This window comes from Myotis yumanensis, unplaced genomic scaffold (assembly GCF_028538775.1).
Source record: "Myotis yumanensis isolate MYYU_CA2020_CCGP unplaced genomic scaffold, mMyoYum1.0.hap1 SCAF_9, whole genome shotgun sequence".
In the NCBI taxonomy this organism is placed as follows: Eukaryota; Metazoa; Chordata; class Mammalia; order Chiroptera; family Vespertilionidae; genus Myotis; species Myotis yumanensis.
In genome coordinates, this window is record NW_027223760.1 from 69,150,895 (window position 1) to 69,276,294 (window position 125,400).

Sequence of the window (125,400 nt, forward strand, 5' to 3'; positions counted from 1 at the left end):
GTGGGGTCCTGGAGCCAGAGGGGTGCAGCAGCTTCCTGGGCGTGGTCAAGACAGCAACTCTTTGGCAGCCCTGTTCTGTAATGTGGTCAGGAGGGTTGTTCCTGGAAGCCTGGCCTAGAGTCTATTTCTTCAGAGCCTCCTAATTCTATAAAATCCCTTAATAAATGTCTTTGTGCATAAAGTAGTGCTGATGGATTCTGTTACCTGCAACTAGAAACCTGGACAGTATACCTAGTCACAGCTATGTTTTGGGCGTCAGAACTAAATTACAACCTGGCATTAGAGGGCTAGCAAAGAAGATAGTGAAAAATAGGACTAGGCGCAGGATGAAGGGAAATTGGAGATAAGACTAAAGGGCACTGTGGGGTTTCTTCTATTAACCTCCTGATAATAAAATAAAATAACAGATCATAAAGTATTTTGTGGTCGTTAAGGAGAAACGAAAGCCCATTCTTGATTACGTTGCCTATGTCAGGATTAATGACCTGTCCTTACTGTAGTTGTTAGACAACCTCATATATATGCTCCTTGAGAGAAGCACCTTGTCTATTCAACTTGGTATCTGGAAACTTTATTTCGTCCTCTTTAGGATCCCCTGATCTCTAGAACTACAGTGGCTTTGTGGTGGGAACTTAATAAATATTTGTGGGTGAATGAATGAATGAATGAATGACGGAATCCACCACAATGCCAGATGCAGAGCAGTTAGTCAGTGTTATTGAAGATACGAATGATACTTATATTATCACCTCTAAGCACTTAGAGAAGCCTGTTGGAAAAAGTCTTCATCCTGGGGGGAAAAAGATTAGAAAGAGAATCAGCAATAATGAAGCCCTGAATGAGGGCCAGAGTGGGCAGGAAGTTGATATAATAAGATCAGGAGACAGCAGGCAGGGAGAAGATGGTCAGATTAGGGAGGGATGCTTTCAAAATGTGGTCTTCAGCTACCCTGCACCACAATTAACTGGGAAGCTATTCAACATGCAGACTCCTATGCCTCCATCCAAGACACACATAGTCACATTCCCTATTTAAGAGCCACCCCCCAAACCTTGTCCCTGTGATTCTTACCCATTCCAACTTGAGAACCTGAATATTATTTGCTGGAGGAGAAGATAATGGTTCAGCTATAGAGCTAACCAGAAGGGGTGAGAGGTGAGCCAAAACAATGCCTTTTGAGTCTAGATATTGATCTTGTCTCTTCTGAGATGGAACTTTAGGGACTTAAGGGAGAACTGGAAACAGAGGTAGCAGGAGGTATGTCAGTGAGGTTGTTTTAGGCTTCAAATATCAGAAAGCCCACCCAAAACTGCCTTGTTCGATAGCAAACGCGTAGTCTTCCAAAACTAAAACCAAAGGAGGGCCAAGTTTCAGAACTGGCTCCGGATCCTTTCTGCTGCGTTCTCTTTTAGGGACCATTGCTGATTTGGGTCGTAGTTTCTAAGCGAAGAGTCTTAGGAACCCTCCTGGCATCAGATGCTAGGGCTTCCCTGCCGAACGCTTTCCCCATAACAAACTCTGTTCTCCATTCAAAGGTCTTCACTGGTTGGCTCCAGACTACTCTTCTCATCTTACTCCCAGGGATCCTCAATATTGCTGGAATCTCCCAGATATCTATCATCCCCGTTCTCCCCAAGTGCCACCGCCCTGCCCATTTCCACCTATCAAAATCCTACTTACCCTTGGAAACCCAGTTCAAATCACTGCTCTCCATGAATTCATCCTTGATCACCCCAACAGGAAGCAGGAGTTCTCCTTTGAAATTCAAAGGGAGTCACTGGTAAACGTCTTCTATAATCATCTGGTGAAGAACACATATGACAAGGTACTCCACTCTTAAACATTGACGGAGACTGTGAAGCCCTGAAGAGTAGAGCTCTGCTGTTGTGTTACTATCCCCCTCAGTAACAAGCACAGAAAAGGGGGCTTCATAAATGAATAAATCAGTGAATGAATGAACAAATGAATGAACAAGCAAAAGAATGGAATCTCTGAACTGTATGTCCCATCTTCTGAGCTCAAGAAATTATCAACCCCTTAAAATGAAATAACTCTCCTCTTCATGATAATTTTAAGCCATCTGTGGCTCAAACAATATGCTGATGGACCAGAGAAAAGGTCATCAGAAATGTGAAGCACTTTTTCATTGACACTAAGTATAAGTAACTTTATTATTTCTATTTCCCTTCCTTTTTAATGATGAAATAAATCCACGTTCCAAAATGGAAAATCTCTATTCTTAAAGTGCACTTGGATTTTACTAATTTACTTTGCTTATACATAATTCAAAGAAAGATTTTATTTCAGTGCTTTATTTGTGCCTTTTAGTTGTTATTCCTTCTGGAAATGCCCTTAGCATAGGTTTCCGGGTGCCTCTGTGTGTTTTTAACTAGTCTCTCAGGCCTGGGAAATGGAAGAATCCGTTTGGGTGATTGCTTCATGGTGATATTCAGTTTCTAGGACAATATAAACCCTAATGAGGAGTGAGGGAAAGAAGAGGCATGAAATGTTGAAATACCAGAATATAGGTTTATGGTTTCTCGGAAGAGATCTTGTTTGAGCCAAAAGTCTCTAATTGCAGAGGAAATGGCCTTATTCTGAGTTTAATAGGCATTTCTCTTAAATGCCAGGAACTAGGTACCCCAGTGCCTGGATAAACATGATATTTTGAGGAAGGAAGAATGAAATCCATCTTACCCAGGCACTGTGTTATAGGGAGCTCTCTATACTGTTGGGAAACTACAATAAGAATTTCAGGGGCTTAAGAGAAAAGCATGGAACCCCCAAGAGAGACAGGCCAAGAAGAGAGCCGCCCCATGCATCCGGCTTCCCAGGCTGCCTCCTGCCAAGTTGGGTGAAATTATTGTGCTGTCAGTTTCCTGCACCTCTGTGGGAGCAGAGATAACCCATAAGAAGCTTAGATGAAACTTGATTTTAAATTTAGTATTTAATTGCATGCCCAGGGCATCAGAAAGGGTTTATGGACACAGGGAGAAGGGATCAGAGAAAAGAGGCAGATGGTCAGCCTAGGGGTGTGGACTATCTAGCAGACTCTTCGAGAGGAGCCTTCTAAGCCGGCAGACCTGACAAGGCCGCTCCAGGTGCCCTCCCAGCTGCTTCACCCAACAGTGCCCCCCAGACCCTCTATGCTTGGGCCCTATCTCAGCTTCCCAGAGTTCAGTACAGATCTGCCCTTGACAGAGATCAGGGAGTCAGACTTAGTGGCAGAGATTGAGAAGTCATGGAGACCAAGGACAGCTTTTATTTCTTTTTTTTTTAAAATATATTTTATTGATTTTTTACAGAGAGGAAGGGAGAGGGATAGAGTTAGAAACATCGATGAGAGAGAAACATCAATCAGCTGCCTCCTGCACACCCCCCACTAGGGATGTGCCCGTAACCAAGGTACACACCCCCGGCCACGCCCCGGGCCGGAATCGAACCTGGGACCCTTCAGTCCGCAGGCCGACGCTCTATCCACTGAGCCAAACCGGTTAGGGCTCCAAGGACAGTTTTAATGGGAGCCTGTGGATGGTGAGAAGGAGGCTCCAGGAGGGGCAGGAGCAAAGGCAGGCTACACTGTGAGAGCCTCCAGCACGGTCTGGCCAGAATGCTGCGTGGGGTGCCGATGATATGTCGCTCCAGGCTCCCTCGGCTGCTGAGGCCGCCTTAGAAAGCGCTACCTCGCCCCGTGTCTTCATGTCTGTGCCTCTGCTTGGCTGAGCCCTGGCATGTGCCCACTTTCTGGCTAGCTTGTGCTCCACCTAATTTGGACTTGTCCATAGGAAGGGTGTTTAGATACCTGCAGCCAAAACAGCAGTCACAGGAACCACTTCGCAAGGCCCAGGAACCTAACGGATGAGGTCTCCCGTGCCGAGCGGACGCCAGGAGTCCTTGGCGCCCTGGCAGTTGCTCAGTCCTACCCTCCTTCCAGGGGAGCTGACCCAAGGCTGGCTCTGCCCTGGGTCATTCAACGATGGCCTCTCGCTAGAGCACAGCAATACACACTGAAGGGGGCTGGGAGACCATCAGTCTAACAGCCTAGATGAAGAAGCGGAGGCTTCCAGAGATCAAGCCCCTGCCTCCCACTCTCTGACTCCTGAAGGCAGAGCCCAAACTCCTTGCGTCTCAGTGGGAGGGTGCACCCTAAGGCTTTAACTTGCATGGTCATTGGCTATGAACTCGAATGCATTCAACTAGAATGGTTTTACTGCCCTTAAAATAGAAACCCAATTTCTCTCCTGACATTTTCTATCTACCATTCTCCTTGCTGAGTTTTCCCTTAGCCTTCTGCCACATCTCTTGCTGAAACAATTCTGGCTGTTATACTCCTGAAGAATGTGCTATAACTGCCTGGTGTGAATTCATTAATATTAGCCCAACTCCAGAGCTCTTCTGTGACTGGTTTGGGGCGGTGGTGGGGAGATCTAGTATTATCCCAAAGCGTTGTTTGGAACAAATGCTCAAGAAGGTAAGAATAATACAAAATGACATTTCCATTTACAAATCCTTTGAACACTGTAAGACTCAGCCGGTTCTCTTGGTGTTGTCTGTCATGATCTGCTTAATGTGGAGCCCTTGTTTTATGTAATCAATTCCAAAAACATAAACTAGCTTCATTTCATTAGTGTTTAAAATGCTATTAAGATTCGGGCATTCGGTGGTGAATGGTTGTGTTTGTGTTGTATAAAGTGAAACATCTATTTTTATTGTGATTAATGCTCTCAAACTAGTCAACTAATGTCTTTAAATATTAATGGGAGGGAGAAGACACAAAGGATGTTACAATGAGCTCATCAAACATAGCAGGATACACCACCTTAGATTGACTTCAAGGCTTGCTTTTTCCCATTGAACATCTTTCAATCAATGACAGTGCTTTTTCTCTCTCAGGAACATACAGAATAATTATATATTTTATAGTAGATGGCACCTTAGATTCCCCAAAACATTTTCTGACAAGCTACTTGTTCATATGTATGTATAATGTTGGGGGAAATAGAATGTAGCCACTTCTTTCAACTAACATTTGCATGTGGAAAATAAAATTGTCCATAACATGTCTATGATGTGATGAACATTCTAAGGCTGTTTTCCTTTGCTCCATTCCACGGTGGCCCACTTTACATTCAGTGTCGGGTAAGACCAGATGCCCGAGGGCTTCCGTCTTCTCTAACATCTTTTATTCTATCAGAGAAACAAATTCAGTGACCATGAGTGTCAAAGATGGTTTAAAAAAAACACACAGAGAAAAGTGAAGTATAAAAGTTAACCTAGTTATAGTGGAATACACACACAAAAAAGGAGGCCCTAACTTCCACTACAGGATTAGTACTAGTAGGCTCAGAAGGTTTTTTTTCCTTTTCTTAAAAAAACAAACAAAAAACACCACCACTCTGATACTTTTATTTTTAATCCTCACCTGAGGATATTTTTCCGATTGATTTTTTAGAGAGTGGAAGGCAGGGATGGGGGTTGTGTGGGGGGGAGGGGGACACACATTGATGTGAGAGAGACAAATTGATTGGTTGTTTGATTTCCTCCCGCACACACACCCCCGTGATACATTTTAATTTCAATAATAGTGATGATGCTCTGCCCTGTTAATAGCACTTGCTATGCGTAAACATGCTTAACCTCCCACAGTGATAAAAGTCATCTCTAGTATCCAAAAGATGGGTGGGTGCCAAGTCGACTTTTTCTGCTTATATGTTGTAGCTGAAGCATGAAACAGACAAGTGACAGCTGGTTCAGACATGAGCAACAAACAGTCGTACTAACAGGTTCGATGGAAAACTTAAAGAACAGGACTTTGTGCTAGAATAGGGTTCCGAGTGCCAACATTTCATCCCCATTTTATTTCTGGTGACCTTTCTAATAAACTATCCACTTATCCACAAGAGGAAGTGAAGTCTCAGAGAGGGGGGTGCTTCCCCCAGATCTCACCACCGCAGAGTGAAAGCCGGCCTCGCACCAGGCCTACCTCCAAGGCCATTGGCCCTTTTAACCTCATGCTACAGCGGGTGGAGGCTGCTACTTGTGACTTGTTCTTGAACAAGTGGACTGCAGTCACCGAGAGCAGGTCCACAGGCTGGGCCAGGGGAGATTTCAGGGCTGGCACACGGCACCGTCCTCAGGAGCCCGCGCCATTGACAGGGCTCTGTGTGCCCCGCAGAGCCTATCCCATCCTGATACCTGAGCTACCGCCCTGGGAAGAGGTTGAGGAGGGGGGCGTCCTGCAGGGGGTGTGGTCCTGCTGGCACTGGTGAGTGGTGACTACCTAAATCAGGGGTTCTCAACCTTCCTCATGCCGAGACCGTTTAATACAGTTCCTCATGTTGTGGTGACCCCCAATTTCATTGTTACAAATTGAACATAATTAAAGCATAGCGATTAATCACAAAAACAATACGCAATTATATATGTTTTCCGATGGTCTTAGGCGACCCCTGTGCAAGGGTCGTTCGACCCTCAAAGGGGTCGCGACCCACAGGCTGAGAACCACTGAGCTAAATGCTTGAGGAAAGAGCGTGGGAGTGAAGGGTCTGCTTTCCGGGCAGGGTGCCTGTGGCTCTCCCTCCCCACTTACACAGAGACGTGCTCCCATCCCCCACCCCACCTCTCACTCCCAGAGTTTGAAGGGAATTTTCTTCTTTTTGACACAGTCTGAAACCTTGGGAACTGGAGACCTGAACTCAAGCTCCAGAGTGCTCTCTTGATTTGTCCTAAGAGGCCTTACAGTGCTGTGAAGACAGGTCTCCTATAGCCCAACGGCACAGCCAAGGGTCCCGAGGTGGGTACATGTGCCAGACCCCCTTGGGGCCCTGCCTACGGAGTCGAGACAAAATCAGACGCCCAGAATGGGGTTCAAGCCAAGGAGCTTTCTGGATGTCAGACAGTTTCATTCAGTAGGTGTATTTTACTTAAACATAATTTGGTGTACACAAGAACTTTTACAATTCAGCATCGATGGCCTCTAGCTACACCACAGGTAACTCTCACAGCACCCAGCTTGATTTTTTTAAAAGCTATTTTTTAAAAAATCTATTTTTTATTGATTTCAGAGAGGAAGGGAGAGGGAGAGGGAGATAGAAACATTGATGATAAGAGAGAATCATTGATCGGCTGCCTCCAGCATGCCCCACACTGGGGATTGAGCCCACAACTGTGCCTGTGCCCTGACCGGGAATCGAATCATGACCTCCTGGTTCATAAGTCAATGCTCAACCACTGAGTCACGTTGGCCAGGCTTAAAATCTATTTTTTAAAAAATACATTTTATTGATTTTTTACAGAGAGGAAGGGAGAGAGATAGAGAGTTAGAAACATCGATGAGAGAGAAACATCGATCAGCTGCCTCCTGCACATCTCCCACTGGGGATGTGCCCACAACCAAGGTACATGCCCTTGACCGGAATCAAACCTGGGACCCTTCAGTCCGCAGGCCGACGCTCTATCCACTGAGCCAAACCGGTTTCGGCTAAAATCTGTTTTTATTATAAAAGTGGCATGTGCTCATTGCAGAAAATTTGGACAGCAGAGAAGAGTAGAGAAAGAAAATTAACATCACACATATTTTCATCTCCAGGGACAACTTCTGCTAATTTTTGGAGTATTTCTCTCCAGCAGCCCATCCATTTACAGGCACACAGCAGCTGAACATCAGATTCTTGTCTCTTACAAAACCGGGAGCGTTAGCGGGATCTATGCATTGTCAATGTCCTTATATTTAGCATCAAATGCAAATTTTTAGCTAGAATATAACCACCTGGCATGTTGCTTTTCATTTTGATAGTACCAATCTAAATGTAACATGGTAAGCTACATTCTGAAACTATATCCAAAATGACACCACAGATCCTCGTTTTCCAAGTAAACAAATTCAGACTCTCTGTTTTCGCTCAGTCCTACTGGATTAAAGGGAAAAAACTCAGGAAGGAGACTCCAAAGCGAACTGGTGGAGCGAGATTTCTTCCGGAGGCTGGGAGGGAAAGCGCGCTCGTCTTGCACGCTAAGCATCTGCGGTGCAGTGAGTCCTTCGCCCACGTGCTCGCTCTACTTCGCACCTCCAGAGGCCGCAGGTGATCGCTCACCTGAATGATTAATTATTAAATCCGATGAGGGCGCCACATCGAGAGATCATCCTTTTTGCTTTTTTAATGATCTGCCGTCTTTTTATATCAACCCTGACTCTACATCTGATACATATCAGGTGAAAGAAAAGATTTCGTAGAAAGGAACTGGACTTGAAAGGAAACACGCGTGTGCTGCGGAATTGTTATCACTGACTGGGAGTGCTCAGGGCAGCGGACTCTATTCTTGACATAACAGAAGTTGGTAAAAGGCCTCAGAACAAAGATGAAATCAGGCCATGCAGATGAAATACCTGAACGGCACTCGGGAAAGATGAAACGAAGAAGAGAATTGGGGGACTAAGAAGAAAAGGTCAGACTCCCAGCAATGCTGCAATAGGCACTGGGCTGTCTTTCTTTTTAAAACCACAAACGCATACCAGGCATAGCTGGCTTCACTTCATGACCCTTCCGGGGGGCAGCCTGCCCAACACCTCTCTGCCCGTCTCCTGCCACGTGGTTCTGATGGGACTGCCAATCCAATTTGTCTTCCACTTCCTGCCAAGGAGCGGGCACATCCCCCAGCCGGCCAGTCTGGGTTCCCCAGGGCCCTGTGTAAAGTCAGCGGTTCAGGGGACGGGCGTGTGACCCAAGTGAAGCGGATGAAAGCGTCTTCAAGGGGCTGGGCCGGTGGGTGTGGGAAGAGTGCATCTTTGTTTCTACCTCTGGGCTCATGAGCTCAAAGATCCCTGTGAGCTTAGAGCTCCTGGGGCCTATTCTGTGGCTGAGTGGAGAACAAAGCAAACAGAAGTAGGCAGGAAGGGAAAGGGGTAGAAAATGGGAAGAAATCCAAGGAGGGAAGAGAAAATGGAGTGAAGCCATGAGACACTGTTTGAACGCCTGGTTTACATTATATGTCTACCTAACCTTCTAATTAAGATGCTTAAAGAGGATAGAAAAAGTAAGCTGTCAACAGAAGGTCTAACTAAACAATGTACTGAGGAGCCAGTGCAGAGGTTGTCCCTACCTGGCAAGGTGGCATTCAGAGTCTGGTACCTGGTGAGGAGTGGAGCATGGAGGGAGGAATGAAATGGAATCAGTCAATGATTCCATCTCCCAATCCTGGGATTCACCTATTTAGAATGAGGCAAGCCTGGAGAAAATAAGAAAAAAGTTGCTACCAAAGTTTTAGATATGGGTGGCAGATCAATGGGAGAAAAAACTTCTGTCCCCATCGTTTTTAATAAGGGCACACTAGTAAGATGTGGTCTGATTAACTCCATGGTCAGATGGTAAAATGCCTGAATTAAGACATGATTTCAAGGAATTAAGAACACATGAAACTGAAGAGTGTCTTGCCTGAACACCAAGACTCTGTTTTATAGTGTGATTGCTGCCTGGCTGGTGTGTCTCAGTGGTTGAGCATCAACCCATGAACCAGGAGGTCACAGTTTGATTCCTGGTCAGGGCACAGGTCCGGGTTGCAGGCTTGATCCCCAGTGTGGGGCAATCTCCAGGGTAGGAGGCAGTCGATCAATGGTTTCCTTTCACTATTAATGTTTCTATCTCTCCCTCTCTCTAAAATCAATTAAAGCATATTTTAAAAAATAAAAAGTGTAATTGCTTAATCCCAGCAAACCAAAACAAATGAAAGCTCACTTGGGAGTAGTGAAAAAGTCTAATTCACTAAAGAGATGGGCCATGGTAAGAGACAAAAGTGTCTTTTCTGTCCCAGGAAAAATAGATTTCCTCAAATTAGAACAATTGATTAAAATTAGAACAATTGATTAAAGTTAGAACTGATTAAAACAGACTTCTGTTAGAATAATGGAATAGCTAAAGTTCCCCACAGAAAACCTTTTAATTTCCTTTTAGAAACCAGATGCTTGTAAATTGAGTATTTATATTAGAAAATTACAACTGCAGTCTACTCTCTGAAAATAAAAGAAATCTTAATTCTCCTGCTCATTAACAGCAGAGAAAGGAAATGTGAAGAGAAAAGTCTCAGAATAGTAAAGCTGAATGGGACTAGATCAAGTAAAGTCTAATTCCATCCCATCTGTGTTCAGATAGAGGGTAAAGAGCAGCTACAGGTCACCTAGGAAATTCGTCTAAAAGCAAAGATAGACCTAGGTTCCTGGTCCTCAGAGCAGGACCTTCCTTCTGGCCACAGCTCACTGTGTATCCCACTGGGATGGAAGCCATGCCATTGTAGATGAGACAATACGTCAGATCACCCACTCAGTGACAAAAGCACCTGTAGAATCATAATGCTGAGGAGGACCCAACGCATCAAATAAGCCAGTCCTTGTCTCCAAGAACGTGAACTCCACAGTTGCCTAAAGCATCTCTAGGGTGGGAGCAGCCACAACTTCTGTAACGTTCTGTGCGGAGAAAGTGCTTGGTTCTTTGTGCGTGACTAACCAGAAGTTCACAGTGCAATTCGTCTGTGGCTTCACATCCTGGAGCTGACAGAGAACCGCGATCCGGGCCCTGGCTGAAAGCTGTCACGCCCTCGAAGACAAAAACGCAAGCCTCTGTTTTCCTTTTCATTTCCATATTGAGTGATCCAAGTGTTTTCTCCCAAAGCCTCGCTTTTCACCCCTTTAACAAGCCCATGCCCGTTACAGACCTGCTCTAATTTCATGCTCACAAGAAGCGCACAGGCTCCAGCATTCGCAGCGCTCGGCTTCATCTTACAGGTGAGGATGAGGCGGCTGAGTAACTTCCCACGGCCAGACTCAGGCAGCAAAGAAGCCCAGCGCTGCCTCATTCCAGAACCCTTGATTCTTAGCACAGTGCAGATGACTTGGGTTATTCGGTAATTTTTTTTTTTTTCTAAGAAAATGACTTAACTTTGCAAATAATTATAATTTAAGTCCACCACCCAAATGTGGAGAAAGAAACTGAGCTCAATTTTATTATATATTGGGTACACATTTGTGCTACGTCAGCTTTTTATTACACAAAAATTCTAGCTTAGAGTCCTTAACGCGCACTAAGATTTTAAGTTAAAAAAATTATCAGACTAGAGCTGTTCGTAAGTGCCCTAGTGAAGAACGTGACACTCACTTTAATATTCACTGAGCGACTCTGGCATGCCGTTACTAGGCTGTCCTAATCTCTGAGGATAAAACTGAAACTCCTCGGCTTCACCAAGTCCTTTCCCGGCATTATCTCCCATCCCTTGCCTATACACGTCCCTTTTCCCAGCCTAACTGCTGGCATTGACACTGACACTGGCAACTCCATTACAGCTCGTACCCTCCACAGACTGTGATTTGTTTGCATTGCTGCGTCCCCTCCTAGCCTCAAGTTGAACGAAAGGAGGGCTATATTTTAATTTTTATATCCCTAGTACCTAGCTCAGTGCCTAGCACATAATATTAAAAAACTATTCATGGAATGAATGATAGAAACACTGAATACAATTGAAATCTTAAAAGTACTTGGTGTGTTTCTCATGCTTTCTAGGCTAACCTCTCACCTACTGTCTCCCCCTGCACAGCCAAAACCATTGAGAATCTTTCAGCATTACTAATCTGACCTGACAATTTGGACAGAGAGTAAAAAGGGTACAGAGAGCAGGACAACTTCCCACTCAGTCTGCATTTCCAGTCAAAAACAAGTAAATGCATTTGCAGACACTGGGTATATAAGCAAAGGAATGCAAATTGGCTATAGCCGTGGGCAACAAGACTATTTTGCCTTAATGCACATCTCTTATACTAAGGTTAGGAAAACCAGAAATTCCCATATGTGAATAATTGATGAAAACCTGTAAGAGATTTGACTGAGACAATCCCAAATGCCTGAAAACCTCTTAAAATTATTAAATAACTACAGAAAAGGCAATGATTAAATTTAGCAGTAGGAGTTGAATTTAGCTTTGAAAGTCAAAAAAAAGCTACTAATTTAAATTTCAGATGATTGTTGAGTACAAAGAATTGAATAACGTGATAAAAAAGGACAAGCAAAACTCTTAGCACCGAGATTGATAACTATTTTGTAGACATAGGAGCCAAAATATGTTGAAAAGGTACATGGCATGGATAGCTAAGTACTGCACTTTAATAGATACTAGTAGAAAGATATAGAGGGAGAGGCAGAGAAGAAAAAATGGGCGTAAATGAAACAGCCAGACAAATGTGTGAGGCTTGTTGAGGCTGAAAGTCATCCTTTTGAGCGGGTTGTTTTCCTGAGCAGGATGCAAGGGTGATGTCTTTCCCGGGTCCTTGTCCAGATGGATTTGAAGAATGAAGATGCGGACAAAAGGTGGTAAATGAAAAGGGTGGAAATTTATTGGAAGCAAGTACAGACTCCCATGTAGGGAGAGGGTTCCCAGGGGGTAACCCACCAAGCTCCTTTTTTCTAAGGTTTATAAAGGCTGCGGTTCTTTATTTCTCTTTTTTTAAATTTCTTTATTGATAAAGTTATTACATATGTGTCCTTATCCCCACATTACCCCTCCAACCCCCCCACTCATGCCCTCAACCCCCCTGTTGTCTGTGTCCATTGGTTAGGCCTATATGCTTGCATATAAGTCTTTTGGTTGATCTCTACCCCTTACCCCCACCCTCCCCTACCTTCCCTCTGAGGTTTGATGGTCTGATCGATGCTTCTCTGTCTCTGGATGTGTTTTTGTTTATCAGTTTATGTTGTTCATTATATTCCACAAATGAGTGAGATCATGTGATATTTATCTTTCTATGACTGGCTTATTTCACTTAGCACAATGCTCTCCAGTTCCATCCATGCTGTTGAAAATGGTAAGAACTCCTTTTTTACTGCAGCGTAGTATTCCATTGTGTAGATGTACCATAGTTTTCTAATCCACTCATCTACTGATGGGCACTTAGGCTGTTTTCAAATCTTAGCTATGGTGAATTGTGCTATGAACATAGGGGTGCATATATCCTTTCTGATTGGTGTTTCTAGTTTCTTGGGATATATTTCCAGAAGTGGGATCACTGGGTCAAATGGGAGTTCCATTTTTAGTTTTTTGAGGAAACTCCATACTGGTTTCCACAGTGGCTGTACCAGTCTGCATTCCCACCAGCAGTGCACCAGGGTTCCTTTTTCTTTGCATCCTCTCCAGCACTTGTCGTTTGTTGATGATAGTCATTCTGACAGGTGTGAGATGGTACCGCATTGTCGTTTTGATTTGCATCTCTTGGATGATTAATGACATCGAGCATGTTTTCATATGTTTCTTGGCCTTTCATCTGCCTTCTTTCAAAAAGTATCTATTTAGGTCCGTTGCCCATTTTTTGATTGGGTTGTTTATCTTCCTTTTGTTAAGTTGTATAAATTCCCTGTAAATGTTGGAGATTAAACCCTCATTGGTGATAACATTTGCAAATATGTTCTCCCATGCAGTGGGCTTTCTTTTTGTTTTGTTGATGGTTTCCTTTGCTGTGCAAAAGCTTTTTATTTTGACGTAGTCCCATTTATTTATTTTCTCTTTAGTTTCCATTGCCCTAGGAGCAGTATCAGTGAAGAAATTGTTCCGGCAATGTAGCAGGATACAAAATTAACACCAAGAAATCTATGGCATTTCTATACACCAATAATGAACTTACAGAAAGAGAGACTAAAAAAGCAATCCCATTTACCATCGCACCAAAAAAACTAAGATACCTAGGAATAAACTTGACTAAGGAGGTAAAAGACCTGTAACCGGAAAACTACAGGACACTGAAAAAGGAGATAGAGGAAGACATAAACAGATGGAAGAACATACTGTGTTCATGGATTGGTAGAATCAACATCATCAAGATGTCCATACTACACAAAGCAATCTATAGATCCAATGCAATCCCCATTAAAATACCAACGGCATATTTCACAGACCTAGAATGAACTTTCCAAAAATTCATCTGGAATAAAAAAAGACCCCGAATAGCTGCAGCAATCCCGAGAAAGAAGAACAAAGTAGGTGGGATCTCAATACCAGATATCAAGCTGTATTACAAAGCCACTGTTCTCAAAACAGCCTGGTCCTGGCACAAGAACAGACATATAGATCAATGGAATAGAATAGAGAACCCAGAAATCGACTCAAACCACTATGCTCAATTAATATTCGACAAAGGAGGCATGAACATACAATGGAGTCAAGACAGCCTCTTCGATAAATGGTGTTGGGAAATTTGGACAGATACATGCAAAAAAAAATGAAACTAGACCACCAACTTACACCATACACAAAAATAAACTCAAAATGGATAAAGGACTTAAACATAAGATGGGAAACCATAAAAATACTAGAGAAAGGTTCTATGTTTCTTGATACTCCCTTCTCATGGGTCACTCTTTTGCAGAATATCAGCTTCAAAGTCTAAACCACATGTGGTCCCTCTTTCTCTCCCCCTTTAGTGGTAGAATTCTGTCTCCTGCGGAAATCTGTTTTCCTCTTTCTCCCATTTGTCCGAATTTCTCTATCCTCTGTGAAAGTTTGTTTCCTTTTTCTCCCCATACCCTGTGGCTTTCCCCTATTTTCTGTGAATGGATTCTTCCTCTCCCTTTATCCAGTGGCACCCCGCCCGCACCCGCCCCCCGCCCCCCCCCCCCCCCCCCCCCCCCGTGAATGTATGCCTTTTGGCAGCTCCAAGCCCTCACCTATGCCTTCCTCCCCCGTGGACCCTCTTTGTTCCTAAATCTCCTTAAACCTATTTATCCCTAAAACTCCTTTCATTTTGGTTACTTCAGTTTATCACAAGGACATCTGGCCTCTCAATTCAGGACACAAGATGAAGCTACCACAGTCTGAGACCAGCTCTAATGAACCAACAGCGCACCGCCGAGCTGTCAACACTCTGCCTCTGCTAGCTTTGGGCAGTTTCTATTGGTTTCACCTCCATTCTCCACAATTACTACCTCTTCTCTAGGACTTTCTTGCTTTGCTTAATGCAAAGGTTTCTTTGGGGGCCTCTGCTTTTTCTAGCAACTTTCCCTGCTTAACACTGTGTCCTGACTCAAACTTGCAATAACAGATCGAGTGCGTCCGCAAGTCACTGTCAAGGAGAGTGAATACCTCTACTGGGCAAAGCTACTGCCAGCAGGTTCACAGGTTAATCACAGGCCCATACGATGGCTGACTGCTGTAGGGCCAGGCACCAACCACTGACCCATTCAACTGTGGCTGACAGGTAGTGATACAATCCAACAAAATTTAAACACAGGCCCAGCCGGTGTGGCTCAGTGGTTGAGCATCAACCCTTGAGCCAGGATGTCAGGGTTTGATTCCTGGTCAGGGCACATGCCTGGGTTGTGGGCTCAATCCCCAGTGGGGGGCGTTCAAAAGGCAGCCATCCAATAAATCTCTCTCATTATTGATGTTTCTATCTCTCCCGCTCCCTTCCTCTCTGAAACCAATACATTTTTAAAAAATAAATTAAAAAAAAACAACACACACACACACACACACACACACACACACACACACAAAACTTGAACATGAGTAAGCAACTTCCTGCCTGGTTCAGAAAAGGCCAGAGTACGGAAGCCTTTGCAGTGCCATCCAGCATACAATGTTTCCATCCAACCTATAAACCTTAAATAATGCTCTCATACTCTCAATCCAAGCACCTCTCATTGAAATCTAAGTGGCTGGTAACATAAAACCAGTAAAGGAAAAGATTTATGGTGTCAGGGGAAAACTGAGGAGGTGTCATATAGCAGGACAGGGACCGAATCCTAAGCACTGATGGGGAGCTGGCCTCAGAGAGCATCATCTATCTCTTCCCCCAGCTGAAGAAGAGAGCAGACAGAATTCATGTGTAATTTTTATCTTTTCAGTAAAGTGAGAGAAGAAAAATGCTGACAGCTATAGAATAAGAGGAATTAGGAGCTTGAGGATGACAAAGAAGGTTAGAACTGTTATAGGGAGCATATAAATGGACAAGAGATTGGTTTTAAAAACATCAAATAGCCCTAGCTGGTTTGGTTCAATGGATAGAGCGTCAGCCTGTGGACTGAAGGGTCCCAGTTCAATTCCTGCCAAGGGCACATGCCTGGGTTGCGGGCTCGATCCCCAGTAGGGGGTGTGCAGGAGGCAGCCAATCAATGATTCTCTCTCGTCATTGATGTTTCTATCTCTCCCTTCCCCTCTAAAAACAATCTACACTAATAAAAGACAAAGATGCTAATTGACCATACCTTTGCTATGCCCAAGCCATGCCCACCAGCCAATCAGAGCAACTATATGCAAATTAACCCAACCAAGATGGCGGCCGGAAGCCACAGAGCTGGAGCAAGCAAGAGGATTGGTTGCCCCGGTGATGGAGGAAGCCAAGCTTCCTGCCTGCCCTGGCTGGCTGTGGCCTCTGCAAAAGGCAACAAAGTTTCAATTATAGAAGATAAATAAATCCCAGATACCTGCTTCCAGCCAGCCTCCACTGGGAGCTTGGGTGGCTGGGGGCTGTGGCCAGCCTGCAAACAGCCATCAATTCCTCACCCAGGATGGCCACACCCTCATGGGGTGAGGGTCCCTGCTGGGGGACTTGGCCAGCCTGCAAACAGCCATCAGCCCCTCACCCAGACTGGCCAGGGACCCCAGCAGGACCCTCCACCCTGAAGGGGATGTGGCCAGCCTGAAAACGGTTGATTTTTCTTTGTTAAATGGCATTTAAATATATAAAATAAATATCAAAAATATAAATCTTTGTTTTACTATGGTTGCAAATATCAAAAAATTTCTATATGTGACATGGCACCAGAGTTAAAAATGCTGACACGCCAAGCTCAAAAGGTTCGCCATCACTGGTGTAGGCTCTATCATTAACTAACCAGTTGTGCAACCTTAGGCAAGCTTTTTAACCTTATTGTGGCCTCAGATTTTTCATCTAGAGAAATGAAGACTTTGGACTAGGTGGTGTTTAAGGTCCTAGGTGACTTCATCCATCCATCCATCCATCCATCCATCCATCCATCCATCCATCCATCCACTCTTTCATTCAGTGGGATTTTTCTATGTATCAGGCACTTTATTATGTTCTGGGAATACAGCAGTGAATACAATTAAAATCTTATAAAATTTACATTCTATCAAATTCCTGATCTTAAGAAAGTAATCCTCAATCATGTGGGAATACTCTTTTGAAAGTATACCTGTACTAACTCGTCGACCTGCAGTCTACGCCCCAGGAAGTAAGCACTGTGGGGAGTCAGTGCTGTTGATAAACATTGGTGGTATCCTTCATATAGGCTTGGCAGAAAAAATGATAATGTCATAACATCATTAATAAAAGGCCTGTGTATGTATTATGCTCTCATGTTCTGAGAATAACAAAATCTGAAATGTTAGTAAGTTTTAAAAAATTTATTTCCACTCCCTTCAAACCAAAAAGCTACAACTAAATATTATGCTATAGTCAAACAAAATTACCATAGAAATGTATATGACTTGAAAATAAATTTTAAAAAAAAAAACGCCTCTAGTTTAACTGTCAGTCATACAATGTTTTATTAAACCTGCTGTTCAAACTTTCAAAAACAACTCATGTGGCAAAGAAATAGTTAACACAGACTATCTGCCACAATTCTATCTTTGAACTGCCTTTTTTGTATTATGTGATATTATAATTTCTTTCACTTTCTTACATTCATGGTATTCTAAAAGGCAGCAATGTCAATTTTTCTTCTTTGAAAACAGTTCATTAATGTTCTGAAATTGCTTAAAATGACAACTTTTTCCCTTTAGTATTTTACTGTAGCCCACATTAGTGAAATAACCCAACATATTATTAATAAGTTGTTGAGAGGTATATGGTACACAGTTAAGTCAACTCCCAACTCCAAGTTAAAATGAACTTCAATCCAAAACAAGTACTTCCCTAAATCAGTATAGTCAGCTACTTTTCTCAAAAATATTTCCATTCTGAAATAAGTTTTCTTGTGAGATACAATAGTTTCCTCTTATTTTTCTGAACAGAACTCATGCTGTACTTTTTTTCTCAAAATATATTTGACATATTCTGTGCAAAATGTTAAGTTCTGAATAGCTTTGTACCTTATTTTGAAAAAGTTTATAAAATATAATTCCTAAAAACAACTTCAACATTAGACAATAGAGGAAGAAGAAACATATCAGACAAAGCCTAATTTTTCACATGAGAAAATAAGTATGTTCTTAAAGCTCCAGTAATACATTCCTTGAAAAAACTCAGAATGCACTTTGGTCATTATTAAACATATTAGAACATAGGCAAATAAAACACAATTGCTTTTGTTGTTTTCTACAGAAAGAAAATATACTACAGAGGCTGAATTGAGGCTGATCAGAAGGAATGGTAAGAGCAAAGTGACATCATGACATGGCTCTGTTCTCTACACATTCCTGATCTTAAGGTGATGATTCAGGGGTTAAAACTGCACCAATCAAATAAACTACTTACAAGTATTTTAAATTCCCTAAAATGTTTAAAAATGTGAAGATATTCAACATGACACATGTTGCACCAAGAAAACAGATTGTTTCAAATAAATTGTTTTAAAAACTAGATGCCGTTTTAAAAAATTGCAAATACATTTCATATTATAATTATTTCCTAAAATATTCTTGATTGTACAAATATAACAACTTAAAATCAAGGCCCAATAAGATACTATCATATTTGCCCTATTTACCTAAGGTGCCAATACAATAAGTTCTCATTTGGACACTTGGCAAATTATTTGGGGGGTGGGGTGGGCAGTGGGGTGGTGGGTTAACTTTCCAGGTTAAAAACATCTAAAATAGCCCTTATATAATTAATTGGGTGATGATGAGGAAGGGGAGATGTACCAGATTAAGTTTAGAGTATAGAATTTGCAAGCTGAAGCTGTCTTTTCTGAAGATTTGGGTATACAGTACTTTTATAACTATCAATCAGAGGAGTATTTTATTGGTTCTTAAGTTGTTCATTTGAGTGTGGTATGAACAGCATACACTACAGTGTACCATGGGGAGAAAATTATTTTACTTGAGTAAACATAATGTACTTTAGTAATATCAATAGGCACTTCACCTGTGAGATGAGTATATACCTCACTCAAAAGGATACCATATCATGCCCTAGTACACTATAACATATCCCATATAAAGATATGCATTAAAAGTAACAATTTTAAAAAGTGCACATTTTGAGCATGCACAGAGCTGTGCAAACAGCCCAGTATTTCAAATAAATACTAATACTACTAAATTTTTATCAAAATATCTTACAGTATGGTAACCATTTACAATTATTGCTCTATTAAGAGTTTTATCATCAAAAAGAGCACTTTGTTGACCTGTTACGTAATACTATATATATTAATACTGAAGGGTGCTTAACTGCAGCTTAATCAGTTTAGATCCTGGCATTGATCCAAAATAATTAGAGAGAAACCCTGACTGGATTTTGATTTACTGAAGAAAATGCTTTATGGGTTTAGCTGAGTCCACCGCAATATTTCAAAGTTAAAGAAGTTTTCCTCAAGTAAGGCAAGTTCATGGCATTGATGGAGAAACAGTGCTTAGCAATGGCTTCTATTCTCACAATTTGTTGTTTTGTCAATTATTTATGAGCTATTACCAGGACCTCAAGTATCTGGATATCAGTTTTATCACCCTTTTCATCAACAATTAAGTACACTCGATGCTAAAAATAAAATATAAAGACTGAAGTAAATGTAAAAAAAAACAGTGAACACGTAAAATAAATATAAGAATTGCACAAGACAGTGGGATGTAAACACTTCCGCTCCCCAGCTGAGACGCCTGCAGCAGGGTCAGGGCTGCTTCCAGGCCGCTCAGTTGGTTCTCTTATTCTAGAAAAGAGGCTACATCTTCTTTCCTCTGCATTGTCATGATTTGATCTTCCACAACTGATGAAAAAATAATAGAAACAGTGACCATTAGAGCCAGTTTTAATATCCTAATTTATTAAGTTACATCACATAAAACTATTTTTATCTATATTTCATTCGTAAGTATTCATTTTACTTTTTAAAGCTCCTTTATCCCTTTATTTTCAAGAAGAATTCACCCTAAACAAGTAAAGTGAAAATCAGGTTTCTCTTGCTTTCTTTTACAGGGAAGTGTACACAATACACATATACAACTAGTCTAATATGAATAGTTTACACCTTATTCACTAACAGCTGAACATATGTTGAAGGATGTATGCATTGCTATCCTAAAAAATAAAAGCCTAATATGCTAAGTGTCCGGTCATCCGTTCAGCCAATCAAAGCATGAAATGCTAATGATATGCTAAGGCCGTTCAACCACTTGCTATGACGTGCACTGACCACCAGGGGGCAGATGCTCCGACTGGTAGGTTAGCTTGCTGCTAGGGTCCAGCCAATCAGGACTGAGCAACAGGCCAGACATTCCCTGGAGCCCTCCTGCGGTCCCTCCCCGGCTGGCTGACCTCCCACATCCCTCCCCAGACCTGATGGTGCACCAGTGGGTTCTCGGCTTGGCCTGCACCCTCTCAAAATCCAGGACCCCTCAGGGGTTGTCGGAGAGCCGGTTTCAGCCTGATCCTGCAGGCTAGGCTGAGGGACCCCACTGGTGCACGAATTCGTGCACCCGGCCTCTAGTTATAGATAAGTAATATAACTTTTGGCTCCCAAAAAGAAATCAGGCTCTTCTTTTTCTTTTTTATCACTTAAATTAGATTTGGATTATATGAGTAAAAATAAATACCTCCACTTATTCTACACAAAAGTTCTATTTGTAATTAATACTGTTCCAAACTAGGAGTTCCAACAATATTATAAACCAAGAATGTTTATCATTCTGTGAAATTATTTTTATTAATTGTATACAATATTATCAAAATGATTTCATTACTGTGAGGGTGAGATTTCAAAAGAGAGCTAGGGTAAAATAAATGCCACAAAAATGTAACAGTGCACTAAGTAATAAAAAAATACCTGTAAATTCTTACCTTTAAATTAAATCCAAGCAAGTCACTGATAACACCAGAAACGGCTGACAGGATGACAACCTGGGTGATGTTATACAGCAATGGATTCATTGTAAGCCCATATAACCTAAAGGGACTGTCCAATTCCTAGAAGAAAACAAAATCATGAGCCAGATTAAGAATTATCAGTTAAACTAATTCAGAGCAATATATAATGAGGATTAAAAAAATAGTTACAAGTTATGAATAGTTTTAGAAAGAATAAACACTTGAAATAAGTAACTATACATTAAGGGTTTTTTAAATTGTTTTGATCTTTAAAGAAGAAGGTGACTTCCTTTCAAATAACTCTATAACTAATTGATGGGAAGGAGGTGGGAGATGAGTGAAAAATGAAGGGATTAAGAAGTAGAAATTGGCAGTTAAAAATAGTCATAGGTTTTAAAGTATAGTATAGGGTATATAGTCAATAATATTGTAATAACTATGTATGGTCTCAAGTAGGTACTAGATTTATCAAGGCATCACCTCATAAGTTATATAAATGTCTAATTATACACCTAAAACTAATACAATGTTGCATGTCAAATGTAACTGGAAAAAAAACACACTATATAATCTAAATTTGAAACTCCAAGTTCTCTCCCAAATGAATGACTAGAAAAGTGTTGGCCTAATAGCTACAAAGTTTGAAAACATTTCTTAGTGTAAGAATATAAACTTAAACAATATCTTTTTGCAGAAGAATTAGAAATTTAGCCAATATTCTGCCAATACTAATACATACATAAAAATTCCTTTGAGAAAATTAATTTTTGGATGAATGAATGAATGAATTGGCTGATTCAAACATTTAAAGTCCCAGGGCCTGTGCTAGGCTCTGGGAAATTAAGATTTAGTTCTTGTGCTGAAGGACCTTACAGTCTAATAGACCCTGCAAATAAATAATTTAATTATTACAGTTCCACAAAAGAAGTATGTATAAAAGCAGTGGGGCTGAAACTTAGAGGGTAGGGAGAGTAGGAATGCCATCAAGACAACTGACAACATGGCACCTGTGAATTGCTGGATGTTGCTCAGCATTGTTAGAGCCCAAGAACAAGGAAAGAATTACTTCAAATTTATAAAGCTGGCTATGTATGTGAGGGTCATTCTTTAGGCTGATTGCACTGACAGACTGGCACCAAAGAAATTTAATTAGGGGAGAAGCATATCAGCTGTGCATGTGGGAAAGATTACCAGTCAGCAAGGTGGAAGATGGATGAGAGTAGTGAGACCAGAAGCAAGAATACCTTAAGAGTTCAGTGTATCTAAAGCTTAAGTGAAAGATGATGAGGGTCTCACTTAGGGCTGTATTGATAGGGAAGAGGGGATGAATTGGAAGATATATGAGAGGTTGAATCAATGTGCCAGAGAATTTCTTGGCTGTGCAATGAGAGAGAAGGAGCAATTTATATTAAGTCCCAGGTTTCCGACTAGAAGACTGTATGATAAAAAAAAAAAAATCATGCTGCTGTGCATTGTATTTTAGTTATTTTTATATTTCTCTCTACTCTGAGAGATGGCAGCTGCTCTTAAATCTCATCTTTATAGCTTCCTCCTGTCCAGCACAGTGCCTACACTCTGAAGATATTTAATATGTATGTATCAAACAAACCCACACTCCTCTTCTGAACCCTTTCATTGCCTAGTATACTGTCAGGCACAGTCTATAGCAAATTAATGCTTTTTAGTGGAGTGAAGAATTAACCATAACACTGAGGCCCAACTAATTTCATACCGTATTCTGAACATTTATAAACAACTCTAAGGATATTTCATTTGTTATAGAAATTGAGAATTTAAGAAATATTTTCCTTTTAAGAAAAGCATTACTAACACTGCAATGCAGTGATAAAAATATTTTATTAAATTACTTCCAAAGAGGTATTATGAGATCAGATATACTGAAATTATATTTTTTATCATCACCAAAAATGATTAAAAAATACGTTTATTGGTAATATATCCTATAAAATAAAACCCTAATATGCAAATCAACCAAACGGTGAAACGACTGGTTGCTATGACATGCACTGACCACCAGGGGGCAGACACTCAATGCAGGAGCTGCTCCCTGGTGGTCAGTGCGCTTCCACAGGGGGAGCGCCACTCAGCCAGAAGCTGGGCTCACGACTGGCGAGTGCAGCGGTGGTAGCGGGAGCCTCTCCCGCCTCTGTGGCAGGTGGACATCCCTCGAGGGGTCCCAAACAGCAAGAGGGTGCAAACCAGGCTGAGGGACCCCTCCTCCCCAGTGCATGAATGTCGTGCACTGGGCCTCTAGTATTATAATGATTATGTATTACCACTTTTTAAGCTAACGCACGCAGGCCAAGCAGAAGACTGCTCTGAGAAATAAAAGATAAAAAATATTTTCCAAATTGACATCAAATTTCCTTTTGTGAAATCTATTTTAAGTTATAGGAGGCAAAAATTTCCAAAGACGCCAACGCCTATAATATTCTAACCATATTAAAAGTCTTAAAATTTCAAGTTATCAAAATTTCAAAATGAAATGATTTGGATTACTTTGGTTTTGCAATGAGAAAATATAAATAGTGTGAATGCTTAAATATAACTTGGAAACAAGGTGGATAGTCATGAAAACCAAATACAAGGTAGGATCTACAAAGGACTCAAATATAATGTCAAGCAGCATATTCTACATTATATCCACTTTTAATTTTATTTTTACCTTTAGCAGCTTAGTAGCCAGTTTTAAAACATTATTCACTATTGTCAGTTCCTCTTTTTTGTTAGGTTTCTTCTCCATTTTCAAGTACAGGTTTATCTTTTATAAAAAAAATGTAAACAATTAAAAATACTTAAAATTATAACAAATATTCATTTTTAAAAGATATTGAAAGACATCACTAAAATATTAATGGTAATTCTCTGGTTATTGCGATTATAGGTGATATTAATATTCTTCATACTTTACTGTATAGTCCAAATTTCTTACAATAAACTTATAAGAAAATAATTTTTAAATATAATTAAAAGCTGCAACAAGTAAGGAAATCTAAATGTCTTTATTTAAAAGATGAAACACTTTAATCCCAGAGTCAAATCAACCTAAGAATATAACAACTAAAGTAAATCAACTGGATCCTCACCTGTTCAGTAAGTAATATTGAGGTATTGCTATATTTTTTACTTGTTTCTGATCCAAGGGTAACAAATCTTAGCAGAAAAAGTGTTAATGAGATACACCAGATCACCAGTTCCCAATTGTAGTGACAATCAAGGAAGATCTCATGCACATGAAGCAACTGAAAGTGTTTGAAAAAGACAACATGAAGAAGCAATGTCATTCACACAATTTCTTCTCAAGAAAAAAACAACGTATTTTACTTCGTACAGATTGATCATGAATATAGTATTACATTTAAAAAACATTTCACATTTATTAACATTTCAAGCACCTAAAAATATAATGTAATCAAAACCAATGGGGCCTCTACTCATTTTTGTCAAATTTTAATATTTTGCAATATTTCTTTCAGATTATTGAAAAGTAAGGTAAAAGATTCAATTGAAGCCCCTTTAAACTTTTCCTTAATCATTATTTCTTCTTCCCTATCCTTTCTGTAAGGGTAATAAATTTTGTGTTTATCTTTTCCATGCAGTTTATAGTTCAGCTACATATATATTTTTAAACTATATTATCTTATATTTTAGAATTTATAACAATGTTGGAATTTTAGAATTTATAACAATGTTATCACATTGTCTACACCATTCTTTGTTTTTTATTCCACTGAGCTTTGTTTTCAAGATTTATCCATGCTGATACATGAAGCTCAATTTCATTCATTCCAACTTCAATAAGGTATTACAGTGAAAGAATCAAGCACAGTGTACTGGTCTCTTCTCTCCGTTAACATTTATTTTGTTGTCAATTCTCCTTATTACACACAATGATTTCATTCTTTTATGCATCTCTCTGTGCACATATGTAGAGCATTCTTTAGGAGTTAATATATGGGAGTAAAATTGCCGGGTCCTTGGATATTATTCACATATCAACTTTATTAGGTATTACGAATTTGTTTCTGAACAGTTGTAACAATTTATAGTCTCAGCAGTGTTATCAGTTTCCTTTGCCAATTTTTGCCCACACTTGGTATTATCCTTTTCCTGATTCTTAGGGCAGATATATATGTCTCATATGCTTATTAATCGTTGGATTTCCTCTTCTGTAAGTTAACATTTTCTATTCCATATCCACTTCTATTTTTCTTACTGATTTTAAAAGTTATTTATATATTCTGAATAACAAAGTCATTTAAGTCACATATTTTGCCAGTATCTTTCCTCAGACTCCATTTTTTCATTATGGTGCCTTTAGTAGTACTTAAAACTTTAAGGGAGGGGTGAGGGAGAATATATGAGACTGCATGAGTCAGGCAAAATTCTAAAATATTTACTATCTGGCCCTTTGCAGAGGAAATTTGCTGCTCCCTGGCTTCTAGGACAAAAATTAATTTTTTTATGTTGATGTAACCATTTTTTTTGTTCTTGATCATCTAAAAATGTATCATATTTTTAATAAATTGTCTATGAAGTCACTTGGATGTTCTATATAGATAGTCATATAGCGTGTGATTTTTTTTTCCTTTTCAATCTTTATACCATTTATTTCTTTTTCCTGTCTTCATTGGTTAATACCCTCTATCAAAATGCTCACTAGAAGTGGTAGAGAGGGTAAGCATCTTATTTCTGTTTTTAAAATGCACATGAGGTAATAAATATTTATGTACAATGTTTGATCCAACTTTTGAAAGATATACTTTATCAGATTAAGGACAGTACTTTCCAGTCATTGCATTATAACTCTCCAATGAAATTTACCAATTTGTTTTCTGCATCTATTGAGATGATCGGATGTTTCTTGCTCCTTTAATCAACTAAAGGAGCTCAAACTAGATTAGTGGATTTTCTAAAGTTGAAAATCCTTGCATTCCAGCTATCCTGGTCATGGCATATTTATATTTATTAAACTCTGGTTTTATCTTCCTAGTATTTTGCATCTCAGTTATTAATAAGGGAAATAAACTCATGGTTTCCCACTTTCATGCTGTCTTTCTGGTGTTGGTATCAAGGTCATATTAGCTGCAAAAAATGAATTGGGGAATATGCTGTTTTTCTATATTTGTATAAGATTAGGACTACCTGTCTATTTGAATATTTGGCAAAATTCACCACTAAAAACAGATGCATCTGGAGGTTTTTGTTGGTGGCAGATTTTTAAATTATTGAATCAATATTGCTTTATGGTTATAGACCTCAGTTTTTCAATTAGTTTTTGAGTCAGTTAAGTTTACTTTCTGTCAGTAAAGCTTTCAACTTTATTGGCAGAAAGTAACTTACACTAGTATTCTTTTTTTAAAAATCCTCAACTCTGCCAGTATTTCAGTTTAATACTGTGCCTTTTATTTTTAAACATTTGTTATTTATGTTCTAAATTTTCCAAATGTATGAGGTCTTTTGTTGCTGTCACTATTTTCTAACTGCATTATAGCTAGATCAAGTGGCCTGGATAGTATCAGTTGAAAATTACTTTGTGGCCTAGAAAACGGGAGTTTTATAACTGTCCTTATGCCTGAAAAGAATATGTATTCTCCAATTTTAATATTCTTTTTTAAATATATTTTATTGATTTTTTACAGAGAGGAAAGGAGAGAGATAGAGAGTTAGAAACATTGATGAGAGAGAAACATCGATCAGCCTCCTCCTGCACATCTCCCACTGGGGATGTGCCCGCAACCCAGGCACATGCCCTTGACCGGAATCGAACCCGGGACCCGTGAGTCTGCAGACCGATGCTCTATCCACTGAGCCAAACCGGTTTCGGCTGTATTCTCCAATTTTAGAATAAAATTCTGACTGTCTGGTTTAGATACATATTTTCACTACATTTTTTTGTCTGCTTAACCTAGCAATTACTAAAAGAAATATGTTGGGCCGAAACCGGTTTGGCTCGGTGGATAGAGCGTCGGCCTGCGGACTGAAAGGTCCCAGGTTCGATTCCGGTCAAGGGCATGTACCTGGGTTGCGGGCACATCCCCAGTGGGAGATGTGCAGGAGGCAGCTGATCGATGTTTCTCTTTCATTGATGTTTCTAACTCTCTATCTCTCTCCCTTCCTCTCTGTAGAAAAATCAATAAAATATATATTAAAAAAAAAAAAAAGAAAGAAAGAAATATGTTGGAACCTCCCAATGTGGTATTTTACTATTGACTTTGGTTATATATAGATATATTTAAAGTTATATGATCACATGCATACAAATTGATCTTCTTAATGAATTAATTTTTAAATTTTTCTCAGACTTCTTGGATCATAGTCTATTTCTTTTGATATTATTGAAAATTGCCAGCTTTCTCTTGGCTAGAGTTTGCCTACAGTATCTTTTTCTATTCTTCTACATTCAAAAACCTTCCATGTTATTATGTTTCCTGTGTCTTTTGTTGCTAGCAATAAATAGGTTTTATGTGTTTTTGAGAGACAGAAGAATTATAAGATGTACTTCAGGAACATGGAAAAGACTGAAGTGTAATTAGAAATTTTGAGTAGAAATTAGAAATCAAGTCATTTCCTTTTCGTTGCTCTTAAGATTTTTCTCTTTGTTTTTGGTGTTCTGCAGTTTCTCCAAAATGTGTCTAAGTGTGGTAAAAACTAACACCTTTCATCAATTCAGAAAAACCCCTAGCCATTTTCTCTCCAAATATTGCTCTCCCTCTTCTTTCCATCTGCAATTCGTTAGATAGATGTATGTTGAATATCCTATCTGTCTCAATTGCTTTTTTTATATCCATCTGTTTGACACTCTCTTATATTCTGAGTAACTTTTTTCCCTTCTACCAATTCACTATCTTTACCTGTTTTCAATCTGCTATTTTTTTCTGTTTTTAATATCAATGCCATATTTTTTATTTCTCTGAAGTACTATTTGGTTCTCTTTTAAAGCTATCTCTTTTTTTTGTAGTGTTAACCTATGTCTTTAATCATTTTAAGCAAGCTAACCTTATAGTTTCTATCTGATCAGTCTATTATCTGAAGTAGCTAGAGATCTATTCCTGCTGTTTATTGATCTGTTGATGCACTCATATTCTATTGTTTCTTCACGTGTTTTGAAATCTGAAGAGGCTTTATCTGTGAAAATCTTGAGTCCTACGTTGAAGTCACATACCCCAGAACAGTCTCGGTTTTGCTTCCACTAGGTATCTAAGAGCTTACGACCACTTTTTATATAATTTTTTGACACAGGGGTTACAGGACAAGACCTGTAATGTACATTTAAACCCCGAACCTGTTATTAAGTGCAGACCTACAGTTCTTAGGAGAGACATTTCCCCAACTCCTTGCCAGAGTCTAGGCAGAGTTAGAGACAAGATTCCTTATTGTCTTCCTGTGCTGCAGGGCAGACTGCTTTTCTTATTCCATCTTTTCATGGAGACTGCAGCCCTTTGAGGGTTCTGGCTTTTGTGGAAGCATGTGTAAGAACGTGTGCATGCAGGTTGAGGCCTCATCTTCTGTCCTCATGTGGGCATAAAATCTCAAGTCTCTAGGATACTAAGAGTGCCAATGTACCTCACTTTCTTATCCTAGGGCTGCCATGCATTAACACGTATACTGAACTGCTCTGTTGTTCAATGCTATCTTCACTTTGGTCCCTTACTGTTTTATAAAGTCAGATATATAAAATGCTGGATTTTATTTTGCTAGCATTGTATGATGCTTTAAAGCAGAAGAATTTTCAGTAGGTCATATTACTTGAAATAGATGTTTAAACTTTATAGCACAAAAAATATCCTGAGATACTTCTGTTGCCTGACTAATCTTGGTCAACAAGAATTCTTTTACAGAGCATGAGGCAGTCAAGCCACAGTAACAAATAAGGTACAAAATAATAAATGCTAAATGTGAGTAAAGCAGAGATTCATGTAAAACAGTATGAAACATGCCCTAATTGGTTTGGCTCAGTGGATAGAGCGTTGGCCTGCGGACTGAAGGGTCCCAGGTTCGATTCCGGCCAAGGGCATGTACCTTGGTTGTGGGCACATCCCCAGTAGGGGGTGTGCAGGAGGCAGCTGATCAATGTTTCTCTCTCATCAATGTTTCTAACTCTCTATCCCTCTCCCTTCCTCTCTGTAAAAAATCAATAAACTATATGTTTAAAAAACAACAACAACAAAAACCAGTATGAAACAATTGATAACTATAGTCACTCATAAGTTTGTTTTGGGAAATAAAGATAACCAGGAGAATTAATGGCAAAAACTAATTATCATATGTCCAATCAATACACATCTGAGAATATGCTAGCCACTAGTGTGACACATAAATGAATAACTTCCAAATATTTCATTTATTCTATTGAAAAAATAAGAAATTGCAAAAAGCCAATTTCAAAATTGTGTGACTAGGTTTACTTATATTATTGCTTTCATTCTTTTTTTATTAGAAAATGTTTGAAGCTGAATATTTGTAGGTCTGATTATCTAATTACTACACAGAACAAGGTAACTCACCTGGGCACAACAGATAAATACAACTGAGATAGTCAACAAGAAAGCAGAGGAAACTATTACATCAACTGATCGCTGAGGACCTCGACGCTGGGGGAAAAAAGGGAAAACACTTTTAAATACATTTACTAATTAGCAATCAATTTCATGCTTTCAATTAAGGTGCTTATCCATCACTATAGGTTGATCATCCTATATAATAAAAGACTAATATGCAAATTGTCCCCTAGACCAAGAGTTTGACTGGGAGTTCGACCAGGGGGCGGGGCAGGCCGGCCAGCGAACCACCCACGGCCCTTCCCCCCACCAGCCTCAACCCCGATCAGCCAACCTCCGCATCCCCTCCCCCAGGCCGGTTGGACTCCACCTGTGCACGATTTCATGCACCAGGCCTCTAGTAACTTATAATGTTGAAAATACACCTAATTTGTTAGATGAATTTTTATTAAAGTGTTACTATTTCCTAAGGATTTGCAACACAGTGGAAATGGTGAATATATAGCCTAGAATTCTTAGCATATTTCACTTTACAAACACTATTCATTCAACAAATGTTTCTTAAGCACCTGCTCAGAATGAAGTACTGTGCTAGGGGGTAGAAACACAGCAGAGAACAAAACAGACACAGTCCCTACCTTCATCATTAGGGAGTCAGGCATCAATTTCAAAATCACAGATATATGTGTAAGTTGTGATAAGTGCTATGAAGGAAAAGTATAGGATGTGCTGAGAAAATTGGGAGTTTTATGTAAATATCACTTCCTTAGAGAGATCTTTCCAGGCCCACCCTTCTAACCCCCCAAATACAAGATTGTGTGGGCCTGGGAAGATTTCCCTAAGAAAGTGATATTTATACCAAACTAAGATGGCACATGACAATGGTTTGGTGGAAGGAAGAGCACAGAACAAGAATGATCAGAGTACATTCAAAGAACTGAAGCAGTTTAGTGTGGCTGGAATGTAGGAAGAAAGAAAGACAGACTAATGGCAAGAGCTGGGTCATTAAGGGCATTATAAGCCCTGTCAGATTTTATTCTTTATCCTAAGGGCAATGGAGAATCTCCAAAAAATTTTAAGAAGTATATGGTCAAATCTACATTTTAAAAAAAGATTTCTGTTGGCAGAGTGAAGGAAGTATTGGAAGGAGGAACTCTGAATGCTGGAAGGCCAGTTAAGAGGCAACTCCAGTAGCCCAAATTGTTTTCAATTAAGGTGATGGAAAAGGAAACAAATGTAAGTAAATAAACTCAAGTTATATTTTGGAAGCAGAATGGGTGGAAATTGGTGATAAATTGGATGTTGGAAATGCAAGAGAAGGAAGTAAATTTCAAAGATAATTCATAGGTCTGGGGTTAAATGTCACTGAAGTGCAAGCTCATGAGGGTAGAGAATTTCATCTCCTGGGTAGTGGATGGCACATGGTTAACATTAAATAAATGTTTACTGAATAAAGTAATCAATGTAGAAAAGAATGTAATACCTACATAGCATTGATAAAGAAGGGAAATTTGGTGTGGCTTCTCACTAAGCCATGCAACGAAGACATATTCATCCCTCTTTACAACAGAAATGTCACAGTGACAAAAATAATCTACGCCAATTTGTAACATTTTCCAATGGAGATTAAGTTAGTTAAATAAGCAGAATAATGAATATTTTAAATAGAAAGCTAGATAAACAGTGCAAAAATTTTTTCACTTCTTTCATTGTTGCTTCAAAATAAAAAGTGTTATGGGGGAAATAAGGGGACATATATAATACTTTTAACAATAAAGATTTTTTAAAAAGAACAAAATAAGAAGCATTAAAGATCTAGGTATGTTAGAGGATATTCGGTCTTAGGTAACTCCATATATAACGAAATTCATTGCTACTTAATGCAACAAAGAAATAATCCTTAGTGTTTTCCTAAAATTAATTCAGATGTTTCCCATTTCCCTCCTGAGATGTGTTTTTTTAATCTACTTCCATAATTAGAAAGGTTATTTAACAAGATTAAAGAAAAGAACAGCATGAAAAGAATGGCTTAGAATTGTAAGCTAGTATTTTTAAATAGCAATAGGCCACTTCACTGAGGTGATTCTGATCACAGATTTTTTAAAAACTCTTTTCTAAGCAGTGGGCTCCCTCTACTGGCTTTTGACAACCATTTTAGGTAGAAACAAAATCTTTAATCTAGCTTTTGAATGAGTAGAAGTTGGTGAGATTTATGAACAAAGATAAATTAAAGACAACTTGATTTTGAATTATCTACCTCAAATACACTGAAGCCTTTTAGACTTCAGGTGCTTTACTATAAAGAATCAGTTAAACATTTATTTTGGATTTCTGCATATGGAGCATAAAGAACACACAGCACTGTGTGAGTACTTATGTGAATACACATCTAGACATACCTACATATTGACAAAGAAAAGGGAACTCTGAGAGGAAGCCAGCACATTTAAGAGTACTTTTGTCACTACCATTCTACCTTAAGATAGGACCGAAGTGATAGCCACATTTTTATATTTTGTACTTTCTTCAACCGGAAATGAGGAACCTCAGATTTTCGAGCCCTCCTTGCCGATGTTAAATGTCCAAAGAGCTTTGCAAAAAGTAAGCGCTAAAAAAGACAAAAGGCAAGCATTAAATTTTCAAGTATATTACTACGAAAAAACAAAAATCAACAAAATATGAACTGTTAGAATTTTATTTAGTTAAGTACTACAAAAACAAAACGAGAAAAGAATTAGCAGCTCAGATTGATTTAATGAAATACTAAAATAAAGAATACTTTGAACATTAGGAAAAGGATAAGATGTTCTCTCTTCAGAAGTCTATATATACTCACCTGTTTGTAAGTTCTTTCTGCTACACAGAGCAAAAAAAAGAAAATCCACACAAGAGACACACGAACCACAAAACTTATAATAACCATAGAAAGCACTATGGCATCTTCATTAGAACCGAATGCAATCGCGTAAAGTTCAGAAGCCGAATGTGTAGTGAGCTGTTCCAAGTCTGTAGCTTGGGAGAGTCGGAAAACAAACGGAGTTAAACCCAGGATAAGAGAGATTGCATTTCCAAAAATCTGGTATCCTATTCCTGGTATATGGCTATTCACCTTTATAGAGAGAAAAAAGAAAAAGAAAAAAAACTTACACAAATTTTACCTACAGTAAAATGAATTTCTATTAAGCATGATTTTATTTATAGCAATATAGAATCAGTTTGTTAAAATGTATTAGTTTTACTACATGAATAATAAAAATTAAATTTACTCAAAGTTGAAGAGCCTATAATGTGTAAAAAGTAAAACATTATTTCTTCAGTTTTCAAAAATAGTTCATTATCAGATCTCTAATTCACTAAGTAGATGCAAAAAGGATTAACGATCTTGGTCTTACCCAGATCTTAAAAAAAAATTATATGTATCTCATTATTTCAAAAGTTAGAAATATTCACAAATACTGCAATATTAAAGAGAACGAGATCTCACATCCACTTAAATTTAGTTCATTAAAGAAAAAAATCTAGAATTATATTTAATTATTCAATAAACTTGTGATTTGTATTTTCTTCAAAGAGCTCAATATACAAATGGATGTCTCTTTAAATTCTAAAACCATTTAGAAGAGAGAAAATGTTAGAGGGGGGACAATTAAATAAGAAAAGAGAAAAGATGGTAGGGTAATTATAAAAAAGGAAACTAAAATTTAAGTAATGGGAAAATATAAGAATGGGAGAACTGGGAGAAACCTTAAATATCACTTAGGTAACTTTTTGTCATTCTATAATCTGCTATCTCACAGACAGTTAAGATAAAGAACACCAACTAGACACTCCTTGTTGATAGCTTTTCATTGCTCACACTGAGACATGAAAGAGGAAGTAGATCAATTTCTATACCCAGTTATTTTAATTCCTGTCCCACATGAAGTGTGTACAAAGGTTCTAGCATAGCAATGCACAAGAAATTTAGAACTGCAAGTTAAATCATGACTAGATGTCCAGAGGAATCAGGTAAAACTTTAAAAGTAGCAATGATCTGATTTTTTAAAAAAGTAATAAAAACTAAAATTAAAATCCACAGTATTCTCATCTAACTCTACTTCCAACTACTCAAGATGTTTACCCCAGCTGCATTACTTCTATACATTTAATTAGGCAAGGAAGTATCAACACAAATCTTCTGTTTGAATTGTTTAATGTTCTGGGTACTAATAAATAAATGAGCCAAGATGGGTGATAAAGAAAAATAAATATTCATCAAAACTGTATATATCTAGCAGCTCCTCAATTTGATCCACGGAAAGCAAAAGAAAGAATAACATAAAAGAAGAAAATTTTAGATTGTATCTATTCTTAGTTGCAAGAATGAAAACAATAAAAGGTGAGAGTGATATCACTGTTTAAATCAACAACAAAGAAAAATACAAATAACTTTTTTTCAGGTTGAAAAGTGAGGTGAGTAGGTTATAAACATAACATTGCAGTAATTATTTAATACTAGAGGCCCAGTGCACAGATTCATGCACCAGTGGGGTCCCTCGACCTGGTCTGCGCCCTCTTGCAATCTGGGACCCCTTGGGGTATGTCGGAGAGCCGGTTTCAGCCCGATCCCTTCAGGCCAGGCCAAGGGACCCCACCGGTGCACAATCAGGGCCAGGGAGGAACCGAGGGAGGGCTCCAGGGCGTGTCTGGCCCATCTTGCCCAGTCCCAATCAACCGGACCCCAGCAGCAAGCTAACCTACCAGTTGGAGCGTCTGCCCCCTGGTGGTCAGTATGCATCACAGTGACTGGTTGAACAGTTGAACAGTTGGACACTTAGCATATTAGGCTTTCATTATATAGGATATTAACCCTTTGCACTCCGAACCATTCTGGACATTGGCTACCAGCTACTCAACACTACTTTGCGGCGGAAACGTGCATTTACAGACCCTCGTATTATTTAGTATAATTTTGGAACCAAGTAACGTATTATAATGATATTGGACTTATATGAATTGGGTGACATTGAGGAATGTATATTTGCAAAAAAAACAATGTTTCATTGTTTATAATTTTGTACAGTATGATAAGTTTTGTAACACTCCCCAATATGCATTGCAGGCTGATTAGTGCATATTTGACAGTAATAAGTGGTTTGACGCCTGCCACCAGGTGTTTTCCTGTTAGAACACACAATGCAGTCCCGTTTTCTTTGTCCCACATCGGGAATATGTAGTTTATTGTTTAATCCGACACAAAACCCACTGACATTTCTTGTATATATCTTAGTAATTTTACAATATTTTGATTTAATTTCTTGTGCCATTTCAAGTTAAAACTTCAGGGAAACATGCATGTCTCAAAAAGTTGCGTTGAAATAACTCAATTCCCCGTAATCACTAATAAACTGCAATGTCCCCTGAGAGGGGACATCCGAGTGATATGCTAGAATTCCGATGTCCCCTGAGAGGCGACAGCGGAGTGCAAAGGGTTAATAATCACTGTTTTATCCTTGAACTAAAAGAATAAAATTTGAAAACTTACTCTGTTCATTATCATTCCACTGATTTCAAGTACAGACATATCTGCTTTCTTACAGTCATTTCCTTCCCATACTATAGCACTTATTTTTTCTAATCCTGGGTGGGAACTGTGGAGCCAGGGCAAATGACTCTATAAAAAAGTAAAAAGAAATTGGTAAATACAGTTATCTCATTTCAAAAAGAAAACAAACATATATACACACACATGCATATATATGTATACACACACACACACACACACACACAAACTTTAACTACATTACTAGTAAAAAATAGAAATAAGTGAATGCATTTATCTTTTATAAATAGAATGTACATGTATGTGCATAGCTATATCGGTATTTATACACAGAATTTCAATGACACTAAAATTCTTAAAATTAGCATATATATTAAACAGATGCCATAAGATATTACAGTTATAAAAATGCATAAGTTAAAAACTTTCTATAACAGATATTAGGCAATATATTGTTTAAAAATACTCTAAAATATGTCAGCAAAAGCACTTAGTTGTCAACCTGTCTATATAGCTAATAATATACAAATGTTCATAGACAAACAGATATCACATTGTTCATATTACTAATTGTCCAACTTATGATCATTCAATAAAAAACAATGACAGCTGAGATTTGAACCTCTTTGAAAGATTAGTGATACAATCTCATGCTGAAGGAGACCCTTCCTCACACACCTACCGTTAATACTTGACTTACTTTTCTGATACTTTAATCTAGCATTTCTCCAAAGGATCAATTTAAGTTTCTGTTCCTCAGAGCAAATATTGCAAAGCACAAATAAGTAGAAGTACTCTCCCAAGTAATATAAAGTATTTCTCAATGTTTCAAGAAATAAAAAAAGGTAAAAAGAAAAATTTAAAGCTTTAATAAAAAGAATCACAGGCTTATGTTTGTTTGCTTTAGATCTATAATTAAAGAAATAAAATTTCAAAATAGGATAGTTGGGAGCTAAAGATAGCAACAAAATTGATGAAACAACAATTTTTGTAGGACCAGATATTGATAGGAGAAAAAACACTAAAAGATTAGATCTAGAATGGGATGAATTTCTTTGTTGACATAGTCCAGTGATGGCGAACCTATGACACGCAAACTCATTTTTTTGGTTGATTTTTCTTTGTTAAATGGCATTTAAATATATAAAATAAATATCAAAAATATAAATCTTTGTTTTACTATGGTTGCAAATATTGAAAAATTTCTATATGTGACACAGCACCAGAGTTAACTTAGGGTTTTTCAAAATGCTGACACGCCGATCTCAAAAGGTTCGCCATCACTGACATAGTCTTTCTAACTTATTTTTATAACATATTTCATTAAAAAAACTTCTAACAATGAACAGAATAATCTACTCTAGTTATATTTATTCTTTGGAGGACAAAATATGATTCAAATAGGATAAAGACATGTAAATGTAAGGAATATATTTTCCTCTAGGGCAGCGGTTCTGAACCTGTGGGTCGTGACACCTTTGGGGGTCGAACGACCTTTCACAGGGGTCACCTAAGACCATCCTGCATATCAGATATTTACATTACGATTCACAACAGTAGCAACATTACAGTTATGAAGTAGCAATGAAAATAATTTTATGGTTGGTCACAACGTGAGGAACTGTATTTAAAGGGCCAGAAGGTTGAGAACCACTGCTCTAGGGGGAGTAAAGTTGCATTGATTAACTTCAATTAAAGGTATAAAATAGTAAGTCAACAATATGTAAGAAAAGAGATAAGGAAATTATTCTACCTCATACACTAATTTTCTTTATGTCAAGTTATATATACCATGTTTACTATAAACAGCATAGAAACTGGTGAATAATTACAGGCAAACCATAATGCCAGTAGTCATGCTATTGACAAAGCTCTTTCCATGTAGTTATTTGACTATCAAGAGGTTGCCTCTAAATATATATCTTTCCCAAAGACATAGTATTTTAATATACATTAACCTTCAAAGCATATATTTTGCTATTGAAACATATATGAGCTATGTTTCATCATAGCTCTTAAGTTATGAGATACTGGTAATTAAACACTTTTATCAAATGATGTTCCATAATTTATCTTCAAACAAAATATTCTAGTCTGGGATAGAAATAATTTGCATTGAAATATGTATCAAACTTTTCTTGGAAGTTTGTAATTATGAAACAATGAAACTAAAAAGCTAGGAACAATTGCAAGAAGCTGAATGGAAAGTGTTAAGCCTGAGAGGCAACAGATTTCAACCACTGACACAGGCATTTTAACTTATTTCTTAACTCTCAGTCTGTAACAGTGAATTAAAGGTTTTCCGATTACATGAAGCAAGGCATTTCAATATGATGCAGGTCCATCTACAGACAGAAACAGAAATCAAGCAGTTCTTCACTCTCCTTCCCAAAGTACTCATTTTGCCCAGCTACCTTCCCAGTTACTCTAAGTAGATTTATCACTGTCTTATTTCTAGAAAGGCAAAACAGAGAAAAAGTTACTTAAAAAGCCCTATACCTGTGTATGTGTTTGTCAAATGTATGTATTCTGAAAAACATTCTTGTTGAAACATGTACTGCCTAATGTATGGAGAGCAGCATTACATGAAACACTTTTTTAAAAAGGTTCAGCCCTAACCGGTTTGGCTCAGTGGATAGAGCATCAGCCTGCGGACTGAGGGGTCCCAGGTTCGATTCCGGTCAAGGGCATGTACCTTGGTTGCGGGCACATCCCAGTAGGGAGTGTGCAGGAGGCAGCTTATCGATGTTTCTCTCTCATCGATGTTTCTAACTCTCTATCCCTCTCCCTTCCTCTCTGTAAAAATATCAATAAAATGTATTAAAAAAATAAATTAAAAGATTCAGGGAAAACATGGAAGTAAATAATTCCATTTTATGTTATCACATAGGTTCTTCTTTGTATGCTTTTCAAATTGAAATTTGGAACTCTTTTAATGATTGTTTTTTATCCTCATTCTAATTCTTAACTGCTCCTTGTTCATTAAAAATTGCCTGAAAATCATAAAACTTAATGGTGGCAGGTTTTGTTTCAAATAAATTCACCATGACAACTGCTTTACTGGAGTTTCCACCTGTGGGAACTGTATCCATTAAAATCTGGCTTTCCCTATTGAAAGATGAATTTCACTTGAATATGGCTTTATATTTTATTATACATTCAGCCATGACTAGAGGAAGAAAATTTTCTCCTATGGAAATGTTTGTTACTATTTACAAAGAAAATAAAACAAAAACAGATTTGGTTATCCCGACAAGAACATACTGATTCAAATGCTCAATGTTTCTTCATAAGAGATTTTTGAGTCTTAAGTAGGCAGAAAAGGGTCCTCCAAATCAAATACAGTAGGTCCTTGGGTTACGTCGGAGATCCGTTCCTAAGGTGCGACGTAACGCGTTCGCAGTAAGTCGAAACCCACCTACATAAGCACCTCCACGTCACTCACACGGAGCACAGACACAGCAGTAATGAAGTGAAACAGTAAAAAAAATTTAAAAGAAAGATAACAATTCCTGACTTTTACTTGTGGTAAATAAATAATAAAAAACATAAAGCACATATGTACAAATGTCGAAATGATGGAACTTTTTTTTAAAATAAATAATGGGAGATGGCGACATAACCACGAAACGATGTACGTCGAGTCTGACATAACCCGAGGACTGCCTGTACAAGAAAAAAACTGGTAGCTTTTCACTAAAGGGAGCAAATTTCAATTACATGGCTATTAGTAAAACTGAAAACTTGAGCTTATTTTTCAGAAATCTGAGAATAAGAAATGTATGTAAAATCAAGTCTTTCACCCAAAAGCAAAACCAATGGAAACCTAGAACACTATTAGACATGCAGAGTAGAAAATTTAAAAATAATCTTCATCTTATCAAAAAAAGAGCAGAATGATGTGAAAGATTTAGGGCAAATTTATTCTGTATAGCATTCATTAAAAATAATTTTTTAATCATTTAAGAAAGGCCTAATCAGCATGCTTTGAAAAATGTTTATTTCATTTAACTCATTCACTCAACTTATATTTATTAAACACCTACTATGTGCCAGGCACTGTGTGATACAACAATGGGCAAAAGAACACATGGTCCCTGCTTCTATGCAGCTGGTATCTCTGGGGAAATAGTTCACAGCCATTTTCTTAAAGGTCAATTCTAGTTGTTATCTCTGTGACTTAGATGAATATGCAAATGACTCATTGATCAACCCCATTCTCAAGGATTAATTGTTCATTGCTTTTTTCACTTAATTTCGGGGAACTATAGCTATTTCCCATGGCCACATCCTGGATCTTGTCACCACACAGAATTGCTCTACTTCTGATATGAGTCTTGAACCACACCTCTCATCTTGCCAGGTCTCTCAAACCTTCAATTCTAAAACACTTGTTTCCTTGAACACACCTATCTTCTCATCTATCAGTCTCTTCTTGGTTTCATTTCCTTCTCAATCCAACATGGCTAGACTCTTACCACATCCATTCTTTCAATCAGTATACCATCCCCTCTCCTGTCTCTTGAATAGCAACTATTTAGTGAACACCTATGCTGTGTGAATTTGGGTACATTATTTAATTCTGGGCCTCAATTTTCTCAGCTATAAAATAAAAATAAACCCTACTGTTATAGGTTGAGAGGATTACGTGAGGTAATACATCTAGATTACATTGCACAGTGCCTCGCTTTTAGTAAATGCTTATTAAATGCTTGCTATTGTTATGATTATTACAACTATATTCCAGAGAATATCACACAACTGTCTGGAACAAGCAACTACAAATTCATGGTTTCAGATTCTAGCTGGATCCTCAACAATGTGACAGTTTGACTTTTTTAATTGGTTTGAATAGATGCATACATATACTCTCTCTCCACTACCCCCATTTCCGGCAAATGATAACTTCAAGCCTTCACCACCATCCACAAGTCCCCTATCCCATCATCTCACTTCTTATTGTTAACAGACTCCCTAACCTCCCGCACTCACAGAATAGAGATTATCAGGCAGCAACTTTCTCATCATCTTACTTGTTTCAGGCACTCTTCTTCCTCCTATTTCAACAAAAGATGTATTCTCTTCCTGTCAAGGAGGAATTTAAGCTTCCTAACTAGGCTTTTCCCACTAGAATCCTAAGACACATCATTTAACTTTCTCCTGTACCTCTTTAATTCTTCCCTACTGGTTTTCTCCTATGCACATATGTGCTTAAACATTTCACATCTCTGGGAGAGGGGTGGGGACCAAAGCTCCACCCTCATGCCTAATTACCTCCCAGAGGCCCACCTCCAAATGCGATCATATTTTGATGGGGACACATTCAGTCTATAGCATATACCGATACCATACTACCTTAACTACTATATTTTAAAAAATACATTTTTATATCCAATATGGAAAGTTCCCTGTAGTTCTTCAAAATTGCTTCTGCTACTGACATTTTGTTCTTTAATATGAACTTTAAATCTGTCTAAGTCCAACTGAAAACAGAGACATACAAACATATTGTAGAATTTTAATAGAAAAAGCAGTGATGATGGGCATCTCTTGTTCCTGCTTTTAATAAAAATGCTCCTAAAATTTCAACATTAAATATATAGGTTTTTAGAAGGTTCTTTGATAGCTACCTTTTATCAGATTAAGGAAGTTCCCTTCTACCTCTAGTTTTCTAAGTTTAATTGTTGGTTTCATTGTTAGGATTTCATGAGGACTTGGATAAGAGAGAGAAGAAAGTAAGAACAGTGAGGATTTTAAATGACTACCAGGTTTCTGGACAGTGAGCAGATGAATGAAGATGTCATTCACCAAGATTTTGAATGCCATAAGAAAAATAAATTTATGAGGGAAGGTGGTGTATTTGGTTAAAGCTGAGGCAATGGTGAAACATTCAAATGAAGATGTCCCACAGACCTGTGTTGTCTGATATAGTACACCCTGCTCACATGTGGCTACTGAGCACTTGAAATGTGACTAGTCCAAATCAGATGTGATTTTGAAGACATTTCATATTAAAAAAATATATATTTCATTATTTTTCATATTAGTTATATGTTGAAGAGATATTTTTGAATATAGGGTTAAATAAAAGATACTAAAATTAATTTGACCTTTTAAACATTTTTAATTCAGCTACCAGAAATTTTTAAATTACATATGTGACTCTCATTAAATTTCTATTCGACAGCACTACTATAGGCACTTGGAGATACAAATCTGATATTCATGAAATATATGTGAATTACAATCTTACAGTGGTGTTAAGACCACAGGTATAAATAAATATGACCATGAGGTCTGTTGAATGAGAAAAAGACTATTGCATCTAAAACACAAGTTGACTTATAAAACTCCATTTACCAACAACTTCTCAGAAACATGTTTGCAAGGTCAGAAACAAAACCATAACATAAATGATGAGATTCTATGTTCCAATGAAGCCAGACCACAGCTCACATTAAAAAAATTTTTTTACCAAAATATTTTAATTGAGTGTAAGCTTTTTCTTCACCTCTGTAAAATTTGTACATTCAAAGGAGAAAAACCTGTAGAAACCACCAGTGGCTTAAATTTCCTACTAGAAATTAAAATCATCCTAGAGACTTAAGGGACAAATTAGCCCATGACAACTGTAAACCGACCTGGTGAAAAGGATCATCTCTATATTCTTTTTTCACACATGGATTAACATGAGGATTTTCCACATCTGTCTCACTGGTACAAGACGATCGGCATTCTGCACAATGTAACAAGTCTTCCCATAATACATCTTCTGTTTCAGATTCTGGCCTTGTGCTCTCAGAATCCTGTCTGGAACTTGAACAGCGAGAGCTGCAACTAGTACCCGATTTAGGGGCATCCTGAAATCAAGATATTCTTTGACATTAATACAATTTATGTACCCTTTCCAACTCAAAGGATTCTTTTAGAACCAAATATTGCTACTTTTTACTAAAACAATAAACACACTGTCAAATAACAGTGAAATAGATAGCAAAATATTAAAAATACATATTAATTTTTAAGAAGTAACAAAATTTCCTCATATCAAAATTTATTTCACATTTCAGCTCAAGTGTTACTTTTCATGCAAAGATTATGACTTTTTTTTTTACTTCTTTCTCTTTGTTTTTATTTATTCATTGTCTAAAGTTTTACATATGTCTCCTTCCCTCCACCCCTTGGCCCTCGTCCCCCCCCTCCCCCCCAACAGTGACTTCTTTCTCTTAAACTTTATACAAAGTTCAGAATTCAGGCAGGCAAAGACTAGTCTACATTCACATGGACTGCATAGTCACCCACTCTAATTGATGGTTTAATGGAGTTTTCTTACTTAGTCTATTTTAGCAACAATAGATTTCATGTATCTATTGTCTTTGTTTCTCAAACAAGTTCAATAAATTGACAAAATGAACAAATAATCATAGATTATCTCAAGCACATGAATAGCTACAAAGTGTCAATTTATGTGTTTGAGATAATCTATGGTATGAAAATAAAAACTAAAAGAAAGAAGTTAAATAATTTCTAATAAATTTACTATTTTCCTAGTTTTTTGAGTAAAATTTTAATTTAAATGAATTCAAAATAACTTTTACTGAATAAAGAATAACAGCCATCCTTATAGCAAAGCATGCTGAAATTTTTAGATTTTATTTTAGCAATCCTGGCACTAAGATTTGTCAATTCTACCTTTAAAATGTTTTATATTTATCTCTTTCCTATGCTATCACCAGATATCATTCATTCTTTGTTTGCTATAAGAGCCTCCTAATTGACCCCTACCTAAAAGGCCTCCCTCTTTACAGATTAATCTTCCCAAAGTACAACTGCTCTTTCACTCCTCTGACCAAAATCCTTCTGTGGCTTTCCACTGCTGCTCTCCTGGATAAAGTCCAAATTCCTTCACCTACCACGCTTCTCTTCAAATGGCTATTTTTGGACTTTGTTTTCCACTTCTCAGTACCACAGCCTTCTCTTCCAGTGACAATGGGCTATTCCTTAACACCTAAACACAACTTGTTCATTGCCACTCCAGGCTCTCATTATATTCCTACCTCTCATTATAAATCCTTCTCTCCTTTAAAGCCTACTCAACAAAGTGTCGGGAAATTACCATCTCTACCCCTTTCTAGCTGGCTTACCTTAGAGACTTAAGGGAAAAAATTAGCCCATGACAATGGGAAATAAAACTACCTACCTTAAAGAGATATTAAAAATTAAATGAGCACTATAGTTTTTAATACAAACCTGTACAAAGCAGAGGTCCAACAAATATTAGTTTAAAATCTTCTATTTACAGTGAATACTTTGTCCCTCCAGTGAGTTATTATTATATTCACTTGACAATAACTTTTGTCTTGCTATCTAGCATCTACATTATATGTGTTAATTAAATGTTCATGTATTTCGTATACTCAAATAAATCATAACTCTCAAATACACTGTAAGTCTACCAAAGACAAAAATCATCTTTACCACAGGTAACACAATATCTTGAATGAGTTATATTATTGACAATTAACTTGTGGATATTAGAATGGGGCACCATGTATATTTAGTGTGTGATAGAGCATTTGTGGCAGGATTGTTTGAGAGAAAAGTAAAAAAAAAAAACTTTTAAAAATTGAATAGAAAAACAAGTAGAAAAATAAAAAGAAAAAAAATGTACAGAAAAAGGATAAAAATCAGTCTGCTTTTTTTTTTTTTTTCACAAAAAGCTCTCCAAAAATATTTCAGATTCACTGTCAAGCAGAATACTTGAAACATAAGTAGTTTTCATCACAACAATTTTCATTAGATAATAAGGACAGAAGTAATAAGCAATCAGTAATTGCTAATTTAAATTTTTTCATAAAGCTAGCTTATTATCTATAACTAATTCTGATGCAGACTTGCTGATCAGATACAGAAATAAGTATCAGATTAAAGGGCCAATGTTTAACTGAAACTAATGCATGATTTCAGGAATAAGGAAATATCTATAATTCCTGATACAAGTATTTTGCCAAATACTGATTAATAAATAGGACATTTTACAAATGCATAATGTAAAAATTATTGCCAAGAATTGCTTACATTTCAAACACTATTTTATCTGTAATATTTAAGTGATTAATGGCCACTTTGAATTTCATTACAAATTGCTGATTACAGACTAAAACTAGGAAATTTTAGAACTGAGGAAAAACAGCTCAACTTAATAGCTCATTTAATTTGATTTGCTCTGCTTATTTCAAATCTTTAGATAGCTAAAACAGCATGTAGTCAAATGAAAAGGAGAGGATTATTTATTTAAAAGGAATAAGCATTTATAATATGAGTGCTTTGTGTCAGGCAATTATGCATAATCTTATTTAATCCTAACAATCTGATGACGCTGTTCTCCTTCCCTCTCCCCCCCATTATACAAGTAGAAACTGAGACTCAGAGAAGTTAAATAATTTTTCCAAAGTCATTTAAATAGTTTGATTCGAAGCCCATAGTTTCTGCATTGTGCTTTCCATCAAATACTATCTCTATTAGATGACAATCTTATCTACAATAGGGAAGAAAAGCTGAAAGATAGTTGTAGAGTCAACAAAGCAGGACAGAGAAGACAATAAGGCAAATGCTCAAACGAAGCTATCAATTCCCCAGGATACCTTCTATGTCCCAGGTAATCAAGTCATCCATCACCTTCCCAACAGGTGAATGAAAGAAGCCGACCAGGTATAGTGTATCACAGAAAAAGGTAAGAAAGGGGGTTGGGGGTGAAAAGTGGGGGAGTATGGAAAGGGGGCTTAAGTAAAAGTCTACACCCTGAATGACACATCACCACCGCATCCCCAACCCCTTTGGTACCAAACACCATGGCAGCCTAATATAGTGTCGGCCCTCCAATGGACCAAAGACTGGATAACTTTTCTTGAAAAACAAAATGCCCATGAGGAGAATCAAGATGGTGACATAGGTAAACACGGGTACGTGCTGCCTTCCATAACATCAAAATTACAACTAAAATATAGAACAACCATCATTCAGAACCACCTGAAATCTGGCTGAATGGAAGTCCTACAATTAGAGATGTAAAGAAAGCACACTGAGACTGACTGGTAGGAGGGCGGAGGCGTAGAAGACATCTACTTGTGGTATTTTTCAATTGAGAGGAATATCTCCACTGTGGAGGCCTCCTGTGAGAAGCAATTGATTCATTTGCGTTGAAGGGAGATAAATAAAATGTTCTTAGTTCTTTAAAATAAAAACTGAAAATACAGATGAATGAAACTTTTACTATTTAAAGAGCTTCAAGAGATGTGATAAGTTAGAAAAGGGTTTAGAAAAAAACAAACGTTAATAAAGAAAAATAGAATCAAAGGAGAAAAAAGATTGAATTTAATAGTATGGGCAATTTAATAACTGGTGACAAGAACATAAAGTCACTTAGAATAATAACTTTGCAATAATCAATTAGTCATAAAGCCATTCAAATTGTGGGAAAGACTAACACAGGAGTTCAGAGATTGTCTCTCCAGGATGGGCTTCTTTAAAGGTGAACAACAAACTGAATGTATGAATCTTCAGAGAAAATACTCAAAATGAGTACAAATGTATGGCTATTTATCATATATGCAACACATAAATCTAACACTGCTACTCTATAAATCCAGATCATATAACAATCAGATATTGATACTGAGGGCAAATATGTTCTTTTCATAATTATTGTTAATTCAATTGTTAAAATAAATTGTAAATTAGTAACATATAAAAAAAGATATGGCCCTGGCCGGTTTGGCTCAGTGGATAGAGCGTCAGCCTGCAGACTGAAGGGTCCCAGGTTCAATTCTGGTCAAGGGCACATGCTCGGGTTGCGGGCTCAATCCCCAGTAGGGGGCATGCAGGAGGCAGCCGATCAATGATTCTCTCTCATCACTGATGTTTCTCTCTTTTTCTCTCTCTCCCTCTCCCTTCCCTTCTGAAATCAATAATATATATATATTTTAAAAGATATGTATATATACATGTAAAGCCAAAGTATATACCTCATTAGGGTAATGTTTCTTATAATGGTGTGACTTTCTATTCCGAAGAATGCTCTCAGAAGTCCTGTCCACATTACGGCGTATTGGGTATCCTGTTTCAGGACCTTCCTCGCTGGAGACTTCATCAGAGACATTTGTTAGTGTCCTTTGGGTATCCTAAAATGGGAGTACACAAAGAGGATTATGGTAATTTCTAACTTAACTTGCAGTTTTGAAAGTGCAAAACTTTCAATTATACATACATATGCACATATTGCTTTAATACCTTCAAAACCCTCAAAGTGATTAGTGCTACTTAATTTTCTGAAAAAATATCTTAAATCAGTGACTATAACTGGTATTTTAATGTTAAAAGTAATTCCACAGCCATCTGTCAAATTGTTCTATAATGTTTCTGTTCCACAAAAAGATTTGAAGTAGCTTACAAAATATAAAATAGGATAAAAGAAGCTGAGATAGCTGATATGAACTAATTATACTATTTTCACAAACTGAAAATGTGATCGATTATAAGACCACCACTGATTAAATAATGGCTTATGAGGCAGAAGGAGGTGACTAGTAGTTGAATGGGTGCATATATCAGACATTATCTACATATAAATTTGTAAGACACATCCAGATTTCAGAAATTCTGAAACTGAGAGACTCAAAATATGAGTTTTATTGACACTTTCATGTTTCTTTCATATAGCTTTAGTAGGTAATACATACCAGAAAGTGTGTTTGAAAGTTGAATGATTGAGAACTTATTTGTTCCGTGTTGATAGTAATGTGAGGTTCACATTATCAGAGAGCCAAATATGTCAACAATCTAAAATCAAGTAATGTACTATATTTCATTGCAGTCCCAAACTATTTATTGTACAGCTACTGGTCCTAAAAATACACGTACTGTCAAGTAGTAACACATACTTCATTCAAAATTAGAGAATCTTCTTTTCTATTTATTTTCCTCAACACAAATCTTCAGGCTTATATTGCTAAATTTAACAGTTAACATCTTTTAATTTGACCATATTACTTTATTACATCAGCTTTTAAAGAATAAATTATTTAACTAAGAAAAATTCAGTGAAATAAAGAGACAGAAGATCTACATTACGCTTTGCTACAATAGCCCAGGGTAGCTTTATTATTTTGGAAAACTAAACAAACAACTGTTAACAAATATGTGCTCAATAAGAATTTTTTTATAGCTAACAACAAAACAAATGTGTTGACACCAAAGGTAGTAAAGGTAGGAAAAACAAGGTAAAGTTTTCTTATGGATAACATGAATGGAAAATCAGGTTTCTAGTTTTGTTTCTAGAATAATTTAATGTCCAATTTAAAAGAAATTCTTACACACATGGAAATGGGGCAAGAAAAGGTAAGGTTTAATAAGCACCAACTATGAAATTATTAAAGTGCTTTAACATTTTGAAAAAATGTGAGTCATTAATCAATTCAAGAAGGCACTAATTATATTGACAGTAAAGTTTATTCATATTACTTTATTTGATTTTCAGCCTCATAGTGTGATTTGTAAAGGCTCAGAGAATAAATTCGGGAGAAAAAATATAGTTCCAGAAAAACCAGTATGTCTAAGTTACTTCCCATTAGTTAATGTAAAATCACACAAACAAATAATTTTTTAAAAACCACACTTACTTTACTGGGAATGTTCCTCATTGTTCCTTTGTTCCAGGTTGACTCTTCTGATTGAATAGTTTCACACTGAGGTTCATGGCTTTGTACTCCACCTTCACTGCTTTTAACAGTCTTTTTCCCATCAAGGGATACATAGCCATTGTCAGTCTCAGTTGATTTATCAATCGAATTCTTTGTTTTCTTTGATCTAAAAAAAAAAATTCAGAAGCATGTTAAATGGACTTACCTTATTTTGGATGGGTTACTGATAGAAATTATGATCTGTTAATAATAAAATCCGGTAGTTACTTCTCAGAATTTTAATGGCCACCTCATTTTTACAACAAATAATTTAGAAATATAGCATCCATCATATAAAATAAAAATGTAAATCAATGTCATAGTTCAGCTTATTTTACAGATTCTGAGGTCTTACAAATATAGCAATTTTAAGAGACATGTCTTAGCTTATCAAACAATTCTTGGTCAAAATTACTTGGTCTTTGAGCAAAATCTAGGATAAAAATTTTGCCCATTTTATTATGATTAATAATATGTTTTTAAGGTTTTATTTTTAAGAAATATATCAGTAATTATCAGGTTAAGTTGCATTTAAATTAGTTTTAACATTCTCATTTACCAAAATACTTTACCATTAGTATATATACATAAATATCTCAGATAAATTTATTTTAATATACAATGGAGACATAGAACCTTTGTTACATAAATATATATGAAAAAAGGAAAAACTTTATATAAGGTTCTAATAATGGAAGTAGTAGAAATAAAGAACACAAAGACAATAAAGAAGTAACCTCTTTCACCCAATGAAATACTCTGAAAAAATATCAGTAATCGTGTAGCTACAATTGATGTTCTTCATTTATAGGAATTAAATTTTTCTCAGTACATAAGATACGACATAGAAAACAATAAACAAGACATTTCTGATTAATAGGCAAATGCTTGAAGAGTCCTCTTCAGAGTCTCTAGTGTGTGAAATAATGGCTATCCAAAGGTAATGGTTAGTAGAAATATAATGTAAGTCCGACACAAAATTAGAATGTGCTCAGTGCAGATTTATCATAAAACATTATTAAAAGCAATTATATTTAATTATATTTAAATAAACCCCCTTGAATTTTCTCCAGAGTATCAATTTTGCAAGAAAAAAACTAGTATATTGCCTTCATGTGGGTCAACAACAGAAGTTTTTTTTAATGTACCAAAAAAGTTATTTTTAACACTATAGTCACTCAGTTTTATTAGAACTCCCCTGTTTGAAATGGTAAATTTGGAAATAAGGAATCAGAAGTATAAAAAGGTCTAAATGATTTATTTAAGAGGCAAACATAGCACTAGATTATAGACCTTCTAACTATGAGGCTAATTTAATTCTCCATATTACCTCCAACTACACTCTTTGGGAAACTTCCTGTTAGGATTTCTTGTTAACACACTCATCAAAGCCTAGAAAGTTTCTGTCTTATACAAACAAGTCCCTTTCTTTCCTGATCTTCTCCTGCCAGATTACTAAAAGGGATAGACAGACCATACTTCTCACGTGCTCTACAGAGCTCCAAGGCTTTCTCCCCAACCTCCTTTTTTAAAAATTGCTTTTTAGAGAGAGAGGAAAGGAGAGGGAGAGGAAGAGGGAGAGAAAGAAACATCAATGTGTGAGATCCCCGACCGGGAACTGAATCTGCAACCTGAGTATGTGCCCTGACCATGAACTGAATCCACGACTTTTCAGTGTACTGGATGATGTTCCAACCATCTGAGGCACACCAGTCAGGGCACTCTGATGCTTTCTAGTCATTCAGAACACATCTCTACGGAGTTGCCAAGACTCGTAAGTCCAGTCTTCTGACCATTCTCTTTCTACATGATCCTAAGAGACATGAAAAGGCCAAGGGAATGAACCACAGGACAAAGACCATTTAAGAGTGGCAGAGGGAGGGAGAAAAATGGACTCTAGTGGAGAGGAAAGGAGCAAAAAGAGAAAATAAAAGGTACAGTGTAAACTTGTGACCTTCCCTGCCTGGGGAAGAAAGTGATAGAAACAGTTATCAATTGCTCCCTTTACCTCTCCTTTGAACATGGAGATGTGGAAAAAGACCAAGGGAGGTAAAGTTACTTGATATATTGAAAATGTGAGAACTCAAAGATAGAGGAGTTTTCTGAAAAGGTATTTATGAAAGTTCATGGAAATGACACTGGAAAGGGAGAGGGGAAAGGTGGTAAAGGAAAACTGGAAAGTTGGTAGAACCATTAATCAGACAAGATATGCAAGAAGAGAAATTTATTTGGGAAGAAAGATGGAAATGGTAGACCTACAGTGCCCTCCTAAGATCAGTAGGCAGTTTAAAACATAGGTCTGGAGGCCAGTAGTCAAAGTAGAAAAAATGGTTGAAAATGTGCAGAGTGAACCAGAACTCGAGAGGGCAAAAGTTAAGAGCCCAGTGAAAAGACTTTGAAGGATGATTCCTTCCTTAGCAGACAGGGTAAAGATTATATTATTCCTTCCTTACCAAGACAGGGTAAAAACTGTGTTATGCCAAGGGAAAGAGTACCAATAGCATCCATGCCATATGACTGACACCTCTCAGCAATCTCCCACTTCCTCCTTTCCTTATCTCTGCATCCTCCTAATCTTCTCTGGGTTGTTTCTCTCCCCACTATCTCCTCAAAGTCTGAGTAACACTATCAGAGACATGAACACTAAGTTACTAAACTATGGTAGCTACCAGAGGTTTCTCATGAACTAAATACAGATAAGTTCCAAACCAAGCTGAAATGACAAAGAAAATAAAAAATGTAAATACTACAAAGGATTAGGGAAAAACCTACGAACAACTCTATTCCAACAAACTGGACAACCTAGACGAAATGGATATATTCTAATCACCCAAGAGATGCAAATCAAAACAACAATGAGGTATCTATCATCTCACACCTGTCAGATGGCTACCATCAACAAATCAACAAATCAACAAATGACAAGTGATGGTGAGGATACGGAGAAAAAGGAACCCTCCTGCACTGCTGGTGGGAATGCAGACTGGTGCAGCCACTGTGCAGAACAGTATGGTTTCCTCAAAAAACTAAAAATGGAACTCCCATTTGACCCAGTGATCCCACTGCTAGGAATATATCCCAAGAAACTACAAACACCAATCAGAAAGATATATGCACCCCTATGTTCATAGCGGCACAATTTACCATAGCTAAGATTTGGAAACAGCCTAAGTGCCCATCAGAATAGTGGATTAAAAAACTGTGGTACATTTACACAATGGAATACTATGCTGTGGTAAAAAAGAAGGAATTCTTACCATTTGCAACAGTATGGATGAAACTGGAGAACATTATGGTAAGTGAAATAAGCCAGTCAGAGAAAAATAAATATCACATGATCTCACTCATTTATGGAATACAATGAACAACATAAACTGATGAACAAAAACAGATCCAGAGACAGAGAAGAATTGATCAGACCATCAAACCTCAGAGGGGAGGTAGGGGAAGGTGGGGGTAAGGAGGAGAGATCAACCAAAGGACTTGTATGCATGCATATAAGCCTAGCCAATGGACAGAGACACCAGGGGGGTGAGGGCATGAGTGGGGGATGGGGGGACAATGGGGCAGTAAGGACACATATGTAATACCTTAATCAATAAAGAAAAAAATAAAATTATCCCCCCAAAAGCATAATTTCTTTTCACTGTCTGCTTGTAATAATATTGTGAATCTTAGACATGAAAGAAAACTTAGGATCTATCTGAATTCTGAAACAGGCATTATACTGAAGAGATTTATAACCTAGATGTAATTCTTTCTGTTCAGTATTTTGAGTAGAAATTATAATTATGCTAATTTAACACTATAGTACAGTGAAATTATAGTACTAAATCCTTAGAAAATATGGTTGATTTCTACATCTTTTAAAATTAATACTTTCTTTAGCATTGTTTTCTTAGGTTCATAGAGTTCTTTTATAATAATTCCTAATTTTTTAAAATGAGAAATACTATGTATGTTTTGCTTTAAAAAGAATTGTTTTATCTTGAGAAGAAAGGTACTTAGAGATGATGAGTAGGGCCTTTCCAACTTATAAATACAGGATGTAAGAATTGCATATTTCATCCTAACATCTAGAAAACCAACAAGATACCATACACAAAGTTAAAATCCTTGTGTGGTTATGCATTTATTTTCCCATCCGTTATGTTAATTCAGACACCTTAATGGAAGTATCCAGTTTTTCAATTTTTTATCACCAGAAACAATTTTAAGTCCCAAGCTGATATTTCAGTTTAAAGCCTTTCTTATTAAAGCTTGAAAGAACAAAACATCAAGATTTGAAAACTCAAGATTAGAACTTCTGAAATTAACATTTTTCTTAAGATCTTCTTGTACTTAATATTTAAAAGTCTTATTCATAAGCTGGCAAACGAGTCTCAGAATGAGTTAGTTAAAAAACAGTGCATCTTTAAAAACATGTAGATTATAGTTGCCATGATTACAGAGAATAAACCCAAAGGGATTTAGTCATTATTGTACCAATAGGCAGTCAAGGTTATGCTACAATCCCAAAGGAAGGAAACTGAAGTCTGAATCTAATTTGAGAAACACAGAATTCCAAAGGCACCAACCTACTACATTAGAGGGATTCTGAATACTAAGTTATAAAATATCAGTTCTAGACAACTAAAACAGCTAAATGATTCCCCAAAAGGAAAATATATCCATATGCTTTTTTATAATTGCTTATTAAAAGTTCTTGAGAAATGTTTAAGAAACTGGCTTTGCAGTGATAAAACCATTACATCCTACTATTAGAAAAGAGTTATTTATTTAAAAATAAATAAATAAAAACAGACTAAGAGAGATACAGATAGAATCCAATGCAAGTTAAAAACCAAACTGAACCTGTATCTTCTCTGGAGGAAGCAACTTTACGCAATGTTATTGCAAACTATTAAAATTTTGGAGAATTTTCCCCAAAATTACAATCAATGAAAATATGCCCAGGATATAATTCCTTTATTATGTAATGCATGGTAAACTTTATCATAAGAGCACAATCACATATTGATGAAACAGTATTAATAGAGGAGTTAACAAAAGTGACCAAATTAGTTATTTGTAGTATCTCTTTTCTTGATTTATTAATTTAGCAACTTTTATCAGTTATACTATTTTGATCATAGCTTTTTAACCCCTTTCAAATTTATTATGTGTATATGTGCACTAGTACTATAACCCTTAAGTGTTTTGAATTAATTATTCAAAATAATTATACAATATTGAATTAGTTTTAATTTACTTTTGAAATTTGCTATAATCACATTTCCTTCTTTGGTAAACATTCATTGTAGTACAAACTATACAAAAACCCAATACACAAAAATAGAATTTCATCCTATAGTATATAACTTATTCTTTCAAATACAAATGCCTACATGTTTTATATCAGACAATTTTAGATAACCGAGGCAGGAATTAAATTTAAAATATCATGCAATTCTCATGACATATTAGTAAAGCCAATTTGACTTATAGTACTAATAAAAATAACCAATTTAATAGAAGTAAGACCTGAGAAATCACAAAAGAAATTAAAATTTAGAAACCCAACTAAATATACTTTGATGGTATATAATCATTTAGAAATATTTACATATGTCCCAAAACAAACTTTATGGTCTCTATTTTTCATTATCTATAGCATTATAATTGATCAAAACAAAATCTGTAATAGGTCTGTCATATGTAAAGTCATTAATATTCATTACCTGAGACTGAAGTGCCAGAAAAGGGATAGTGCTCTATGCCATATAAAATCTTGAATAAATACAAACCCTGATAAAAAGAAGGCAGCATGCCAAAGATCTCTGAAGACAGCACCAACGCTGTATGAGGTGCTTGTACAGTGGCTCTGAACTGTTCCCTCCTGTGAATTATCTGTGGTACTAGAACCATCTCCTTCTCTGTGTACTTCCAAATGGGCTGCTTTTCTTAATTTCCTTCATTAAAAGAGATTAAGAACGGAAAGTAACTTTAAAATTTTAACAACCATTTTCTCGCTAGTATGTTCAAAATTTTTGTAAACACAAACGCAAGAATTTTAATGCACAATAAAATTCAAATATACTTGATGAAAGTTAACCCAAACATAAAGTACATGTTTAAGACCAATTTCTATAAATGGTAAGGTACTGTTCCTTGCTTATACTGCCAGTCAGTGAATATTAGGTTGTAAGGTCACATTAGATAGGTATTTACAAAAATATTTCTTCCCATTTGAATGCCACTTATCTGCAGGTGAGGAAGAAAATTTGAATAAAAGAACTATAATCTAACTAACTAGCAGTGCTATTTATCTATTTATCTTTTCAAAATGAAAAGGGCTTAAATTTTAACACCTCCAATCTGCATATATCATAATCTTTTAGCAACAATATTCAAAAGGGGAATTGCTCCAAAAGACCCTTCAAACAGAACTCCATTGCACAGTGGCCAGTGAGACTTGCTATGTTTACTTAACCTACGGGCAATATTAAATAGTTTCAAATAGCACGTATTCATTCATTCATTTATTCATTCATTCATTATCCTCACCGAGGACATGTTTATTGATTTATTATTTTATTTTTTAGAGAGAGAGAGAGAGAGAGAGAGAGAGAGAGAGACATTAATTGGTTGCCTCCTGCACATGCCCTGACCAGGAATTGCAACCTTTATTACACAGGATGAAGCTCTAACCAACTGAGCTGCCCAGCCAGGGCTCAAATAGCATTTAATAAATAAAATGTAGCTGAAATTTTTTCTTGGTTCTTGTTTTTGGCAAAGCCTCTTATAAGTACAAACTTTTTTAAACAGGGGGAGTTATTAGCAACTCCAACTAACATACAGTGGGGCCTGGACTTATGAGTGTCCTGACTAACGAGTTTTTTGAGATACCAGCTGTCTCTCCGCAGATTTTTTGCATTGAGTTGATAGAGTAATTTGAGTTAACGAGCTCCTTAATGAGTTCGGTCTCGGAATTAAATTCGTAAGTCAAGGCCCCACTGTACAGAAAACAAAGTTGTATTTGGTAGCTGATTCTGAAGCTCACTGCTTTATTTGAAAGAGTAACTTTACAAGATAGCATTTTATTGAAGCCAAGAATAATTATAGATTCAAATTATAGCAATCTACAAAAAAGATCATTTTTAAATAGGCAGTACCTTCTTCTTTTCCCCCCTGTACTCAGAGGCGGCTTGGGTGTTCTTGTGGAAACAATCTGGCAGTGCACAGTTCCCAGGAGCAGCATCAGCCATATCGGCCCAATCACTTCTGTCAGAGGTATGTTATGTGGGCTGGAAGCGGAACAGAACAATACTATTGCGGCAACTACAAAAAGAGAAAGAAAACACGTTATAGATCTGATAGTCACTCTTTAAAATCTTTAAAAATTGTTTTAACATTGCTTCTTGCGGGATTATTTTTCTAAAGTTAAATAAGTTTAAATGTTTCTCCAGACAAGTTCTTTCAGACTGACTAACCAAGCTTGCTGTTAGTAATAAACTCTTGGAACAAGATAACACCCAACATGGTCTTTAAAATACACACCTTAAAACTACAATGAAAACTAGATGCATATGAATCTCATGCCATTCCTGTTAAAATCTCAGAGAGGCAATAGAGCCATACTAACCCCAAGTACACTTATTTCTTTGTTTAATAAACACAGAAGTCTATGATAAGGCATAAAGAGCTTCTTTTCAATAGAGATCTATCTACTCAAAATTAGTAACATATATTTACTTGGACATATTTTCATTTCCAAATGAAGAAGAAATCTTGTTTTTGTTTGCTCAGCATCCCTTAAGCCTTCTAGACATAAACTCTTTACCTTTTGAGAATTTGCTTCCTTTATCTGTCAATTGAATGGTCTTATTTCTTTACCTCAGGGATAGACCTGTAATCTAGGCTTGTCACAATCTTAACTTTGGGCACAGTAATTAATAAAAAGATGGGCATGTGATTTAAGCAGGGCTAATCAGAATCTTTTATAGGGAGTAACAGAGGTGCTTGAAGGCCTTTCTCCTAGATAAAACACTAAGGACTGTGAAAATAAGAAATTGCCAGGGGCACCTCAGCCATCACTCAAAAAAAGCTTTCCTAAGAATGAGACCAGTTCAAGAAAAGTATCGGGGACTGCATAAAAAGTGAAGACATCAGCTAAGCCTCTAGATCCAGTAATACTTGAATCAAGAGCCTAGGAATACCTAACTATTTTTAGGGACAATTGGAGAATTTGAGTATTAGATTTCTCTTCATTTTGTTAGGTGTAATAATTATAATGTAATTGTGTAATATTTAGAAGAGGTTCATACTAATGATTCAGCGGTAAAATTCCATGATGTACATAATTTACTTTGATAAAATAGATTAAGTAAATATGCGAAAATGTTAATTATTTAATCAAAGAGATAGGCATATGGATGTTTAAAGTGAGTATGTATCTTATCATCTAAATCAGGACTCTTTTGAGAGTGAGATGAGAGCTGTTAATAAAAGTGTAAGGACAACACAAGTCAACTTTGATAGTTAGATAGTCCCAAGAAAATTGGAACATATGGTCACTCTGGTTTTTGCACAGGTCTATCTAGTTTCCTGGGGTTTTTTCTGAAAATTTTTATGGTAACAGTAAAGACAAAAAACACTTTTTACAAAAGCTAGTTTGCATTTGGTTTCTGTCATCTGCAACTGAAAGAATCCTGGCCTAGCATACCAAGATTTAAGCTTAAAACACCACTTTATCATTTAAGATGTTTAAGAAGTGTCATACAACAAAATTTTAGCTTTATATTCTCCTGAGTAGTAAAATTCTTTGAAAAGGAAAAAAAAACTTAAATTTTTAAAAATGTCAATCATCTTTATGAATTACCCTGGAATTTAACTTAAGTTCTCTAGTTGTTTTATAATAGAGTCTGGAATTTGGAAAAATATAGTTTTTGTTGTTTTTAATATGAACTCAAATGTGTCCTTTATCCAGTTTTTAACATTTTTGAGCCTTGTTCATTCCTCTATACAAAAACAGTATATAGCTACATAGGTTTCAAATGAAGTAATACATGTAAAACACTTTGAAAAGTGTAATTACCATCGATAAGCAGTACTTTTATTAGCTATTATTAACTATCTTTAAAATGGAGGGGGGTGTAAACACTCCTTAAAAGTATTTTAATTTCAGAATTTTAGGCACAAAGAATAACATCTTTTTTTTTAAAAAATATATTTTATTGATTTTTTACAGAGAAGAAGGGAGAGGGATAGAGAGTTAGAAACATCGATGAGAGAGATCGATCAGCTGCCTCCTGCACGCCCCCCACTGGGGATGTGCCCGCAACCAGGGTACATGCCCCTGACCGGAATCGAACCCGGGACCCTTGAGTCCACAGGCCGACGCTCTATCCACTGAGCCAAACCGGTTCGGCAAAGAATAACATCTTAAAGAACTTCAGATTTGATATAACTTCTTGGTTATTTATGTCTCAGTCCTATGACCATTTTTTCTGTAATGCCAGGGCTGGGAACCTAAAAATTGTATTTTCTATCTCAACAGGATCTTGTTATATACTGTGAAATCCTGCCAATAAAAAAACATTAGAAAAGGAGAAGGGGGCCCTGGCTGGTATGGCTCAGTTGGCTGGGCATCGTATCATATACTGAAAGGCTGCTGATTTAATTACCAGTCAGGGCACATGCCTGGGTTGCAGGCTCGATCCCTGGTAGCGGGCTTGCAGGAGGCAGCCAATTGATGTTTCCCTCTCACATTGATGTTTCTCTCTCTCCCTTCCTCTTTCTCAAAGTAGTCATGTCCCTCCCATGGCCTCAGTTCCTGAGGCAGTGGCTCTGGTATCACCTCCTTCTTTTTGTTCCTCCTTCAGTTAAGGGTTTGAAGATATAAGGAGAAAACATTCACTTCTCTGTTGTACTTTCTGATCATTTAATAAAGTGCTATGAACCAGACCGTACTGTTGAAGACTTCTAGAAATTTCTTCAAAAGATCAACTGAGACAAAATGTTCTTTATCGGGCACAAGTAGTTCCAAGGCAGGGCGTCATCTACTGGCCAAGCAGAACTCCAGGGACAATCATCAGGAATGTAACATTTCTAAGGTTCAGTTTTTAGGTCTGTCACTCCAGGATTTAGTGGCTAGTGTTAGACATTGAGAGTAGAAAGACAAGTAAAACACAGTCTATATTCCCTGTTCCTCCTCCGTTTAGAGGGGAAGAGGTGGGACATATAAAGAAACAATTAAAACACCTATAATGAACTGAATTTTGTACCCACCCTCATAATTCATATGTTGAAACCCTAACCTCTCAATGTGACTATATTTGCAGACAGGACCTATAAGCATAAAATAAAAGGTTGAATGAAGTCATAAGGTTGGGGCCTTAATCCAGTAGGACTGATATCCTTTTAAGAGGAAGAGATACCAGAGATCTCTCTCCATTCACACACACAAGAAAGGCCCTCTGAGAAGGCAGCCATGTAAAAGTCAGGAAGAGAAACCTCACTAGACCCCAACCCTGATGGCGCCTAACCTTGGACTTCCAGCCTCCCAAACGGTGAGAAATAAAAATCTGTTGTTGCCACCCAGTCTGTGGTATTTTTGTTATGGGAGCCCGAGCAAACCAATAGAATACCTATGATAAATTCTACAATATACATAGGAAAGAGATGTAACTAAATTGGGAGGTTATGAAAGGATTCTGAAAGAAGGTCTAATCTAACGTTGCGAGAACAAACAGGAGTTGAGTAGGTAAATGAAATGGAAAGAGCTACACAAGCAAAGAAGAGTTGCATGTCCAAGGTATATTGGGGGGGGGGGGGGGGAGCACAAAATATTTAAGAAACAACAAAGAGCTAATTTAGTCTGGTTAAAGTTGTGGAGAGATACTACAAGAGATTGATTGAAAAACTTGTCTTATATCTTGAAGTCGATAATAACTAGGAAACAATTTAAACCTTAAGTGGCTAGTTTGGATTTGTAATTTAAAAGGTAAATGAACAGAAGAAGGTAGAAGGGCTCATGGCAGTAATCTGGGCAAGAAATTAAATAAGCAAAAATTAGGAATGGAGCTGACAATATAAAGTTGAGATACTTAAAAGGCATGTAATTAAAGTAAAAATACTATATGAAGTTATATAAAACCAAATCTGATTGCACATGCTTCTACCTTTGGGAAGATAAGGGTTAGACAGAGAATGAAGATGTAACTCAGAGTATTGCACCCTAATTTTATTTATTTATTTTGTTAATCCTTACCTGAGGATATTGTTTCCATTGATATTTTTTTGAAAAAAAGAGAGTGAAAGGGAAGGAGGGAAGATGGGGAGAGAGGAAAAGAGAGAAAAAGAACCATCGATGTGAAAGAGACCCATCGATTGGTTGCTCCTGCAACCCAGGTATGTGCCTTTGACCAGATATCAAACCAGTGACCCTTTTGTGCCCAGGCTGACACTCCAACCACTGAGCGACACCACCCAGGCTGCATCCTACTTTTATATGCATGGAAATGGAGGCACAGGGTTTTCTAAAGGTACCAGCAAACTGCTGAGGGTCATTAGGGTCATAGCAAGACTTTGTCACTGGCTGTGTGATTTGGATCAGGTTAAGTCACTTCTTTAAGCTATACTAAGAGAATGTTCAGTAATCATGATTTATGAACACATAATGTTAAACTTAAGTTCTGAACTAAAAAATATCTTTTTCATGCCTGATCTGACCTGTGTTTCCTATTTAGCTTAGAAAAGCCAGTGAGTAAATTTCAGACACAATATTTTGTGAAAAACTAGTTACACTGAAAACTAGAAAGCAACAGTATTAAAAAAGGATAATGCACAGTAATTACAATTAATGGTACTGATTAATTATTACTCTAATAAGTAATTGCACTTTCTGACTGCTTTAGAATAAAGCTTTCTCCTTTAGGTAAGCTAGAAAGCATTAGAAGATTACGCTCTCTTAAATTCTTTTGTGAGCAAAGCAAACACAAGAAAGTAATTCTAGCCGAAACCGGTTTGGCTCAGTGGATACAGCATCGGCTTACGGACTGAAAGGTCCCAGGTTCGATTCCGGTCAAGGGCATGTACCTGGGTTACGGGCATATCCTCAGTAGATGTGCAGGAGGCAGCTGATGGATGTTGCTCTCTCATCGATGTTTCTAACTATCTCTCTCCCTTCCTCTCTGTAAAAAATCAATAAAACATATTTAAAAAAAAAAAAAGAAAGTAACTCTATAAAAATTAAGATAAAAATACATTTAGAAGAACTAGTATATAGTGTAATGGTATTATACTTAGCAACAACAAAGGTCAACTTCTTGAAAGCAGTGACAAGCTTGAAAATCCTATACTTAATTGCAGGCATTCTAGGAATTTGTCATAAGAAAGTAATTCAAAGTATAAAAAAACTTCACAAACTGTATGTTCACTTCAGCATAAATTATACTAACAAAAGACAGCAAAAAGCTTAAATGCCCAATATTGTAGGGTATTGACAGGGTATTTTCTAATAATTTAAAATTATATTTATAAAGCCTCTGATACTTGTTATGACAAAAGGAGAAAATAAAAATACAATCATTTACACAGAATAATCTCAACTATATAAAAAACATTGCAAAGTAAGCTTAAAGGCAAGATTATAGATGGCTTTTCTCTTCAGTTTTTTCCTACATTTTCCAAATTTTCTGTAATGAATATGTATCATTTCTTTAATCAGAAACACACACACTCACACACACTCTTAACAATCACAAAATCTTCATAGCTCACTCTCTTTTATATATATAAGATGTGTACCCTGGCTTAAGGAAACAGCTTTACCTAAGTAAAAATCTGTAGTTTTTATTATATTTTCATTTACTTAAAAAAATTTATCTTTTACTTAGAGTTTGTGAGTAAAAACATGTTTAAATAATCATCTTAGGATTAAAATCGTGTTTTTAAAAAAGACATTAAAAAGACTGAAAGAGTACCAACCAAATTATAATGATTGCTTTGTTAGAGTGATGGAATGTGAGTGGTTTCTTTTTTAAGACGCCAAATGCTTTAGAGTGTTGTATAGTATGCATTGTACAGTATAGTATGCAGTCTATGAGTGCACATTAGAATGCTGCTGTGGTGAGAGGCAGTGCAACACAGCTGTTAAGCATGTGGCTCTAAGTCAGATAGTTTAAACTTGAAACCTGGGCTCTACCACACTTGGTGATTGTGTGACTTTGGGTCCTTAGGTTCTTCAGGATTCCATGTATATAATCTAGTAATAGAACCTATACTTCACTGGGTGGTTGTGAGAAATAAGATTCTGTGAAAAGCAATTACAATAATGCATGGTATGCACAATTTCAGTACAGAATGAGGACAGTTTCAGATCACTGGCTGAGGCAGGAAAAATGAACTTGTATAAAAAAAAACACACGACTGTGTGGTATGTATATGTGGGAGGTGCATTTTGAAGAGACTTTCTAATTTTTAAAAATCTTCTCAACTTTTTTTTTTCTTTAGCCAACCACAGATTCAAATTTTCACAAAATTATATTGGAAAATAATTGCTTTGTTTTCTCAAGCATTTTAAATATAAACCAGTGTCTTATTAAGTGAAATATTACAATATATATTTACCTTTATACTCAGTAGTATGGTATGTTTTTTTAAAAGCTTTTGGTAATCCTAAAAATGTAATATCCTGAAAGTTAAAAGCAAAATGCATTTCTATCATTTAATTGTACCTTGAAGAAGATAAAGGACAAGAAGCCAGAAAAAGATGACTTTTGATGTTACTTGTAACCACCACCGGAAGAAAAAGGGAAAAAATACAACTCGAACAATCCCCTTTCTAGTCAGAGAAGTCCAAGGACTTTCAGGTTTTGCCTTAGCAAATGCAGACCCTGAGAAAAGTAAAATAAGACAACAGAGTATACTTATTAGTCTTAATTTCCTTAGAGAAAAACTTCAACATTTAAAGAAAAACAAAATAAAATGTATTATTTTATTTTATACTATGCTATGAGTAAGAAATGTCCAATTTGGGGTAACACAACTTTAAAAAACATTCTTCATGCTATCATATTAACTCAGGTACTTTGAAAACAACTTTTAACTGAAATAACAGAATTTCTCCTACATATTTTATAAATATAATATTCAAATGTCAATTCCACTTTAACCCCTAAAACTAATACAATATTTGTATGTCAACTATAATCCTATATAATAAAAGGCTAACATGCAAATTGTCCCCTGGACCAGGAGTTCAACCAGGGGGCGGGGCCAGCCAGCCAATTCCCTGCGGCCCCTCCCCTGGCCAGCCCCACCCACCCCAATCAGGGCAGGCCGGCCAGACCCCACCCATGCACAAATTTATGCACCAGGTCTCTAGTTTAAATAAAATTTTAAAAAATGTTACCACTTTAATTTTTATAACCAGGCCTTATAGCCTGCTAAGCAAACATGAGATGTTTTTCTTTTGTATGTACTTCTTGTATTGATCTTTAGCAGGAGGAAAAACTAGTCAATGGTATTTAAATGCTTCCATTTTCTGCTTTTTATGGATTTTCTGCCTTCATTTAAGCTCACATTACTTTTATTTCTACAAACATATATATCTAACCCATTTGAATTGTTTCTACAAGGTCAATTTCTAATTGCATTAAGCATTTATTTATCCAAGGCTCACCTCTTACAAGATCAACATCTATGAGGTCTGGTTTCACATGCGCTGTTTTCTTTGGTTTATTCCTTAGTCCCTATAATATATTAAAAGTAGTATTGGTGAGACTGTAGATCCTAAAAGTCCTCATCACAAGAAAAAAGTTTTGTAACTATGTATGGGGACAAATGTTAACTAGACTTATTGTGGTGATCATTTCATCAAATCATTATGTTGTACACCTAAAACTAAAATAACATTATGTCATTATGTTCTAATAAAAATAGTATTAGAATTCTATATGTGTATTTAAATCCAGAAGAGCAGAAAAAAATCATCTTTCCATGAAGATAAATTTAGAAAAAGTAAAAAAGATAAAGTAAAATTCTAAAACAAAGACGATTGCTACCAATCAATTTGGATGTACAGCCTGAGATAGCCTGGCGTTGGCCCAGATTTGCACAGGAGAGTGTTGAGGCTGGCTGGGGGAGCAGTGGCTCTGAAGGGACCTTCAAAGTGTGAAGCTGCAGGTGTTGCTGCAGAAAGCAGTGGACCACAGAGCTGAGGACAGGGATGCAGACTTCTCAGCAGATGCCAGCATGTAGGAGTGGTATCAGCTAAGACCCAGAGGGAACGATGCATATCTCAGGGATGCCACTATGTTCACATGCATACCAGACCACAATGCCACCTAATCAAATCAGAACTTAGAGGCCATGCCCAGTTGGTGGAAGAAGGGAAAGCAGGACTCACAAATTGAATTAGTTTTAAAACTTGAAATTACTAAACACTAAGATTAAGTTTTTGCTATCAGTGTACAGAAATGCAAGTAAGGTTGGAGATCAAAATTACTGGGCGGGGGGACTATGAAAAAATAAATTTATAACTAAAGTCTAGGATATTAAGATTGGAAGAGCTTAGGTTAAATTCCTCAGGAGCCAAGTGCTAATAGATGACATAGTGTTTAGATGATTTGTTGATTACTATTCAATTAACCAAGTAATAATTATTCAGTGCTTTGTTTGGCCCTTCCAAATCCAAGTAATTAACAATGACCACTTAAAGTAAGAATTTGATTAAGTACTGTTTGCATCTAAAGCAGCGGTTCTCAACTTGCGGGTCGAGACCCCTTTGGGGGTCGAGTGACCCTTTCACAGGGGTCGCCTAAGACCATCGGAAAACACATATATAATTACATATTGTTCTTATGATTAATCACTATGCTTTAATTATGTTCAATTTGTAACAATGAAATTGGGGGTCACCACAACATGAGGAACTGTATGTATTAAAGGGTCACGGAATTAGGAAGGTTGAGAACCACTGATAAAGCAAAGAAGAAGACAGCATTTGAGCTCAGAATTAACTGAGATGTTTAAACGAAATACCCTGAATTCAAGATGCAATTAACCTTTGAACCCCTGCAAATAGTCTGTTCATCTGAAATTACAAACAACCCAGAGATACAAAGATACAAAAACAAAAGAGAAAGGGTCAGGATTAAAGATATATCCATTATAATTTTACATACAGTTGATCTTCATATTCAGTTTCAAATTTAATCCATTTTTATGCTATGAGTAAGAAATTTTGCTGCCATCTTGGTTTTTCTAATTTACTCATTTTTAAAAAACTGTTTTAATGCCTATATAGGGATTAAAATAAGGAAGGATTATATTAGTTGTTTCTTAGTGTGCTGACAGGATGAATTTAGGGAAGGCTAAGACCTGCGACTTGTTTCTCAAATATGTCTACCTTTAAAGATAATACTTTAAAATGGTAATTGAAGAATTAAAATAGTATTAAAATTTATTCTTGTTATTTTTAATTAAAAGGGTCACTGTGTTAACAAGCCCAAAACCATTCTTTTTTTTTTTTTTTTTTTTTTTTTTAATTCTCACCCAAGGATATGCTTTTACTGATTTTTAGAGAGAGAGGGTGAGAGAGAAAGAAAGATCTATGTGAGAGTGAAACATCAATTGGTTGCCTCCTGCATGCACCCTAGGGATCCAACCCACAGCTTGGGTATGTTTTCTAACAGGGAATCGAACTGAGACCTTTTGGTGTTCCAGATGATGCTCCAACCAACTGAGCCACACCGGCCAGGGTGTAAAACCATTCTTGCTGAACATTCTAGCGGAGGCATATTGTTTACTCATTAAAATTTACTTGTATTCCAAAATCAATACTTGCTGTGCTTTTGCAGTCATTTACAGACATGTGCCGAAAGACGGAGGCAAAAAATCGGAATCACCCACACATTCCCAGCTGAGGTCAAACATGGCAATGCTCTGCCTTCTTGTTTCAGCTCTCAATGTTGTAATTAAATGTCCTTTTCACAGTCTGTTCAGTGCAGTGTGTGTTCGTGCGCATGCACACGTGCTTTATATTGATAATTTTGTTTAAAATGGCCCCCAAGCATAGTATTGAAGTACTTGTCTAGTGCTTCTAAGTACAAGAAGGCTGTGATGTGCCTCTGAGAAAATGTGTGTAAGATAAGCTCTGTTCAGGCATAGCTATAGTGTTGTTGGGCACGCGTTCAATGTTAATGAAATCAACAAAACATATTAAATCAGGATTTTTTCAACAGAAAGATATATAAAACAAGATTATGTATTAGTTGATGAAGGGTTGTGACTAGCAGCTTGTAGAAACTTAACTCTATATTTTCCCTAGGAGCAATGATCAATATTCGCTAATTCAGTGTTCATGGTGACTTTACAGAAAATAACTACTGTGAATAATGAGAATCGATTCATCTGTACTTCATTTCCCATTTTAATGTCATGAAAAAGTGGCTGACTGAAACTATAAAACATTCCTGATATTTTACAAACTGGAAAGGAATTCTAATAATACATACACTTACCAAAATTTCATTTATATTTAGATTTGGTATGATGTTTATTATGAGACTTTACCTTTATTACTGCCAACAAATTTGAAAACAGTAACATTTAAATTTACTTGTCTTTATACATTCTTTTAAAAATACAGTACAACCTCAATATAGTGGACTAATTCGGGTGAGGGAATAGCCATTAAAGCTGGAAGCCTGTTATATACTAACGCAGATAACGTTGGGCCAAAAAACTACAAAGGACTGTTTAAATTTAGAAAATAATCCTGTTTAATGATTTAGACTTCCATGCATGGAACTATCATAACACTTACATTCCATTAAAGAATGTAACCATCAGTTTCTCTTTCTGGATATCCTGCTTAGTTCCTTCCATGCCATTTTTCCTCTATAATGACTTTAAAATAAAATAGCCTGGTTCTTTCTGTTGAAGCTTTAAAACTCTATTAAGTCTAAACCAAGGGGAAATGCCATATTTAATTTTAAATTTGGGTCAAGGTGATCAGGAAGTAAAAGCTTTCAGTTATATGTTCTAAATGTTTAAGAAAAAATAATTTGCAACTAACAAAAGACTTACCATTCTAGGCCTTTAATTTTAAAAAATAAACATTTCCAAGAAATATAATTTAATGGCTTTGATTTCTTTAGTTGTTGCTCACTGCTTTGATATATATGCAAATCAATAACAGTGTTCTCTACATCACAGGTACAATGTTTTTGTTTTAAATCAAATATCAATACTAAGAGTAATACACTAGTTATACACTTGTCCAACTTTCTTAGAATAAATGCAACACTCTAACACTCTAAACAATATGCCTCCACTAGAATGTTCAGCAAGAATGGTTTTACACCCTGGCCGGTGTGGCTCAGTTGGTTGGAGCATCATCTGGAACACCAAAAGGTCTCAGTTCGATTCCCTGTTAGAAAACATACCCAAGCTGTGGGTTGGATCCCTAGGGTGCATGCAGGAGGCAACCAATTGATGTTTCACTCTCACATAGATCTTTCTTTCTCTCTCACCCTCTCTCTCTAAAAATCAGTAAAAGCATATCCTTGGGTGAGAATTAAAAAAAAAAAATAACAAGAATAAATTTTAATACTATTTTAATTCTTCAATTACCATTTTAAAGTATTATCTTTAAAGGTAGACATATTTGAGAAACAAGTCGCAGGTCTTAGCCTTCCCTAAATTCATCCTGTCAGCACACTAAGAAACAACTAATATAATCCTCCCTTATTTTAATCCCTATATAGGCATTAAAACAGTTTTTTAAAAATGAGTAAATTAGAGAAACCAAGATGGCGGCATAGGTAAACACCTAAAATTGCTGCCTCACAGAACCACTTCAAAAATACAACTAAAAGACAAAACGGACATCATCCAGAACCACAGGAAGGCTGGCTGAGTGGAAATTCTATAACTAGAAGGAAAGAGAAAAGCACACTGAGACTCAGAGGAGGTGTGGAAGTAAAGTGCAGAGATACGGAGGCGCACAGAGAAAGGGCTGGCAACTGAGGACACAGTTGTCTTTTTCAATCGGGAGGGAGTCTCAAGCTCCCGACTGCTCTGAACTCCAGTTCCGGGCGAGTCTCTGGGGACCCAGACTCATACAGGGAGAAACTGGACTGTCTGGCATCGGGCAGAACTCAAGGGCGGCTTTCTATCAGAGGTGCTTGCAGCGATTACTGGGACACTGAGACCTGGGGGCCTCTTAGGGTAGGACTGAGGAGCAGCCCTAGCTGTTTGCTCTGCCCTGTTGATTCCCTGAGATCCCGCCCCACCCAAGCTGTGCACAGAGGCTTTTGCATATGAATGGCCTGGCCCTTTGCAATCTGAAAATTACCTAACAAACTGCAGCTAGGTCAGAGAGACCCAGAACATCTAAAAGAAGGCCAAGGCCCCACAGCAGCTTGCATTGCTTCACAGCTGGGCCTCATCTGGGCACCTCCAAACCCCAAACAAAGAAGAGGAATCTGCAGATCTCTCCATAGCTCCTGCTGGGTAGTCTCAGGCAGAGGCTAAATTAGCACCTCCTTAGAGATCCAAGAGCCAGTGTACCCAGTGGTCAGAGTGGGACCATCCAGATTACAACTCCTCATATCCATAAGGGACACACTCAGGGGGCAGACTCAGTGAGCACTAAAGCCCCACTGAAGCAAGTCTTGCCCCAGAAGGGTGTCTCCAGCACAGAAGTTCTCCCACCATAGACACAGCTGATTCTCACAGCCAGTTGGCCTGGAGGTCAATTCCTCCAAGTGATACCTAGAACAATCAAGACTTAACTACAACAAGACTGTGCACAAAGCCCACAAAGGGGTGCACCAAGAGTGTCCACCTCAGGTAATTGGGGAGGCTAAGCCACTGGGCCCTATAGGACACCTAGCACAGAAAGCTACTCTATCAACACAGGGAAGCAGCCAAAATGCGGAGACAAAGAAACAGGTCACAAATGACAAAAATGGAGGAAAGCAAACTACTGGATATAGAGTTCAAAACCACAGTTATAAGGTTTTTCAAGAATTTTCTAGAAACCAACGATAAATTTAGTGAGACCCTCAATAAATCTAGCGAGACCCTTGAGGATATGAAAAAGGACCAACTAGAAATTAAGCATACACTGACTGAAATAAAGAATATTATACAGAGATCCAACAGCAGACTAGAGGATTGCAAGAATCAAGTCAAAGATTTGAAATACGAAGAAGCAAAACACACCCAACCGGAAAAACAAAAAGAAAAAAGAATCCAAAATATGAAGATAGTGTAAGGAGCCTCTGGGACAACTTCAGGTGTACCAACATCTGAATTATGGGGGTGCCAGAAGAAGAGAGCGAGCAAAATATTAAAAACCTATTGGAAGAAATAATGACAGAAAACATCCCCTATCTGGTGAAAGAAAGAGACTTACAAGTCCAGGAAGCGCAGAGAACCCCAAACAAAAGGAATCCAAAGAGGACCACACCAAGAAACATCATAATTAAAATGCCAAGAGCAAAAGACAAAGAGAGAATCTTAAAAGCAGCAAGAGAAAAACAGTTAGTTACCTACAAGGGAGTACCCATACGATTGTCAGCTGATTTCTCAACAGAAACTTTGCAGCCCAGAAGGGAGTGGCAAGAAATATTCAAAGTGATGAATACCAAGAACCTACAACCAAGATTACTTTACCCAGCAAAGCTATCATTCAGAATTGAAGGTCAGATAAAGAGCTTCACAGATAAGGAAAAGCTAAAGGAGCTGATCACCACCAAACCAGTATTATATGAAATGTTGAAAGGTATCCTTTAAGAAGAGGAAGAAGAAGAAAAAGGTAAAGATAAAAATTATGAACAATAAATACATACCTATCAACAAGTGAATCTAAAAATCAAGTGAATAAATAATCTGATGAACAGAATAAACTGGTGAATATAACAGAATCAGGGACATAGAAAGGGAGTGGACTGACAATTCTCGGGGGAAAGGGGTGTGGCAGTGCAGGAAGAGACTGGACAAAAATTGTACACCTATGGATGAGGAGAGTGGGGGAGGGGGGTAAGGGCAGAGGGTGGGAGGGGAACTGGGTGGAGGGGAGCTATGGGGGGAAAAAGAGGAACAACTGTAATAATCTGAACAATAAAGATTTAATTAAAGAAAAAAAATGAGTAAATTACACACACTGGGCCTAGTGTGGAGAGCCCCTCATTCCAGGAAACTGGGCGTGGTTGCAAAGACCTCCCCTCCACCCCCCTCCACACACACACACACACACACATACACAATGAGCGTTTATGGGGAACCTGGTACTAAACCATTCCTAGACAACCTGCTTTCTGGGTAGGGTTTCATAGATAGCAGAATAGCTCCCTCACTGAGATCTACTGAAAGTCAGACCTCCACACAAGGGTTTGAAAAATAAATTAATTAAATAAAAATGAGGACATTACATAACACGTAATTTGTGATGAGCAGCTTAAAACTAAAAAAATTTTTATAGACATTTTTTTTCTTAGATTTTCAAATTTCATAAAGCATCCAAATGTACCAACTGGTAACACAACTTCTCAAAATACTTAATATTCCCAGTCCAGCAAGTTAAAGACTATCAAAAGGATAAAAGATTTTAAGGAATCTTACTAGACCTCTCTACTGCTCTTTATTTGCTTGACTCTTCCAACTCTTGACTATTTCAATTTACCAGACTACAGACTACTGTACCATGGATATCTTACTTCTCTTCCTCCTTCTTTACATTTCCTCTTCCTTTACCCATCCATTAAATATTTCTTTCCCAATATTCCATTCTTAGTTTTCTTCTTTCATCATCCAATGTAAATTCAGTCACTCCTATAGCTGCATTTATGTGTGTAGAATATATAATTTACACACACACACTTACTTTACACAGTGAGGACTCCCAAACCTTTCCCCAGTGTATCATCTGGATATTTCTAAAACAGAATTCTTTATCTGCTTCTCTTCTAGTATTTGCCATTTGCCATCACACTTAGCAAAGTTGTTAAAATATAAATTTAATCGAGGAAACTTTTCTACTTAAAATCCTTCAATGTTTCCCATAATTGTTTTCCAGATTTTTTCTAGACTCTTGTAAGGCAGTGTGATGTGACTTCCATTTTCATTTCTAGTTTTACTTCTAACTACCCTAATTTTCCTCCTCCACCCAACCTATTACCAATCAAGCTCCTTCAAGAGTCATGCTCTTTCATTCCTTTATGTATATTTTCATATGCTCTTCACCTTGTCTGGAATGATTTCCTCATTTTCCCTAAGATCTCTCAAACTTAGCTCATGAGTCACCTCCTTTGTGAAATCTTTCCTAACCTTCACAGAGCTGCTTCCCCCTGAGCTCCCCAAAAGAGACCTACACATCTTTCTCTTAACTGGATTAGTCTCATCTATAATTATGTATTTCGTCTACAAAATTATAATCTATTTCATTATTTTGTTCCTATGATTTAACTCTATGTTTAACACATAGTAGGTACTTACTGATTTTTTGTTAACTATTAATTCCTCATGAAAATAGTTTAAAAATTAAAATTAACTAAAGGTAAAGAATCTTGCGCTTTATTACAGATGTGTAAGTTGTCTAAACACAGATTGTTTGGATAGATTTTTAAGTTAATGAGAAACATTGGTTTTCAATCTCATGTAAGCCTTTATGTACAAAATAGAAAATGTCAAGCAACTCAAGTAACATTCTCTGGGCCCAGATTAAATTTAGCTCGTGCAGGACCACACTGATTAGTATTACCTATGCAAATGAAAAATATAAATCTTACCACAAAAAAGGAGTGATTGCTGAGAAACAATAAATTTAGTTAAACAATAGTTTTCATGCTAGCAAGGTAGCCTATGAGAATCTCTTATCAGCCTAAGTGATTACATGTTCAAGAAGGAACTACTTACTAAAAAAACATTTTAATTAATGCTTTATTTTCCTAAATTCTTTTTTAAAATGACCAAATTTTCAGCAGCTCTGTTTGCGTCCAAGTCATTCTGTTAGTAGCACAAAAAAAAGCAGGTCTCAATTAAAAAGAGCAGCATTTGCGCAGGATCACTCAGGTGGGAAAAGTCCTGTAACACTTACCAGTTTAATAAACTGTATAGAGCAATGACAGCATCAAAAGGGAAGAAAAGCAAACTAGAAGTATAAGGTGACAAGTGAAAGGGGAAAAGAGCTGACAAAAAAATAATCGTTAAAATTAAATTTTAAAAGAATAGAAATATGCTGAAAAGAAAAGAAAATCAGAGGTAAAGACAGAACTATGCTATCATAAAAGAGTTTACCGTCTTCATTTAAAAGTTTGGATAGAATAATATTAATTTATACCTTAAAAGTATATGGAAAGATATTATATAAAATGTGGTTAATAATCAATTTACAGAACTTTGTTTTAGAATATACAAAATGAAATAAACATATTACCTTAATTTCTCTTTGTTCAACAGATTTTTCCCATATTTGTTGATCATATGCTCCAATCTATGAAAATAAATAAAAAACAACACTATATTAAATGACCATTGTGGATACCCATCCTATGGATATAACTCTGCTTGCGTTACAAGCAACTCAGCATTCATTCGGCACAGATTAGCTTCAGTTCTATCTCAGACTTCTGTGATCAATACTGTACTACCGTGGTTCTCAAAGTATGGTTTCTGGACCAGCAGTTTCAGCATTACCTGGGAACTTGTTAGAAATGCATACTCTCTTCCTAGAAACATACAATCTTCCAAAAACTGAATCAAAAGGAATCAGAAGATCTAAACAGACCTATTACAATTAATGAAATTAAAGCAGTAATAAAAACACTCACAATAAACAAAAGTCCTGGGTCGGATAGCTTCACAGGTGAATTTTATCAAATATTCAAAGGTGAACTAACACCTATCCTTCTCAAACTAGCTAAACAATCCAAGAGGAGGGAAGACTCCCAAGCTCACTGTACAAGGCCAGCATCATCCTAATTTCAAAACTGGATAAACTCACTATAAAATAAGAAAATTGTAGGCATAGACACAAAAATCCTCAACAAAATATTAGCAAACGAAATCCAGCATTACATTAAAAAGATGATACATCATGATTCCTGGGATGCCAAGTTGTGCAAATCAATTATCTTGATACACCACATTAACACAATAAAGGATAACAATCATACGATCATATCAACAGATACAGAAAAAGCATTTGACAAAATCCAGCACCCATCTATGATGAAAACTGTCAGCAAAGTGGGAACATACCTCCACATAATAAAGGCCATATATGACAAACCCATTGCCAATATCATACTTGATGGGCAAAAACTACAAGCATATCACTTAAGATCAGGAACAAGATAGGGATGCCCACTTTCACCACTCTTATTCAACTGGAAGTCCTAGTCACAGCACTCAGACAAGATGAAATAAAAGGCATCTGAATTGGAAAGGAAGAAGTAAAACTGTCATTATTTGCAGATGACATGATACTATAAATAGAGAACACTAAAGATTCCCACAAATAACTACTAGAACTGACAAATGAATTCAGTACAGTAGCAGGATACAAAATTAATATTCAAAAATTGATCGCACTTTTATTCACCAATAGTGAACTAGAAAGGGAAACTAAGAAAACAATCTCATTTACAATTACATTTTTAAAAAATACCTAGGAATAAATTTAACCAAGGGTGTAAAATATCTATACTCAGGAAATTATGAGACTTGAAGAACGAATTAAATAAGATAATAGTCAATAGAACATATACTGTGCTCATAGAAGAATTAACATCATTAAAATGTCCATACTACCCAAATAAATCTATAGATTCAACACAATTCCTATCAAAATATCAATGGCGTATTTCACAGACCTGAAACAAATAATTCAAAAATGTGTATGGAAGCACAAAAGACCCCAAATAGCATCAGATAGTTTGAAAAAGAAGAACAAAATGGAATGTATCACACTATCTAATATTAAACTATACTTAAGGTCATAGTAATCAAAAGAACGTGGTACTGACATAAAGAAAAGACATATAGGTCAATGGAATAAAACAGAGAGCCCAAAATAAACCTATGCCTATAAGGTCAATTAACCTATTACAAAGAACAAGAACATACAATAGGGTCAAGAGAGTCTATTAAATAAATGGTGTTGTGAAAACTAGACAGATACATGAAAAAAACAAAACAAAAAAACTAGACCACCTTCTTACACTACAGACAAGAATAACCTCAAAATGAATTAAAGACTTAAATATAAGCTATGAAACCATAAAAATTCTAGAAGAAAACATAGGCACTAAACTCTTTGACATCAATCTTAGAACAATATATATTTTGGAAATATCTTAAGCAAAGGCAACAAAAGCAAAAATAAACAAATGGGGCTATAGCAAACTGCAAAGCTTTTGCACAGCAAGGAGAACCATCATCAAAATGAAAAAGCAACCTACTAAATGGAAGAAGATATTTGAAAATGATAATCCAATAAGGGCTAATATTAAAAATATATTAAGAACTCATTAAAAGCCGAAACCAGTTTGGCTCAGTGGATAGAGCGTCGGCCTGGGGACTGAAAGGTCCCAGGTTCGATTCCGGTCAAGGGCATGTACCTGGGTTGCGGGCACATCCCCGGTAGGAGATGTGCAGGAGGCAGCTGATCGATGTCTCTCTCATCAATGTTTCTAACTCTCTATCTCTCTCCCTTCCTCTCTGTAAAAAATCAATAAAATATATTAAAAAAAAAAAAGAACTCATTCAAAAAAAGCCCCAGAAATAATCCAATTAAAAAAGTAAGCAGAAGACCTGAATAGACACTTCTTCAAGGAAGACATACAAATGGTCAACAGACATATGAAAAGTTGTTTGATATCACTAATTATCAGAGATGCAAAACCACAATGAAATACCATCTCACATCTGTCAGAATAGGCTATCATCAATAAGTCAACAAATAACAAGTGTTGGCGAGGATATGGAGAAAAGGAAACCCTAGCATACTGTTTATGAAAGTACATACTGAAAAACAGAGTGGAGTTTCCTAAAAAAAAATTTTAAATGAAATTGCCTTAAGACCCAGTGAGCCCACTTCTGGGGATTATCCAAAGAAACCCAAAACACTAATTCAAAAGAACATATGCACCCCTATGTTCCTTGCAGCATTATTTACAACTAGTGGCCTGGTGCATGATATTCGTGCACATTAAAAGGGAATTAGAGGAAATATTTTAATATTGCTATTTGCCCTTTCTCTATAATAGAAGTGTCAGAGATGAAAGAAAATTAGTAAAATTTATATGAAAATCTCCCTCCTGTGAGAGTCTGGGGTGCACCGCAGGACCCAGAGTCAAGTCCCCGCCCACCCATACACACCTTGAAATCGAGTTAAGACCCAGACCCAGCCGGCCCCACCCCTGTCAAGCCCCCTGGGGCGCAGCCTCAGGTCCCCTGGCTCAGTGCCAGGTGGGGGCACAGCCTCAGGTCCCCCGGCCTGGCACCGGGCAGGGGTGCAGCTTCAGGTCCCCCGTCAAGCCCCGCTGGGCAGGGGGCGCAGCCTCAGGTCCCCCAGCTTAGTGTCAAGGCATAGGGCGTGGCTTCACGTCCCCCGGCCCCAGTGCGAGGGTGCGAGAGTGTGACAACCATTTGCATATTAGCTCTTTATTATATAGGACAGCTAAGATCTGGAAGCAATCCAAGTGCCCATCAGTAGACATGTGGATAAAAAAAAAGCTGTGGTACATACATACAATGGAACATTCATTACTCACCCATAAAAAAGGAATGAAATCATACCATTTGAGACAGGATGGATAGTAAAATACCAGTAAGTCAGTCAGAAAAAGGCAAATGTCATATCATTTCACTTACATGTGGAATCTAAAGAGCAAAAAAAAAATTGAAATAGACTCAGACACAAAGAACAAGAGGGGAGAGGAGTTGGGTGACTGAATAAAAGAGGTGAAGGGATTAAGAAGCACAAATTGGTGCTTCAAATTGAAATTGAACACACAATACAATATATAGATGATGTATTACAGAACTGTATATCTGAAATCTAAATTTTATTAATTAATGTCACAGCCCAGCCGGTATGGCTCAGTGGTTGCGGGTCAATCTATGAATCAGGAAGTTAAGGTTTGATTCCTATCAGGGCACATGCCCAGGTTTCGGGCTTGATCTCCCAGGAGGAGGCGTGCAGGAGGCAGCCCATCGATGAGTCTCTCTCATCATTGATATTTCTATTCCTTTCCTTCTGCCTTCCTCTTTGAAATCAATAAAAATACATATATTTTTTCAAAGCACAGCCATAGCTGGTCTGGCTCAGTGAATAAGTGTCCGCCTGGTGACTGAAAGGTCCCAGGTTTGATTCTGATCAAGGGCACATGCCCGGGTTGTGGGCTTGATCCCCAGTAGGGGGCGTGCAGGAGGTAGCCAATCAATGATTCTCTCTCATCATTAATGTTTCTATCTCTCTCTCCTTCTCCCTTTCTCTCTGAAATCAGTAAAAAAAATATATATTTTTAAAAAGCACAAATTGGTAGTTATAAAACAGTCACAGGGACATAAATAAAGCACAGGGTATACAGTCAATACTATTGTGATAACTATGTATGGTATCAGTTGGGGTATTGGAAATATCAAAGGGAATACTATATAAGAGTATGATTGTCTGCCGAAGCTGGTTTGGCTCAGTGGATAGAGCGTCGGCTTGCGGACTGGGGGGTCCCGGGTTCGATTCCGGTCAGGGGCATGTGCCTGGGTTGCGGGCACATCCCCAGTGGGAGATGTGCAGGAGGCAGCTGATCGATGTTTCTCTCTCATCGATGTTTCTGACTCTCTATCTCTCTCCCTTCCTCTCTGTAAAAAATCAATAAAATATATTTAAAAAAAAAAAAAAAAAAAAAAAAAAAAAAAAAAAGGGTATGATTGTCTAACCACTATGCTGAATATTTGAAACCAATACAAAATGAAATTGAAAGAAAAAAATAGGTCTCATCTGCAGATACTAAATAATAATAGCTAAATCCATTTAAAATCTTCCCATATATTCTGTCAGGTTATGCATCAACTAAAACCACGCCCTTTCCTGCATTAACCCTAAGAATAGTGTATTACAAGGCCACATACATATAATCAAATCATGAATCATGACCAAGTTCCTATTGCTTAAGGAAAGCTAGTTAATGATATAGTAAAATACTGACTCAAGTTTAGAAAAAAGCCTTGAAGAATATTCTTTAATTCAACAGAGAGATGGTTATGATAGGATCTGCCTTTAAGAGAGTTAGTTATAATTCAAAGCAGAATAAAATAAGCATTATCTATATATATAAAAGCCAAGCGACCAATATGCCAGAACGACCGGTCGCTATGACATGCACTGTGGTGGCCAACCGGCCCAATTGGGGTCCCGATCGGCTCCCCCACCCTGATTGGGGGCAGGGCCAGCCCAGCCCTGATCGGCCCCCATCGGGGTAGGCTGGCTGGACCCTCCCGTGCATGAATTCATGCACCAGGCCTCTAGTCATACTATACATTAATGAGAGATGGTCTAAAAAAGAACAGTATCTTACTAGATATGGGGGCATGGGAAAAAGATAAAAATGACAATTTTTGGCTTAAGTATCTGGGGCTGCACTAATATCATTAACTACAGCAGAGAATAAAAACAGGTTTAGAAAAGGTTGTTGGAACAACACAACAGCTAGAAATTATGGCTAGAATTCTAGAAAGTTAAGAAGGTACAAAATTTGGAACTTGGCGGCATAAACTAGGTACTTGGACGTTATGTGGACAACCTGATAATCTAGGGAAATAGAATAGCTTAATGAAATCAAGAACAAACTATTAAGAGAAATAAATATTTAACTAGAAAGAAGTATTAAAGTCAGGTAAGAAGACTTAGAAAAATTAGTCAGAGAGGTAGGAAAAAAACTGGAACAATATACTATAGTAGTAGCTAAACAAGGAAAGCATTTCAAGAAAGAAGGCAAAGTTAGGAAAGCTAAAAATATTGAAACATTTTGAGGTGGTCAGGTAGTTAAACACAATTGTGTCAAATACTCTTGATCTTATTTAAATAGTAGGCAAAGCCATTAGCTGAGATATGGAAGCTGGAGAGTTTGGGGAATAGGGGACAATGGGGAAGGTAAGAACAATGACTCAGGGATTCAGAATACAGTGCTAACTAGATTGGTAGATTAGGGACACCAGGAAGAACAGACATATCTGAATTGGTATTAGAAGCAGTCAGCTGAGTTATGTTTATATTTTTCCTTTTACCACCATGTCTCTCAAAAGCCCAGGACAAGACAGGAAGACTTAAATACACACATACACACACACCCTGCCACATAATACATGAATGCTATATGTAAGCAGAAGGGTTTAATAAGTAAATTATGGCATTCCTATACAATAGAATATTATACTCATGAAAAATGTATGTTTTAAAGGGATGTTTAGTGATGTGAGAAAGTACTTTTGGTATGTTACACAAAAATAGGGCAATAAAAAAACTAAATACAATATGATCCTAATTTGGGGTGGAAAAATTCACAATGTTACCAATAGGGTAACAATGTGATTTGATTATGCTTACCTACATTTACTTTTCTTATGATAGACATTTATTACTTTTACATTATGATTTAAAAAAACATCATTTACAAAAATCAAGATAAAATGGAAGCTAATATTATCTGAGTAGCATCAAGTGTTAGGCACTGAGCTAGGTGCTTTTGAATACATTTTCTCATAGAGGGGGCAAGTTGTTAGGAAACCAACTGCCACTGCTCAAAATCAATTTAATTAAGTCCCATTATGAAAATAAGGCTTTTCCTATGAAAATAAGGTTTTTCCAGCAGATGGGCAATGGAAGGAATTCAGTTGGTTAACACAGGAAAGGGAGGGAATGAAAGGAAAAGAGCCTGGCAAACAGCGTCGTGGCGGAAGTGAGAGAACTTCAAGTTCTGGAAGAAGCCAATGAGAGAGGGCCATCACCAGCAACAATAAAAATTTTCAGCTAAGAAGTTATATCTTAATAACAAAAGTGTGAGAAACTAGTCTTAAAAAAGAGCAGATAGCTACCTACATCCTAGGATATCAAGGGGGAAAATGAGTTAAAGAACCAAAATGGTAAATAAATACCAAGTGCTCAAGAAAAGAACAGCATTCTGTATGGGACTCTTGCAGCAGATGGCAATGGAAGGAATTCAGTTGGTTAACACAGGAAAGGGAGGGAATGAAAGGAAAAGAGCCTGGCAAACAGCGTTGTGGCGGAACTGAGAGAACTTCAAGTTCTGGAAGAAGCCAATGAGAGAGGGCCATCACCAGCAACCATAAAAGAGAAAGCAGTAGCCATGACTGTCTCACTTGATTCCTCTCTTCTGTGCCCCTTTAATGAAGAGATTAAAAAGAGACCTGGCCAGTGTGGCTCAGTTGGTTGGAGCATTGTGCCATATGCTGAAGGGTGGCGGCTTGATTCCTGGTCAGGGCACATATTCAGGTTCAGGGTTTGATCCCCAATCTAGGCATGTGCAGGAGGCAACTGATGTCTGTCTGTCTGTCTCTCTCTCTCACTCTCTCTCTCTCCCCTTCCTCTCTCTTTTAAAAATCAATTTAAATTTTTTTAAAACAAGAGAGATTAAAAAGATTCTCAGAGCTAGTAAGACATTAGATATAGTGTGATTTCAGGGATCCCACAATAACCCCCCAAAATGCCCAAGGCCCTATCTTTAATCTTTAAGATTGAAAAGCAAGTATCTAGTTGATTCAACACCTATCTCTCATTTATACTTAAGTAAAATAATTAAACTACTAAGCATAAAGGCCCGGCTTTATTCTGAGGGGACTACCAAGGACCACGTATCTACTATATTTGATCGTGAACATGTCCCTCCCTCTCACACTGATCCAAAGCTAGATAGCTGACTCAAGAGAGTCAATCAGATTCTCTCACCATTCTAAATGTTAGATAAATGAGAGAAACAGATGGCTAATAGTGGGGATTAAAATTAACATGAACAACAGACTCCTATAGAGGTTTCTAGAAATTCTGCTGCTGAGAGGCCCAATACAGCCATGGTTTGTCTTTCTTTAACAGGTCTTGGCTGTGTGCTGTTGGCACAATTTATGTGTAGTGAAAAGGAGAAGCAGAATACACTGGTGTTTTTTCCTAAGTCCAAACTTTAATGAGAACATTGCTGTTAAGGCAAACCAATACTACTCTGCATAATTTACGAAGTTTGTTTATTTTCCAACTTGCTGGTACATGGCTGTATGTTCTCAGTACGTTTATTAATAAAGGTACTGCCGATTAAGAGCCTTTCCCAAGAAGTCATCTTTTCTACTTAACCTAACTTTGTTTCATAAATTGTGAAGACCTTGCTAGTGAGGGAAAAAAAATCATTAGTTTCTTTTATTAATCATGTGAAATAATTCAAATTTGCCTTACTATTTCAATCGATCAGATGGTCAAAAAATTATCCACAGTATACAAAAGTTCTATTTAACAAACCTATAACATTAATTCCCAGGTGTTAACGCTCTTACAGCCAAACCCATAACATTTAACATTACTAAATAATTATTTGGAGTTTTCAATAACTGTTATTTCAACAATTAGAGTGGAAATCATTTTTTAAAGAGTCAAAATAGGTATTAAACTATTTAAAATAGCTTTTAGAAAGTTATTTACTACTTAAATAATTTAGTTTTTTAAAAAATGAAGAGTTCACTATTTAAGCTTCTAAATAATCGAAACACAAAGCCTGGCCAGGTAGCTTAAAGCATCATCCCTACATGCCAAGGTTGTGGGTTTGATCTCTGATCAGGCACATACAAGAAACAACTAATGAATGCATAAATAAGTGGAACAACAAATCAATGTTCTCTCTCTTTCCCTCTCTCCCCTCTTCCCGTTCCCCCCTCTCTAAAATCAATAAATTATTTTTTAAAATAAATAATCAAAACAGTAAAAGACCAAATATAAACTTTACTTTATCTTCATTTTACCACTAATAGTGCTGCTCACATTTTACATATCAAACTTAAAAAAACCTCCAAAAGAGGGAAGGGGGGGTAGGAGGGAGGAAAGAGATTAAATGCATATATGCATTACTTATGGACACAAACAACAGGGTGGTGAAGGCCTGGGGCCAATGGGGGGAAAAAGAGGGGATATTTGTAATACTTTCAACAATAAATACTTAATATATAAATATTTACTTTACTATGCCTTTTATGGCCCAATCGAAAATGATGGAATAATGAAAGCTCTCAGATATTCCTTGCCAACTGGCATCTATTATTTAATAACTAGACGCCCGGGTGCATAAAATTTGTGTGGGGGTCGGTTCCCTCAGCCCAGCCTGCACCCTCTTCAATCGGACATCCCTCTCAAAATCTGGGACCACTGGCTCCTAACCACTTACCTGCCTGCCTGCCTGATCACCCCTAACTGCCTTTGCCTGCCTGCCTGATTGCCCTTAACCTCTTGGCCTGCCTGCCTGATCACCCCTAACTACCTCTGCCTGCCTGCCTGATCTCCCCTAACTGCCCTCCCCTGCCGGCCTGATCTTGCCCCTAACTGCTCTTCCCTGCCAGACTGATCACTCCTAACTGCCTCTGCCTGCCTGATTGCCCTAACTGCCCTCCTCTGCTGTCCTGATCGCGCCCCCAACTGCCCTCCCCTGCCAGCCTGATCTGCCCCCAACTGCTCTCTTCTGCCTGCCTAATCTTGCCCCCAACTGCCCTCCCCTGCCAGCCTGGTTGCCCCCAACAGCCCTCCCCTGCAGGCCTGATCTTGCCCCCAACTGCCCTCCCCTGCTGGCCTGATCACCCCTAACTGCCTCTGCCTCAGCCTCCACCACCAGGGCTTTGTCTGGAAAGAAGACAGACAAAGCAGATGGTCGGTCGACCTGGTCTAATTAGCATATTACCCTTTTATTAGTATAGATAGATTATATAAGATAGGATTGCTTAAATGGGGGGGGGGGGGCGCAAAGCCTTTTTCAGCAGGAGGAGATGCTCTTGGCAGACAAAAATACAGAATCCCTATATCTGGACCGATAGCCAGCCATAAGTACTATACTGCCAAACCGGTCATTAAAAATTAAACTGCCCTAACCGATTTGGTTCAGTGGACAGAGCATCGGCCTGCGGACTGGAGGGTCCCAGGTTCTATTCTGGTCAAGGGCATGTATCTTGGTTGCAGGCACATCCTCAGTAGGGAGTGTGCAGGAGGCAGCTTATTGATGTTTCTCTCTCATCAGTGTTTCTAATTCTATATCCCTCTCCCCTCCTCTCTGTAAAAAAAAAAAATCAAGAAAATATATATATATTTTTTTAATTAAACCACTTTCTTACACCTTACACCAAACAGCTGTTGCCCTTAAAACCCCTCCTCAGCCCCTACCTTAGGTTCTGCCTTCGCAGTTCACCCAGATTTGGTTCTGACAGGTTGGTTTCTATGCCAGTCAGCGTCAAAAGCTCCGCCTCCTAGGCAGCCATTGGCTCCTCACAGTTCACCCAGATTTGCTCTGATTGGTCAGTTTCTATGCCAGTCAGCCTCTCCAGGCCTGATCAGAGAGGCGGGGCTGATAAGCAGCTGCCCCAGGCTGCTGGCAAGCGGACTGAACTGCTGACCTCTTGGAGAGAGAGAATGAGGCGTGGCTGCTGGCAAGGCCCAGAGAGAGAGGCAAAGGCTGATCAGCAGCTGCCACAGAGGCTGCGGATCAGACCCTGCTTCTCTCTCTCTGGGCCTCGTCAGCAGCCACAGCAGCTGCTAATCAGCCCTGCCTCTCTCTCTACCCGAGAGGTCAGCAGTTCAGCCCAATCGCCAGTCCCCGCCCACCTGAACCTGCTGCGTGCACAGCCTGGAGTTCAGTCGTCCCTTCAGTCATTTTGGACGTTATGGACCCTGGCTCTTTATATTTATATATAAATATGGAGAGAGAGAGAGAGAGAGAGAGAGAGAGGAAGAGCGAGAGAAAGAGAGAAAGAGAGATTATTTTCTTGGCTATACCAGAAGGGGGAAGGGGAATTACATGATCAATTACTTCATCAATTATCATCACACTTTCAAGAGACTGTAATAATAATGAATTATAATAGATAAGAACATGACCAAAAAAAAAAAACCCAACTGTGCCTGGCCATTGTGTCTCAGAGGTTGAGTGACTCCTGGACCAGGAGGTCACTGTTTGATTCCCAGTCATTGCAGGCTCAATCCCCAGTAGGGGGCGTGCACGAGGCAGCCACTGGATGATTCTCTCCCATCATTGATGTTTCTCTCTCTCTTTCCCTTTCCCTTCCTCTCTCTGAAACCAATAAAATATATTAGAAAACAAACCTTACAATGTAAGCTAAAGCAGGAAATGATCAGTAACATGCCAAATGACTAGGATTGATTACTGTTTTTGTGACAAGTAAATAATTTCTTCCCCTTTTGATTTTACCTGAAAAGACCTAAATGTTAAATCACAACAATTCAAAAACTGTCTTAGACCCCACAGGACAGAGTCAGAATCTCCTGGGAAATCAATACTTAGCATGGCAAAGAAAATCATGCCAGTTTAAGCCTTACAGGATTTCAAAACTACAGTAAATTCAAACTAAAATTGTTAATACTCAAAGTAAAAAACAACTAAAAGAAATAGTTATGCAAATTAAACCACAAAAAGATACCACTTCACACACCCTAGAATGGCTATAATAAAAAAAGACAGACAATGACAGGTGTTGGCAAGGATATGGAGAAACTAAAATCCTCATACACTGCTCCTGGGAATGTAAAGTGAAGCAGCCACTTTGGAAAACAGTTTGGCAGTTATGACCTGGTAATTCCACTCCTAGTTATCTACCCAAAAGAAATGAAAACATATGTCCATACAAAGGTGTGTACATGAATGTTTATACCTGCATTATTCATAATAGTCAAAAAGTAGAAACAATCCAAATGTCCATTAATTGTGAATAGATAAAATATGATAACGCTATAAAATAAGATTCTACTCAGCAATAAAAAGGAATGACACATTCACACATACTATAACATGGGTGAAACTCAGAAACATGTTAAGCAAAGAAGCCAGACACAAAAGGCCACATATTGTATGATTCCATTTATATGAAATGTATAGGAAAGGCAAAACTTACAGAAACAAAAGGTAGATTAGTGGCTGCCTAGTGGTGGGGATGGGAATAAGGAGTGACTACAAATGAGCAAGAAGTTTCTTTTGGGGATGATGGAAATATTCTGAATGAGATTTAGTAAGAATTATTGAATTATATACTTAAACAAGTGAATTTTATGGCATGTAAGTTATACATCAATAAAACTTTCGTAAAAAATAAACAGCTAAATTTTTACATGATTTCTTTAAACAAAATACCATTATAGGAGGAGACCAAGATGGCGGCGTAGGTAAACACCGGAGACCGCTGCTGCAAACAACCATTTCAAAAATACAACTAAAAGACTGAACGGACATCACCCAGAACCACAGGAAGGCTGGCTGAAGAGAGACTCTACAACTAGAAGGAAAGAGAACAGCAAATCGAGGCTCAGAGGCAGCGCAGTGTGGAAAATACAAAGGTACCGAGGTGCGCGCGCAAAGCGGGCTGGTGGCTGAGGGCGCGGTTGTCGTTTTCTGTCGGGAGTGAGTCTCAGACTCTGGGCTCCAGATCCGGGCGAGTCTCTAGGGACCCAGACTCAAACGGGAGAAGCGGGATTATCCGGCATCAGTTGGAACCTGAGGGCAGCTTTCTCTCCGAAGTTTGCAGCGGCTGCCGGGGTTCTGAGAAGCAGAGCCTCTGGGAACGGGACTGAGCGTGGCCATAACTGCTCCCTCCGCCCGCCCTGTTGATCCCGCCCCGCCCAAACCCTGCGCACAACCATTTGCCGATCGCCTCAGGCAAAGGCTGGATTAGCGCCTCCCCAGAAGGCAGACGTTTTCCATACAGCTGAGTCCTATAGCCAGTCAGCCTGGTGGTCAAACCCCTCTAGTGTTAACTACAACAATTAAGGCTTGGCTAGAACAAGACTGCGCACAGAGACCACAAGGGGGTGCACCAAGAAAGCGTAAAAGATGCGGAGACAAAAAAACATGACAGAAATGGAGGATATGGAGCTAAGAATCGCAATTTTGAGGGCTTGCCATAAATTTGTGCAGAACCTCACGAAAACTAATGAGACCCTCGATGCTACGATAAAGAAATTAGAAAGTAAGCATACACGGACTGAAATAAAGAATATTATACCCAATAGCAGACCAGAGGAGCACAAGAATCAAACAAAAGATTCGACAAAAAACACCCAATTGGAAAAGCAAAATGAAAAAAGAATCCGAAAGTGTGAAGATAGTGTAAGGAGCCTCTGGGACAGCTTTAAGCGGTCTAATATCAGAATTATTGGAGTGCCAGAAGATGAGAGACAGCAAGATATTGAAAACCTATTTCAAGAAATAATGGCAGAAAACTTCCCCCACCTGGAGAAAGAAATGGACTTACAGGTCCAAGAAGCGCAGAGAACCCCAAACAAAAGGAATCCAAAGAGGACCACACCAAGGCACATCATCATTAAAATGCCAAGAGCAAAAGACAAAGAGAAAATCTTAAAAGCAGCAAGAGAAAGAGGCTCAATTACCTACAAGGGAATACCCATACGACTGTCAGCTGATTTCTCAACAGAAACTTTGCAGGCCAGAAGGGAATGGCAAGAAATATTCAAAGTGCTGAATACCAAGAACCTACAACCAAGATTACTTTATCCAGCAAAGCTATCATTCAGAATTGAAGGTCAGATAAAGAGCTTCACAGATAAGGAAAAGCTAAAGGAGTTCATCACCGCCAAACCAGTATTATATGAAATGCTGAAAGGTATCCTTTAAGAAGAGGAAGAAGAAGAAAAAGGTAAAGATACAAATTATGAACAACAAACATGCATCTATCAACAAATGAATCTAAGAATCAAGTGAATAAATAACCTGATGTACATAATGAACTGGTGATTATAATAGAATCAGGGACATAGAAAGGGAATAGACTGACTATTCTTGGGGGGAAAAGGGGTGTGGGAGATGCGGGAAGTGACTGGACAAAAATCATGCACCTATGGATGAACACAGTGGGTGGGGAGTGAGGGTGGAGGGTGGGGTGGGAGCTGGAAGGAGGGGAGTTATGGGGGGAAAAAAGAGGAACAAATGTAATAATCTGAACAATAAAGATTTAATTAAAAAAAAAAAAATACCATTATAAGCATTTATAGGAAATATATATATATACATTTAAATATATATACATACACACACACACACACACACACACACACACACACACACATATATATAGAAGGCCTTAGATCCTAGGAGTTTGGGAATGAAAAAAAAAATTTTCCACCAAGTTCTGAATCCAGAAGCCTGCTTCTGTTCTATTTTTATTTTTTGTTGTATATGCTAGATTATCATTAATTAATGTAAATATTGGCCTAACATTAACTTGCATATTTATAGACTCTACTTTCCAAAGAATTTTGAGATAGTTAAACATTACTAGTGCAAATTACAACTCACTGTAACCGAGAAAAGAAATGTTAACATAAAGAAATTATATAAGTAGTATAAATAGTTGCTAAATTTGCATTATCTGGAATTTTAGGATTTATTTGAAAATAAACTTTTGAAATTATTAAATAGATAATTTTTGCTTGCATAACCAGATAATTGCTATGACAGTAAATGGTGATGAGATTTTTTAATAAAGGGCAGGGCTTTATAGACAGAAGATCTGGGCAGATCAAGGTTCTGCCACTTAGTGACTGGAGCACTTTAAACAAAACAAGACAAATAAAATAACCCCTAAGACTGTTTCCTCAGTGCCATTTTAAAAATTGGACAGTGGTGTTGTAAACCATTTAGCATAGTGCTTAGTATATAGTAGCCATTTAAGTTTAGTTTTTATGTCTAGCATTACACAAAAATGTCATCATATACAATTAGAGAAAATCTGTATGACTTCACTTCATCAATATAATCTCTCTTGAATATTTCAATCAACACTAAAAGAAAAGTATGATTTCTTGATTCCATAATACAATATTTTGAATACAATGGAAAGCTAAGTAAATTTCTGATTTTTAGATAAAATGAACTATGGCATGAACCTGTATATAGAGATGACAAATAAATATTCAAAACAACAGTTTAAGCTTTGAAGAAATTTAAGCTCATAGTACATTACTTAGACAATAAGCAATTCATTTTTTTTTCACTTAGAGTTTACATTCAACACTATTTTTATTATTTTCAGCTTTATAGCACACTGGCCAGACAATCACATACCTACAAAGTGATGCTCCCCTCCCCATACCTGGCACCACTCACAGTCACCACAGTATCACTGACTGTATTACCCATGCTGTACTGTATTACCACATCTCTGCGACTATTAATTTGTACTTCTTAATCCCTTCACCCTTTCATCCAGCTCTCCAAGACCCCGCCCCTACAACAAGCAATTCTTAAATTGAAGTATTTACTGAAAAAGCTAGCTCTTTTAGCCTTCAATTTTTGATATGTTCAACAAGTCAAAGCAGCCCTAGCCTGTGGACTGAAGGGTCCCAGATTTGATTCCGGTCAAGGGCACATGCCTGGGTTGCAGGCTTGATCCCCAGTAAGGGATGTGTAGGAGGCAGCCAATCAATGATTCTCTCTCATCATTGATGTTTCTATCTCTCTTTCCCTCTTCCTTCCTCTCTGAAATCAATAAAGATATATTTTAAAACAAAAACAAAAACAAGTCAAAGCATATCAGAGTATTTCTCTAAACATATCTCTCAAATAACTACCTAAACACTGTAACATGGATTGACTGGGATCCCAACATGAATGGTGTTAGGTCTGATGAAATAATCGAATTGATATCCCCTTCCCTGGGAAACTGACCTATAGACCATTTCCCAACTGACTTTCCCTTACACTTAGACCACATTCTGAACTTGCTCTTCCAGACTTGCCCAGGATCTGACCCACCCAGAGAATTCCCCGCCAAAAAGGATTTTAAATCCTTTAAAATTTTTTATTTCCTATCCCTGGGTACTGGCACCATTTGGGTGCTCGGCCCAACTGGTTTTCAGATGACCTAATCCTATCTAAAAAAGAAGGAATATGCTAATTGACCCTCATGCCATTGCAAAGATGGCAGCGCCCACAGCCAATAAGGAGGGAATATGCTAATTGACTGCCCCGCCCTAAAAGATGGAGGCACCCACAGCCAATAAGGAGGGAATATGCTAATTTACTGACACACCCTCAACGGTGGTAGCGCCAACAGCCAATAAGGAGGGAATATGCTAATTGACTGCCTCGCCCCTCTAAGATGGCAGCGCCCACAGCCAATAAGGAGGGAATATGCTAATTGACTGTCATGCCCTCAAAGATGGCAGTGCCCACAGCCACAAGATGGCGACGCCCAGTCCCCTCAGCCCCACCAGGGTGGCAGGCGTGCAGCAAGGCCAGGCCCTGCCTCCAGAGTCCCCCCAGTCCCCTTAGCCCCCCAGCCACTCAGGGCTGGCCCGAGGCACAGGCAAGCCTTGGATGGTGGCTGCCCAGCAGTGGCAGCACCAGAGATGTGATGGGGGCATCGCCTTCCCCTGATCGCCAGGTCACCTTCCACCCAAAGGCTCCCGGACTGTGAGAGGGGGCAGGCCAGGCTGAGGGACTGCCCCCTCCAATGCATGAATTTTCATGCACCGGGCCTCTAGTCTATAATAATCTATAATAATAAAAGGGTAATATGCTAATTAGAACGGACAAACAACCTTCCAGATGTCATTCCGGACGAAGCCATGGCGGTGGGGGGCAAGGCAGGGGAAGTTAGGGGCAATCAGGTAGGCAGGCAAGTGGTTAGGGGCAATCAGGCAGGCAGGTGAGTGGTTAGGGACAATCAGGCAGGCAAGTGGTTAGGGAAGATTAGGCAGCCAGGCGAGTGGTTGGGGCGATCAGGCAGGCAGGCGAGCGGTTAGGGGCAATCAGGCAGGCAGGCAGGCAGGTGAGCGGTTAGAAGCCAGCGGTCCCGGATTGTGAGAGGGATGTCTGACTGCCAGCTGAGCACCATTGGGCCTAAACCAGCAGTCGGACATCCCCCGAGGGGTCCCAGATTGAGAGAGAGTGCAACCAGGCTGAGGGACGCACACCCCCTCTCCCCCCTGCACGATTTTCGTGCATCAGGCCTCTAGTAAATTCATAATTCTTTACCCCTTTCGGCTTCATTCATACCTCCTTCAGCAACCCTAACAGATGGAAGGCCTCACATGGTCTCTGGTTTCTACTCCCTTGTCAATTGAGGCAGTTAATGCTGCTGATAGTAATAACGGCAGCCGTAGCAAGTTTGGCTCTTGGATAGAGCATCAGCCTGCAGACTGAAGAGTCCCGGGTTCGATTCCAGTCAAGGGCACATGCCCAGGTTGCAGGCTCGGTCCCCAGCAGGGGGTATGGAGGAGGCAGCCAACCAATGATACTCTCTCATCACTGATGTTTCTATCTCTCTCCCTCTCCTTCCTCTCTGAAATCAATAAAAATACATATTTATAATAACAGCAAATAGTTAGCATTCACTATTTATCAAGTGTCAGACACACTTTTCAAGTATTAACTCATTTAATCTTCACAACTCTATGATGTAGATATTACTACTATCCCTATTTCATAGTTACAAAAACTTAAGTTGTATAAAGTTAAAGAGTAAGTAGCAGAGTACAGGAATTTAAATCCAGATACACTGGCTCCACAGTTGAGCCCTTACCAAACAGTAATTTCACTCACATCCTTACACAAAAACCATCCTTACACAAAAACCTTGGCTATGATCACTCAGAGAAAGGGTAACACTTAACTGCTAATCATTACCAGATACTTCTACTCTACTAACTCTCTATGGCTACCTTGCCAGGAGGGAAGCTATCAGGCCCTGTTAAAAAAGCAAGTAAGAACATACAAAACTCATCATGAAGTTCAACGTAGCCCTAAAAATATGTAAACCAGTTAATAGTATCAGTAATCATAGGGTAACTACAAGGATTAAATGTGTTAGTGAGCTAACAAAATGTGACAGACACATAAGAGCCCAATAAAGGTCATTTCAATTAATTACCTCATGCTTCCTTTTCCTTTGTATTGCAGCATAAGGAAGGAATATATATGCTTTATTTGCATTCTTTTAGTATTTATCACAGGACATACTCTGGTTTGTTATTCTAAAACACAATCCTGATTAAACCATGTGTACGTAATATGACTCAAGACTATACAGCACCTTCCTTGTTTACATATTTCTAACCATTTACTATAAATAGCATAAAAAGTTGTATTGTATTTTTAAAGTAATTTAAATGCCAAAAGTATTAACATATCTTGGTTATTTAAATGTCTTTGTATTTTAGAAAATACCTAACAGATTACTGCTGTTCATTCAATCATTTGAAATAAAAACTAAGACTATAAAACAGACCACAATTATTCAAAATCGAATATGTTGCTTGATTTCCACTTATCTATACAGGGTAAAATTAAAGTGGAAAAATAATTAAGATAAATTTGTCCTGGGTGTTTTGTCCAGATTCCCCAGAATTAGAATCTAAGGATCAGGAAAAGCTATGCAGAGGAAGAAATAAAGTATTCAGAGAATTTGTTAACTGTAGAATGAACTATTTATCTGGATAATAAGACTGTGCTAAAATACTAATCTTTGTCAAGTGCTTCGTAAAGAATCTGCAATCTTATGCTGTACAGACCAGTATTAACTTCTTGTACTAATGAGACAACTGAGGCTTTAAGAGGTGTCAGGAAGTTCTACATCTAGTATTTGGGGGCAGAAACCCAAGTTATGTCTTACAACTCTATCCCCTTTTCCCTTGCAACACATTTGTTTATATAACTTGGCCAGCATTTTCCTAAGTTTGTTCCATGGATACTCAAGAAAAAAAAATTGAGAAATGAAGTATTCTCTGTTAGGCAACCAGTAACACTGTGTGTTATTCACACTATAAAATCCTGTAGGGCAACTGGTGGGGCGATCAGGGACCCCAATTGCACCCACCTTGGCCTGGTGCCGCCTGCTCACCTACTGCACCATCCCACTACGGTCCTGTTCTCGTCCGGGCCCATCGAGGCCCGCAGCGCCTCTACTGCTGCCCGCTGCCAGCACCACATCACCGACACCCGCCATGCTCTGCGCTGCCTCCTGGTGGCCAGCGCACGTTTAACTCCCAGTCAGGCGAACTCCCACCCATGGGGATAATTTGCATATTAGCCTTTTACTATTTAGGAGAAGCCCTGAATACTGATTTAACCAAAATTTATAGCCACTGGGAGGATGGGAGAGCAGGAAATGAGGAGATCTCATAAAAAAGCTATATCTTTATGGTACAGTCAGAAATCAACAAACATCTACAATAAGGTATTCAATTAAAGGCAAGGTAAACATGTTTAAAACATAAAGAAAATACCATTAAAACACCCAAACAGTGTTATTTAACAGGTCACAAATGCATTTTGAACGGGGTAATTATTTCTTATATGGGGCTGTCTTACAGCATAGGTCAGCAAACCAAGGCCTGTGGGCCAAATCTAGCCCACTGCCTGTTGTTGTAAATTGTTTTATTGGAATGCCACCATGCCTATTCATTTCATTCATTTATGTATTGTCTATGACTGTTTTTGCATTTATGACATTAGTGAGTGGTTCCCACAGAGACCTTATGGCCCTCAAAGCCTAAAATATTTACAATCTAGCCCTTTACAGAAAAAGTTTGTCAAGTCTTGTTTACTGAATTGCATATTAGTATTCCCCCAAAAGTAATTATGAAAATCAAAGCTTCACATCCCATATTTTCAACCCATCCTCCCTAACTCCCTACTAGTAATAAGAAGTAGAACATTGGTTTGAGAACCACAGAGCTATTAGAAATTTAAAATGATTTTAAGAAAAATAAATTTTAAAGCAAAAGGAAAAATATAGAGGAATTAAATCTGGTTAATGATCCTGATGATTCTGTAACATAAAATGTGTGGTTATATTTGCTAGATATAAATTGTGACATCTGTTACATTTGCCCTGGAGAATATTTTGATTGTACACATCTAAAGCTGCTAAGTAAATGACCCTTACATAAGAAGGGTGTCGCTGTGCTAACTGAATGTGAATATAATATTTCAAACCCCTCGGATCCCAAGAAAAGTCAGTCATGATAGTACATTCTACAAATGATCTTCGTTAAAGTTGGAAATGTTTAACATAAAAAAGCCAAATAGATAAAATGTTTAATAAACATTCCCAACTCTCATAAGTAGAAATGAAGAGAAAAGTTTTCAAAGATCAATATAACAAATAAAAAAAATTTAATTTTCTTGAATTCAGTTTTCTCTTAAATTGATTGGAAGTTTAAAAATAAAATGACTCTAAAATAGAACCACAAAATATTGAATTAACAGTATGATCAACACTTCCATTTAGTACTTTCAATTTAGTACCTTATATAAAAAATGTGATAGTGTATATTTGTGGTATGTTTCACCCAGAAAAGAAATAACACATCCAAAAAGTAGACAGTATCCTTAGGGTTGACTAATCTCTAAAGTATTCTAATTACCACTTATTTCTAATTCAACTAAATTTTAAAACTGTCTGATCTTCCCACACATAGGAAAGCTTTAAATATATATTTTGTTAATAGGCACCTGAAGAATAAGAATCAAAAATGTTTTAAAATGTGAAAATAAACACAATTCACTACATACACCAAAAATCTAAGATATTGCATGTAACAATATGCACTTTAGGGAGAGTAAACAACACTCTTCTGGAGTAAACAATACTATTTTCAAAAAAAGGCATTTATTCTCTTGAACTTTATAAAAGAATACATTACATTAGTAAAGTGTATTTTGAAATGTGTAGTAGGATAACACAGCTAGTTAAGTAGTTACAACAATAATCCTAAAATACCAAAATAAACATTTTAATGTTTCAGTTTAGAAAATACTGAAGGTTTATTTTACTGAAGAGGTTCAGCTATTGAATTGTGAATGTATAAGAAAAGGATCAAAACTGCAGTTCCTCTTGATACAAAAGTTATAAAATTTTACAACAGCTCTGCTAACCTAGCTTTCTTTTAAAAGAAATACAAGAAGAAGTTTAATGCTTTTATAAAATGCTAATTATATTCATAATCCTGGACATTATAACTGAAAATAATTAATCTAGCTACTTTGAAATTGTGGGTTACAAATGGAGAAAAATATTTTTAGGCATCATCCTTCTCATTTATTTAGAAGTAAAACTGGCACAGAAGTAAAATATTATTCCCCTTTCCATTCAAAAGGTCCTGAAATCTATTTATTACTTTAGGTAATATTTGACATAAATCCATAGCTCTCTCTCTCTCTCTCACACACACACACAACACATACATACATACACACACAAAAGCATTTTTAAAATAAAAGCATTTAAAAGATTAAAAGCTTTCATTACCAACTTACTTTTTTTTGATACCAGACTATAGCATCAGTGACTTTGGACGCCATTTATTCCACTGAAATCACACGTTCGTCATTTTAAGCTGTTCAAGAGAGAAAAACATACAAACGACTTTACTTCCACCTTCCAAAAGGAAACTGAGCAACATGCACATCTAGTACTCTGGTTACTTGTACAGCAAAGGGTGTATGACTACACTTATATTACACCCTTCCTCATTACTATTTTAGCAACAGGTTATCTTAAGTAAACAAAATCAGTTGCCATAATAAAAGAAGGATCTTTCTATGTGATTATAACACTTGAATTTTCTTACAAAATAGTTATATTGTGGGTTTTTTAAAAATCATTTTTAAATAAATTTCAGAATTTCCAAGGTTATACTGGAGATTTTTCATTTATAAATTCACATATCATAGAAATTCACTCAGTAACAGATGATTTTGGGTATAGCTTCTATCTAGGAATTAATGTAAATTACTGTTGCTAGAGGATGGCTTGATAGAGATACCAAAATTTATAATCATATTTAATTTTCCCTAATACCCAGTAAACATAAAATTGAACTAAAATAAACCTAACATTTATATTAAATACTAAGCCAGTATTAGAGTAAGTTACATAGGAATAACTAATATGAAGGCCTTCCAAGATATCACAGTTTGCTAATATTTAGAAATTTACCACAGACCATTTCATAAGCATCTTTTTTGTCTAAACAATTTTCAAGGAAGAACTAATTCCTAGAGGGAATTAATTCCAGGCTGATTTCAGTAATACTCCTCTAGTTTTAAGACCTGGCTGGACAAAGGGCACCTCTGGTATGGTGATAAGAATAAGCCTAAAAGGTTCAAACACAGATACTTGCCCCTGAACTCATTACAAACCAGGATCATTCAAGGCCACCAGATCGCAAGGAAATCCTGACGTAAAGCACTCAGCTGAGCTGATCCTAGCACATGCAGATCTGCAACTGGAGCCAGTTGCTAGCACTACACAATTTGCCCAGTCAACAAAATACCAGAAGTTTATTTAACATTGCTAGGTGTATTAAAAGATTCAAATGTAATAATTATTATCAGCAAGTTCAAATGTTCAGATGATCAAACTCTAAAATTTAAGGCAGAATTTACTTAATGCCTACATTTTTTCACAGTACTATAGAGCAGATTATTTTATTACCTTTCCTAAGATACTGATTCCATCTTTTTTTAAAAAATGTTTTTACTGATTTCAGAGAAAGGAAGAGGAAGAGATAGAAACATCTCATCCATTGGCTGCTTCCTGCACACCCCCCCCCCCCCACCCCCCCCCCACCCGCTGGGGATTAAGCCTGCAACCCAGGCATGTGCCCTCAGCTGGAATAGAACTAGCAACTCTTTCCTGGTGCATGGGATGACGCTCAACAAACTGAGTCACACCAGCCAGACCTGATTCCATCTTTAATTGATCCAATTTAAGCAAACTATGCTTTGAAATTCCTGACAGATGCTCTGGCATTTGTTACAGAAGGAGTAGAGTCAAAAGACCTGGATTCAGATATTGTCTTTCTCTATCTAATATGTAATACTAGAGGCCTTGTGCATGAAATTTGTGCACTGGGGGGAGGGGGGGGGTGGGGGGGGGGGGTTTCCCTTCAGCCCAGCCTGTGCCCTCTCACAGTCTGGGAGCCCTTGGGAGATGTCTGACTGACAGGCCCATGGGGAGCAGGCCTAAGCCAGCAGTCGGACATCCCTAGCGCTGCCGCGGAGGTGGGAGAGGCTCCCACCACTGCCACTGCGCTCACCAGCCATGAGCCCAGCTTCTAGCTGAGCGGCGCTCCCCCTGTGGGAGCGCAATGACCACCACGGGGCAGCTCCTGCATTGAGCATCAGCCCCCTGGTGGTCAGTGTGCATCACTGCAGCCAGTCGTTCTGCTGTTGGGTCGATTTGCATAGTAGGCTTTTATTATACAGTATTGAAGGAGTCAATCTCTTGGAGGTCAGTTTCTTTCACTAGTACAGTAGGAATAACTGTAACCTATCCATCCCTTGACAAGAAAAAAAAATCTGAGATGTTCTAAAAGAAACTTATAACTGCAGAACTGCCAGGGTTGACCAGCAGCCCCTGAACGACAGATGAACAGCTTACTCTGACAATTTCACCGTGGGGGAGAGTGCTAAAGGACAGTCTGGCCAAAGGAGCCAGGACACCTAGATTGCCTGGCTCATTCGCCTTTTATTGCAGTTTTTATCTTTAGATACAATCAGTAGGGTGAGTAATCTTGGGAGAACACATGTTTACATTATCCTCTAGGCAAGGGCATCCAGGGATTAAGCATAAGGATTCCAGTAAACACCCCAGGGTCTGCATATGCACAGACTTGTTTGGAAAGGTCAAGGAACAATTAGGGGCACCGCCTTCGACACTCCCCTAAGGTCAGAATTCCAATAAACGGGGCAGGCGGCCTTCCACACACTTTCCTTTTATCAGAACGTCCTCCTTACAAACTTTCCAACCAAGTCTCCTGTGCTCCCCAACACAGAACAATGAGAGAAAGTGACAGAAAAGTTAGCCTGTTAATAGCTGTGGACCAGCTCTACAAAAGACTGCTCACATTCCTGTTTATCAGTTGGGACTTAGGATTAATTTCCATGTGGCTATTTCCTCCATTATTCAAAAGGGAGAAGAGCCAGACACCACAGAACCCCAGGAGCCTCTGGTTTTTCATTTACACACGCACAAACTTTCCAATCTGCTGTTCACAGCTAATCCACAGGAGCGGGCAGGACACTTGCTTGCAGACTCTATTGTAACTCTCCAAGAACTAGCCCCACTTCTCTCATCCTTTTTGTCTATAGCTAAATCCTTCAAACAGCTTACATCTTTCTTCCCCCTACTTGATGCCTAAAAACTCTTACAAAGCTCCAGGATACCGAACATGACTTATCTTTCCTACCTAGCCATTCTGGTGGTGGTTTAGACTCCATGCCCAAACCGGTGTTCTTCCTTATTTTTTGAGACCAATGGCCTAATAAACACTTTCTTTTAAATAGAATTTCAGCCGTGGAAGTTAAAACTCTTTGTTTAACATCCTTACAGGGGTTTTGTGACTGATAACATACAATAAATGCCTACCACAGTCCAATACATAGAGTAGATTAAATTTGTGCACTGGCGGGGCGGGGGTATCCCTCTCACAGTCTGGGACCCCTCAGGAGATAACCACCTGCTGGCTTAGGCCCACTCCTGGGTGGCAGAGGGCAGGCCCAATCCCTAGGTGCCTGCCCCACAGTCCCTGGTCGGGCTCAGAGTAGGGCTGATGGGGAGTTGGGGTGCCGCCCCCTGTCATGCACAGAGCAGGGCGGATCAGGAGGTTGTGATATCACCCCCAGTCACGCTCAGGGTAGGGCCGATTGGGGGGTTGGGGCACCGCCCCCTGTCACACTCAAGGCAGGGTCGATGGGGAGGTTGCAGCGCAACCCCCTGTCACGCACAGAGCAGGGCGGGTCAGGGGGTTGTGGCGCCACCCCTGTCACATACAGAGCCGGCCAATCAGGGGGTTGGGGCGCTGCCCCCTGTCACGCACAGAGCAGGGCCGATCAGGGGGTTGGGGAGCTCCCTCCTGTCATGCACAGAGCAGGGCGGATCAGGAGGTTGCGATGCCACCCTCAGTCATGCTCAGAGTAGGGCAGATTGGGGGGTTGGGGCGCCAGCCCCCGTCACACTCAAGGCAGGGTCGATGGGGAGGTTGCGGCGCCACCCCGTCACACACAGAGCAGGGCGGATCAGGGGGTTGGGGGCGCTGCCCCGTCACACTGCTCCAGGGGCCAGGAGGCCTCGTGGCTCCGCTGATCCCAGTGCTGGGAGGCCTTGCGGCTCTGCTTGACACCAGGGCAGTGAGGCCTTGCGGCTCCGCTGATCCCAGGCCGGGAGGCCTCGCGGCTCCGCTGATCCCGGTGCTGGGAGGCATATTACCCTTTTACTATATAGCATAGAGGCCTGGTGCACGGGTGGGGGCTGGCTGGTTTGCCCTGAAGGGTGTCCTGGATCAGGGTGGGGATCCCGCTTGGGTGCCTGGCCAGACTGGGTGAGGGGATGATGGCTGTTTGCAGCTGGTCACACCCCCTTCAGGGTGGGGGTCCCCACTGTGGTGCCTGGCCAGTCTGGGTGAGGGGCTGAGAGCCATTTTCAGGCTGGTGGGTGACTGAAGCTCCCAACCTCTCCTTTTTTTCTTTTCTTTTCTTTTTTATTCTGGGATTTATTTACCTTCTATGGCTGTCACTGGAGCTGAGAGCCAGCTTTAACTCTGAGGCTCGGCTCCAGCTCTGAGACCTCGGCTGCTGAAAGCAGGTTTCTGGGCTTTGTTTACCTTCTGTATTTGAAACTTTGTTGCGACTCCAGCTCTGAGATCCCGGCTGACTGAAAGCAGATTTCTGGGTTTTGTTTAGCTTCTATATTTGCAACAATGTTTCTTAGAGTGCAAGCTCAGAGCTGGGCTGCAGCAGGCGGGGAACGTTGGCTTCCTCCGTCACTGGAGCAAGCAAGCCTCATGTTCACTTCAGCTGCCTGGCTGCCAGCCGCCATCTTGGCTGGCAGTTAATTTGCATATCTCGCTGATTAGCCAATGGGAAGGGTAGCAAAGTTACGGTTAATTACCATGTTTCTCTATTATTAGATAGGATGATTTATTTTTAAAATCATGCAATCCAAGAACTGGCAAGTATTTATATTTCCTTTTTTAAACATGGCAAACAGCTTAGGGAAGGAATACATGCAATCATTTTTTGTTGACCTTTAAAATAAAAATAGCTACCTGATTATCATAAAATCATAATGTCAATTCTCAGCTACATACACATAGATTATTTAGATTTCAAAGGTCACCTCCACTGAAGTTTCTCAGTCAGTTATGGCTACTTCCATTTCTCTCACCAAGACTTTTTGGGGAAGCTTTCTCTTACTGACTTTAATCTCCCATTCTCGTTTTTCTGTCCTGGAGGCTTTTGGGGGTGTTTCATTTAGCTTTAGCCATATTTCATCCTATAGGTTCTCTCCACTGCTTCAGCACATATTACACCTCCATTATATAAGTGGGCAAAAGTAGGTTTACAGTTGTTCATATAGAAAATTCAAATTAATAAGCAATAAAACAAGAATAAAGTCTGTATTTCGTGTACTCCTAACTGTAAACCTACTTCTGCCCACCCCTGTCTTTGTTTGTTAAGGCTATCATGTATGTTTTCCAAACTGGTTATAACTCTCCCTCTCTTACCACTCCTGGTCACCACGTTGCCAAAAGCAAACTACAAAAAGCAGTACAAAAAGTATGGGAATATCAACTTATCACTCTACACCCCCTTTCACTTTACCCAATTTTTAGGATTATTCCAGATTACATACCAAAATAAAGATCCTCTCTCCTAATACCTCAGAAGTGTAAATAATATGCATCTCATATGCAAAATGTGAAAGGACATTTTATTAACCCAATCTATTAAATGTACAAAATATTTAATATATTCGGGGAGTACTTAAATGGTCACATATAAATACTAACAATTTCTTAAAAGCTTCAATGAGAGTGTGGAAAACGTTGCCTGCTTCGTTTAATAAATGACCTGAAAGATAATTTATATACTTTAGTTTACAATAAGCTACACTTAGAATAATTTTTTTAATTCAACTATAATAGTATACTGGATATATAAAATTTTGAAATGTTTCAATTATGTTTATTTGGATTTATAGAAATAAAAATTCAGTCAATTTTGTTTTTAAAAAAGAAAAACACCTTTCTTTAGTAATGGTAACGTTTGCTCTGCAAACTCATTTGATAATTTTTGCATTGTGTCAACAAGACTTCTGTGACACCAAGTGGCTCATACCTATTTTTAAAACAGGTTTTACAGCATACTGGGACAGATTTCTGAATCAGACAAAGTATACTCAAAGACACACAAATTTCAATGAGTATAAAAAACAAAAAGTAATAAATTAAATAATTTTATGAATAAAGATTATTTCTATTTTTATTTTTTTCCCCCAGATTTTAGAGCGTTTTCGAGTTTTTTTTTTATCTTTTTCTCTTTTTTTTTTCTTCAGGCTACTGAGCCCGAAAGCGGGAGAGGCTGCGGCGACCCGGGGCGGAGAGAAAAGATTATTTCTAAAGTTTCTCCAACTTCTTTGATCCTGACAATCCAGGAATGCCAGTTTATAGTCTCTATTATGTTAGTTCATGTTATATAACTTTTAATGCTAAATTATGTCATTAAAGTTAATTTACAGAAAAAAACATAGAAAGTTTACGGAGTATCTTGAATAGAGAATCTTAATCTTTTTCAATCCACTAATCTGAGAGATGGATGGATATTAAGATATAAAAATAACTCAATTATAAAACCACAGGGTTAACTGCAGATATAACATTTCAATCTTACTGTAGACAGTTACTCTAAGTTATTTCTCTCTCTCTCTGATTTTGTTTGAAAGTGATTATGATTATTTGGGTTTTTGTTCCTTTTATTTTATTAAATTTATTCAGGTGACATTGGTTAATAAAATTATATAGGTTTCAGCTCTACAATTCTATAATACATCATCTGTATATTGTATTGGGTGTTCACCACCCCAAGTCAAGTCTCCTTCCATCATCATTTATCCCACTATACTCTCTTCTACCTCCCATACCTCCCTTTCCCTCTGATAATCACCACACTAGTCTATGTCTGAGTTTTTGTTTTTATTTTATTTTTTTGCTTAATTCCTTCACCTTTTCCACAACCATGCAACCCCTCTCCCTCTGACAGCTGTCAGTCTATTCCCTATGAGTCTGTTTCTCTTTTGTTAGTTGATTTTGTTCATTAGATTCCACATAATGAGTCAAATCATATGGTACTTGTCTTTCTCTGATTGGCTTATTTCACTTAGAATAGTGCTCTCCAGATCCATCCATGCTGTCACAAAGGGTAAGATTTCCTTAGTTTTTACAGCTGAGTAGTATCCCATTATGTAAATAAACGTATCACAACTTTTTTATCCACTCATTTACTGATGAACACTTGGGCTGCTTCCAAATCTTGGCTAGGGTGCATACATTCTTTTGAATTAGTGTTTTGGGTTTCTTAAGATATATTACCAGAAGTGGAATCACTGGGTCATAAGGCAGTCCCATTTTTAATTTTTTGAGGTAACTCCATACTGCTTTCTACAGTGGCTGCACCAATCTGTATTCACACCAAAAGGGTATTCTAGCGGGCACTAGAATACCCTTTTTTTCCACATTCTTGTCAACACTTCTTGTTTGTTGATTTAAAGATGATGGCCATTCTGACAGGTGTGCAGTGATATCTCATTGTAGTTTTAATTTGCATTTCTTTGATGATTAGTGACGTTGAGCATCTTTTCATATGTCTATTGGCCATCTGTATGTCCTTTTTGGAGAAGTGTTTATTCAGGCCCATTGCCCATTTTTTAATTCGAGTGTTTGATTTTTGGTGTTGAATTTTATAAATTTTTTATAAATTCTGGATAGTAACCCCTTATCAGATGTATCACTGGCAAATGTTCTTCCATTCAATGGGTTTTTATTTTGTTGATAGTTTCCTTTGCTGTTCAGAAACTTTTTAGTTTGATGTAGTCCCATTTATTTTTAATTTTGTTTCCCTTGTCTGAGGAGATATATCAGAAAGTATATTGCTACGAGAAATATCCTAGATTTTACTGCCTATGTTTTCTTCTAGGATGTCTATAGTTTTGAATTTAACATTTAAGTCTTTAATCCATTTTGAGTTTATTCTTGTTTATGTATAAGGTGGTCTAGCTTCATTTTTTTTTGCACATACCTGTCCAATTTTCCCAACGCCATTTACCCTATTGTATGTTTTTATCTCCTTGATCAAATATTAATTGACCATAAAGATATGGGTTTATTTCTAGGTTCTCTATTTTGTTCCATTGATCTATGTCTGTTTTTAATCCAGTACTATGCTGTTTTGATTACTATGGCCTTGTAGTATAGTTTGATATCACATAGTGTGATTCCTCCAACTTGGTTTTTTCTCAATATTGCTGTGGCGATTTGGGCTGTTTTGTGGTTCCATATAAATTTTTGGAATATCTGTTCTAGTTTTTTGAAATACGCTATTGGTATCTTGATAGCAATTGCATTAATTTATAGATAGCTTTGGGTAGTATGGACATTTTATTTTGTTTATTTATTTATTTATTCTTTAAAATATATTTTATTGATTTCTTACAGAGAGGAAGGGAGAGAGATAGAGAGTTAGAAACATCGATGAGAGAGAAACATCGATCAGCTGCCTCCTGCACATCTCCTACTGGGGATATGCCCGCAACCAAGGTACATGCCCTTGACCGGAATCGAACCTGGGACCTTTCAGTCCGCAGTCCGATGCTCTATTCACTAAGCCAAACCAGTCTCGGCAGTATGGACATTTTAATTATGTTAAGTCTTCCTATCTATGTACACAGTATATGCTTCCAGCTATTTGTATCTTCTTCACTATCTTTCTCAGTATCTTATAATTTTCTGTGTACAGATCTTTACATCTTTGGTTAAATTTATGCCTAAATTTTGGGAGGAGGGGGGGTTTGTGTGTGTTTTTTTAAGCAATTGTGAATGGGATTGTTTTCTTAGTTTTCCTTTCTGATAGTTCATTATTGATGTATAAAACTGCAACTGAATTCTGGATACTTATTTTATATCCTGCTACTTTAGTCAATTCATTTATCACTTCTAGTACTTTTATGCTGGAATCTTTAGGGTTTTCTATATACAGCATCATGTCATCTGCAAATAATGACAGTTCTACTTCTTCCTTTCCAATTTGGATGCCTTTTATTTCTTCTTCTTGTCTGATTGCTGTGACTAAAACTTCCAGTACTATGTTGAATAAGAGTGGTGAAAGTGGACATCCCTACCTTGTTCCCGATCTAAGTGTAATGGGAACACAGAACAGGATGAGAAATCTTTACAGGGTCTAAAAACAGGTCTCAAGGGTAGAATATAAATATGATTCTAAGGATAGTAGGGAGTGCTATAACGCTTTTAGTTTTTGCCCATCGAGTATGACGTTGGTAGTGGGTTTGTCATATGTGGCCTTTATTCATCCAGTAGCTGATCACTTAATAAAAATATTAATTTATGAAAAAAAATTTATTTATGAACACTTACTAATATTGTATTGTTCTAGGCACCGAAGATACAACAATAAACAAGAAACAAAGTCCCTGCCCTGACAAAACTTACATTGTAAGAAAGAATATAGAAAACAAATATCAAATAAGATAATTTTCAGTACCATGAAGGAAATAAACAGAGAGATGTGATTGGGGTGGGGTAGGGACTTTTGGAAAGGATGGTCAAAGAAGTCCCTTTTGAGACATAGCAAACAACCTTATCATCAAGACAGGAACTCACTAAAGTGATTCCAGTAAAGCAGTGATGATCTAATTTGCAAAAACCACTCTGACAGCTGTGCAGGGAACAGACTGGACCACAGAGTTCAGAGTGGAAGTGGTAAGGCTAGTTAAGAAAGTCTTATGCCCGTTGAGCATACCTACTAAACATAAAAATAAAGAAGTCAAACAGGTATTTATATACATGAGTCTGAAGCTGAAAATAAAGATAAAAATGGTTATGTACGTATATGCATTTGTCACAACTGAATATTTATTTAAGATGTGTGACTTTCACAGATCATTTCAATAAAATGTGACTGACTTAAGAAGAGTATAATTAAAGAAAAAAGGGTCCAGCCCCAAGTCTACTACTATTCAGAGGAAGTGGAGTAAGAAAGGCCAAGAACAGAAAATAAGTAGAAAGAATGGTGATGTAATATCACAGAATCCAAGAGAGAAGAATCTTTCACAAAAGATTAAGTAAGCTGCTAAAAGATTATTGGATTTAACAAAATAAAGGTTTAGAAATGACTGGCAGGAATAATTTCAATGGAGTAGAGAAGGAAGTCAGAGTGGAATGAGAAGAAGTGGTCGATAAAGATGACATGTGTAAAAAAATTACCATAGATTGTTATTTGACTACCCTTATTCTATCGTCCTCTTCCTTTTGCAAAAATGTTTGCCCAAAAGAAAGATTTTTCCTATCCTTTCTTGCTTCTAAGAGTGGCTGTGACTATATTCTGGTCCAGACACAAACAAGCATTAGATGGAACTTCTAGTTAGGCCCTTTTAGGAAATCTGATTCAGTTGGAGAAATCCCTTTTGTTCTTCCCGACCTTCCCATTTTCTGCTACCTGGAATGCTATTTTAATGGTTGAAGCTCAGGTAGCCACCATGGACAGTGACATTGAGAACAGAAGCTAGGTGAATTCACCATGCCAGTTCTGGTCTGCCTACCTCATTACTTCTCATATAAAGACTATAAATCTTTCTACTTTTAGTCATTGTTATTAACAGCCAAACCAAATCTAACGGAGACTTTTGGGTATATGTAGGAGTTCAGAACGAGTGATCCCTCCAAAATGCGCCTCTATGGTATGCAGACTGTTTTGAGCTAAACAATGACCCTGTGGGCTCAAGAGAAACACCTTTGCCTCTTAACTACCTAGAAGAATATGACCTATTTATATGGCAGAGCAAACTTTTAATTACTAAGCAACTGTTCTTCTCACCTTCCTGCAATGACCTTCTTCTCCTCTGAAGTCCCAAGGTGGTCCTTAGCTCAGAATGTCATATATACCACATTTTTCCCTTTCTGTCTTTGAATCTCTCGTGTATGTGGGGTCTCTGACTCCCTCATGTATTCCAGGTCCCCATACACATGCATGTAATTAAATTTGGTCATTTTATCTTGTTAATCTGTCTCAGATTTATTTATTAGCTCCTGAAAGAATCTTGAAGGTAGAGGAAAGTTCCTTCCTCCCTGTGGAAAGAGCTATGTAGTAAATCTGACAAGTTCAGGGGCTACATGTCAGGCCTGACAAGCTCAGTAACCAAAAAGTAAGCTCCAAGAATGATCTGATCATAAATTCCTAACTGGGCAGGTCATGGTGGGCAGTCACGCAGTAGGCCTATAATTTTCTTAGTGAAAGCTCAATCTTTGCCTTAAGCAAGTCCATTGTTCTTGTGGATATTATATAACACACCTTTGAAATGTAAGAGTAAGTTCTTTTCCCTACCCCTTTAAAGGTGAGTCATAACCACTCTCGTGGGAACACATGATCTTGTTGCCTACTCACCATCCCTATTTACTGTAAATGTTAAATATCTTGTAACCCCCAATGTAAAAGATGTATCTCTTCATTTTAGTTTTTATCCAGTCATAGAGACTCCCCTCCCTTGCCTTCTCCTGCCTCTTTAATCTACCACCAAGGGATTTCATGTAACCTTCCTTAATCTCTCCTGATTCCACATGCATAAATAGAACTACAAACTGCATTCTCTGGAGCATTTTCCAGTCCTTTGAGATCTCGCTTCCTGGCATGTCCTCAGTTTAGCTCAAATAATGTTTATATATTTTTTATAGGTCTGGACATTCTTACACTAAATCCTCCACGCATAATACTTTTGGTTCATGCTTTTTTCCCATCAAAACTTTGTAAGCATTGTTCTACTGTCTTCTGGAATGGACCACAATAAGAAGTTTGCAGCTGGCAAGATTACCACCCCTCTTTACCCCGCCCCTTCTATAGGTCACGTTCTCTTTTTGGCCAGGGTGCCAAAATAATTCTCTCCTTAGTTTTTAAATTAGTAACTACTAGATTATAGTCCATTTTAATCATTTCACAGTTTTCCCTCCCTGGTATTTAGTGACTTTCAACCAGCAAATGTACCTTTTTATTTCAGAAACTTGTGTCTGTACTATATTTCTGTTCCATTTGTTGGAGTCTCTATTCCAGGGAATAGTCTTTTCATGGTCACTTTGTCATTTTTTTTTCCTGTAGCATATTTGTAAAAGTTGCCATGCCTTTTTTTTTTTTTTTTTTAAAGGTTTGATCAAGTTTAACATGAGAAGTGCTAAACTGAGCTCCTACTTACTCGGATATTCAAATGTTCTTCCTGACAACCTCAACACCCTTCTCACATTAGCTGGGAGCATTTTTATTTCTGTACATACATGTGCACACACACGCACACACACGCACACACACGGGCATCAGTATGAAAACTGAATACTGATTTTAATCTTTTTTCTATAACCTGGAAATGCAGGAAATGAGAGAAGGGAGAGCTTAATGTTTTTAGGCCTAATCTTTCCTTAATCTGGCTTCTGAGATGTGGGGCTAGAATGACAAGCCTTGTCATGTATACCCTGTATCTACTCATTCTTTCCTTGGCCTCCACTTTTTGAAGTATTTGGCATACAGTTTGTACATATCCCTTCTTTGTCCACTTCTATTCCATTTTTGCTCTCTCTTCTGCCACCTACTTTTCCTTCTTTCAGATGGTTTTAGTGAAGGAAAATTCTGTGATCCTACTTTATTTTCATTTATAAATCCCTACATTTATGTTTTTTGCCATTTATTTTATAAGTAGCAAATGCATTCTTTTAAGTACCAAGAATTGCACTTTTACTTATTATTTCCAACGGATGGGAGACAACCAGTTTCAATTCTTTTCAAAAATTCAAGATGCTAAACAGAATATACAGTGCCACAGATAAAGCTTTTCTGTGAAACTGTTATAACTATCTTCAAGAAAAAATAAAATTAGATTCATTTTCCCTTCTCAAAACTACTCTTTTACTAATTACTCAATTTGCTACTCAAGTTATGAATCCTAGAATCCATCTTATCTCTTTCCCTTTCCCGCCACCACCAATTCTACACCTGGCAAAGGGGAACCATTCAGCAAATACAAAGGAATAAATTAATATAGTCTATTTGTCATACTACCAAAAACAACTACCACAGATTTGGTACAAGACCATATCATCCATTACTAGAACTACTCTTAGTCTCTAATCATTTCTTTACTTTCACCATTTACCTTCCTAAAATACTGACTTCGTCATGTTTCTCTCCTCAAAAATCTCTTAATTATTTCCCACTGCCTAAGAAAAGGTTTAATCAGCACAGTATACAAAAAACCCTTCTTTTACAAGCTGATCACAGATTACTTTTACAATCGGTAGTGCCCATCATCTCTGCCTTCCACACATGACCTCATACCTACCCTCTCCAATCTGCCTTTCACTTACATATCCAATAATCCTAAATATACCATTACTCTCATGCTTGCTCTCTAGTCCTGGTGATATTTCCTCTACTGGAAATAACTTTCTCCCTGTCCTAAGCTATTTGACAAGTTACTTTGGATTTGTCACAATTTAATTTATTACAGGAAATTAAATTGTGAGAACATCCAAGCAATGGTGTTCAAATTATTTAATTACTTAAAGACTAATTTATGATTTAAATATTTCAAACTACCAGGAAAAAAAAAAGTTAGACTAAGACACAGGCATCTAACTTCACTCCCTTACAAAGTGCAATTGAAACTACAGCAAAGGCATACATAAACCCAAAAGGACAAGGTCTGGAGACTTTCTGGGTTGGGGCATGATTCCAGGATAGTAGCATGGAAGCTTCACCCTTCCCACATACCTTGCCCTATGTATCTCTTCCCATCTGACGGTTCCTGAGTTGTATCCTTTTGTAATAAACTGGTAATCTACTAAGTAAAATGTTTCTCTGAGTTCTGTGAGCTGCTCTAGATTTTAATGGAACCCAAGGAGGGGGTTGTGGGAACCTCTAATCTACAGAACTGGCATTCGAAGGGGGTAAGGGGCAATGTTATGGGACTAAGCCCTTAAGCCAGCCATGGGCAAACTACGGCATGAATAAAACTAAAAAAAAAAAAAGACCGTACCCTTTTATGTAATGATGTTTACTTTGAATTTATATTAGTTCACACAAACACTCCATCCATGCTTTTGTTCCAGCCCTCCGGTCCAGTTTAAGAACCCATTGTGGCCCTCGAGTCAAAAAGTTTGCCCACCCCTGCTTAACCTGTGGGATGTGATGTGTCAGAAGAGAGTTGAATTGTACAGGACACCCAGCTAGTGTTGGAGACTTGCTTGGTTTTGGTACCAATGGTTGGAATTGGTACCAGAATTGTACTCTTAAAACATGTATCTGTAGCCCTAGTTGGTTTGGCTCAGTGGATGGAGCACTGGCCTGGGGGCTGAAGGGACCCGGGTTCTATTCCAGTCAAGGGCACATGCAGGGTTGCGAGCTCGATCCCCAGTGGGGGGGCGTGCAGGAGGCAGCCAATCAATGATTCTCTCTCATCATTGATGTTTCTGTCTCTCCCTCTCCCTTCCTCTGAAATCAATAAAAATATATCTAAAAAAAACAAACAACCATGTATCTGTAGAACTTTGCTAAAGATTACAATGTGAAACAAGTTTTAGTCTTCAGTTTCCAAATAGTTATAGCTTCAGTAAAATGGAATCCTAATATTTATAAATATGATTCAATTATCTGAATATATTCCAAAATATTCATTTAACATATTGGACCACTTACCTAAAATAGTCCACTTTCATTATTTGCAGACTCTGTTATTTGTAAATTTGCTACTAGCAAATCTTTACTTGTAAGCTTGAAATAAATACTCACAGTACTTTCCTGATTATTTGCAGACATGCACAGAGTACCAAAAAATTTGAGTTGCCTAATGTGCATGTTTCCAGGTAAGGATCAACAAGGTGATGCACTGTCTTTTTAAAACAATTCTCAAACTGTAAACAAGTGTTCTTTTTGTGGTCTGCTTAGTGATGCTATTTTTGTTTTTGTTCACTTTCTGTTTAAAATACTGCCCAAGAATAGTGCTGAAGTGCTGTTTAGTGTTCCTAAGTGGATCACAGCAGTATTTTTAGTCACTGTTGCAATATTTTCCCATGATAATAAAAAACGAATTATAACACTCTTAGAGAAATAAACACTTCTCATTTATTTCCTCAAGTAATAATCTAGTCATATTTTTCAAACTCACGCTTTCTGTTGATGAAAAGTCCTATATAATAAAAGCATAATATGCAAATCGACCGAACGGCAGAATGACCATTAGGTGGGAAGGCAGGGTTGGCGAGCAGGTGGCGGCACCAGGCCAGCCAAGGCGCATGCCAACAGGCAGAGGGAAGGGACAATGATGAGGTGGATGCGGGAAGGGGGGGTGGGGGTGGCGACCAGTGGCAGGGCGATGGGAGCCGGTGCCATCCCCTGATCACCCGCCCGGTTGCCTCCTGCAGAGGGAGGCTACCGGCGACCACGGCGGGGCTATTCAGGGCAGGGCTAGCCGCTCGAAATCCCCAGATCAGCCTGCCAGGGTCACCTCCCGCAGAGGGAGGGCAGACTTCAGCTTAGGCCCGCTTCCCTGCAGGAAGCGGGCCTAAGCCATCAGTTGGACATCCCCTGAGGACTCCCTCCTGTAAGAGGATGCAGGCCGGGCTAAGGGACCACCCCCTCACTCTCGAGTGCACGAGTTTTGTGCACCGGGCCTCTAGTTTGTTTATAAAAGAAGAAAATGTGCCCTAGCTGGTTTGGCTTAATGGAGAGCATTGGCTTGTGGACGTTAGTCCCAGGTTCGATTCTGGTCAAGGGCACATGGCTGGGTTGCAGGCTCAATCCCCAGTGTGGGGCGTCCAGGAGGCAGCCAATCAATGATTCTCTCTCATCATCGATGTTTCTATCTCTCTCTCCCTCTCCCTTTCTCTCTGAAATCAATAAAAAAAAAAAAAAGAAGAAAATGCAATTAGTTGCTTACCTTTTAACACCTCATACATTCCTACATTTGTTTCAAGGGAAACAGGAATGTCCAGGAAGACAAACAATCACATTCATCCAATCAAACTATACAGAATATTTTGGTTATGGCTATACAATGGTATACATTCATTTTTTTAAAAATATATTTTCATTGATTGGCTGCCTCCTGCATACTCCTTACTGGGGATCAAGCCTGCAACTGGGGAATGTGCCCTTGACTGGAATCAAACCTAGGACCCTTTAGTTTACAGGCCGATGCTCTATCCGCTGAGCCAAACCGGCTAGGGCCAAAGGTATTCATTCTAAAAGCTTGGTATCTGCCCGGATGGCATGGCTCAGTGGTTGAACATCTACCTATAAACCAGGAGGTCACGGTTTGATTCCCAGTCAGGGCACATGCCCGGATTGCAGGCTCAATCCCCAGGAGGCAGCTGATCAATGATTCTCTCTCATCATTGATGATTTTTTTTAAAGCTTGGTATTTAAAAATACACTAAAAATACTACTTTATGTGTTTTCCATATATCATTTTTAAACTTAATATACAAGATCTTCCACTTCTAGCCATGATAAAGTATCAGGGACCCCTTTAATCCTCCCACCTTAAAAACGAAAATAATGGACAAAATCTGTGAAATGTTTTAAGACATCTGGCAACAGGCAATGCAAAGCAGTAATCTCCGAAAGAGGAAACAAAAAAAAGTGTGCCCTGTGACTTCCCGAGAGTACTGCATGTACCGTTTCCATGATGCAATGCTAGGAAGGGAAAATCGGAGTCTGCTTGAGAAGCCCAAGCTGAGAAGACAAATTTGATTGTTCAGGGAAACTAAGGCAGCCAAAGTTCCTAGGGCAAAGTACCAGAGAAGAGAAAGCAGCATAAAGAGAGTCTGGAGCTCTGCAGAGGAACCCCTAAGTCTTCATCTGAGTATTGATCAGCATGTGTATGTAGGAAAACCCGCTCAGCCAGGAATAGAACCACCAGAAAAAAAGCAGGTAGGACTATTAACCAAAGTTCACAGAGAAATGGTAAGAGTTCACAGCCAGAGTAGAGAAATCCTATAATAATGGGCAGTAGCTAAAATACTCTGAGTGGTACTGCCCCAGTAGTAAAGCCAAATTAGCCTTGTACTGATTTGTTAGGTCGCACCTAACAAAACTTCAAAAGCAAACTGGGGAGGGGTTAAATTGTTTCTAAGTAACTCAACTATGTCCCAGAACAAAGCTCAAACATTTAAAAGAATACAAAGAAAAGCCAGCTCCAAACAACAAAATTCACAATGTCTGATATCCAAACAAAAATCAGTAGGCATGCAAAAAAACAACACCACAAACAAACAGGAAAATATGATTCATAAGGAGAAAAATCAGTTATTTGAACTGAACTCAGAAATGACAAAGGTGTTAGGATTAGTAAGCAAGGACATAAAAACATCTGTTACAAACAAAACATTGCTGAAAGAAATTAAGGAGACAAAATAAATGAAAAGAAAGCTTATGTTCACAATTTTTATATTATATTATTACTACATTAATATTATTTAATGTGCATAGTACCTAAAGAGATTCAATGCAATCCTCATCAAAATTCCAATGGCATTTTTTTTGCAGAAATAAAAAAACCTATCCTAAACCTTATATGGAATCTCAAGGGACCCCAAATAGCCAAAATAGTTTTGAAAAAGAACAAAGTTGGAGGACTCACATTTTCTGATTTCAAAAAATATTATGAAGCTATACTAATCAAAATAGTGTACTACTAGCATAGAGGCAAATACACTGATTAAAATAAAATAGAGACCAGAAATAAACCCTTATATATATGGTCAAATGATCTTTGACAAGAATGCCAAAACCACTCAATTGGGAAAGGACAGTCTCATCAACTAGTGGTGCTGAGAAAACTGGATATCCACATGCAAAAGAACAATGGTGCATCCTTTTCTTTAATACCATTTACACTAATAAAAGAGAAACATGGTAATCAGCGTACGACCGCTACCCTTTTCATTGGCTAATCAGTGAGTATATGCAAATTAACTGTCAGCCAAGATGGCGGCCGGCAGCCAGGCACTGAAGCGAGCATGAGGCTTGCTTGCTGCGGACTCCAACGTTCCCCGCCTGACTTGCCGACCTCTCAGCTGCAACTCTAAGCAGCTATGTACTATGTTGCAAAGAAGCAGCTAAACAAAACACCAGAAACCAGCTGGACTGAAATCCAGCCAGACCGAAACATTGTATCAATGTTTTCAGCAGCGAGGCCTCAGAGCTAAAGCTGGCCCAGAATAAAAAAAAAGAAAGAAAAGAAAACAAGGAGCGGTTGGAAGCTTTAGTCACTCGCCAGCCGGAAAACAGCCGTCAGCCCCTCATCCAGACTGGCCAGGCACCCTTCAGGGCAAACCAGCCAGCCCCCACCCATGCACCAGGCCTCTATTCTATAAAGTAACAGGATAATATGCCTCCCAGCACCGGGATCAGCGTGACAGGGGGCAGTGCCCAAACCCCCTGATCGCCCTGCAGCTCTGTGTGTGACAGGGGGCGGGGCCACAACCTCCCTATCCGCCCTGCTCTGTTCATGACAGGGGAAGGCACCCCAACCCCCTGATCAGCCCTGCTCTGTGCCTGATAGGGGGGAGCTCCCCAACCCCCTGATCAGCCCTGCTCTGTGTGTGACAGGGTAGAGCCATAACCTCTCCATCGGCCCTGCCCCGAGTGTGACAGTGGTGGCGCCTCAACCCCTGATCGGCCCTGCTCTGTGGGTGATAGAGGGTGGCGCCCCAACCCCCCTCCACGGGCCTTGCTCTGTGTGTGACAGGGTAGAGCCATAACCTCCCCATTGGCCCTGCCCTGAATGTGACAGGGTGCAGCGCCCCAACCCCCTGATCTGCCCTGCTCTGTGTGTGACAGGGGGCGGTGCCCCAACTCCCCTATCAGCCCTACTCTGTGTGTGACAGGGGGGAGCTCCTCAACCCCCTGATCAGCCCTGCTCTGTGTGTGACAGGGGGGAGCTCCCCAACCCCCTGATCGGCCCTGCTCTGTGCGTGACAGAGGGTGGCGCCACAACCTCCCCATGGAACCTGCCTTGAGTGTGACAGGGGGCGGTGCCCCAACCCCCCAATCGGCCCTGCTCTGAGCCTGACCAGGGGCTGCACTTAGGGATTGGGCCTGCCCTCTGCCACCCGGGAGCAGGCCTAAGCCAGCAGGTCATTATCTCCCGAGGGGTCCCAGACTGAGAGAGGGCACAGGCCGGGCTGGGGGACCCCCCTCCTCCCGCCCCCCAAGTGCACAAATTTTTGTGCACCGGGCCTCTAGTATACAAGTAACTCAAAATGGATTAAAGACCTGTCCAGCCAGTGTAGCTCTGAAGTTGAGCATTGGCCCATGAATCAGGATCTTCAAGATTTCTGTAGGTATACTTTTCACATATTTATTTGTTTGTTTATTTATTTATTTGTTTGTTTGTTTATTATTGATTTTGGAGAGGAAGGGAGAGAGAGATAGAAACATCAATGATGAGAGAGAATCATTGATCGGCTGCCTCCTGCATGCCCTCCACTGGGGATCGAGCCTGCAACCTGGGCATGTGCCCTTGACCAGAATCAAACCCGGGACCCTTCCGCTCACAGGACAACGCTCTATCCACTGAGCCAAACCAGCTAGGGCTGTAGATATACTTTTAACAGCTCCTTTCCCCTACTGTTTCTGAAACTGGAAAGCTGCATATAGTGCACTTTTCCCTCTTTTACTTCCTCTCATTAAATGTCAAAATTAATCATGTTATGATTATTATCAGTTAGTGGTTCAGCCACAGCCATTTCCTGTCCCAGTTCCTGTTCACTATTCAAAATTAGGTCCAGCATATTTTCCTTCCTACTGCTCTAAAACTACCTGTTCTAGGAAGCAGTTGGTTTTTCTCATCTGAAAACTCACCTATATCTTTTGTGTCATTTTAGCAACTTGTATGAGACTAACAAGTTGGACTAAAAATGCAGCTTTCCTAAATGTTATTTAACATTTTCAATTTAAGTCATGATTCTGGTCATCAAATGAATCACCTTTATAAATTTGAATGTATTTATGGTTCTGCGCTATCCTGAAGCATGAGACTTTTTCTTGCATTTTCAAGGACAGTCCCAATTTAAAACATTCTGTCCTACTGTCACATCTCAAGTTTGGATTTGGAAAAGACAGTCAACATATATGCAAAGGGTACTTTGCAACACTGATTCTATGTGGCTACAGCCTAGGTAAAGGGTTTGTTAAAGGAAGGCAACAGTCATTTTAAGATTCTTCTTCTATTTAAAATAATCCCAAAATACATTCCACAAATTAAGTGCAAATGCCTCCAGTGGTATTAGTCTTCTTTAACAGCTTAGAATGAAATATCACAATAAGATAATGAAATAGTTGCTTAGATGGACAGGTTTGAAAATGAAGTTTTCCTTGCCCAGATAGCTCAGGTGGTTAGAGCATCGTCCTGATACACCAAGGCTGTGGGTTTGATCCCGAGTTAGGACACATACAAGAATCAACCAATGAATGCATAAATAAGTGGAACAAATTGATCTCCCTCTTTCTCTCAAATCAATAAATTAATAAAGAAAGGAAATGGATGTTTTAATTGACACTGGGGAAAAGAAATATTAAAGGTAAATATTAAATAAAAATATAACACTGCACAATCTGTTGAGGTTTTCCTATAATTTTAGTACCTATGTATGCAATTCCAATTAGCAAAATTGGGTAGTAATCACTTTTCCCAGCCACATTTATATACAATTACGATTTAAATTAGGCCTTCACAAATAGTTTTGTTTTTTTAATTCCTCACCTGAAGATATGGTTTTATTGATTTAAGGAAGAGGGGAGAATGCCAAAACCACTCAATGGGGAAAGGACAGTCTTATCAACTAGTGGTGCTGGGAAAACTGAATATCCAACTGACCAGGTGGCTCAGTTGGTTGGAATGCACCAAAAGGTTGTGGGTTCAGTTCCTGGTCAGAGCACATCCCTAGGTCATAGGTTTGATCTCCAGTCGGGGCAGGTATGGGAGGCAACTGATCGATGTTCCTCTCTCTTCCTTCCCCTCTCTCTAAAGAAATTCAATGAAAAAGCATGTCCTCGGGTGCAAATGAAAAAATAAAAATTAGCCCTGGCCAGTGTGGCTCGTTTGGGCGATATTCCTGCACAGAAAGATTGCTGGTTTGATTTTCAGTCAGGGCACATGCCCGGGTTTCAGATTGGATCCCTGGTAAGGGGTGTGCAGGAGGCAGGCAATGGATGTTTTGCTTTCATATTGATGTTTCTCTCTCCCTAAAAATCCACTTTAAAACATTTAAAAAATAAAAATTTGAGAGAGAAAAACAACAACAACATGGACATGAGAAACATCTATCGGGTGCCTCCCATACATGCCCCGACCCCTAGGACCAAACCCACAATTTTTTGGTGCACTGAACCACTGAGCCACCCAGCCAGGGCCACAAATAGTTTTTATTCAAAGCCACAATTACTTGCCATTCCGTCAACAATCCATATTCCTGTTCAGTTCTATCTGTGTCAAATGCCCTCCTTCCCTACCAGTGGAAACTACCACGGCGCCCTTTAAGGCTCCAGTGATAGCTCCCTGCTAAACCCCAACACCTCCTCTTCTACTTGGTCTCTTAAAATTATTTGTTCATTGTTCTTTGTTCAGGGCTTACTAATGTGCCAGTACTTTACATATAATACTCCTCTTTGAAGTATTATCATCTTCACTTAACAGATAAGGAAACTGAAGCTAAAAAAGGTCTAGTATCATGTTTAGGGTCACAAAGCCAAACAGGAATTCAAATGCTGATCTGTCTCAACTTTAACTGCATTCTCTTTCCAAGAAACCAGGATTGACAGCACTCTCTTACAGTGTATATATCATCATTATTTGTTCAAATATCTATCTCTCCCACTACACAAAGTTCCTCAAAGACGGAAGGTGACTCCATCCTTATAGCCCCAGCAACACTCAACAGTGCCTATCATACAACGATCTTAAAGTATTAATGAATATCTACAATACTCTTACTCAGCTTATGGTTTGCAGCATTATCTGCCACTGGTCTCCTTCCACCAAGACTCTAAGAAGCCGCATTTACTGTGGTGATAAAGCATCACCACCACCGAGGCTTGGTAAGCAGACTGCTGGGATGTGACTCACCTTCACCAACTTGTTGGCTGAGAAGTCTTGAACAAGTAAGTTAATCTAAGTTTTGGTCAATTCATTTATAAAAAGGGAGTGATACAGAATTTACAGCATAGGATTTTAAGGATTAAGTGAGATAATATATAAGCAATCCAACTATTTTTTGATCCTCATTTTTTTGGCATGCCACCCTGAATTTTATTAGCTTCAGTCTAGTAAAGTTTTTTTTTTATCACAACTTCTTTGCAGTTTTGCATGAACTGGATTAGCCAAAAAGGTTCATGGTTTTAAAATTGCTTAAGCCATCTACTTGATTTTTAGGACTCTGTCCAGTGTCAGTTTGGACTCAAGCTTGCTCTTGGAGGCTTGGCTGGGCAGGAGTGCTGCCATTGTACACGATAGTTCATTTGCTTACCACATTTTTAAGCCCTCGCAGAAAGTGGTGAAAATGAGAACACAGAGACCTCCTACCTTACGAACACCTATCTTAATACTCTCTGATGCATGCTGACAACTAACCTGTTTGGGAGGCAGGCTATTTCCCAGGCAAGAAATGTTCCTGGAAGCAGCTTGTGTCTGGTCTCAGGCATGGCTCATTCTCCCCAAAACTCACATTCCTTCAGAATCTAGACATTGAGCCACTACAACTAACAGTGGATACCCATTTCCTTCTCTTAGCAACCCTTACTCCAAAAAGTTAGCGTTTCAAATGGTTATGCTATTTTAAGGCTCTCTAGGCTAAAGTACATAGTTTCCAAATTCTCAGAATTCCCCCTTCCAACTTAAAAAAAATGTTATGAGAAAGTCCAGTTTGAGAGAAAACAAATTTTTAAAAAATACATAATCCCTAAAAGCAAGAGCAAATTCTAAGGCTATAGTTAAAGTATCAGAGAGGGGGGAAAAAATCTTAAGATGTCTAGTGGGCTAAAGCTAAGCAAAAACTATAAAATTAAGTATCACAAGTAAACCACTCCCCCCCCCCAAAAAAATCTCAAAGTAAGCAGGATATACCACCATTAACAAAAGGATCAAGTGTAAATTACAAAACATTTAATACATTCACAATGAATTTAAAAATTCTTGCTAAGCAGACACTTAGATTAATAAATTGTTCCACATTCTGTATTTCCCTACTCAGTATATGTTGATATAAAGCAGTTCCTTTTTTTTTTTTTCTTGCCGGGCTAAAAATAAAATGGGTGATAGGTCAGTGGCAGAATGAACCCCGAAATTACCCAGGAGGTTCTGGGCTGGAAAAGCCACGACTTGACCAGACAATAGCAGATCACTGACTGCCAGCATCAGGCAGATGAGAAGAAGAAGAGATGAACGGACCGCGGAACCGTTTCCAGGCAGGAAACATGCCTTCAGGGCGAAGGACTTCAGCACCCGCTCGGTCGGGAGCGCTGGAGCCAGAAAACCAAACTGCTGCCTGCTCGGCGGGTGCAGGGCAGCGACCCTCCCCGCAGCCCGCTCCCCGCGCGCGCAGAGGCGTCCCCTCCTCCCGAGCCCGCTCTCCGGCCGCTCCCGGCCCCCGCCACCCGGTGCCCCTGCACGCCCTCCAGGACCCGACGCAGCCCCAGCGCCGCGCAAGTGGAAGGAATCACAGGAGAGAGGCCGCGGGAAGGAGGGAGGGAAGGCGGCGCGGGGCTTCGGCCCCATCAAGGATCAAAGACGGCGATGGCTCGGGAGGAGGGCGGCTGAGCCTCCACCACGCGCCAAGAGATGGCACGAGGCCGCAGCGGACCCCGGCGCGCAGGTGCCGGCGGCCGCTGGGGAAGTCACCGGCGGGAGAGGGCGATGCGTTGGCCCGGGAGCCCCCACCTCCATCCCGCCCGCGGCTCGCCTCGCCTCGCCGCTTCTGCTCCAGCCTCGGGATTCTGTCAGCACCCAACGACCTACACACGGTGCCAGCCCAAACGCGAAGGTGATGCCGGATCTCACCTTAGGAGCGGGCGCCACGCCGCTAGGAGGCAGCTGGGGTGCTGGGAGACTCCGAGGCGAGCACCGCCACCGCCGCGAGAGACCTGGGACTCACAGCGAGGCTGCCGGCGGGCGCGCTGCCTCCACGGCCGTCGCCCCACCCCCTTTCCCGCAGGATTTTGCGCCGGAGCCTGCAGTCTCCGCGCGCAGGCAGGGAGGGCGCCGGGAGGGGGCGGAGCGCCCCGCGGGGCGTATCCGAGCGCTGGTTAGTTTGATTGGCATCTACCTGTCCAATGGGACTACGAACACTCCAAGCGGCACTTTGACTGACTTTCCTTCCAGCCTGTAGTAATAGAGAGGCGGGGCAAGTGGGTGTGCTTTTTAATTGCCGCCCTTCTGGCAAACCGGAACATAAGGAAAGGTCGGTGGTTTGCACTGGCGGCCAAATGGTCCAATTACCGCCGGCGAAGGGGCCTCTGCACGCAGATTGGCGTCCTCTCTACCTATAGGGAGCCCCAGGGGCGGTGAGAACCGGCCCCGGATGTGGGCGCGGCCCCGAGTTAGAAGTGAGGGATCCTCTACCGCGGTGGTTTGGAGAGCGGAACTGGGATCTTTTTCTTGGTTATCATGTGACGGGTTCTGGATTTAATGGGGGGAAAAGGGTGGCATAGGCCAAGGATCCAAACTGGCGAATTCCCTGATCTTCCCGTCCCTCTTCGGTCTCCGGCTAGCGGCGCAGCCAGGTGAGTCTGGGGCTCCGACGCGCTGGCGTCCTGCACGGGCCTCCAGATGCCTGGGTGGGCTGTGCCTCCGTCCCCTGCCCCCACCGTCACCCCCTCACATTCCCAACCCCAAACACATAGAAACTTGCTTGGCACCAGGCTCCTGTGTGCATGGTGGATCCTGTCTTGCAAGAACCGCATTCAACTCCGTAATGTACTTGGGCCACCGCGCAAAATGGTGGGGGGAGGGAGGGGGAGTCTGGATGGGGCCCCACGGGCTGTGACACCCCCCCCCCCCCCGCCCTTGGAAGACGGAGGACAAGGGTAATTTAGGAGCGTCCTGCAGTTCTAGGGACAAGGAGGCGCGAAAAGCAGATAAGTTGGCCAGCAGGATGAAGGATGAAGGATGGTTAAGTTGGCGAAGGCTGCAGCAGCAGGGCCTTCCGAAAGCGACTCATTCTTTGGAAGAGTTCTGTGTTGTGGGCTCATTGAGCACAGCTGCCTTTGGCACGAGGCAGATTCACTTGGGAGAGCAATGGCAGTAGCGAGAGAAGGGAAATGGGGGTGGTGTGGGAAGCGCCATGGACAACACATGAGACCACACACAACTGACCCCGAGACACGGGAGCTGTGGGCAGGGCCCTTTATTTTTCCATGGGGGCGGGGGGGGGGGGGGCAACACAGAGTTTTAACCATAGATAAGGAAGCATATGAACGAATACTTACCTGTCTTCAACGTACCAGAAATAACTGCCTCAAATGGTAAATATTTAAGTTGAGCAAATTTTTGTTTTGGAATATGCAAACCCCTCCCTTTGAGGAGAAAGAAGAGTAATAGAAAACAAACACGACTGCCTAAATTAATGATTTTTTAATAAGTTAATAATAAAATCGGGGTCGTATGTAATCATTGTAGCTCAGCAAACACAATCCTTCAAGGGTCATTTAAGTATCAGCAGAGTGCTTCCCGGCCGAGGGCATTTTAGTACAAGTAACATACAGAACTTTGTTGCCTCCCACGTTATAAAACTTGCAGCCACAAGACTTTGCATCCTTTCCACCTTCCGTCTTAAAGTACCTGTATTGAGTGCCGGTTCCCTTCTTATGACTAGTTGCCTCTCAGTCCTATATGGGGAAAAAATGAAGCTTGATTCATCCAATGGCGGATAGAAGAGTTACATATAAGCAACTGTATTATCATGGACTTTTGAAAGTTTCACAAAATGGCCAGATAGATTCGAGATCGGGATTGAGCAAACTTAATAGACCCCATCCATAGTTATCAATCAATACATAGCCCTCCACCTTTTCATCCAAGTTCAGTCCCACATCCCACTGTGACATCCTTTGGCCAGGAAAGGAGACCAGCACAGAAAAGAAAAAGCATCTGCTTTTCATACTGCAGAATGAAGCACCTGCCAGCTAAATAAACAAGTTGAGTGCAAGCAGATGGGTATGGGGTGCGGTGGGGGGGAATTAGGTGACTCATATGGTACTATTGAGGTAAAACAGGCACTGTTGAAAGTAGTAGAGATATAACAGAAAACATCCAAGTTCTAAAATATAATTTACTAAACACACTAGTCTAGGGCATTTGATTCATCTAGCCAGTTTCTTCACCTTTTCCTTGTTTGTGTTTCTGCATTTTTACTCTTACCACCCATGCTATTACCATCACAACCACCATCTGATCTTTTTCTCTTTCCATCAGGTATCTATCCTCTCTCATCTTCAATCTATCACTCCCCTGTGGGTTATATCCCTGAGTTCATACTCATACTTAGATTTCTCCTTTACTGAAAATTTCTTCTTGAATCTCAGTCTCATTATATGTCTTACCTTTCATCTTCTCAAAATGTTTCAGGGGGAAGTAAAATGTTGTCAGCTAGTATTATCTTCTGTTGACTCCTCATCCACTGCATGTAATCTGTCTTCTGACTTTCCATTCTACTTACCTTTTTTCCAAATGGTCACAAGACTGATATAAAAAACTCAAATAGTATAGAGCATACTGTAAAACCAATGGTTCTCAATCTGTGGGTCGCGACCCTTTCACAGGGGTTGCCTAAGACCATCGGAAAACACATATATAATTACATATTGCTTTTGTGATTAATCACTGCTTTAATTATGTTCAATTTGAAACAATGAAATTGGGGGTCACCACAACATGAGGAACTGTATTAAAGGGTCGCGGCATTAGGAAGGTTGAGAACCACTGCATGTGAATATTAAATAAATACTTAGATCTAAGTATTATAGATTAATGGCCTCCCAATCAAAATTCCAAGCTTTTAAGGATTAGTGAAAAAATGAAAGGACTAAAAATGGTAGAAAATATTCTGGAAAAGAAAATAGGGGGTAGGTACTAGGCCTTCCAGATATTAGAATGTATCCTAGAACATATCCACTAACAGTCATAGTAATAGTGCAAAACAAATATAGAACAGTAAGACAGAATAGGGATGTAAGAAACAGCCCCATCTGTTGAATAATTTAGCATCTAATAATTACAAAATGTCAAATTTTAAGTGATGATTGAAAAGTAATGAAAAAAGTATATCCCAAAGCAAAAAAAAAAAAATTATAAGTAGACTAAAATAGGTATTTATAAGAATTTAAATGAGAACGTTTAACTTAAAAATATAAGACCTATAGATTAGATTATGTGAAAATACAGTTTTATCTATGTATTCTATATTATTTAGCCCAATGACCTATTTATAATCTTATACTTAATGTCTTAATTTTTATTAACCATTCCCTCCTTACTCCTCTCTTAGCTTAATATCATCTCCTTTTTTTTTCACTGCTTTGATTTTGGATACTTTTTCTTTTCTTTTTTTCTTTTTTTTAAATATACATTTTTATTGATTTCAGAGAGGAAGGAAGAGGGAGAGAGAGATAGAAACGTCAATGATGAGAGAGAATCATTGATTGGCTGCCTCCTGCACACCCCACACTGGAGATTGAGCCCGCAATCTGGGCATGTGCCCTGACTGGGAATTGAACCGTGACCTCTTGGTTCATAGGTTGATGCTCAACCACTGAGCTATGCTGCCTGGGCTGGATGCTTTTTCTTTATACTCCTTGAAATTGAATGAAAATTTGTAGGTGTGCAAATGTTAAGAACAAGTTAAGAACATCCCTAAGGTATAGGAATCATGTCATGAATGCCTGGACTTGAGTGATAGCAATGAAAAACAACAGACTGTTCTTGAGACATATTGAATAGCTTATATCCAGGGGGTATGCTAAATATTTTATTGTATTTTCTCATGGGGTAAAAGGAATAATGGATGTAATGCTGTCAAAGATAGCTACAAATTTTATAGATGTTGAAAGGAAGAATGATAGAATGTTTTCAAAATTAGGAAATCTGTGAGTGGGAAAGATCCAGCTTTGTTCACCAGAATTAGAAGTGATTTATTTTTTTCTGGTATCAAAACCATCTTGACTTTTTTTCCTTCTCTTAGGGTATATTTCCCATTTTTCGACGCTGCAACAGCCTCTTTAAAGTGTTTAAATGAGAATGTCCTTGGCTCAGAGAGTACTGCTCACCTGGCTTTTCACATTACTCTTCTTGATCATGTTGGTGTTAAAACTGGATGAGAAGGCACCTTGGAACTGGTTCCTCATATTTATTCCAGTCTGGATATTTGATACTATTCTTCTGGTTATGCTTATTGTGAAAATGGCTGGGCGATGTAAGTCGGGCTTTGACCCTCGACACGGATCACACAATATTAAAAAAAAAACCTGGTACCTCATTGCAATGTTACTTAAATTAGCCTTTTGCCTTGCACTCTGTGCTAAACTGGAGCAGTTTACTACCATGAACCTGTCCTATGTCTTCATTCCTTTGTGGACCTTACTGGCTGGGGCGTTAATAGAGCTTGGTTATAACGTCTTTTTTGTGAGAGACTGACTGCTGAGGACATCGTCTTACTGCTGTTCAACAAGCTTCCATTAAAGTGTTCGGAATCTTTGCAAGCTTGAAGAATACCAGGAAACTGAAGAAAATACCAAATGTAGTTTTATACTGCTTCCATAAAATAGTCTTGGTGAATCATGGACCTCCAGTCAATCCAAAGCTTAATTATTCAATATTTGAGTTATTAATATCTTTATTATCCCTATTTAAATAAAGTTTGTTTTGGACCTTATATTTCTACTTGACTTTTAAATCTGTTGTAGGGATGGATCAATATTCAAAGTAAGTAAATACATGGCTTCTAACCTACATATTTGGGGAGAAGTTTAATATATATCATGGCCCCCTTACAACCAATGTAATGGTCATTTGTGCCTCTAAAAAATAATGAAGGGGAAAAAAATTAGTTACTGATGTAATTAGAGGGTGCTACTTCATGTTTACATTAGAAAGCATCTGAGAGTTTGACAGATTTTTGTCTAGGCAAAGTACTTTGTTACTTCTACCTTCTGTTTAGGACAGAAGCAGAAACTTGCCAGACAGGAGGATTTTGTAGTTCAGTAAAAACTATGCATGCATGTATTATCTAAATGTAATCTCTCACAGGGCAAAGGAAAAGAAGGGACAGCCCACATGCAAACAGTCCAATTTTTCTGTAAAGGGTTATACAATAAATACTTGTAAGCTTTCCGTTGCAACTACTCAACTTAGGTTTTATGTCGAGAAAGCAACCATAGACCATGGCTAAAAATTTCATATAATTTCCACATTTGACAAATTATTCTTTTGATTTTTGTCTCAACCATTTAAAACTCACAGTCCATACCAAAAAAAAAAGATGGCCCATGGGCATTATTTGCTGACCTCTGAACTAGGTCATAAAACAAGAGTAGAAGATCTATATAAGATAGCTGAAAGGAAAGGTAGAACAGATCTCTGAGGAAATTGGGTAAGAATTGTGTGTAAAAGCAACATCATAAGTGTTTTCTTTAATTTGTACACTGCCACATTAAACACACAACTTGAAGCAATGTGTGCCTTTCCAGTTCTGACACCAACACACACACACACCACCAAGGAACTCATTCTGACACTACCTGGAGATGGCATCACATTTACAGATTAAGGGTTCAGTCCCAGAAGACTAATTCCTCAATCTTCAGAGGCCAGCTCTGGCCCCTGTGGCTCAGTTGGTTGGAGCGTTCTGTCATACACCGAAAGGATGGATTCCCAGTCAGCGCACATACCCAGGTTGTGGGTTCAATCCCCAGTCAGGATGCATGCAGGAGACAATGTTTCTATCTCTTGATGTTTCTCTCTCTCCCCACACCCCTGCCCCCCTCTAGAATCAATAGAACAAAACCAAAAATAACCAGAAGCCAATCCAACATCCAGGTTGCGCTTCTGACAGGCTATACTAGTAATTGGAGGTACCCATGACCCCTTCCTCAAATTAAATTAATTTGCTTATGCAGTTCACAGAACTAAGAGAAACATTTTATTAACTAGATTACCAGTTTATTATAGCTCAGGAACAACCACATGGAAGAGATGCATGGGGCAATGCTGGGGTCCAATCCCAGCGGGTCCAGGGGTCCCCAAAGGTGTGGACGGAGTCGGCGAAGAAGGAATGACACGAAGACAGCCTTCAGTTGATCAGCAGCCTAGTCAGGACCTATAGCCAGGATCTCCAGCCAAAGTTCTGGTCGGAGTTCTGGTTAGGAACTGATGAGGATCTGATGATTATTGTCTTGTTACATCTGTATTTATACCAGCCAATTTTAATCCTGTCAATTTCTATTACAAAGGTTAGGGCGTTTCTTATCTCCATTCCAGGGAGTAAAGATTATGTAGCTTAACTACCCGCCTGGCACTTAATTAAGGGGTTGTATCCCCTCCCTAACCTCAGGGAAAGATCCCCACCTGGGGAAACAACCTTTCTCGGAGAGGTGACCTTGGTTAAAACACATGGCGCTAAAGGGAGCAAACATATTAAGAACAGTATGCTATATATGCCAGGTCCATTGAAACATATGCTGTGCAGATGTTTCTTTCCTGCAGCGACTGTGTCAAGCAGCAAGGATGGACCGGCTTCCGGCAGGGCAAGGTATAGGGAAGGGGCACAGAGCTTGCCTACTATCTAGGTGACCACTCTTCATCTGTTCACCAACTTGGAAGCTCTCTAAATCTGGTCCTTTTGGGATTTTATGGAGGCTTGATAACATAGTCATTAGTTAAATCATTGGCCATTGGTTACTGAACCCAATCTCCAACCCCTCTACCCTGGGGAGGTGAAGGGAGTACTGAAAAGTTACAACCCTTTAATCACAGGGTTGGTTCCCCTGGCAACCAGCCCCCATCCTTAGGTTACCTAGGAGTTATCCAAGTCACCTCATTTACTCAAAAGACATTGTTATCACACTTACCACTCAGGAAATTCCAAGTGCATTAAATTCCTGTGCCAGGAATGGAAATGAAGACCAGATATATTTCTTAAATGTTTTTTATTGATTTTTTAGAGAGAGAGGAAGGGAGAGGGATAGAAGCATTGATGAGAAACATCATCAATTGGCTGCATCTTGCATGCCCCCTACTGGGGATTCAGCCCTGACCAGGAATCGAACCTTGATGTCTTGATTCCTGGATGGACACTCAGTCACTGACTGAGCCACACTGGCTGGACCAGCTGTATTTCTTATTAGAGATCACAAGTTCACAGCCTTAGTAATTAAGTAATTGAGTATCAACCCAGGAGGTCACAGTTGGATTCCTGGTCAGGGCACGTGTCCAGTTTTCTAGCTCAGTCCCAGTGTGGGGCAAGCAGGAGGCAGCCGATCAATGGAGTTTCTCATCACTGATGTTTCTCTCTCGTTCCCCCTCTCCTTTCGTCTCTGAAATCAATAACAATATATATATTTTTAAAATTATGATCGCAGATGGAAAAAGCAAAACCAATGAAATAATACATAAAAACAATTAGTATTGCAGAAAAATTCCTTCATACATTTGTTTTTAGTTATAGCATACCTCCTATATAACAGAGATGTTTATTAACAGTGTTTATAAAAATAACATTCTGCCTTAAGAAACTTGAAAAATGAAAGGTTCTTAGTGAAGCCATTATTTAGCAGGTCAGCATGGACCAGAAATAATTTAATCTGTTTGGGCAAAAAATTTGTCCAAAATTCTAAGTAAAAGCAACTTGTAAACAAATAACTTGTTATAAGTCTTGAAACTATGAAAACTAGAAAATAGAAAATGGAGAGATAAACAGGTATTTAGTAAATAGAGATCTAAAGCTTCCTATAGTTTTAAGTTATTAATCTTACAAATCAAAGTCATTTCAGTATCATATTACAAAACAAGACACATTACCAAAGGAGTTTCCTGCCTTGGCTGGTGTGGCTCGGTTGGTCGGCCCATACACCAAAAGGTAGCAGGTTCAGTTCCTGGTCAGGGAACATACCCAGGTTGCAGTCGGGGTGCGTGCAGAAGGCAACAGATCAATGTTTCTCTCTCCCTCCCTTCCTCTCTCTAAAGAACAAAAACAAAAAAAGAAAACACTCTTCTTCAAAGTATTATTGTTATTTCTATAATTCATGACATAGACAGTAAAGGTACACAGCAATTATAGAATATTAGAACCAAGAAGAAAAGAAAATCCTCATTATAATTATGAAAAAACTAAAGATAAATGAAATCAGCCCATGGTCCTTGATAAAGGGAGACATTTAACTCCAAATGCTGTTTCCACAAATAGGTTTCAAATGCTAAAGATAACACTTGATTAAAAGCTTTTATGAAAGGTACCTACCTACTAGTAACCCTGTTTTACTCTCATTTTGCTTGTTGTGTATTCAAATCAGCTAAATCATACTGGTAATCTTATACCACAAAGCAAATTATCACTATCATCCACTACAAACAAATTTGTAATTCACTTATACCAGGAAAAGGCAGTCTGTGACAAGACATGATTTTGTATTTCCAGCTCAGGGCAAATAATGAAGTAGGAAGAAGTTTGTTTTTGATGTATACCTACCTCCACCATACCCTTGATGAAACTTTCTCTTCCCAGATGCCCAAAATTTGGGAGAACAAATTTGTTATTTCCAGGATCATTTGTAGTGTTTATGTTATGCCAAGCAATGGGCTAAGTAAGCATTTGGCATGTTCTGTCATTTAATTTTCACCACCTATTAACAGAATAAGTATTACCCCCACTTTGCATGCAGACTAAGTGAAGTAATTTCTCAACATTATACAAGTGTATCATTACCTTAAATGACCCACAGCTGTACTGCTACAAATGTCCTCAGCATATCTCAGTAAAACGGTTTTACAGAAGGTTGCTTGTGAAAATGTGCCACCTTTATGTCCTTGTCCCACTCCTGCAACAGGATACTGTAAACTAAAACAACTACTGCATGTTATCTTGCTTCAATATTTTCAACTTCTGTTCACTTATATCAGTATGATGAACCACAAAAGCTTCTTCAGAATACCTGTTAACCAGATAACCAGATTTTCTTTTGCCAAGTAAAACTCAGG

The 125,400-nt window shown here is 38.6% G+C and overlaps 2 protein-coding genes across 4 annotated transcripts; one reads left to right on the plus strand and one right to left on the minus strand.

Moving 5' to 3' along the window:
* Positions 1-16,707: 16,707 nt before the first annotated feature.
* Positions 16,708-116,339, minus strand: PHTF2 (putative homeodomain transcription factor 2). 3 transcript variants are annotated; one of them, XM_070424563.1, is made up of 18 exons: positions 116,215-116,339; positions 92,364-92,443; positions 71,252-71,308; positions 62,486-62,555; positions 61,539-61,697; positions 54,975-55,140; positions 53,607-53,771; positions 47,761-47,947; positions 46,108-46,263; positions 41,725-41,943; positions 35,066-35,194; positions 32,378-32,650; positions 32,018-32,149; positions 29,548-29,634; positions 24,127-24,282; positions 23,706-23,801; positions 20,993-21,118; positions 16,708-19,922 (listed from the first exon to the last, which is right to left on the minus strand). In XM_070424563.1, the coding sequence occupies exons 2-18, from the start codon at positions 92,406-92,408 to the stop codon at positions 19,902-19,904; spliced, it is 2,244 nt and encodes a 747-aa protein (XP_070280664.1). In that variant the 5' UTR covers positions 92,409-92,443; positions 116,215-116,339; the 3' UTR covers positions 16,708-19,901. The 3 variants fall into 3 exon arrangements, with proteins under 3 accessions (XP_070280664.1, XP_070280663.1, XP_070280666.1); XM_070424562.1 differs by lacking the exon at positions 116,215-116,339 and having other exon boundaries at positions 92,364-92,542; XM_070424565.1 differs by lacking the exons at positions 16,708-19,922; positions 20,993-21,118; positions 23,706-23,801; ... (2 more) ...; positions 32,018-32,149; positions 116,215-116,339 and having other exon boundaries at positions 32,390-32,553; positions 92,364-92,542.
* A 398-nt stretch (positions 116,340-116,737) lies between these two features.
* Positions 116,738-121,081, plus strand: TMEM60 (transmembrane protein 60). Its single transcript, XM_070425181.1, has 2 exons — positions 116,738-116,936; positions 120,392-121,081. Exon 2 carries the CDS (start codon positions 120,442-120,444, stop codon positions 120,841-120,843), a length of 402 nt encoding a protein of 133 aa, XP_070281282.1. The 5' UTR covers positions 116,738-116,936; positions 120,392-120,441; the 3' UTR covers positions 120,844-121,081.
* Positions 121,082-125,400: the final 4,319 nt, after the last annotated feature.

Coding starts and splice junctions, on each gene's coding strand:
- TMEM60 (XM_070425181.1), top strand. CDS start 120,442: ATGAGAATGTCCTTGGCTCAGAGAGTACTGCTCACCTGGCTTTTCACA.
- PHTF2 (XM_070424563.1), bottom strand. CDS start 92,408: ATGGCGTCCAAAGTCACTGATGCTATAGTCTGGTATCAAAAAAAA. Junction 62,556..71,251: donor TTGAACAAAGAGAAATTAAG/GTAATATGTTTA, acceptor AATATATTATAG/GGACTAAGGAATAAACCAAA. Junction 46,264..47,760: donor TGAGGAACATTCCCAGTAAA/GTAAGTGTGGTT, acceptor CTCCCATTTTAG/GATACCCAAAGGACACTAAC.